Source organism: Cricetulus griseus (assembly GCF_003668045.3).
Source record: "Cricetulus griseus strain 17A/GY chromosome 1 unlocalized genomic scaffold, alternate assembly CriGri-PICRH-1.0 chr1_0, whole genome shotgun sequence".
Lineage (NCBI taxonomy): Eukaryota > Metazoa > Chordata > Mammalia > Rodentia > Cricetidae > Cricetulus > Cricetulus griseus.
This window is the reverse complement of record NW_023276806.1, coordinates 208,973,905-209,118,083: the sequence shown is the minus strand read 5'-3', so window position 1 is coordinate 209,118,083 and position 144,179 is coordinate 208,973,905. Positions and strand designations below refer to the sequence as shown.

Genomic DNA, 144,179 nt, shown 5'->3' with positions numbered 1-144,179 from the left:
TCATTTCTTGATATCTAGCCTTTCTGAAAGAAAATTGCACTCAATCTATCTGTCATTTTCTTTCACTAATCCATTTCTCTCTGACAGATGAGATGTTCTGTTTGTTTTTGAAGAGTTTGGATTTGGAATTGTTTCTATTTATCTTACCCAGATACCCAGATTGTAGTATATGCTATCAAACTAAAGTTTGTTTTTTATTTCTTTTTACATTCTCTCTCTCTTTCTCTCTTTGTCTCTGTGCGTGTGTGCGTGTGTGTGTGTGTGTGTGTGTGTGTGTGTGTGTGTGTGTGTGTGTGTGTGTGTGTGTGTGTGTGTACATGCCACAGTGTGCATGTAGAAAACAGAGGACATCTTAGCTGAACCATCTCACCAACCCACTAAAGACTCATGTCTTTCTTCAAGTATAGAAAGCTTATGATTGTGTGTGTGTGTGTGTGTGTGTGTGTGTGTGTGTGTGTGTGTGTGTGTGTGTGTGTTGATCAGAGGACAACATGCAGTAATTGGTTTTGTCCCTCCTCTTCATGGTTCCTGGAGGAAGAACCCAGGTCGCCAGGCTTAGGGGCAAGTGCCTTCACTCACTGAGCCACTTTAACAGTTCCCTGTATGTTGTATTTTGATTACTATTTTTCACAACAGTTCCAAAATCACTTATCCTCTCTTGCACTGGGCATTTAACATTCTTTGAATTTTTACTTCACTTATTGTAGAGATAGATAGATAGATGATAGATAGATAATATACATATGACTGTGCCTTTTCTTTTTTCACTACACTCTTCGTTTTACTATGCTTTTACTTTATCTTGTTAAGATTTAATGCGCTTACATTTCAGATTATTCTATAATCTCCAAACCTCTGGGTATAATTTCTCCCGGTTGTTGCAGCTGCTTTCCCTCCCACGTGGAGTTTTGTTTTCTAAGTGGTTTTCTATTTATTTATTTTTATTCTATTGTGCTCTGTGCTTGGAACAATCATTTCATAGCTGTTTCACTCTTGTTTCTTCCAGAAGCCTGGGAGGTTCATGAGTCCCAGTACAGTATTGGTGTTAATTTCTCAGTGTGGCTTCCTGCACCCCAGGAGTGGTGTCAATTCAGGACTCACACCTGCTCCATGCCAACTTAGGTTTCCAGTTCCTTACAGATTTCTTCAGCCGATCCACGTCGGGCCTGCCCCGGAGGCTAGAGTTTCTGTAATGCTATTTCACACAAAACTCCTGCTTATGTGCCAGACTATCCCAGCATCTGCTTCACAATGTTCTGGGGTTTCGTGTCCTGTCTGTGGTCCTGCTCCCCAATCTCTATCTTGCTGGTAACCCAACTAGGCTCCATGGCTTCTCCCATGCTAGTTTCACATTCCTTCTTGATTTGAAGGGGCAGGGGCTTTTATTATCCTCCTTTCAATCTTGCTATCTATTTTAAAATTGAATGCACTTTCCAGTGCTTATATATTGTAGAAGAGATCAATGTTTCTCCAACCATCTCTGTTGACCATGCCGACAGAAGTTTCTGCCTTGGTTCTACCATGTAGTTTATATGTTTCTTGAGATTTCTATGTAGCTCCCCTTCTCTACTTGGAATGAAGCCAGTAATCATGAGCCCCACTGTTCCTTTATAGCCTGCTTCCTTCAGGCTGGATGCCCCAAACAAATGCAGCTCTGTGTTTATTCCAAATCCAAACAACCACTGTCTACCTAATGGGTCCTTGACTCTCACAACCCTGCCATAATTCTACCCTGTAAAATACCTCAACCAAAAGCTATTTGGGGAAAAGGAGCTTATTTCAAGCTAACCATTTTAGGTCGAAGTCCCATTGCATCCATAGACAATAACAAAGAGAAATGGATGCATCACTTGCTCACTTATTTACTTTTATGTGTTTTTACAGCTCTCTTTCTCTACTCTTAATACAACTCAGGTCGTGGTCTAGGGAATAACACCACGTACAATGGTCTGAGTCTTTGCACATCAACTGACTTAATTAAGACTGCTCCTCACAGTCATGCTTACAAGCCAATCCAATGTAGACAATCCTTCATTGAAACTCTCATTCCTGATCATTCTAAGTTGTCAAGTTGACAATCATTAAAAGGTAACTATCATATACCCCAGCTTCCTGATTCAAGCTACACTGTGACTGTGTTGAGATGCTAAACAGACTGGCCTTACTCCCGGCCATCTCTCCCTCTGGCTGATGCCCTTCTAAATATTCCTGAACTATGAGCAACACTGTGTAAAATGAAGTTCTCAAGGCGATCGGTCTAGCCTCAGCAGTCTCTTGCCTGAACTCACTAAAAATCACATAAGAATAGAACAAGATCATGTCTTAAACCTAACTAAGAGTTCTGAATAAACATTTTGAAACCCCACACCCTTGCTGGAACTCTATTTTGAGGAGAAGAAAAAAAGAAGCACACGAGGAAGGGAAGCTTCTGTCAGGATTTACTCAGATAATCAATTCCCTCATTATGTGCTGAAGTCACACACATTCATCCCAATCTCTGAGCGCACGGTGATTATTGACATTCAGAAAGATCAATCCCTCAGGCACTGGAAATTTTCATTGGCCAAAGAAAGATTAATGGACTCTTTGTATTTATTGTGACAGGCAAGACTCTGAATACATTTTTTAAAGATTTTCAGTAAGCATTGGAAATGAAATGTTTTCTCTTAGGATAAAGGAGAGAAAAAAGAGCAATTAAACCAAAGTCTAGACTATTACCCAAGTATTTCTGTAAGATGGGGCTACTCCGGATGAGATCTCTATTGAGGAACAGAGTCATGTGATGAAATTTTTCAGTTGTCTGGATTTGGTTCCCAGGGGTGTTTTAAAAGCCAACTGTAAATTGAATTCACCTCATGGAAACTTGCAGTAAATATTATCTTCTGATGTGGTTAAAATCAATAATGCAATCTTTAAGTTGACTTTTTAAAAATATTGTGACCAGCATCAGAATAGGTACTCTCGAAAAACAAAGCCTTTATTTGGAATTGTACAAAACAAAGAGGAATATACATAAATCTCAGTGTGGAGGTGGTCTTGTTGATGTGATCATTTGGCTGGGGAGAAGAAAAGAAAACCACATTGAATAACTCACATTCTAACTCTCCCCTAAAGGTCTCGAAAATCTTTACTTACTTGCATGTTCTATTGATTTTTAGCTTTCTCACTTCTGGGGTATTTTAAGTAGAAATCCCCTAAATAACTTCATAACAAAGACGCCTTTTTAAAAAGTCACCCCAGAGAAACTTTAGTGAAAATTTCTTGGAACATTTTCTATGATTACAACTAAACTAAACTATTTCTGATATTATATAAATCCTTTTATCTTTATTACAGTTGCTGTGTGTGGTGTTAAGTATTTCTACATACAACTTGTGATGGCAGAGATAGGATTTGATACAATGAAACTGTGAGGCAAGTTCCATGCTAAAAATAGAGGCCTCTTTCACCTTTAAAGATATAGAAAGGAGAATGTTTTCTGCATATGAGTAATTAATGAGGCACCTGTTATGCCTAACCTCATTAAAATTCAGCCACCTAACTATTCTAATTCCCAGGATCTCTGAATTGGAAAGCATTAATATAATTTGCTCTTGTGCTATGATAGACTAACTATAATATATTTGCAGACCATGGCATTAATGGACCAGAAAGAATGCTGCAAAAAGTATTTAGATAGGCTTTGCTCTTCACTGGGACATTTCTAATATTAAAGTAGGATTAGATTTGCTTAGGAGGTTTGGAGACTGACTTAGCCTCCCCTTCAAGGGTAGTTTGTTATGAGACACTATTATGAACATAGTTTTGTTGGTGGGAGTGCCAGTTTGTGGTTAAATTAAGTTGCTTGCAGCCAAGGTGCAGTCTCAGGATTTTCAGGCCACTAGTTGTCAAGATTTCATGATTCTTCCCGTCAGTTTGACACATATCCTAGTCTTTATCTTATTCTAATGAATGTTCCCACTATATAAAAAGACATTTCTTTAGCTAGACTTTGCATTTCTTAATGTAACTTTCTGTCAAAATCAAATTCATTTAAAGGGGCTTTGTCTATTTTCTCCTTTATACAGACAAGCAGCCTTCATGGTGCTGGTACCAAACAATTTAAAACACTTATGCAGACAATTTAATTTTTCAATGTTTTCTGAATTTCTAAATGAAGCATCTATTCATTTTGTAATGGTGATAATAGCAGTTTTCCAAAAGATAATCCCACAGAGGTGCTCTGGTCAGCTTCGAGTCAATAGCCCACAAAAATAATCAAGGAATTTGATAATATGGGACAGCTCAGGTAGTAGGACTATGCAGGCCTGCTTGAAATACATACTTAACTAACTCTGAGCTGTTTGGCTATTTGACAGATCTTTTCCATATCTGTCAAATGGGGACAATAATTATGAGCTCTTAAAATTAAAGGAAACTTTGTATCTGCATGGTAATCAGTTCATTTGTCACCTAAGGTCTAAGGGAGTCCATACCCTTTGGTTCTGACAAGAATTACAAATGGATTCACTATATGCCATCAGTCTATCTTCTAAAACAGTGAGTTGCTTCCTATTTATTTATTTATTCTGGCAAGTTCCTTCCTAGCAACAGTTGTCAAGGTCAGATGGGGATGGCTTGTAATATAAAGCAAGAGGAAAAGGCATTCTTTAGTCTCATCTTCTATTAGTTTGTGTTCATCAACAAAGTACTGAGCAGTTGTCTGCACCATGTGTGGCTCTTCAGAAAGGTATCTCGGCCTCAAAACAGCAGAAGTAAAATACAAATCCCAAAGTTTCCCTCCAAAGAAGGAAGCCTCAGAAGAGTTCCGGTCTTCTCTGACTTTACATTAGCTTCTCCTTTACAGGTGCTCTGTGAGCCTTTTCCAGAAAGACACAACACAAACTTGTCTAATCATACCAGAGGAGGAACACATGACAATCCTAAGTAATGATTCTACCAAAGTCCAGCTTTGGGAACTACTAAGTTTTAGTTATGCTAACTTATAGCTGGGACAATAAATGCAGCCGCTTCACTGGAAAGTTCACCCAACACAGGTGAATGCTCACGGAAGCCCAATCCCTAGATCACTCTGAACACCTCATAGGCAGCCGGGTAGGTCAGAGAGTCTCCTCTTGGCTGTTCAGCTAGCCAGTTGCCTCCCTGCTGTGTTTGCTGCTTCTGTAACCTGAGAGAAGGGTCCTTATGAATCTTGTAAGTTTTAGATTTCCCAGACTTGTGAAGTTTGTTTAATCCCTGAATCACATGATCTCCTCTGAACCCTTAATTCTGGAAAGAATATTTCAAATCAAAGGAAATTACTAAACAATGACAGATTTTTCCAGAATGTATTAGAATCCTTTACCGTGAACATTCCCAGCTATCCAAGAGGGAGGAATTGTTGTTCTTCTTATCTTTAAGTGGAGTACAAACCACTAATTTCTTGGAAGTCTATAGAGATGCAGAAAGCACAAACAGAGGCTTGACCTATCCTAGACAATTGTTCCTCAATTTCCGGCTGTCCTAGAGTAAGCCTTTATTGTTAGCCTAAGTTTGACCAGTACCATCAAAAAAAGTCTGTCTTGCTGTGCACTGTAGGCGTCCAAACACTGCCTACCTTCTAAAAGCTTCCTGGTCCTGACTGCTAGGCTTCACCACAGCGTGTGTCTGCTGTGTTCTCCACCCAAATTTCTGTTATTTCTTAATTCCAGTCATTGCCACAAGGTTCATTCTTAATCTTGCCTTAACTAATCCATTTCATATTTGTAATCCTACTGTCATTCCAAACTCCAGGGTAGAGTTGCTTCCCAGAAAAATGCTAGTGAGAATGTTGTCCAGGAGCTGTCTGCCTTTTCAGGACCTCTTGGGACTTTAGGCAATTCAGGAATAGTTTTCAAACACTCATCATTAACTCATGTTATTAGAAAATTAACATGGTGTGTTGGAGGTATCGATTAAGTACCATGTTAGCCCAGCAAGGACAAGGCCTTTAGTTTGAGCCCCAGCAGCAGAACAAAAGAAAAGCTAAATTACGTGAATTACCCAAATTCCAGCCTCAGAGTCTCCCAGGGTCTGAAGGACAATCTTTGCTGCAGTGGTGGATCAGTCCATCTCCTAAAACCTCCAACCTCTTCATCACAGAGAAGCTCCAAGGTAAGCAGCAAATGCCCACCATGAAGAAGGGTGCTGTTATGTGGTACTTCCTTGAAATCTGTTGGAGCCCACATCAGTTCAGTCATAGTGATAGCTAGAATGAAACAAGTGACCAAAGATTCTTATTGATGTGACAACACATGAATGAACAGGTGAGAGTCAATTTTTTTAAAGTTTTCAATCTTAACCTAAAAGCAGCAGTTCAAGGTTAGGGGCACAGCTCAGTGACAGAGAACTTGCCTAGCACTAACTCTTAGGCCCTGAAATCAATTTCTACAACCAGAAAACAATTAAGAAATAAAATTTAAAATGCCAGTTTTCTGCATTGTTCTTCTCCTCAGAAAGTGGGATTATTTAGAGTGGGTGGTCAGCCTTTTGCCTTATCTAAATAAATGGTGGGACTCTGAAATACAGCATATTGATTTATTTTGCATGTTTTTTTTTTCTTTTTGAGATAGGCTGTCCTTGAATGCCTGGGCTCACACAATCCTCCTTCTGAGTGGCTGGGAATACAAGCTGCACCATTGCCTGTGAGGTCGCATGCATCATGCTACCTTACCTCTCTTTAACAAAAAGATTTTAAGTAGCGTATAACAAAAATCCAAGTCAATATGATGGACATTAGAAATGACCAAACTCAAATGGAGAAAAATACTATATATACAGTAACCGTGTGTTTACGGTAATTGCAATGACTGAGCTGCAAAAACCAGCTTTGCGTTACATGGTTCAGAAAACACGAGACACTGTAAACCTCTCGTTATCAGAAGGGAGGAAGCTTGCTGTAGGAGAAGCAAGGGTTTTCCTGGCACTGAAATTTGAAAGAACTCTCTGATGTGAAGCTTTCTAGAGAGGAAACTGGGTGATGTAATGGGCAGTGTCCTCAATGACATTTTTATAACAAATGCAAGAGTTGATTTCATTTTCTAATGAGGTGAGGACATTTATTATTTCAGCAGTTGGCAATGGAGTCCCTTCTAGGAGGTAAACAACTTAGGACAAAAGCTCAACTCTCTATGGGTCTGATGGGGCTGCAAAAGCTTAAGAACAAGAGTGTGGTTTGACCAAATAGAGGAAAAACAAGCTGGAAGACCAAGGGGTAACTTGGTTATGAGTGGGTGAAGAGTCGATGTGAGATGGAGATACTAGGGAAGCAAATCCAGGGAGAAGGGGTCTCTTGTAACCTCCTACCAACCTCGATCTTCCGTACAGTTGAATCACATGGTTGCTTTTGGTATTTCAATATGCATATCAAAAGCTAAGGACTATCAGTCAAGATGGCAATACGATGAGATGATGGGGATTCAGGAATGGCTCAGTTGGTAAGGCACTTGTCTTGCAAGCAGAAGGATCAGACTTCAATCCCTAGAATCCTAGTGAAAATGCCAGGCATGATGTAAATGATTAGAATCCTAGCTCTGGGGAGACAGACAAGCTGGACCCTGAGGGCTCACTGGCCAGCCAGACTAGCATAATTGGTTGCCCCCAGGTCATGGAGGGACCTTATCTCAAAGGAATGAGTTACTGAGGATGAAAGCTACTGTTGTCTTCCCATGTGTGCACATGGGCACGTGAACACACACACACACACACACACACACACACACACACACACACACACACACATATATATATATATATATATATATATTAAGCAGGAGAGGATAACAGAACATGAGAACCAGAAGACAACAAAAAGGAAGTCAGGCAATTGAGTCCATCTGGTGTAAAGAAGAACTGCCTAGCTACAGTGACTGCTACTGAGCCCTGACCCATATGCTTCAGGGCCACAGGAACGAATGTCCACTCTGACATCCTTTTTTAAGACTCTAAGAATCCCATTATCACCAGCACAAAAGATGATTTATCCTCTGAAGATAGACAAGATACTCATAAAAGAAATAGCCATTTGTCACCCACTATCAAGTTTCTTCTTCGTTTGAATGATAGACCCCTTAGCATCAGTTTGGCACACTTGATCCCATCTAGAGGCAGTTTCTAACTGTCATTTATTGTGTGTGGTTTATTGACATGACTGGTGAGATCTGAACCAAAAGGATATGAACAACTCCTGGACCACATCCTTATAAGAGGTTATTATCCTTGCATAATTTTCACACTTCTGAAGTCTTGGGACAGAGATACAATGGAAGTAAGCCAGCTTTGGTGGTGAGGTTAAAGACGACGCTACAGTCCCCGCAATGACCTAGCAATGGCACAGAAGGATGCTGAATTTCTTAGTAAACACAGCTATCTAGCTGTAACCAATCACCTCACATCAATCCTGACCATTTCCCAACTCTGACTTTCACAAAAGAGAAAAATAAGCTCTGTATCATGTGTAAGCTATTGTTGTGTGGTCTCTAATAAAATAGCCAAGTCTATACCACCTACTTAGAGGATACACCCATATGTTGAGTTGACTCTACTCTTTTGGTATAGTCCTTTGGGTCATTTTAAATTATGCAGTATAAAATCTTCTCCAAACTTAGCTCAAATTAATGTTACAACAATGGTTACATCACCAATTTGCTACAAGTACTCCATCGATGAACTGTCCTATTTTTGTTTTCCCAGTAACCAATTGTGTATTAAATGAAATACTGAACAGAATGGATTGTGTTGGCCAGGACAGGAAAGGGTTCAATATACTTCAAGTAAAAGTAAGAAGTTGGGGTGGGGGTTGTTTTGCTTTTGTTTTTGTTTTGCTGCAAGTAAGGGCATTTGAATATGCCAAAATTTGGCGTGATAAATATAAGAAAAGGAAGGGGCAGTCAGATTGGTGCCACCTCTATTTTTTTAGGAATACTGTGAGCAGAGAGGAAATCTGCTGATGTTTTTTAAATGCTATGACACATTCTTAATCTCTAGTGATTATAACTATTGCTGACTTTTCTCCTGTACTAATTAATTCAGTTAAGAACTAAAATGGACTTTATGGGACATAAACTCGATTTCTGCAGCTGTACTACATGGAGGATTATTTGTATCATGTTTTAGGAAGTCCAGGATGGGTAATATAAGGCTGCCATGGTAACACCATATGATTAAGAAGACAGCCTGATGTTTCTCCACTTAGACGTGAAGCTTCCCTCCGTGTGCTCACTTCTGACAAAAGTTGCTACACCATAGAGGGTATCATCATAGTCTGTGTAGGAAAGGAGGGAAGCACACCCTCTGAAAGCATCTTCCTAAAATTATAAATCCAATGAATTCTGTTAATTGTAAATTGACCATTGTAAGAGCAGGAGAGCTGCCCCTGTCCCTTATCAGCAGCAGCACTAGGGAGAATGGGCCCTGTACCTCGCCTGAGCAACACGGTAGAGCCGATCATGTTGGTGGAAGAGTGGGTGCCAGCCCCAAAGCTGTGAGCATGGGAAAGCTGCCTCACTCACTACTAGTCTGTCTTGCAGTGGCACGGGTCAGGGAGAGATGCCCCCCTTATTCCTCACCACTGTGACAGACCAGCAAGCTGACCCTCCCCCTCGTCAGTTGCATCACTTAGGAAAGGGCCACTGAACCTTGCCTAGGTAATACAGTAGAGCCAAGCCTAACGGCATGAAAACAGGAGAGCAGGCCTTGCTCCTTGCTCATCCTCATCCAGCCCTGCAAGGGGTGAGCTATCGAGGGCAATGCAGCAGAGCTCACTCTGGTGCTGAGGACAGGGGAGAGCTGGCTGGCTTGACAATGCAGCAATGTTGGCCAACCCCAACGTCCACCCCACCTACGATCTGCTGGAGCACATGAAGGGGCCAGTCCTGCAGACCCAAAGCTGCAGTGTCTTCATGGCTCAGGGCAACAACAGAATAATAGCCCAGAGGAGTTCCAGTGAGGGCTAAACATCGATAGTGTAGCAGAAATCAGAGACCTGGAACCAGACCAATGACTCTCTGCAATGATCACTTGAAAGTAAATATGTGTGTTTAAAAGGGTTTACTGTGGGACTCACTGTGTCATACTACAGATTCCATGATGAGATTGATTTTTCCGTTTTTTCTCTTAAATTTTCTTTTATTTTATTTTGATAGGGAAGGTTGCAAAGGCAGAGGGCAGATACAAAGGGACAGGAAAATGAATAGGATTGAGATGCATGATGTAAAAGACACAAAGAATAAATAAAAGAAAGCTAAAAAAAAAAAATGCGCTGGCCAGAACTGTTACCCTGGACAAAGGAACCAAGGGACTTTTAGCATTTTTACACGGGTGTACCTCTGATACGAATAAATTCAGACATCTGTGAGTAAGGAAAAACAAGTAGAATGAATACTGAATAGAGGACCATCAATGTCTAGCATGTACTGTCAATAAAAATTCTATTACACTGTACTGTGAACCTCCAAAACTCCAAACTACTAAAATAAAGGATTCCTGACATTTGACATTTTGTTTCATTATTGTTGTTGTTGTTTGAGACAAGGCCTTGAACTTGCTGCAAAGTCAAGGATGACCTTGAACGTTTTATTGTCCTGCCTCCTCTAAGGATGAAGACTCCTGTCTAAACATCTCAGTAACTCAACTTATTACCTCCTTTGGAAAGAAAACAGTGTTGTATCACTTTTTCTTACTGTTGTGGCTTATTTTTTAAACTACATTTTTTTCCATGGCTGTGTTTTACTGTTTGTTGAATAGGTTGGAGAGGTGGCTTAGTTGGTAAACACGCCTGCCTACAAGCATGAGGGCCTGAATTCCCATCCTCATCATCCACCTAACAGCCAGATGAGGTGAAATGTGTCGTGGGATCTTGGTACTGGAGGAGGTGGAGATCAATGGATCCTTGGAGCTTGCTGTTGCCCAGTCTAGATAATTCAGTGAGTTCCAGGCTCAGTGAGAGACTTTGATTCAAAAAATAAGGTTATGAGTAATAAGGAAATATAACCAACATAGACTTCTGGCTTCCAAATGCGCATGTATGAAAATGTACCCACATATAAACATGTACACTCATATGTATCTCATGCACAATAATAACAAAACCAAACAATATTAGTGGTAAAGTATTTAGTACTAAAGTGAAGATAGCCCCAAATGTTTTATACTGATCCAACCCAGAGGTGAATTTTTTGTTCTTTCTTGTTTCTTTTGTCTTGATGAGTTTTGTAATTGGTTGACTAATAGAATCTTCTAGACATGCTATGCCAGTTCTCAGAGCCAGATCAAGAAACTGGGAGCTTTCTTTTTGTGTCCTTTCTAATGCACACTCTTGGAAATTAGCTACCATGTTGAAAAGAAGTTCAACTAGTATGTAAGGGGGACAAATAAGACAGCTATTAGATTCCTTTGCATAGCTGGGGTATAAAAAAAAAAGAACAATTTTCAGGAAGAAGAACTGATTTGGGCTCTTGATTTGAGATATTTCACTGCATGATAGGCTGCTAGCAGAACAGAACCCTTGGGGGCCTACTTCTCCTGTCAGAGCCTGTCTTCTAGAGTTTTCAAAAATCTCCCAAGACAGCATCACCAGTTGAGTTCAAGGCATGTGCTTGTGGGGTATATTCCAGAATCAAAGCATAATAGAAAGTCACCAAAGCCCCAGCTTACAGCATTTTCTTACATCTCAGAGCAGAGCTGATAATGAATATCACTTCAGAAGCAGAGCCTCTGGCCTTGGCTGGATTGTCCTAGTCACCTTACGAAGCAGAGATGATGCCCAAAGAGTTGTTCCCTATGAACAATGACCAAACTTCAGACTTGAGAGCAAAATAAATAATTGTTATAGCTGTAAAACCATTAACAGCCGAGGTAGTTCGTATCATAGCAATAGATAACAAAAACAATTGCTTTCAATAGAAGAAATTAATTATATCAATGCAGTGTAAAAACAAGATGAGTTTCTCACAATCAAAAATTGTAATGACTGGGAATGTAGTTCAGCTGATAGAGTGCTTGCCTAACATGCAAGAAGCCCTGAATTTGATCCTCAGTACTTCATAAACTGGGCTTGGTAGTGCATGCCTGTAATTGTAGCACTCTTAATGAGGGATGCAGGAGGTTCAGGTTCAAGGTCATTCTCAGATGGGTAGTGAGTATGAGGCCAGTCTGGGTTACCTGAGATAATGTCTTAAAAATATAATGAATCTAAACATCATTTTGACTGTTTCATGTTTCCTTAGTTAATATAATATCCAAACATCCATATTTGTAGTATTCCTAGCCTTATTTGGAGATCCATAAGCCCAGATATTTGAACAAGTTTATGGAGTATATATTCCCCCACTAACATATAAGAAAAATATTTCAGAATCAACTAGCAATCAAACCTGATAAGCAATTATTACAGTATTAGCACCTTTCTGAGCTCTAAAATATTACTGTATGCTTAAAGAATGCAGAACCTAGATCAACTCTAAAATCTGAATCAAAATACAGTTGGCTCTGGTGAATTCTACCATTTAGAGAAATGAGCTACTGTCAGTAAACAGTATAAACTGCATAAGAATAAGTTAAAGCAGGTTGTGAAACAAGGGTAGGTTATGATTATGTCTTATATACTAGAATTTAATCATTTTAATTTAAATAGTTTCCCTCAGTTTTAGTATTTTCAAATTTTGAAGGTTTCCAGAAGAAAAGGTTGTTTCAATCAGAGGTCTAACCACTCTCTAAAGGGACAACTAAAGAAAATTTCTGTATCCATTTTAGGGAGATTAATCATGCTCTCAGAGCAAAAGGTTTTAATGTGCCTAGCAAATGAATGAGTTACAGTGGGTTTCCAAAGGATCCCTGGTCTAGGAGCAGCTAATTTATTTAAGAGGCAGATGTCATAACACTGCCTCTTTCCTGTAGAAACAAGTGTAAGTTAACATAGAGAGAACTGATAATAACCAAGGCTCAAAGTAACAGTGTTTTAAATGCATTCATAGTGGGACCATGCAAGGCTAGCATGATAGCTCATTGCTGTGAGCTATAAGACTCTTGTCTGGTGTCTCCTTCATTTTTAAGGTTGTTTTCATCACTCACCTGTATAATGCAGCTTGTTAAATCTACATTTCAAGCAGAAAAAAAGAAGGGGTATACACCTTCCCTTTAAAGGTAGAACATGTTTGCTCCACAAATGAATTATGTTCTCATCCTATTAGCTAGAAGTTAATTACTGTAGACCACACCTAGCTACAGAAGCACAAACAAGGCAGAACTTCATTCGGGATGGCCATGTACTCAACAAAAAAAAAAATGGCTTTCTATTGCTATAAGAGAAAAATGGATAGATGGATAGTGTGCCTGCCACACACTGTACTCAGTCAGGAATAAGAATTAATCTTCCAACCAACATTTTACTTTTTATGAGATCTGTAATTTGAATGTTCTGCCTGGGCGAACAGCAGACAAATGCTTTATGTAAACCTCTCCGACCACAATTTCATAAAGACTTCTGCACTATGAAAAGAGATGATGCACCTTTAAGTCATCTTTATTCACCAGCCATAAAATACCTCAATAAATTAAAGAAAGCAGAAGTCATTGACTCAGACATGGCTAATAGGGTACCTTATCCCCCTTAGGCAACAATTTCTAGAGTGCTTCCATGTTTGCTCTTTACACAATTTTAACTCATGCAATATCTTTCAGTAGACAATCTCAAGAAGCTTTTATAAGCATCAATTAACTAAACTTCACAACACACTTGAGAACTGTATATTAATACATCCATTTACATGGCAGGAAGCCAGAAGAACATTACAATGAAGCAATATGAGCTGACTTGGTTTCCGCCATGGAAGGATATCAAACAAGCAGCGCCGAGACTCGATGGCAATCTGATAATGGCCTTCATAGTTACCTCTAGGCTACCATGCCACTAAAACAAAGAAAAACAGGAAACCTTTATTTTTAAATGCAACTCCAGTTTAAGAGAAACCAACACGTAATCTGTGTATAAATCAAAGGATAATAATAAAATTGGAAAGATTTTCATCAAGGAGATTTTTAGCACTAAGCTTGCAATTTGTCTGCAGATTAAATTTGAAAAGGCAACTGCTAAATATGAGTTATTCAATTCAGTGTCAGAAAGGGATAGAGGATATCTGATTTATTTGAATGAAATAATAAACCATGTATGAGTATACATTATATTTTTCTGAACTTTAGATATTTGTGTTGAATAAATAATAAAAATGATAGTGGAATACATTAGTATTATTCATTCACTGTCTTTGGTATGACAATATTTAAAATCCCAAGGTTTGTAGGCATGTCATGTGTTTAAAGGATTTTTTTTAATACACAATTGTTATAACCATGGGCCCTTATGGGGCTTATAATCCTATTTCAGTCACTAAGTGAATGTTTAAATATTGGGCTTATTTCTAACCATCTGGTGTATGTCTAAAAGCCTGAAGTCTATGCCTCAGCTTGCCCCTCAAACATGGTAGAAAAAGCAAGTTACATTTATAGAAATGAGCAAGTGTCTAGTCTAGGACATCGGATAATAGCCAGCATGAGTTGATGGAATGGAAAATTAACAGTCTCATTGGAAACCTTTTACATAACCTCCTTCAATAGACTTTTTTCATGACCCTCAAAAGGGGGCAATGCCCTAAATTTCCTTCGGAGGTGCTGGTTTTTCACATCACAAGAACAGGATAAACATTGGACATTTCTCGGAGCACACCTATCCTGACTAGGCTAGTTAGTAGAGTGGGGCTGTTATTCCCTTCCACCTGATTTATCCTTTCCTATGGATTGGCATGCTCAAAACACTAGCAAGCTTTTAAAACCAGTCACTCATCAAGGCCATTTCCAAGCTAAAAGTCCTAACTGTGTAGACTATGTTGTTTGGCTGCAGTGGGTAGAGCAAAGGAAAATTTTACCTTTAATGACTTAACTTTAAAAAAAAAAAAAAAAACTTTAATGGTCATCAAAACCTAAAAACCATGGGAAGTCTCTTCCCAAAGAAGAGAGAGGAACAGAAAAGATGATGATCAGTATGATAGCTTAGGAGATAGCTTTATCTCCTATGAATGAAGCTCTTTCATTTGGGAGTTTCATCTTTCAGGGACTGAACTCTTATTAAGAAGAACCCATATACATGCTTTGCTATATATACGAAGGAAGGTTTTCTAAATGAAACTTACAAACTTGTGCCTACAGATTTGTTATGTAAAATTTAACAAATCATTGACAGCATTCAGATGTGTAATAAGACGTGTAATAAGTAAACATCTGAACAACTGACAGATCCTGAGGTTAAGGAGCTCATAACCAGATAGCAAGATAGAATGCTGTGTTTCTCAGCAGGACACAATAAATAGATGGGGAAACCAGAAATTCTGTGGGCACAAGACAGAAAGATGCCTTTCTGACTTCCATGACATGAGCTGTGTGGCTCCAATATCCCTTCCTTAACATGATGAGCTAAAAGCTCTGAAATTGTGAGCCAAAATTATTTCTTCAACTTACTTCTCTTGAGTCACAGACAAAGTCAGCACAGTAATTTACTAAGTCAAAATACCCTGCTGGAAAGATGGCTTAGTGAGTAAGAGCATGAATTAATTCCCTCTCAGGAGAAGAAATACAAATGGTTAAGAAATATTTTTAAGGGTGTTCACTATCTTTAGCTATCAGGGAAAAACAAATGAAAACTACTTTGAGATTTATCTTACCCTAAGATTAGTGGCTAAGATTAGTGACATAAAAGAGAACAAACGCTGGTAAGGATGTGGGGAATGGGGTCCCTCATGCACTTTTAGTGGGAGCAAAAGCTGGTGCAGCACTGCGTAAAGCAGTTCTTCGAAAAAACTAGAAATAGATCTACCATACGACCCTGCTATACCACTCCTGGGCATATACCCAAAGGACTATTTTGTGCTACAGAGACACATGCTCATCCATGTTCATGGCTGCTCTGTTCTCAATAGACAGGACATGGAAACCGCTTCCATGTCCATCAACTGATAAATGGATAATGAAGATTCGATGCTGTAAATTTTATTCTGAATTAAAGAAGATAAAATTATGACATTTTAGGTCAGTGAGTAAAAAGGGAAAGCATTGTACTATGTAAGGAAACCCAGACACAGAAAGACCAAAAGTAGCATGCCCTCGCTCACAGGTGTGTTTTAGCGTCAACTATTTAGATTTATGTGTTTGAGTTAAAGTATCTATAGAATCCAGGAAACTAGAAGGGGGCCATTGGTGGAAGGAGGAAGAAACATCTTAAGGGAAGGGAGACAGTCAAACATAGGTAGTATGAAGGAGAAAGAGAGAGTAATGGGTAGGGTGGTACTTAAAAGAGAGATTGGAGAGTGGGGAAAAAGAAGGGACTAGGGAGGAACAACTAACACTAATGATGTTTAAAAAAATCCATATGGAAACCTGCTGTTTATGATTTTTTTTGTGTGTGTGTGTGTGTGTGTGTGTGTGTGTGTGTGTGTGTGTTCGTGTGTGTGTGTGTGTGTGTGTTCGTGTGCGTGTGCGTGTGTGTGTGTGCGTCTGTGTCTGTGTCTGTGTGTCTGTGTCTGTGTCTGTGTGTCTGTGTCTGTGTCTGTGTTTGTTCATATATAGAGCTAAATTGGAGTTGTCCGATGTGGGGATGATGCTCCTCCAAGAAGCCACAAGATGCCAGATAAAAATCCCAGTGCCAGGTATGGGATACATCTCTCTAATTGTTGGTTGGCTATGTCACAAAGACCCCCCAAATAATACAGCTTCCCTCATACCGACCAATTTCCATAGTACTAGAAGGTGCTGTGCAGGCTGCTAGGGGAAAAAAATCCACAACATTCTAACCCAGCTGGGAACACCGAGAGTTATAATGATGACAAGCAGAGGACGATACGCCTGTGGGTGTAGTGGTGGCCTGAATGTTTGTGAGTAATCAAGTCTTTTTTTTATTGGATTTAAGGCTCACTTCACTGAAAAAAAATATATACATGATGCTGTAAATTTGGCTAAGGACCCATAGCTAGAGCACTAACAGGGCTCACTGATGAACCTGCTGCTATTACTCTGCTAAATATACACAGCATCAGACTGCTCTCTAAATTCTATTCTAATAGCTTAGTCAAGTTCTCAGACCTCTTCAGAGAGGTCTCTTTGTGCAGCCAACCATGGTTCGAATAGAAAGTCATAACCGGTCAAAGTTTAAATAAATGTTTGTGGAATGCTTACTCATGAATGAGACATCCATAGCATATCCCACCTTCTCCCCCAAGTCTCAAGGACCATCCTGGAAGAAAGGGTGGAAAGATTGTAAGAATCAGAGGTCAGTAAGGACTGGAGTGAAACGATGTATTCTGGATATGACAGGCCCACTGTGCTCACAATCTCACAGAACCAGTGCATTATTGCCTTCACAAGACCTGCACAAAACCATCAAGCCAGTCAATGAAGGTGAAAGGGCTCACAAGCCCCCATCTCCAGCTGAGGAGCTACTGAAAGCTGATGACTTCTGAGGGATGGAGAATTTTCTTGAAGGGCGTGGTCCCTGATAGGCTGGCCATGCTCCAGTGGATTTCCCCACACTCTTTAGTATATGGTCAGCACAAATTAGACTAGGTGGGTTATTGTTTTAAACTGTTAAAGGTCAAAGTCTTCTTAACTGAGTCATCTGTCCAGCCCCAAGCCATCTCACTTCTTACCTCTTAATTCCCACATTTCACTCATCCCCCAACCCCAGCACAAAGTTATCCTTGTTCATCATGACCTTTCTGTTCCCTCAATCTAAATTCAAAGTCTCTAGGTTGCTTCTATCATTGTGGCTAAGTCAGTGAGGTTTCCATGTCAACTGTCTTGAGCTGTAGGGCCACTCTGAACCCACAGTCAGACCCCAAAGTTCTTTGGGTAAACCTCTATTAGAATTACTTTAGCCTAGACCTTTGAAATCTGATTCATGCCACATAACTGTAGAATTGTAAATGAACACCTTCCACAATGATTAAGCTACCCTTTCAACAATGGAAACCTTGCTATATGTTTTAGAATTTTGCCTAAGTTAGACATTCTTCCTAGATCAGGTTTTATTTCATTTGTGTCGGTTGTCATGTGAAAGAAATTACAGAACCTTGAGAGTCAAACAGGCAGGCATAAAGTCCTATCTGCCTGAGCATCCAAGAGCTCTAACCATGGCCAACTTAATCTCAGGAAAGCCAGAGGTTTCCTTCCCACCTTCAGCTAAGGGCCATGAGAATGATCAACAAATGCTTCCAAAGAGAGCAGTATGTGAAGATTAGGGTGACATTAGACACAACCCTTTTGCTTAAGACCCATGAAATGAGTTTTCTGTAACATAGCTCACTTTGACAAGTTTAATGAACTCAACAAATCTCAGTTTCTCACCTCATATGAGGCACTAAGTACAAACTACTTTTTGCCTATCCAACAAACCATATCAGCATTCATGTTATCTTAACAAAGACAAATTTATCACAAGAATTCTGCACACATTGTATGTCTCTCCCTTTGTGTAATGTGTACATGTCCTTTGGAAAGGAGATACCAATCTCAATGTGACTTCCTTAAGAATAATAGACACTGTCACAGTTTGTTAATCCCATTTGTCTCCCAGGAGAAGGGGAAGATTATTAATTACCCACTGTAGGTCAAGGGGTCATCAGGCCCATAAAGGCCATTTACCCAAGACTCCCTCAGGACATGAACTAGTTGGAAGCTGGACAGACCTATACATACCCTGCACATGCTGGCTTTGTTCTCAGAACATGGTCTCTAACTCTGATTTGTCTACTAGTGTAACTTAGGGGACACAACCCAATTTCCAGAATTGTTAGTGAATTTCAACATTTTATATGTACATAGAGATGGAGGATTTCAAGAATTCTTATGGACAGTGTTATTTCTGGTCCCTTCCTAACCAAGCAAATATAGAGCTGGGTCTGCCTGTATTTGCAACAAGGCTATACATTGGCTATACAACACTATTAAAAGATATAGGATCTATTTGCCCTTAACCCTACTGACAGCTTTTCTCATTTTCTTTGACTTAGCATTCTCTGATCCACAAAATAAAAGTTATAGAACACCACATAAATTAATATATCATTGGGTTATTCTGTCACAAAAAACTGAGCTAATTGTCATACAGTGTGAGATATGCTAAATTAGGAGTATGAAATGCCAATGAAAAATAGATGAAGCCACCTGTCAGCTTGCCCAGGGAAAGGGCCAGTCAAAGAAGCCTTCCAATATTAGGTTTGGACTTTGAAGAGTGCACAGGAATTACCATGTGAATACAATAAGAAAAATCATTCCCAGAGATGGTAACAAGCAAGACAGATACTATAGAAATGCAGGTGGTACACAGCATCCTTTCTTGAGGGAAGAGATCCCATGGTCTCCTTTGAAGACTTTGCAAAGAAGGCAAGCAAAAAGCAAGAGCAAGTACAACATTCAAGGACAACCTTCACTTTGCAGTTCTCACAAGTCGGATGACTTTTCTGTTACCAGCCTTGAATTTAAACTTCACCCTCACCCCAGAGCAGGGTCATTATAAGCTGGATATATTAGCTATCCGTTGTTAAAAAGGATGTCTGAGAAGTCATCTTATAAAGAGAAATGTTTGTTTTCATTCACAGTTTGAGATATTTCAGTCCAAGATCCATTGGCTACCCCGTTGGGATAGCACATTATAGTGAGGACTTAGTAGTAGAACAAAGTTGCTCAGCTTACCACACAGTTCAGAGATTTGTCTTAGTTAGGTTTTTATTGCTGTGAAGAGACACCATGACCACAGCAACTCTTTTTTAATTTAATTTAGAAATAATCTTATTTTGCATATCAGTCCCAGTTCTCTCTCCCTTCCATCCTCCCATGGCCCCCACCAACGCCCCCTCCCACCCCCATCCATTCCCCAGGGAGAGTGAGGCCTTCCATTGGGGATCATTGAAGTCTATCACATCATTTGGGGGAGGGCCTAGTCCCTCCTCCATGTATCTGGGCTGAGAGTGTATCTCTCTATGGGGAATGGGCTCCCAAAGTCTATTTATGCCCTAGGAATAAATATTGGTTCCACTGTCAGAGTTCCCATAGTCTGCCCAGACCTCCTAACTGGCACATTCAGAGGGCTTGGTTCGGTCCAATGCTGGTTCCCCAGCTTTACGACTGGGGTCTGTGTGCCCTCACTTGACAGCTGTTTCTGTGGGTTTATCCAGCACAGTCTTGACCCCTTTGCTCATCCCTCCTTTCTCTCTACAATTGGATTCTAGGAGTTCAGCTCAGTGTTTAGCTGTGGGTCTCTGCTTCTGCTTCCATCAGCTACTGAATGAAGGCTCTAGGATGGCATTTAAGGTAGTCATCAATCTCATTATAGGGGAAGGGCATTTAAGGGAGCCTCTCCACTATTGCTTAGATTGTTAGTTGGGGTCATCCTTGTGGATCTCTGGACATTTCCCTAGTGTCAGACTTCTCATTAAACCTATAATGACTCCCTCTATTAAGATATCTCTTATCTTGCTCTCCTCTATTCTTCCCCCATCTCAGTCTTCCTGATCCCTCATGTTCTTCTCCCCCTCCTCTTCTCTTCTTCTCTTGTACAACTCTTATCAAGGAAAACATTTAATTGGGGCTGGCTTACAGTTCAGAGGCTTAGTCCATTATCTTCATGGTAGGAAGCATGGTGGAATGCAAGCCTACATTATGCTGGAGAAAGAGCTGGGAGTTCTACATTCCATTCTGCAGGCAGCATGACACTGGGCCTGGCTTAAGAATCTGAAACCCCCAGTTGCACACTTATTCCAACAAGGGCACACCTCCTAATAATGCCAGTCCCTATAAATCTATGGGGGCCATTTTCATTCAAACCACCACATATACTAAGAGAAAAAAAACAGTGATCCTAGGACCCTACCGTCTGTCTTAAGTGCATACCCAAAGTGACCTATGACCTCCTCTAGGCTCCATCTCTGAAGGTTTCCATCTTTTGCCAATAGCATCCAATCTGGGAACCTAAACCTTTCCCATGTGGGCCTTTGTGGTGCCCAAAGCCATTCTACTAAGCAGCCTTCCTACTTATCCTGGAATCTGGGCAGTATCTCCTGTTCATTCTGTGTTCTGTGTTCATGAGGGACATCATCAGTACTCTGAAATAAGCACCCTAATTTAATGGCTCCATGTTCCCACGGGAGGAAAATGTCTTCTACGCCAGTCTGCTCTTTCATTTCCCACTGCCCATCTCTAAACTGTCAAAGATTTTTGATGACTTTTTCTCCATGGCCTTGAAAGTTCTGGAGCACTAGATTATATCAAAATATAAACATACACTATAAAAATCTTTTTTCAACAATGTAAGAACTTAATGTTTGCCGGGCGTTGGTGACGCACACCTTTAATCCCAGCACTCGGGAGGCAGAGGCAGGCGGATCTCTGTGAGTTTGAGGCCAGCCTGGTCTCCAGAGCAAGTGCCAGGATAGGCTCCAAAGCTACACAGAGAAACCCTGTCTCAAAAAAAAAAAAAAAGAAAAGAAAAAGAAGAAAGAACTTAATGTTGAGCTTCCATTTCTCAACTAGCCTGACAAAATCTCCCCTATGAACACACTAAGATCATGATTTTTCTGATAGCCCTGTCAGAGACCTAGGAACTGACTCAAAATCTAAAGGGTTTCAAGTTGTAGGCACCGTGACTGTAAAATGTGGCAGTTTATGAACCTAAGTTATAGCTTTAAAAAAGAATTCAGTCATGGAAGCACACCATCCTGAGTGATACAGAAATTAGATTGTGTTAAATGGGCTATGGAAATGGTTCAGTGAATAAAGGAGCTTGCTGCCAAGCCCTGATGAGCTGAGTTCAATCCCTGCAGCTTACATGTTAGAAGGGGAGAACCAACTCTCCCAAGTCATCTTCTGACCTTTACACCTGTGCAGTGGCACACATGTGCACATGCACACGCACACACATTCACGCTAAATAAATAAATGTCAACAAACAAAAAAGTCATTATGGTCATTGAACTTCTACACCACGGTGGGGAAAGCACAGAAGGTTTGGATCTTCCAAATGGAGGAGAGGAAACAAAGAAGAGTCACAAAAGGTTAAGACCGGGCAGGGCTTCTGAGAGCTTTGCCCTCCCTGCTGTGGGATGGGACCTCAAAGCCTCTGGAAGGAGAGTGGCTCCTCATGTTCACCACTCCTGTGTGTTCTCAGCAAAGCAACTGGCATAGCGCAGTGGCATTTTGCAGGGCCATGACCACCATGAGGACAGAGCACAGCTAAACTGGAATCTGTTGACATCATATTCCACGTCGTCTCTTGCCACATATAGGTGACAGGAATCTTCCAAAAGTATGACAGTTGCTTCTACCCCACCTCCCAGAAGCATGCATCTTCCCTTTTGATCAACTCCAATCTGGAACTACATGAAAGCAGACTGTCTGACAGCTATACCTCTGAATATAACCAAGTAGATAGTAGCTGCACTGGTTGCCTTAATGCTGAGACTTCCAGTATGCCGTTATGTCAGGGCAAGTAAGTGTTCCTCCTCAAACTGAGCCAGTCCTGATACATGCAGGCTTATATTCCACTTTATTGCAAAAGAAAATGATACAACAATGGACGTCAAACCCTCAGATTTTAAAAGTATAATTGATACATAAAATCATATCTATCTATAGTTTACAATATGAAGTTTGATAAAGAGCCTTTCTGCTCAGTTTCTGTCCCCTCTATGTGGTTCTGTGCGTTCCACACCCTAAGCCAATGTTCCCCCATCCCCGTGTCCCAGCAATCACTACCTTAGCATGTGCTCTCACCACTGTTGCTTTGTATTAAATAATAATAATAATAATAATAATAATAATAATAATAATAATAATCCTTGTCTCCAGGAAACTGCCACAACCTCGCCTTGTTCCAAATGTTCCATCAAAATGGAATGTTCCTCTGAAAGGTAGCATTCCAGCACCAAAGCCCTGAATATCACGGGAGAACGGGTTCCTGCACCTCTCCTGTCATCCCAAATCCAAAGGTACTCACATCACTTCTTTGTTACAAAGCAGAATGGTATTTACATATAACCTAGCTAAGGTTAATATTTGAATTCACCTCAGGTTGCTTGTAGTACCTAATATAATATAAATGTCACATAAACAATTGGTACACAGACTATACAATCAGCCAAAGTCCGTGTGTCTACCCCCTCTTCTAAGATTTAATTCCCTCACCTTCTTCCTCTTGTAAATACAGTCACCTGGCAAAATACTGTTCACTCTCTACAATTTGGATATGCATGGTCTCCCTTCCGGTGTCTTCCAGGGCACATGGCCACAAAATTCTCCTAACAGTGAGGTGTGTTTGCCAGGTTGTGTCATGTACACTGATTTACATGTCTGTCTTCCTGCCAGACTGTTAAGTTTCTCAATGTTAAGGACCACAACTGATTCATCTTTGTAGCCCCAGGCACTAACAAATTTCCCTGGCACATGGACAGGGCTCAATAAACATTTGGATGAAAACCTACTTGATGTATTTCAAGATTTGATATGTTTAAATATTTGATTGCATATTTACAGCTGCTTAATAAGAGCTCTGATTCCCATAAAATACAGGTTTATATTACAAAAATTGATTGATTGATGGGGGGGTAACTCAATGAAAGCAAATGAACAAGTATTGAAAGTCAATATAAATCACATGATTTCACTGATCAGATTAATAAGATTATTTCTAAATATCAATTTCACTGGTGCTATTTACACCTTTGATCTGTCATCAATATATAGGACAATATGGCTCTCCAGATGGCTCTGTAGATAAAGATGCCAAGCCTAATGACCCAAGTTCAATCCCCAGGACCTGCAGAATGGAAGGAGAGAACTCCTACAAGCTGTATTCTGACCCTTACACAAACCATGGCGCACACTCACAAACATGTGTTTACAAAAAGTTTTTAGGATGTATAACAACAAAGAAAATGTGTTTTTTTTTAACTTTAGATTGACAAATCCATTTGTTGCCAGTAGCAGAGAAAAAGCTGACAGTCCTTGATAACAGCTCTCGCGTGGGGAGCTCAGACCAAAGCAGATGGACCCGACACATAGAGAACGCTTTAACAAGATGTCTTTGCTAATTCAGGTTACACACTCCTTGAAAGTTCCTTCAGCATAAGCTTAAAAGTTTGCAGATGATTTTGATCAGAGCTGACAGCTTTGTCTAGAGGCTACTTTGCCATTGCCTCTCACGTGTAGTTTGGTTGGGTTCTACTGGTTTCTGTCGGAACGGCAAGGATGTTTACAACAGGCTAGTGAACCGGGCGTACTGTGTCACTGCCAACTTTCTGCTCCCGACACTTGCTGTTTGCTTATTTCTTTAATTCATCATGGGTGACCCAAGGTTAATCCAGAGGTATTGCCATTTCTCTTGTATGTTTGAGTATATGTTAATAGTAATTATGTTTACACTGTAAGGTTGTTAAATAAAAGGCCAAATTCTTGCCAACATAAAAGTGTTGGAAAGTCTTTTTAATACAACCACATTTATTATATTTCACAACGTATCAATCATGTCTAATAGTTTCAGTACTCCTAACCAAACCCTTCAAACATTCTATCATTTTTTAATTCCATAAGACTTACATAATTCTCCTTAAACTGTTCTATTTTGTAGCCATTTTTAATTGCCTAATTTGCTTTTGGACTCATCAAATATACTATCCCTAAGTAGATTATTTAATTATTTATATTGGAAGAAAAAGGGAATTTTATAATATTTGGACTGGGCAGTAGTTAATAAGAACCACACATTGAAGTACTTTATTTCTCATAGAAGTCCTCATTCTACTCAATAGAATTCTACGTGAGTTGGTCTGTTGCTCCAGATGAAGTGGTTTCTATAACATTGTGGTTGGAACTTAGTATTTTAAATCATTGTCATCAGGCTTTCAGACCATGTGTACAGCTAAAGAAACGGATCCTTGAGGATTTAACTGCCCAATTACTCATTGTGTTAGCAATACAATCTAGAACTGCAGTAATTATGCAAAGACACATAGACTAAACTATAAATAAATGCTGATCCATAAGTGAAACATATATTTGTGTGGAGGGGTGGACTGTGCATAGGGGCCGGGGTTGATTCCAGATTTCTGCCCCAATTGTTTCACATTTTTCTTGAGGCAGAAGTTCCCACTGAATTTCAAGTTCACTTATTCATTTAGATTGAGTGGCCAGCAAGCCAAGCATCCTCCTCTCTTCAACTTCCCAGTGGTAGGAATATAAGTGTGTGCTGTCACGCCCAGCCTTTTACATTGGTCTAAACTCAGGTCCTCCCAGCTGCATAGAAAGACTTCACTATCTTTCCAGACATCATATTTATTTTTATTGATACATTATTTTCTCCAACTAAACCCCTTATATAAGTACTGAGGTTTTAAAAGGTCATTTCCTTTTGAAAAAAATGCCTGGGAATCTTGTACGTACAATGTATTTTAATACCTTCCTCTACTCCCCACCTCCAACTCCTCCCAATTCCCCCTTATCACTGGCCCAATTCCATGTTCTTTTCACTTTTTAAAAAAGTAACCCACAAATCCCAGTAGTGCTTCCTATGTGCGCATGGCTGTAAGGCCACTGACTAGAGCATTGGCAACCAGGAGCTACATAACTGAAGAAAACTGACTCCCCATGCTCTCTCCCTCACTCCAGTGGCCATCAACTTGCCATAGCCTCTTAGCTCGGGAAGGGACAACATGAATCCTCTCATATTGCTGCTGGAATGTTGACTGGCTTGATCTTGTGTGGGTCTTGTGACAGTAACCTCAGCAACCAGGAGTTCCTGAGTTCAACAACTGTATCATGTCCAGAATATGCCATTTTTCAGCAGAGCTCCCTAACTTCTGTCTCTTACAATCTTTCTGTACTCTTCTTCCATGATGTTCCCTGAGCCTTGGGGTGATGGGATGTATAACGTGGGATTCGTTGCTGAATGCTCCATGGACGATTATTCTCTGTACTTTGACCAGTTATGAATCTCTGTATCTCTGTTTTAACCATCATCCACTGGGGGGGAGGAGAGAGAGAGAGAGAGAGAGAGAGAGAGAGAGAGAGAGAGAGAGAGAGAGAGAGAGAGAGAGCTTCAATGATGAGGTCTGAGAACTCTACCACTCCTTGGGTATAAAGATTAATTAGTATTTAGAAAGCAGTTTGATGCTATGCTAGCAAGATAGTAGTAGTAGCTTCTTCCCTAGAGACTATGAACTCCCAGGCATAGGTTCTTGGTCAAATTTATAGTATCAGACATGAGCATTCATGAGTTCAGAGTTTTAAATCAACTGATGAGCAATGGGGGCTAGTTAGGAAATGACCATTCAATAGTGCTGCATTGGATAAACATGAAAACAGTCTTTCCCAAAAACACTTTCACCAATTTACCACAAAGTAAAAGAAAAGAAGTGACTATGGTTTTAAGGTGGGAGGAACTGACAGAAGAAAGAATCATGGGAGCCTCTTTCCAGGGTTTTTTCCAAGTAAGTCTTGACATTGATTTTTGGTCTTGTAGAGGGCAGGATCTCCAAAGATTCCCTTAGTAAGGACTCTCCTCTGCTATTTGGTGCTTTCTTTCCTCTCCCACATTCCTTGTGTTCCTGCTTTAGATGTAGTTTGTCACTCAGAGATCTACAAATTAGAAACTTGGTCACAGGGTGGTTGCGCTACACTGTGCAACCTTTGGGAAGCATGGCCTCTTGAAGGTGCTTATTTACTGGAACACATGTTCCAGAAGGGATTGATGCCTGAGTTACAGAGTGACTTAATTCTCTTGAGAGTGGGTTGTTATAAATCAGGTCATACCACCTATTCAATGCACTTTTTACATGATGTCTGATCCCTGTGAATTTCTCTGGCATGTTGTTATTCACAGTCTAAGGGGCTTTTTCAAGACGCCCAACAGTTGAGACCATCCAGTCTTGAAGTTTTAGCTTCCTACCCTTTGTTAAAAAGCAAAGCTCTTGTCTTTATAGGGTAGGAAGCCTCAGATGTTCTGACATAGCAACAGAAAATGTACTAAGACAGCCCCCAAAAGAGAACTCAGAAGTTGTAGAAACAAAATCGTGGGAGAAAAACAGTCCTCTTCTTTTTCACATCCAAGTCGTCCCTGGCCCTATCCTGAAAGCCCAGGACCTTTGCTCTGGCCTGTGATGTGTTGCTCAGATGCCCAGCATGGAGGAACCAGCACCTTTGTCCCTCACTCTAACCTCAGCTGGGTAGGATCGAGCAAGTGGAAGAGGGTCGGTCTTGTCCTCGGTTGCAGCTGACTTTGTGGCCAGAGAAGAAAGGAAATTAAGAAGAAACAGTAGGCGCTGCTGCTCGGAGTAAAATGGCTGCATTATTCACCAACACCCTCCCAGTTTCTATTCATTACAGTGGGAAGCACAGTCATGGCAATAGCAGCCTTGGGCCCATTGTGTAACCTTGGATAGGCTACAGGCGCTCTCTGAGGCTTGATTTCCTAAGTGTAACGCAAGGATGATACATGGTCTGGGGTTTATCGTGAGGACACAAGAAAAAATCCAAGTATGTGACAGACACATTGATGACTATTGGGAAATGAAACCTCTGCTTGACACAGACAGAATCATTATGTTGAAATGAATAAATCAAGCCAGTAACAAAACCTGAGCACCCTACTGGAAATTCTCACTTTGAATTTTCCTACCTACAGTTTGCTCGGTCTTCTGGTTAAAACGATGGCACATGCAGCTTGTCACCAAGCAGTCTTTTTGTCATCGATATTAAATGCACTCTGTCATATCCTTAGATGACTTAGCAGAGAATATCTTTAGAGAGGCCGGCTTGAGTAAATGGCCAATGCGAGCCCCTCCAAAGCATTTCGTATCAAAAGGGCTCAGATCTAACTGCCGTCCACAACTGAAGGCATGGCCATCCCTCTGCTTACCTGGCATTGCCTTTTTTTTAAAGTCAGATTTCCCAAAATATGTTATCTAGTGAGCTAATTTTAATAGGAAATTGCCTTTGAGGAGATTAAGAGTAGAGGAAGCAATCTACAGCAAACTAAGTTTGGAAGATAGTGGGGGAAGTGAAGCTCGGAAGGATTTTTCTCTGTGTTTTTGTTCTCTTTTCTCACATGAATTTTCAGTACTTTTACTATTCTAATGTGCAAAGTATGTGTTCCAAAAGATAAACAGAACCCTACATACCTGAATTGTATTTGCTCTATTGGTTTTGGTGTAAATGTATTTTAAACACAGCAGCAGAAACAATAAGGCAGGGGAGGTGTGGAGCGCAAGGAGCAGGAATGCAGGAATAAACACATGGAGGCCAGTCATAGATGCCACTGTCAGCACCAGGGCATGATGTCAATTGCCGAAGTCTGCACGCAGTACAGGAGATGATAAAAGGTTGGTGACAGGCTGAAGAGCCTATAGTTTGCCTACCATGATTTATGTTGAAAAAAAAAAAAAACCAGTAACTTTCTTTAAGCCTACGTGTCTATGAGCTCCATTCATAACTTGCAAGCAATAAGTCCTTGTCTTAAGGAAATTATTTCCATTTTTATTTCAAAAGGCATACCATGTAACAATGAGCTCCAGGGTATCTTTAAAGATCCAAATTTTGGTATGTGAAAAGAGGGCAGAAAGGATGTAGCATAGTTAGAGCAAGAGATGGCTATCACAGTCTCCCTTGGCCAAAGTTACCATTAGGCCCAACTCCGGATTCCTATATAAGATTTTAACAGCTTGGCTCTGTGTGTTATCTACAAGCACACAGACAAAGATAGTTCAGGCCTTTTGTCTACTAAGGTCTTGCCAGATGCTGGGACAGGCTTCACTTCCAATTCCATGTTTAATCCTCACAAGATCCCTCTCTTAGTCCACAGTTCACGAGCAAGAAGCAGAGAAGGGACTAAATTCCCGACTTCTGACTACTATGCAAACAGCTTAGGGGACACCTTGTTCCCCATTTCAAGGGTATATCCATTTTGAGTTCTTTGAAGACTGTAGGTGACAGAAAACCTGGCTATTAGTGTCTGGGTGAAGGGCTTCTCCCACAAACATGAAATCTGTGAGCAAGCATGTGTTTATCAGTGTCAGCATCAGCTTCTTTCACGGTGACAGAATGGCTAGTTCTCATTAAGACACTGCTTCTGAACTCAAGAGAGCAAGGGAAAGAGTGGCACCAGCTTATTCCTCCCCTTTAAGCAAGACACTAAGCCGCTTTCCAAAGGCAGCATCAGATTTCTCTTGTACCTCCTTGCCAGAGTGACAGACATCTCAAGGCCATAGCTAACTACAAGGGATTCTGGGAACTTTTTTCTCAAGCCTGAGGAGCCAATTCTAGGAAGGGAAATCTGCTCTCGGAACAGGTGCTGGCTTAGACAGCCAACAATATTGGCCACAGTGGTTTGGTCTGGTTAGGAAAATACCAGTAGAGCTTCATCATACAGTGTGTCATTCATGCCACAGACCCTGAAAAAGTCAGGGAGCAATTGATGTTTGCTGCAAAACAATGGAATTGTGGAAGTCCCACAATCTTTAGAAAGTATCTGCTCCCATCATTCTAAAGATATAAAATAATTTTCTTACTAGGCCAGTCCAGGTAGTGTGTAAGTTACACAATGCTCACAGTCATTTGTTTAGCGATGTTATCTTAGCTCCCTTTACAGATTATTATCTCCTGAATTATTATTAATATATTAAAATAATCATTTCAATCCAGTTTAAAAGCTGAACTGAAATTTGTTTTGAGTAGAAACAAGGAAAATTCAACCTTAAAAAACATAATAGACTGCTTGCATGTGTAATCTACTTTTCAGTTTGTTTGTACTGCCTTCTCTGGGTCTTTATACAACTTTAATTGTTTTTGTTATTGTTGTTCTGTTTTTCTATTTTTATCATAGCACTCAAACTCAGAAAACCTGTTAAGGCAACTACATGTGATGTAAAAAATCCAGTTAACATATTGCTATGGAAACCAGGAAATAGAAACAGCACTCTAATCATTCATTTAGACAACTATGGCTTGTGTGTGTGTGTGTGTGTGTGTGTGTGTGTGTGTGTGTAAAATTCATCTACTCACCTTCTATTGAAAGATGTTGTAAACTTTAAAGCTAATCAAGATGGTGTTTTAAAGGGCCAGTGTCCTATCACCAGTAACACCAGAGTTTTAGAATGAGTTCTAGTCTTCTCTAATGACCTACGGTATTTAGAGGATTGTGTTGAATTAAGCTTGCCAGGCTGGAGGCACTGGACCTAGTGTGTAGACCCTTGAAGTAGATCAGAGGACTGAGTTCCGTTCTAACTCTGGGTTTCTTAAGTTGTGTGGCCTTGCTAGGAACTTGTGGGAACTGTTTTATTCATCTGCAAAATGATTCCGTGCAGGACTCCAAAAATGTAATAGGAACTTTCCTTTTCCATCAAACTGAGGAGCAGTGAGGTAAACAGCTCTGGGGATGGAAATAGCTCTGTCTAGTGTCTGGTAACATACGGGGCTCATAGTGCAGTAATAGGAAATGTGTGAAACAAAGACATGTTACTTTCCTAGTCTTCATTCTGTGTGTAGTAGGTGCCACCAGCACCTGCGTAGTAGCTGTCAGTCGAGTGACCCTAGGTAACTAGCAAATCCTTATCTGTTTCCATTAGTAAACCAGCTCTTAGGACAGTTGGAAAAGAACTGGTGTGGATTCCTTAGACCCTTTCAGCTTATTGTATTCTGGTAGGGAAATGTGAATCTTCATTAAGTTAACTATTGCCCCAAACCCTTCTCAAAAATCTGAGGTATTAGTATTCGAGACTTGAACTTCCATGTTGATTTTGTTCATTGCTAATTGTCTATTTAATTAATCACCCTATGAGAAAAAGTGAAAGTTAAACGGAAGCCTCTGCTGGGTCAAACTCCTGGGGTTCTTCCTCTAGAAATCTAGAGTTATTTTAGTAGGGGATAATGGTTGCAAAATGAAATCATTGGGACAATCCGCCCATGCACTCCCACCAGCGTCTGTGACAATGAGCCCCTTGTTTCAGCGGTGCCCAGATCTCTGTCCACGCGGTTGAGTGCGGGACGGCCACGTGGGAAAGGCTACATGGCCCGGGTGCGCCTGGGGTGCGTGCTCTCAGTGCGGGTGACACTAGCTGCCGGAGCACCAGGAGGGGGAGACTCGGGGCCGCTCATCTCCCGCTGTGCTCGCTTCTGACTCGGGAGCTTAGGAAGCAGGAAAAAGCATGTAGCCTGGGCGAGGGAAACTTGGCCACCTAGAAAGTTTCACCTTGTCGAGGGCGGGGGTGGGGTGGGGCGGGGCTTGAGGAAGCGCGACCCCCCCCTTCCCCAGGGCCAGGCGCTGGGACGGCGGGAAGGGCGGAGACCGTTCCCCCCACCCACCCACCCACCCACCCCGAGGGTGGTGCCAGTCCCCACCTCGGCCCCTCGAGGGACCGGTGGGACAGCCCGAGAGCGACAGGGACGGACAGACACGTGCTGGGGCGGGTGCCTGGGTCTCATCGCCTGCAGCCCGGACGCGCCGGGGCGCCGCCAATGCCCGGCTGAGTCACGGGCCGGGCAGGGCGCGTGTGGGAAGGGGCGGAGCAGTCCGAGGGCGCTCGGCGGGGTTCGGCCGGGCCGCAGGTGACCCGGACAGCCTCGGCGTCCGCAGCTCCCGATCCAGAGTGACCTGGTGCCGAGCCAGATGGGGCGACCGCTTAGTTGCTGGAGAAGGGCGGAGCGCGCGGGTGGTCCCTGCTCGCTGACTTGGCGCTCCCGGGCACCGCAAGGTACAAACTCCAGCCGCGTCGATCCCGCACCCAGCCTCTCCCAGCACCTCCGCTCTCTTTGTTCCACTAAAGGGAACTGGCTGCCGCTCCGCAGGGCAAGATCACCGAGGTGGGTGCGAGCTCCGGGGCTCCGGGAACTGAAGGGATTCGGGGTCCGGGGGATGGTGCAAACTAGAATTGAGCTTGTCGCCTTAGGGTAGTGCTGTTGACGGCCACCTGTGTGACTCAGGGCGCCGCCGGGAGCAGTGGGTGCTCTAGAGCTGCTGCGGCTCTGCAAGTTTTATGGTTGTGATCTGACTCAGCCCTTACAAAAGGGATCGGGTCACTCTGTCCAGAGTGGTGTAGTCTGCAAGGTTTGAGTTGAGCTATTTCCTTGTTCCCAGCCCTGCTTTATCTGCCTTGTGTGGGGGCCCTTTCCAAAGGGCAGGTGTTTCTGGGATAGTCTGAATTTTTTATTCCTGGCAAACAACGTCGAGTGTGTGATCCATCATTTTTGATCCTGCTTGATCTTTTTGCTGGGACTCTGTGGAGGTGAAATACATTATAACAGAGGTCAGGCGGTCTGGCTAGAACCAGTATAATTATTAAAACGCCAATGAAAATGCAATGCAGAATTTATTCCAAATTGTGGTTTCCCATTTCCTACCTTTTATGTTTTAGAAGAGCCATTTGCTAATTTGGCAGTTGGCAAGGGTTCCAGGGGCTCACGCATGAATGCTTGTCCAGTGGGTTTTGCCTTATCACGGGCTTGTGTTCAAAGCAGCTCTGGGGCAGAATGAAATATTGTCAACTTTCTTAGGCAAGAGAATCAGGAGTCTCTAATTGCCGAGTGAAAATGGCCCGTGAATATGAGGAGATTGTAAAAGCTGTGGCTGGAGCGAATATAGACGGAATTTTAAGAAGACTGTTCGCATTCTGTAGCCTTGGGTGGAGGTTTATTCTGTTGCTTCCAACAGCCAGCCACACACACACACATTGCCATGCAAATGGATTCAGAAGAACATTATTTTCCTTTACGGCTCAACTATTATAGCTGACTAATGAATTTTTCTGCATGAAGATGATCCAAAAATGATGTACATGGTGTTTCCCTATGCTACTGGGACATAAATTGTGCTTTTATGGGAACACTGTTAATGTTGCCTGGATTATTTACAGGTATATAGCGTTCCTCTCCAGCTGGAAGCTACTCGGCTTTGTTCTCAAGTGTAAACTTCCCTTGTGGAACAGAAATGAGGTGCTGTGGTCTCAGCCATTGCAGGTTGTGATATAGCCAATGTTTATTTCATTTGGACAGACAAATTAACACGAGCAAGATGTACATCTTTAATAAGAAATTTTATAGCACTCAATATGTGTTCCTATGAAGTGTGATAGGTGCTTTACATTTTGTGGTCAGTTTTCAAACTCAACAGTGCATTAGTCAATAGTTATGAACTTAGCCATATTCTGCTGTAAACAAGATGGATTTATAGCATGTCGAGGATGATCAGGCAACTGCTGCCTTTTCCCAGACTGCTTTGTTCTTGGTCATCTATAAACAGGGAGTTTACACTAGGGATGCACTAGGGAGGCTTTGAGAACCTGAGGGCAAGCTTTATCCATAAAATATAAAAGTAAAACTAGCGCCAGGCAATTAATATGAAAGTTTAATGTTGTGTTACTTTTAAGTCTATAATGAGGAGGAAATAACAATTTTCTCAGCAAGGTAAATACCTGCAATTTATGTTCGTCTTGAACTTTAAAAAAATGTTTTAATGAGGACTGTACTTAGAAATGCATTTAAAAAGTCAATTTATAATGCTGTTGATAGAATAAATAGTTTACAGTAGAGTTTTTTGGATTTTCTTTGGCAAGTCTATGTAATATCCACAAGTCAAGGTTTTCTTGGACGTGGTTTTCTAGAACAAAGAGAATAAGTCAGAAGGGCTGACCCTGTGTGTTGTCTAAGCATCACTCTCTGGTTCACATCCATGGCCAGGCACGGCTCATCACGTGTCCAGATCCCCTCTCGTTTCTGTGCCCCTCTGCTTCTCATCTCTGTCTCTTGGCTTCACCACCATGTCACGAAGTTTTCTGGTTTCTTCTTCACTGGCATTAGGCTTAGTGATCATAACCAAAGTCATCTTACTTCTTTTCCCTACCACTGGGGGAAAATGTGTACAGGTGTTTTGCCTGTGTGCATATCTGTGCACCATGCATGTGCCTGGTGTGAGCACCCTGTAATGGAGCAGCAGTCACTGCTCTTAAGTGCTGAGCCATTTCTTCAGCCTCCCTGTGATACCCTTTGGCCTACTGTGTTTGTGCCTGGGGCACCTAAAGTCCTTATCATTCTCCCTGAGGGACAAGTGAATGCAGAAAAACTCAAGTGCAGGAAGTCCTTTTCCTGACCAGTGTATGTTGCAACTCTTGTCTGATACAGGGCCCTCAGGACAGGGTTTCTGGGTGCAAAATAACAGCAAACTCTCAGTAATATGCAGTAGGCACCGTGGCCAGTGTCAGCTTGGAATCATTTTTATTATGAGTTCTTAACACTTATGGATTCACAACTGAACTCACATTTTTCTCACCAAAAATAGCCAAGAAGTTTACTGTGATCATTATCTGTGCTAGTTCTAGAAGAATATGGAAAAGTGGAGGAAGGAAATAAAATGCTTCTGCCCCTGAGAAATGCGCAATCTAATTGTGGAGCTAGACATCACACATACAAAATGGAGCTAGAAGCCATAATTATTGAGGGAACATTTACATGAAAAAGACACCCAGTCATCTCCCTTGCTAAAGACTGGAACATAAAGACCTTAAGATGCCCACGTTGCCTCTGGTTACTTCCTTCTTCATGTCCTCCAAGGTGAGCGTGGCTCATTTTAAGGTCTTCACAGTGCCACCTTATAAACTAGGGACCTGGCTGGAGCCTCACTCTGTGCTTCTCAGCCCATTCCCAGCCAGCAGAGGTTAGTGCCTGCAAACTTTCTACCGAGACACTGGTTAGAGACCAAGATGAGTATAAGATTGCTAAGCCCTGGTAACACACCCAGTCCCCATCCCCCTCCCCGCCCCTCTCCCTCTCAATTTCCTTTTTTACTTTTCTCTTAACATTAGAAAAAAGCCTTTCTTCATATGTGTGGGGTCTTCTGCCCATTATCAGATTAAGAGCTGTAAGCGATTCTGTAATCTGTCCATCCATCAGAAAGCCCATCCTCAGATATTTCTTCAGCTGTGTTAAATTGTTTAACATTTATATTCCCTTGGGCTTTTTGTTTTAATAAAAACACCCAGTAAAATCAGACTCCTTTGCTTTTCAAGGGACAAAATGAAGAAAGTGTTTTTATAAGCTATAAAACATAATTGAGAGGAGAATCACACGTGTGGTATTTGTAACAGGAGGTGTGAGCACTGTGAAATGAGGAGCAATCAACTTTGTGATCACGGACCCAGGCATATGTATTTCTTTCTGTGCCTGTGTAGATGTGTGCAAGAATGTTTATACAGATTATTCTCCTTTTTAATTTGCATCGAATTATGTAGCTACAGGGCCATAGAGCAATTCTGAAAAAAGAAAAAAATAACTATGGTTCATATAAATTATTTCATAAGGACAAAAGCTTGACAGTGTACTTCTGAGACATTGAGGGAAAGCAGTTGTGAGATGTGGCCAGAAGACCACAGGTGCTCATGAAAGCCAAGTTCCTGTTCTCTTAAAAATGGGACTGGGGGTATAGCATACTTCACTGAGCATCTCCTAAGCATAGTTCTAATGTGTGATGTTTCTGTAAGGCATAAAGTACCGCAAAACTGTGACCTCATGACACCCTGTTCTGTTTGTAAATAAAATTTGTAAATAAAATGCATGTTGTTTGGATGTTAGTGGTAAAGGACAATGTCAGAGGTAAGAAGGATGGAAATGGTGATGGAAACCCAGCAGTGAGATGAGGGAAGGGCCTCCCATCAAGGATGACCTTAGCCAGAACCTTAAAGAGATAGTGTGCAAACACCAAGAGTCACCTCCATAAGTACCCTTGTGTTCTTATGCTTTTCTTTTCTTTTTTTCTCTGTGTAACAGTACTGGCTGTCCTGGAACTCACTGATATCTGCCTAGCTGTCCACAGAGTGTCTCATTTAGAAGCTGGGGTTTTGTTTTGTTTTGTTTTGTTTTGTTTTGTTTTGTTTTTTGTAATGCCTTCTGTGGATAGCTCCAGCCTCAAAGACAAAGGTACAAAGGTGGCCTGGACCTTTTGTTTATAACATGGAAAATGGTTCGCAGCAGTTACCTACATTCATCGGGCCCAGTATCAGAGATATTGGCCCATTAGGTTAAGAAGACTTCTTACTTCCTGCCTTGAGCCTAGTGGAATTTAAGGGCAGTAAAACCCATGTTGTCACTGCTGGTCCTTTCCATGGCGATAGGTGGGTGCCAGCAAGTAAGCCAGTTGCTGATGGTGTGAAGCCTGTGTGCCTTCTCTCTGTGCCCTTGTGACTTCTGTGTGAAGGCACTACACTGGATCACCCTCCTCTTTTCTTCTTCCCTCTGTTTTGCCTATATCCTGTATGAATATTTGTAAACAGGTAGCTTAAATGAATGAAACTAACCCTTCTTCCTAGGTACTGACAAAAGTTCTGCCCTAGAGGTGACAGTCACCACTTGGCATCCAGCATTGGAGCTGTCATATGGCCTCTCAGTGTGCCATGGACCAACATGGTGGTTATCTTATAAATTTCAAGAGATCCACACAGCTCTCAGTTTTAAAAGGTCAACTTGGTATCTTTAAAGCACTGCACATCGAGAGGGGCAGAAAGTCTGTTGGCTAGATTCAGCCCCATGTGGCCTTCACAGTCTGTGCCCTGTCCCACGGTGTGGCTCCTTCGGGCACTGTCCACTGGAGCAGCACACACAGCCTGTACATCTTAGACTACCTCCTAAACAAAGCACTTAAGGTTTTCCAGAATTCTCAAAAACGAAAAATCCTACTGTGGAAAGTTAAGCCAAAAAGGAAAAGGCTGTTTTATCATCCATCACCTATTAGAACATATTTCTCTAAACTGGCCAGTCCACATGCTTTGCATCAGGGTATGGACATACCTAAGCAACGGGATAACCCAGTTATTTCGTTCTTACACTGGGGCATTCAATTTCTGCAACCTGAATCCATCATAACTTTGGATGTGAACTTCATTTCCAAGTTCTCCCTTTCAGACTCAGCTCCCCTCTTGGAATATTGACTCTTTATTTTGGATCTGATTGGGCCTCCCCCCACCCTTTGATTTTTCCCTGCTATTGAAACTCAAAACGTGCACTGCCTTGCTGGCTTTGCATGCCCTTTCAGAGCTCAATGTTGCAATCTACTTTTCCAAAGGAATAAAGGCTCATAGGTTATGTACGAACCCGTTTCCTTTAATCCTAAAAGTGCCCATTCTGGCAGCCTTCCGGAAGACCATTGTGTAAGAAAGGAAGATTATGTACTGTATGTTTTCCTACTACTTTAAATACAAACATAATCAGACACCATAAAGCAGTGCATACATTATGAGTACAGCCCCTTTCCTGTTTTGTAATGATGCTCCGTTGCCCACTGGTTGGAAATCTAGGATCTGAGAGCATCTAGGATCTGAGGTCTGGTTTTGAAGTTGTATATTCTGTTGTAATGGCTTGGGGATCCAAAAATGACACCAACTGCTGACCACTGACATAGTTAGTCATCCAAACTCCAAGAGAGGGGTGGAGTAAATTTGTGTAGAAGAGTTAGGAGTACTAGGTCATCTCCTCTGAGGCCTGCTCATGTGGGAAAGAAAAGCCCAGCCAAGGGTTGGGGTCCATAAGACAACTCAAACTGACTTTTAAAAATAAGTTTTGGCTGAGCTTGAGGCCAGAGTATTTTCTCTCTTTGAGTTTTAAACCTAGGGGTCTTTTAAGGGAAATTTAATCCATGTGTTTTTGATTCACTAAACCTTGAACCATTACCCATAAACTAAATGTCCCTCCGAGCTCTTTGATGCCTACGAAATCTTTGAAACCATGGAAGTACCCACTGTTTTTCAAGAAAAATATGAAGTTGTTTCTGCTAAGGGCTAGTAAATGGCATCTTTTAAAAATCTGGGATCGGTGTAAGCTATCAACATAGCTTATTGAATGGTACTAACACAATGTGAAAACTGTTAGTAGCTTCAGAGACTGCTTCCCATGGTACTCGATTGACGTCATTACCAATGCCAAGGAAATAGTTTTGACATCCCTCATCTTTCTAACACACATATGCACACACATGCGTGCACATGCGTGCACACACACATCAAATATTCATCTTTTTTTCTTTTGTCACATAGTAGGTATTCAGTAAATACTAGGTTGTGTGTTAAATGAATGACTGTCTTTAGCCCGGAACCTCTTACCTAATGCCAACCTTTGTATTCAATACCAATATCTATCTGTCATGTCTTAGAACAAGATCTATTCTGAGTGCATTGACCTGTTTCGGCAAATTTCAAAAATAAGCCATCTAACTAAATATATGACATTTATTGAAATTCATTTTGCACCGTGAAGCAACTGCCTTGCAAAGAGTGCCGAAAATAGGAAGGAATTTCTAGGCTAATTTGATTAAATATTCTGTTGTTACCATATGCTTTCCGAAAATTGATTTTCCCTCTTTCACTACTACTATTCCTGTCATCCTTCCACCCACCTTGACATGCTTCCTGATTGAAAGCCATGCACAGGAGAGGGAAGGCATATGTATGCATAGGAAGCACAGTGAGTTCAAATAGGCTTAGAAAACATATACTGTAGTTATAAACTATGATCATGTATGGGGGGGAGCTCATTGGTAATGGTGCTGTTGAGTTTTGCTCCAAATAATGTGGATGACACATTTTTGGACTCCATTGTGTGAAGAAAACACCTTCTTGCCTTGGCTAGATTTCCTGTTTTTGTGTGATTTCTGGTAACTGTACTCCCCAACTGGACTCAACAAGAGTTGAATGTAGTTGAAATGCTCATGGATAAAATGTGTGGCTGCTTTGCAGAGAGAGAGAGGAGTCACAGGACTGGAATGGGAGTGAGATCTGTTTTGATGCCAGGCTTAGATTTCTAATTGCCCATCATATATTATCCCCTGAAACCTTTCCTCACTCAGAGCATCAAACATGTGAGGTGGCAGAATTTGGTCATTTCTTTTATTTTGTGAGATGGGAGAGAAGGGGGAAATTACATCATTACAGCTATAGATTTCTTTTAGTTGACTCTGAAGGTTTACTGCATGTGTACATCATCAGTAAAGCTTGTTTTGACATTTCATTACAGATAACTGTGTAGAAGGAGTAACTTACTTATATAGCTTAGCCTAGTCTGGTTTTGTTCTCGTGCCTGGCTTAATCATTAATTCTAATGATGCACTTTTTATTTTTGTTGTTTTTTACACAACTTTGCTGTAAGTACTTTAAAACTCCAGTTAAAAGATCTTACAGCTTGATAAATGAAGGAAATACCTTTTTATATATTCAAGAGACTATGTAAAATTGTTCCATTGAGGACACTTTTGTGATACCTTTTATGCCACAGATACAGAAAATCAGTTATACCTGGAGTTTTTGATGGGTATTGGATCAGTGAGAAAACAGAAGTGAATGATAGGAAAACACGTGAAGGGTCAAGGTGCACTGTAAGTCACTGTCCAATGAGGAACCAGGCTTCCTGCTTGCTTGCCATTTGTTTTTTTAAGTATTTTTATTCTTAATAATTTCAATGTATTATAAATATGTTCATCCCCAGTTCCTCCCCTGAACTCTCTACAAATCCACTCCTGACTCCCTATACCTTCCTTCATGTCCTTTCTTTACATATTTTTATTTAAATTAATAGCCCACACAATCATCAATTCTGGTGTGTAGTGTTGACCTACTAGAAGCCAGACCCTTAAAGAAAACCAACCCCAGAACCTGTCAACTGGCCATAACCCTTCAGCTTGGAATGGGAATACATGGGCCAACCTTCCCTCTCCATCTGGAATTACTGGCTTGATCTTCTGTAGGTTTTGTGGGGGCAATCATAACTGTTCTGAGTTCCTGAGTCAAGTGTCCCATCATGTCCAGAGGAGACTGTTTTGTTCTGGTGTTCCCAACCTCTGGCCCTTAGAATATTTCACCTGCTTCTTCCACTGTTAGTCCTGCGCCTTAAGGTAAGGGTGTCATATAGATGTCCCATTTGTGGCTGGGCATGTCACAGGCATTTTCAATGATTGTGTTACGTTATTAGCCATCAGCTACTGCATGAAGAAACTTCTCTGATGAGGCCAGAGAACTGCACTAATACTTAGGTAGAGAGATACAAATTTAGGGGGAAAGTTGGTACTATGCCCATTTAGCAAAAATGACAGCAGTAGGTTCACCATTTGGGGCTTCACGCAGTGAAGGCTCCACAGCCATGGGCTCTTGGTCAGATTTGCAGTTAATAGCCTGTGTTTCCTCCTACAGGATGAGGCTTAAATGCAATCAGAAAGCGATTGTTTACCCCCGCAACATTTGTTGCCCTCATGGCCATCCATATCTTGATAGTTACTATTGAACTTCACAGGGTTCACATGAGGGGAACTCTGATGACTTTTTTCTCCCCCAACTAAATTATTTGGGGGTCTTTGGGACATCTCTGACCAACAACTCAAGGAGAGATATCTCATACCTGGCACTGAGCTTTCTATTTGGCAAACCTGTGTCTTCTAGGGTGAACATGATCTACTGTGTACAGTAGCTTCCACAAAACCTTATTATATGAATACATACATACATACATACATACATACATACATACATACATACATACATACATGCATATATGCATACATACATAGATACATTGGTTTTTCGAGACAGGGTTTCTCTGTATTATTTTGGAGCCTGTCCTGGAACTCGCTCTGTATACCAGGCTGGCCTGGAAATCTCAGAGATCCACCTGCCTCTGCCTCCCAAGTGCTGGATTAAAGGCGTGTTATATATATATATATATATATATATATATATATATATATGTGTGTGTGGTGTGTGTGTGTGTGTGTGTGTGTGTGGTGTGTGTGTGTGTGTGTGTGTGTGTGTGTGTGTGGTGTGTGTGTAGTTATAGTTACTATTGAACTTCACAGGGTTCACAGGAGGGGAACTATATAATAGATAGACAGATAGATAGATAGATAGATAGATAGATAGATAGATAGATAGATAGATAGATATCTTACAACATAGACTTCTACATGGCTTTCTCAAACATCCCCAGTGTTAGTTGTCCCACCCCAGCTCCCTCCTCTGCCCTACCCTTCTGTCCCTCTCTTCACTTAAGCCTTGCTCCCCATTACCCCCCCTTCCCCCCTCCTATGGCCTCTGTTCTTTAGCCCTCCTCCCTTGGGATCTTCCTTTGCCCTTCCCATCAATGGTCCCTTTCTAGTTTCCTGACTCCCTAGATACTCCTAATTAAACACAAAACGTCTGAAGATTTCACACTAGAATCCACATGCCAGTGAAAACATGCAGCATTTGTCTTTCCAGGTTACCTCCTTCAGCATTATGTCTTCCAGCTCCATGCATTTATCTGCAAATTTCATAATTTTATTTTCCTTCATAGCTAAATAAAATTCCATTTGAAATATAGGTGTCATGTTTTCATTATTCATTCTTCAGATGGTAGACATTTAGGCTGCTTTCATGTTACAGATATTGTGACCGAAGCAACCATGGATGTGGATGAGCAAGTATCTCCGTAGTCGGAAGTAGAGTCCTTCTGCTATATGCCCAGACGTGATCCAGTTGGGTGTAATTGTAGAGTTGCTCTCGCACTAATGTCCACAGTTGTTTCATCAGTTTTCTCTCCCATCAACAGAGCATGAGTGTTCTCCTTTCCCACATTCTTGCCAGCATTTGTTATGTTTTCTTTCCTTAGCCATCCTGACTGGGGTACGATGAAATCTCAAAGTAATCTTAATGTGCTTGTGTCTGATGGCTAAAAACGGCGAAAACTTATCAAAATATTTCTTAGTCATTGTGTTTCTTCTTCTGGAAACTGGTTCCATAGTCCACTTTTTAATGGTTGCCTTCATTCTAAATGGGAAAGAGGCAAGACAAAGTGGGAAACCAACAATGGAAGGTGAGGGTGTCTGCGCACTGCACACGTGTGCGCGCGTACACACACACACACACACACACACACACACACACACACACACCACACACACACACACCACACACACACACAAGTCAGGGAGTTGGCAGCATCTATGTTTCCCTTCTCTTCTGTCACTCATGCTCTAATTCTTATAGAAGGTAGACTACCATCTATATTATTGTTTGAATGGTGTTGTGTCACCCAACAAGTCCACGAATAAGGAACTCATTCCTGAAGGTGTATGTGGGTAGAAGTGGTGTAGATCTCTAAAAGGTTGGTAGCAGTAGGAAATATGAGGTTTACTGGAGCCCTATGGGACACCCCTGGCTCCAGATGTGAGCACCCAGCATCACGTACTCCAGCCATTGCCATCTGTTGTTCACCTTGAAATCCTCACCAACACTGCTCCATGCCCAAGGCTCCAAAGCTATGAGCCAAGAAAACCTTTTCTCAATAAATCCTCTGCCTCACATTTTTCATTGCAAAGCTTACTAACATCATTCCCCAGATGTAAACTGGCCTCTAAGTTTATCCTATCTTTGTCTGCTAGTCAGAATAACAGGGATGTAAGACAGAAACACAGCTTTTATTACCAGTGGCATGTGCTAAGCCCTCTGCAGTCAACTCTTATACACTGTGTGTCAAGTTCGTCTTTTTAGAGACAGTCGTGACAGTAAACCCAACAAGTTTGTAAATTTTTCACACAATTTTCACAGGAATTTTTTATCCTATATAATCACTATAATGTATGAATTATTATTATGAACAAAAGTTATGGTCTTAGAACCATATCTGTGGTTATTTTCCACTGAAAAGGCATCTGTTGTGGATGTGGATTTGGTTCCTTTGAAGCCTTTTTTAGGGTGTTCACTATGACAGGGCCCATGCTAGAGTGTATCAGGAGTGAAAAGTTCGTATTTGGAATAAACAGTGATCTAAATATTTGAGGAAAGCTCACACTACTTCCTCTCTTTATGTCTTTACCTCCTTTTTTTGTTTTTGTTTTTGTTTTGTTTTGTTTTGTTTTGAGACAAGGTTTCTCTGTGGCTTTCAAGGCTGTCCTGGAACTAGCTCTTGTAGACCAGGCTGGTCTCGAACTCACAGAGGTCTGCCTACCTCTGCTTCCCAAGTGCTGATTAAAGGTGTGCACCATCACCACCTGGCTTGTCTTTACTTTCTGGATTTGTGTTCATCTGAGATTGTAAAATGGTAAGCTATCATCTGACCCTGGCTTTATATTTGGGCACATACCTCTCTCTCCACATCCAGGTGGAGGCCACACTGTCCAAAAAGAGCTATAAGTGATATATACTTGTTTGCTATCTTTAGGTTTAAACATTCATTAGCTATTGCTGGTTGATGGGCAAAGAACTTCAAGCAGAAATGAACATACATCTTGGACTTCTCAAAACGGCTTTTCTGCCATGTCAAAATGAAGAGACTTGTCGATTTTATTTCAGTCTGGCTAGCATGTATTTAGATTGTCCCTTTGAAATCTGTATGTCAAGGCTCAATGACTTTTAAGCACTCTTTTGGTCCTTAAGGAGCTTTCTAAAAATGCTCTTTAAATCACCAGGAAAGTACTGATAAAATCCCAGGCAGTTTCACTAATGGCACTGAAAGGTGACAGCCCTTGAATCTATGTCATAAGTTGAATTATTTTCCATCTGCTATTATGCATTCTAAGTGAATAACTAGACTGGAATTCAGGATCAAGGTTCCCTCACAGTTTCCAAATGTCTTTTACTTTTCAGAGTTAGATGATCACTATATCTGACTTATTTCTTCAACATCTTTAGGTCATTGGCTTTGTTGAAAAGAGAAGAGAGTATCTATTTTGATGTGTTTTTTTTCCCCAGAAGTTATTTCTTCCAGATTTCAATAAATCTCGTTCTGAAATAATAATAATCAGAGCCTGTCATTTCCTCCTAGTAAAGGCCCACGGACCTGATGAATTGTGTAAACACTATGAGATATTTGCTACAGAGGTCAAAATAATGTAGCCATCTGCTCCTCAACTCAACCTGCTCACTCTATAGAAGCTCAGTGGGACCAGGCACTAAGTGCTTTAAGATGGGAGCATCGTGAAACAGAGTTTTGTTCTTGGTCCTTCCATCATTGGCCAGTCTACAATGAGTTCTTTACCTACAGGTATATATCCCATCTTATCCAGACCCACTGCAATGACTGCAAACCCTCACCATTCTCTCAAGTTCTCAGTTGTCTTTGGCTTTCCTTATTCTCGGTATAAGATCTCCTTTCATATTTGGAGAGTAACATAAGCCCATTTGGTCTCTGTGTCACTCATTACCTCCTTGAGTATGTCTCAGAGAGTGAAGTGGTCTTTTCAACCTATGATCCTGATCCCAGGCTCCCCCAAATGTTTGATCACCTTGCTCTGCCTGCCCTGCCCTCCTTTTGGCCCTCCCATCCCATCTTTAAAGTCTCCTTAACCATTTTTCATTCAGTCCATATGCAACCAGCTGCTGCTTCCAGAAAGAAATAGAACACAGATGTAAGAAGTGTTGATAGGATCTTGAATACACAGTTGCCTAAGTAGTGGCTGTGATCTGTCTTATCTCTTGAGTAAGAGTTCTTGAAAATATATGTCTAACCTGTTTTTTTCTACTTTCTTATTTCTATTCGTTGCCTAACTCATCTGATTCAAGTAGTCTCTTCCATATGCCAAGAAAGCCTCCTTGTTGCCAAAACTAACGGACATTTGTTTTATTCCTACCCTCTCCCACTGTCGAATACACTATACTCCATGATGTATGTCTAATTTCTTCCCTCCTTCTAGAAAGCTTTGCTTGAGCTTTGAAAGTCATCCAAACTCTGCCTTATGGCTCCGTGTTTCCTTTGTTTGCAACTTTTCTTTGTACCTTTGGAATAAAGGCAGTGCTGTCACTTATCTGAAGTGCTAGGGATCAGAAATGTTTCAAAGTTTTGAGATTTCTTTCAGAGTCTAGAATAGCTGCATGAACTTTGCTAGGTGAGTGGCCCTAATAAATATCCAAAATAAAAAAAAATGCTCCAAAATGCAAAACTTTTCAAGTGTGTAGGCACTCAAAAGATGGCAGACTTTAGAGGTCTTTACAGTCTTGATTTTTAGATTATGGATATTTTCCTGAATAAGCTTCAAATGCATTGCTCTGTGACAGTGAAGACCACAGCATTTAAAGTTCAGATGGACCAATGGAGCACATATTTCTTTCTTTGACTCCTGACACCTTCTTTTCCTTAGACTACCATCCTCAGGTTGGAAGACACTTCCATCTGAATGATCAGCTGGTGCCTAGGAACTGTTAATTAAAGTGTCTTGACATCTCAGTCTCTCTTATGATCAGCATCTATGCTGAACCATTAGCACATTAAATGGTCTCTTTCTAACATCTCCCTAGTCTATTGAAATTTACAAATTCTTTGTTCAGGATCCCTCTTTCATATATTAATTTAGTAGTTATTTATTTTTTACATACATGCTTACTAAGTGCCATGTAATGACAATAATTTAGTAGCTGACACTAAAGGTCACAGGCTAGTAGGAAATACACAATAAAATGCAATGTGATGAAGGTGAGAGCAGGAAAAGGCCCCAGAGAGAGCTCCTGTGTCCCTCTGGAAGGCAATAGAGGAGTCAAGATGACTTCCCAGATGAGTCTCCTAGGGCAAGGCCTTAAAACAGAGTGAGAGTTATCCAGGTGAAGCAATGGAAAAGTGTTCCATAAGAAAATCTACACACGCCGACACCCAAAGTGGGAGATCACATAGCTTGCTCTAAAAACCGGAGAACTGAACCTTTAGTGCCGCAATCACAATAGAGAGAGATGGAGAGATCACATGAGACTTTCAAGATTTTCTAAGGTGGTGACTTTTTGTTCAGTAGAGAAACAGCGTGATCAGTTTTTCCATTCAGAAAATAAAAATACCTCTGTACATTGGGGAACAGATCACCAAGACAAGAGTGGAGAGGGAAAACCAGCAATTCAGGTAAGAGGGGACACTGAACAATAGGACAGGCAGGCTTATCTGCCATATCTGCAAGGGGAGTCCAGGATGACGACCTGAAAACGGGAGAGATGAGAGACACAGATATGATACCGAGCGAGAGAGCAGGTGTTGTGAGAGAGAGTACAGGTTCCACAAAACTCTCCAGCTGCTCTTCTGGCTTGACTTACTCGTCCTGTTCTTCCAGTCTGTGAGCTTTGTTGGCCCCCGTCCTCACTTCTGCACCCGCATCATCTATGTTCTTTTCCTTTTAGATTGTATTCATTCTTTATTTCTTGTCACAAAATGCATATCAAGAAGCAACTTCAGGGAGAAGGGGACTGTTTTGGTTGGTGGTTGGTGGTTTGCAGCAATACGGCTCATCATGCTGGAGAAAGCATGGTGGGAGAACATGTGTCCACAGTCGAGAAGCAGAAAGCAGTGAATGCTATTGCATGCCTTGCTTTCTCCCTTTTCCCTTTCTATCTAATCTGTGACTCATTGGGGGTAGGTCTTTCCTCCCCAGTTACACCTTTCTGGAAACAAGCTCCCACACATAACCAGAGGTGCATCTACTAGGTGATTCCAAACCCAAACGAACTGACCCTGAAGATTAACCATCATGGTGGTCTCACCCAACTGTCTATCTTTTCACACCATCCACATGCTGATAGCTGCTTACTTTAAGTCTTTAGCCTAGATCTTTATTCTTCATACTGAGACTCAAACACTCCATCACATGCCCAACAACTTTAGACAGTACTTCAACTGGGAACACAACTAAACTGGTTTCTTCACATCCCCATTAAAATCCTGGTCTTCTTAAACCCCACTGGTTGTTCAAACCCCCTGCATCTCTATGACCGCAACTGGGAAAAACATTCTCCTTTTATAAAATGTATATTTCTTTTTTCCTTTTTAATTACACATCTGATATTTTAATTCCATTCTCTTTGTTGTCAAACTATAATCACAATTCAGCCACTTCAGCCAAAAGGAAACTCATTGTTTCCTTCTAGCCCAGGCCAGTCCATCCCGGCGGGACTGCTTCAGTAGTCTGCCACTGGCTTCATTGTCTCACCCTTATGCCTTAACTATTCCCTGTTACCAGCCATCTTCCTTCACACACTCAATGTGATTCCATTCAAACCCAAGCACTCCCTCAAGCCACACCTTGTATTGGTTCTTCATTTCCTTCCAGCAAAAGCCAGAATCTCACAGTTGCTTACAAGGGCCCAACAACTCTGATTCTTTGTCTTTCTTGGCCTCATTTCTTGGTGGCCAAGGCTCAGGCACAAACCCACCAAATAAGTCCCTTGTTCATTCTTCTTGTGTCTCCTCAGAAATCTCTCTTCACATATCATTTGACTGAGTTCTCCCTCCCTCAACCTTTTTATCAAAAGTCACCCACACAGATTTTCAAAGCCACCAGCTTCTCCCTGTGCCCTCCCTTGAGACAGTCCAGATTTCTAGACACTCTCAACTTCTAATACACTACCTCCAGCTTACTTACATGTATTGTTGCCTGAATGACTCTGCCAGTAAGTCATTCCCATACGTACTGGAGTGTTTGTCTGTTTATTGATGTATGCCAAGCATATAGTAGGGCCTCAATAAACATGTACTGAATTCAATCTAAGTAGTTGTTGGGTAGACAAAACTAATGCAGAGAGGTAGATCTTTATAACCCCTGCTGATGAAAGTAAGAAGATCTAAGGAGTCCCCGCCTTATTCTCCTTGATCCTCATCCTTGTGCTATAGCAAGCTTTCTCATTAGGACCACCAGCCTGCAAATAACAACACAGAGACTCATTAATTATGAAAGCTTGGCCTTAGATTAAGCTTGTTTTTAACTAGCTCTCATACTTTAAATTAACTCATTTTTTAACAATCTACCTTCTGTCACAATCCACCAATCCTGCTTCCTCCCTGTCTCCTCATGTCTCTCTTGAGCCTAGAATCATCTCCCACTTCCTCTCTCTCTCTCTCTCTCTCTCTCTCTCTCTCTCTCTCTCTCTCTCTCTCAATCACACCTATACCACCTGCCTAGCTATTGGCCATTCAGCTTTTTTATTACACCAATCATAGCAAATACATCTTTACACAGTGTACAAATATCCCACAACATTGTGCCTAGATAGTTGGATAACCCTCTTCACTGTCTTACAGCCTTTGGCTCCTTCCCACTTAGGTCTACTACAAAATGGGATATATATACTAATTTTTACATCCATTGGCTCCCACCTACGGATAGAATGCAGAGACTTCAACAGAATATGTGATTTGACAGTTTCAACCATGCCAGTCTCTCACACACAGCCTCTCTACTACTCTACCTGTCCTCAAGGAGCCTGGGTGTGAGTTCTTACTTGCCAAAGTGTCTGTTCTGAGCAAGTCATTACCTCGAAGTCATTACAGCTTAAGCAACCTCTGCTTTCTGGGATGCCTTTAGCTTTCCTCTCTTTGTGCTCCTCCTTTGACAGTGCCGCTAGGGGTGGGGAGGAGGATAGGACAAAGAGGTCTTCTTGGCAGTGACTCTTTAGGTGTAAAAGGTCATTTAAAAGACTGTTCCCTCTTCTTGCTCTTCCTCTTCCTCAAACATACATCTTACACAAAAGCAGGAGCATGTGTGCATGTACACAAACATACACACACACACACACACACACACACACACACACACACACACGGGGGGGGGGAGATGGGGGGGGCTGTGTTATTTTCCCTTCAATTGATCAGTTGTATAAATGCAATGCTGAGCACAGTTGTTTTTAAGTTGTCCTAACCTTTAGATTTATTGACTTTTTTTTTTCAAGCATCCAGGGTGTTTACTGAATGTTAGACATGGGGTCCCATATTTACTTTTCTGCCCTGTCCGATTTTTATAGGGATTGGTTTTCTTGGCATTCTCTGTTCATTTAAAGGTATTTATTTTTTATTTTGCAGAAAATGTGCTTAGTTCTTTATTTTCTGATGATATATTGATCACAACATGTTTATATGCTGTTGATTTTTCTTCCAACATAATTGCATTATTTTTCACCTATGAAAATCCTAACCTGTAGAGAAAAACAGTCAAGTCTGGTAATTCCATTCATTCAGAGCAGTATCACCATTTCTACTTTACATAGAAAAGAAACTATTGCATAATTTAGCTTCAAAACCAAGACCTAATTCATTCAGTTTCACTCTGCTTGCTAGTGTTAACTTCCCAAGAAATGTCCTCAGATGTGAGCAAAGTAAAGTTGAGAACTCAGTGAAAGGAGTCCTGGAAAGAAAGGTCCACCTGATGTAACACCTGGTCTCCACCCCTGTCCCCTTTCTTAATAGATAATGGTTTCTTTCCATTATGGCACAGCCATCATGACAAAAATGGATCTACTGCCTGTTTCTCTGTGCAGCTGTTTAATTTTTGTCATGTGCAAACCCAGGGGAAATGGATCATCCAATAGCATTGCCTGCCTTTAATCCTAGTACTAGGAAGCATGGCGGGGGGGGGGGGGGAAGGGGGGGTAAGGCCAGTTTGAGACTAGCCTCAACAACATACAAGATCTTGTCTCACTCAGAAGATAATGAAGGGGAGGAAGGGAGGGAGGGAAGAAGGAAGGAAGGAAAGAAATGGATTAAGCCACTCTTGAGCACAGATCTCCTATTTGGAACTAGAACACGCCTTATGCCAGGACATTTTCCACCCCCACCCCCAGACAGGAGGGGATGTCTGATTCACTAGTGAGCAATGTATCAGCTTCCTTTCCTCTAGATGTGTCTCCCTCTTGGTTCACATTCTGACTGCCCAGTCAGGTTCATCCTTTCCAAACGGCATATGAATGTAGCAGGAAAGGGTTGCTAAGCTTAGTTTATTTTAACTTACATATGTAGAAGAATGTAATCTGTGAATTTATTTTATTCAGTGTTCCTGGCTTTAATTGAACAAAATCTGGTAGAGTGTCTACACAATCTGAATTACAAACTCCCATTCATCTATTAGACTAAAATATAAAAAAAAAGAAAGAAACTGCTTTTGGTTTCAAGCCTTTTAGCATGTGCTGAACAATGGGGAAGTCCAACCTCCACATTTCCAAGGACAACGAAATGTTCTTGTATGAGCTACCATTTATTAATGGGGTAAATGCCCATCCATCAATCAGGACTTTGGCAGTTCACTGAATGCCCTAAATGGTATTTTTTTTCAATATACACAATAGTAAAACAAGTGTCCATTTATTCTTTTTTCCCAAAAGTTGGATGTTTTCAGCCATTCTTAAAAGAACAAAGATGTTTGCTACCAGATTATGAATTTATGAGACAAAAATCTGGAGGATAGAATGCATTCTATTTTTTTCCTCTTTACCCTGGCCATATCAGGCTTGGACAAAGATCTTAATCATATATTGAAAGTAGAAAATGCACAATTGGCTTTTTCTTGGGCTAAAAGTCTGTCATTTTCAGCTTCTAAAATGATGACCAAGAGAAGGGCTGAGATAACCTCATAAAAATAAGAATGAAAGCACTATCTCTCTTTAAAGAAACACTTGTGTAATGCCCAATAAAGTGCTAAGAGCCGTTCCTAGTTCCACTCATTATAACATGTGGATATTATTCTAGTACCAAGTTTAACATGTTTTCTTCTAATGCTATCTATATATGAATCTTTAATAAACATGCAGATCTAGATCTTTTTATGAAATTCCATGTAATGTATAAGTTGTTATTTTCATTATAACTTTTTTCTTTAAACAAGAGAATGTTTATGCCCTTTGTCAGTTATATCGTCATATGATATTTAAAATCACTTGTTGAGCTCAATTACTGTGTTGATCACATTTAAAACAATATGTTTTAGAAACAGCAGCAAAACCAAAATAAAAATAAGAAATCATGCACAATTTGCAAAGATTATATGTTAGGGAAACACTCTTTAAAAATTGAGTCAAACCTGGGTGGTACATGTTTTGGTCCTAGCTACTGGGGAAGCTGGGATAGAAAGATTTCAAGTTTAAGGTATGCCTGCACCATGGAAAGTTCAAAGACAACATGGGCAATGCAGCAGGGCTGTCTTGAAACAAATAAAGGTTGAGGGTATCACTACATAGTACAGCACTTACCTCACAAGCAAGGCATTTGGTTTAAAATCCTAGCACTACTAAATAAATAATCGAACAGGAAGGAAGGAGGGAGGGAGGGAGGGAGGAGGGAGGGAGGGAGGGAGGGAGGGAGGGAGGAAGGAAGGAAGGAAGGAAGGAAGGAAGGAAGGAAGGAAGGAAAACTGGGAAGCAGGCAAGTAAAAGACAGAAAATGGTTTGACTCCCAAGGTAAATAGATTCCATCAAAGTCTTTTCATTCCAAGTTACATTTGTTTCCAAAGGTGGTCACTCCTTTATTTTTCTCTGCACATTTACAACTAGAATTGCCATTTAAATACATTCACGGGACATACTTACACTAAAAAAGAATCCAGTATTTGAAATTCAAATTTAACTAAGTCTCCGACACCTTTACTTCTTAAATCTCTGTGGGGATATGGGCTTACTCTTTAAACTAGTGGTTCCTGTTTGGCACTTACTGTGGCCTCTGTCTTGGAAAGACTTTAAGGGTTTCAGGAACTTGAAACTGAGTTAGAGGAAAACCACGAGATGGCCAAGGGTGGGGAAATAACAAATAGCTTTATTTAAACTGTAGAGAGAAGTAGAGGAATGAAACACTGGGCAGGTATTCGGAGTGGTCTTTCCCACAGCTGTGGCCAACTTCCTCATTTCTGTTGAGAGCAAGCCCAACTAGCTAGGGCATGGCTCAGGATAATAAACATGGGTGTTACATTTATTAGATGTCAGTGTGTGCTGTGTAAATGAATGCCAGTGTATCCCATGATTTATTAAGGCCTTCACTTATTTGAATATTTTATGTAGTCTTCCATAGAGTCATAGTTTATGGTAGGGCCATAGCACCCTGAACGTGCCTGATCTCTATTTGATGTAAAGTTGTTTTTATGCACTTGACTTTGTGTATGAACTCACAAGTTCATATTTTTCCTGGATATTATTTGTTTGTGATTTGCAAGGAGTTAAGGAAGCACTATGAAACTGCTGACCAAAAGGAAGAAGGAAAGAAACAGTTTCATTGACTCCTATAAGCTTAAAATATGCTGGGATTCAGATAGTCAAATGATGGTGAGAACCTCCCTCTCTCCATGTCTGAGCTCTTCTGCCAGTGGCATCAGCTTTAACTCTGGCTGGTTCTACCCACATAGTAGCAAAGATGGCCCTCATTACCCCCAAGGTGGTATCATCTGTATGCTTGGAATCTCTAAACATGAGTGGATCTCTGCCAGCATGCATACAGTTGTCCTTGCTTTGGTCATGTGCTCACCCTGACTGAGCACTGGCTCAGAAGACTAGAGCTCATTGAAAGGCCAGACTGGTAAGCATACTCTCCCTGCAGTGAGGTGTGGGCAGCATGATTGATAGGCAATCTCAGTAGATGGGGCAGAGAGAGTTTTCAAACTAGCTGCTAGAGGAAGAAACAATGGGTGCTGAGCAGGTACAAATAAATGTTCATTTAAGTACTGTGCCTTCTGAAGAAAACCTTTCCCCTAGAAATGCAACTAATTAAAAACAGTTCAAAGAAGCATCGTATATTTTAAAAATTAGAAATACTGAAGAGACCTTGATTTCTTGTGTACGTTTAGCTAACATTTTATCTCTTTGAACACATGTCATATAAAAAGATGAGAATAATGTTTACAGTATGATTATAATTAGAGAAGATGATATAACTGAGTAGATCTTGTAAACTAGAAAGTGCTTTCAACGTAGTTGTATATCGTTGTTACTTGTGAGAAGAAGTAGTTCCTGAAGCAAAGTTAATTGTGTACAAGTTTACAAAGCATCTAATAAATAAATGTAATAAATAATAGACATCTAATAAATGTAACACCCATGTTTATTATCCTGAGCCATGCCCTAGCCAGTTCAGCTTACTCTCAAATTACACCTGCTGTGATTTCTTCTGAGGAATCAGTCTTTGAGTACAGCACTATGTTTTTAAAGTTGGTACAATTTAAAGTGGCACAAATGCGACTCAACAAATACCCACAGTATTGCTAGATTTGGACGGGATGATATGACCAATGCAAGATATTTTAATGAAAAACCTTGAAGTAGATAGGTATCAGACAAGAGTTGAGTGGCAGATTGGAAGGTTAGGCTGAGCCTGAATTCATAGTTAAGAGGCTATCTCTAATGAAAAGACTCCTAAATGCCACAAGTTTAATAATCAAGAGAGCATGGAGGTGTTCATTTGCAGGAAATGTTTGTTCAGTGACAGTATACTCGCTACCAACTGCAGAGAAATAAAGAAATGTTTTATAGGTGATTCAGTTTCATCTGCTATGTGCACACTTCAAGAGAATGAATTAGTCAGTCTGTTTGAATCGTCTTTATATGCTCCACTTAGTAAAAAAAAAAAAAATCAGTTAAATGGCTAGCACTATTTCAAAAAAAAAGGGAGCAGTGGTAAAAAAAAAAAAAAGATATTATGTGTTGAAAGGCTGATTCAGACACATCACAGGAATAAATGTATCAAGACAAAAATATATGGAAGTGAGTATTTCTCAAGTCACTACCATTATAAACATTAAAACTTCTGGCATAGTCAGTTCTGGCATGGAGCTGAGAAGCAAGAGTAATGTATGCAAGTTGGTGACACTGGTGTGACAGGTAATTGTAGAAAAGTTGTTACTGAGATCAGAATTGTTCCAGTCAGAACATACTTTGGAGTTCATTGGTTCAGTTCAGGAATGGCAGTAAATATTTAATAACCATTCCTGAGAGGGAGGACAAAACTCTAGTTTGCAGTATTTGCCAATTCATATGCTGTAACACCCCCATCATGCTGATTTTGTATTATGAAGATAAGTTCACTGAAATATAAGCTAGGAAGAGATGCACAAAATAGATGTCTAAGCCAATACCAAAGGACCCTAGCATGCTACTGGCTCAAAACTCACTTTATAAACTAGAAAGTTGCTGAAGCCAAAAAAAAAAATATTGAGTGACTTGTTTGGGTCATATAACTTAGCTTCATTGACACAACTAAAGATAGGTTCTGCTTCTCAAAATTATGAATGCATAATGAGGATTGCTAAGCCCGTTTAAACTGCATGGCCAAGCTGCATTTCCCTTCTTTGAACTTCTTGCCTTGAATTTAAACTGTTGTGCAGTTGTCTGTCTCTCCTACTAGTGTCTGTTCTCACTGACAGTTGGAAAGTCATTTAATCATCTTTGAATCTTCAGCCCTCCTCTTGATATCTGGCATGTTATAGATGCCTGTCTATGTTTTCTGGGATTTTTGAACAAACAATGATAATAGAGAACATTCATTGACCTACCATGGCCAGGAACTACACTAACATGCATTCATCATTGAATTTACAGAGCAATCCTCACAAATGAGGTGAGTTCCTGACCAGAGTATATGGTTGTACACTTGGCACCAGAGTCTGGGCTTGACACTCTGGCCTCATCAACACACACCTTTGTAAACAGAGACTAGTCTTTTTTTTTTTTTTTTTTTTTGGTTTGTTGAGACAGGGTTTCTCTGTGTAGCTTTGGAGCCTATCCTGGCACTCGCTCTGGAGACCAGACTGGCCTCGAACTCACAGAGATCCGCCTACCTCTGCCTCCCGAGTGCTGGGATTAAAGGCGTGTGCCACCAACGCCAGGCTGAGACTAGTCTTAATTAGATGGAATGTCTAAGAAGATGGCATGCATTAAATGATTAATTGCATCCTTCCTCTCTACTGGTTTTCTTTTGCTTTGCTGTCCCAACGAGTGAGATAACAAAAAGCTGCTTTGTACATTTGCTGAATTCTAGTCAGTTAAGCACTGGTACAGTGAGTAATATCTTTATCAGCCTTAGAACATGATTCTTATTTTTAAGACTCTATGTAATCCCTCAGATTGTAAAAATAAAATATCATTCTGAAACTTCTTTCACAAGAGAAAAACAAAACCCATGCATACTCTCAGTACTGTTTTGATGGACATCAACTTGGATGCAAATTAATTATAATGCTGTTTGACCTTCCTTTGGGAAATATGCAATCATTTATTTCCCTCATGTCATATTTTTGGAGAAAATACAGAAATAGTGTTCCCAATCTTGGAAGATATACTAATATATGTCACGTTGAGAAAACATTCAGTTTTTCATATAATATATAATCTGGACTGATAAGACAATTTGCCCCCAGTCCTTTCTTTTCATTCCTTCTTGTTTCTCTCATTGGTACAAAAAATGTTCAAATATATTTCAAAACAATGAGAATCATACATTAAAATATCAAGTTCAATGCCCAGTGTGTGTGTGTGTGTGTGTGTGTGTGTGTGTGTGTGTGTGTGTGTGTGTGTGCGTGCGTGCGTGTGTGTGTGTGTGTGTGTGTGTGTGTGTGTGTGTGTGTGTATTCTAAAATGGTCATATGTCTTCAAAATATCCCCTCTTTTTGATCCTTAAGGACAATCACATGAGAGTATTGGACTGTGGCCACAGAGGTGGATGGAAGGGCTGGGGTCACAGTTGTGATGATGAAGCTTCTGTGACATCCGTTTAGGGAACCACTTCAGTGTTAAGGAAGCCTCTGAGGGTGGGCTCGTCACACTGGGTGACTCCTGACATGCATGCTCATCCAGAAGGGGAGGCTAACCATACTTCCTTCTTCACAGGATGTGTGTGGAGAGAAATCAGACGGTTTAGCAGAATGCCCAGCATGTGGTAAGCACACAATGCATGTTACTGTTGTTTTATTATCATATGGCTTATACCTCTTCCAGCAATCTATCTTACTGAAGCTTTCTTTTGCTCTCTGGTACAACCGTGATTTTCTAGCTTTGCTACAAATCACCTCAAAGCCTAGCTCTTCAACCAGATCCCTTCATGTGGACCCTGGAGACTACTGTGTCCCCAACTGTCTGCGCCAAGTTTCTTCTCTTTTGTGAATGTGAAGAGGTGGTCCCAGAATGTTGATTGTGTCTTACATTAAAGGAGCCCTGGGGCTCAATGAAACCCTTAGAGCTGTTCTTTCATTCATTTCTTTCAGATCTCCATTTGCAGGCTCGGCTTTGGCTATTTTGAACCTCTTCATCCAGCTGAAGGTTCCTAGTCTCTCTGTATCCATTACTTGAAGCACATTTCTGTGCACTCTGATTTACTTTTAGAACATAAAGATGTCATGTTCTGAACCTCTCTCTGTTCCTGTTAGAACATAGAGATGTCATGTTCTAAACCTCTCACTGTTCCTGTACTGTCATGTGACTTCTCTCTGCCTGACCTCTCTTACGTTCCGGGAATCTTAGAAATACCTGTTTGGAATATTGCATCATCAGCTTTGTCTCTCACTTGTGCCTGTCACCCCACTTCTCAGACTCTAGTAATTGCCACTATCCTGCCCACACCATGCGTTCTCCACTGGTTCTCTGCTTTGCACGAAACCAGTGTGTCTGTGAGGAATCTTCATTCCCTGTTCTCCTTGAGGACTGAATTCTAGCCTCATTTGCAGTCTGGTTTCCTTTCTACTCACATAGCTCTCTGTTAACTTGTTGCCTCTACCAACGAACTATGCACTTTGCAGAGAAGAACACTGTGTCCTTGTAGGCACCAAATCAGTGTTAGTAGAAGAGAAAGTCCTTGCAAATAAGCATATGTCTTTCTAATTTAACAGTGAACTCCAACCAACTACTATTGCCTTCTGCTTGTTCTTGCTTGAATAAACACTCTACTTCCTCAAAACACATATTCTCTTGCACTTAACAGCATTGAAAACTACTGTTAAATCTATTGAAACCACTCTTTTGAAGGTCAACAAGTAGTTCTTTCCTATATAGACTATGTTCTTCTTGAGATCATCACCTAGCTTCTATAACACGAAAACAATGCTGGTTCTTGGTGTCACAATTCCTTCTTGACTCTTCACTTAGTTGTTTTAGTGTAGGTATTTGCCCAGATTTAATTCATTGGCCATCCCTTATTCTTCTAGTCCTACCATAAGCATGCCAACCTAGGTTTTAACTATCACTACTACAGATATACCTGGGTAGAAATTTATTTCTATTATTCTAAGTGAAGTAACAAGTACCCCAAGTTTGGACTTGCATTTCTTCCTGATTCCACTTGCCTCTGTGTTACTTTAAGCAGATGTGTCTCCCCTGGTCCAGTCATGCCTCTCATCCATAAGGGCAATTTTCCTCAGAAACAGTTCATTATTCACCTCTGTTATTTGGCATAGATGTTCCATCTGCTCAGAAATTTCATTCGTCATGTATTCCAAGCACCTGCTTCCTGATGAATAATGTGAACCCTTCCAGCCATTCCTATAGTAGAACATTTACTCAGTTCCCATGACTTAATTAAACTCAGTGTGCTTAAAAACTATGTCTTTTAGCTAACTTCCTATGCTGCCTGCCATGCTGTTGTAACCCATTCTACTTCTGCCCAAATGACTCCCACTCATCTTTACCTCCCCTTTCTTCTGTCCAGCCAGGTGTCAAATCTGACTTACTTAACTGTGCCTCTCATTGCCTCTTTCTGTTCTTGGAGCCACCATGTTGCTTCTGGCCCTCTTTTGCTTCATTCTAGGCTATCAGAGTTGCCACCCAACCATTTCTTTAAAGCTTCCAATTCTTAGAAATTTAATAGAACCAAAGTCAACAAATATGTTGACTCAAGTTCTTATTTTTGAATCTACTGTTTATCTTTATTTACACACAGATTTAATATATATTTGTTTGATGCCAGCTGTGTTCCACGCTCCCCTGTACCCAATTCTTGAAATACAGTGATGAGTCAGATATATGCTGTCCTCCTAATGGACCTTACAACATAACGAATTTGTAACTATTTTTCATATCATGATTCTATACAGAGGCCATCGCTCCCTTTCTTGATACTTGTAGTTTTGGGCTTTGTGCTGGGTGGGTTGTCATAATGATAGGTAAAATAGTCATGAGTCTCTCTGTGTTACTTATTAGCCAGTTTTAGATTCACTGAAAGGCAGGAACGATTGGACGATGCCCCATTTTCCATAGTGTAAGCACAGAACCATGCACATATTAGTTGCTTGGTGATGTTGAGTATAGTTTCATAGATCCAAAGTTAGTCTTTGCCATAGCTGTAATGCCGAATATGGTTTAAACATCCTTTAGCTCCCTGAGAAAACACAAGTGATAGGTATTTAGTTTCTTTCTAGATCCTCTAGATCCTCTCTATTGGAAAACAATACCCTACCGCTGCTGATATCTATTAATGGTAGAATTCACATACTTTTAAAAATGGAATAGCAAAGCAGTTATGCTTCCTGGGAGAAACACTGGTCCATGGTGAGATAATGTTCTTGGTACTAAAGAGCTTTTTTGACTTGATAATGAACAATATGTTGTTTTTATTTCCCCTGGGAAATAGCTCTAAAACTTTAGTTCTGAAGATTAAATTTCACTTTACACATTTCAGCCTGCTGATTTTTGAAGTCCTGGTGATCTTGCGTTAGGCACTTGTCTGTCTGAAACAATAGGTTGACAATAGCCAAATTATAACCATACCTTTTCCTTGCACACAAAATCCTATAAACAGCATGTGATCGCTGGCTTCTAGGATTTATGATTGTTTTCTTCCAAAAGGAAGCTAAATTTAGCGGAGTAATTCTACATGCTCCCAAGGAAACAATGCCTGCTGTGATTTCTAGAATAAATGAATCTGAACCACAGTTCCTTTACTTGACTAACCAAGAAAGTTTAAGTATCAACCTAGTCATTAGCCACAGATATGAAACCACATTAAGCAACCAGCAAGGGGTTAAGAAAGAATGTGCAATGTTTCTTATTCAGGGGTTGAACGTCTCTCAGTTGCTGCATGGGCCTCAACACAGAACATTGTTTGCATCACATAATGGGCCTTGAAAATTACTCGTTTGTGGCTTGACTTCTAAAATTAAACTATGTGGAGTCATGTCCAGCCCTACAATGCATCTTTATGTGAAGCCGGCTAGCAGTTTTTGTTTTCATGCTATGTAAAAATTCCAATTAGGAAATGTTATTTCTGCTAGTGAGGCTGGAGTAGCGCTTCCATTTCTCCTCTTTGCTTCTAATGACGACTCAACAGCTCTTGCCTGACTGTGTCTTGGCAGATCAACTTGTCACAATGAAGGCTCCCACCGTGCTGTCACCTGGCATTCTGGTGCTGCTGCTGACCTTGCTGCATAGGAGCCATGGGGAGTGCAAGGAGGCCCTAGTGAAGTCCGAGATGAACATGAATATGAAGTACCAGCTTCCCAACTTTACCTCAGAAACCCCAATCCAGAATGTCGTTCTACACGGGCATCATATTTACCTCGGAGCCACAAACTACATTTACGTTTTAAGTGACAAAGACCTTCAGAAGGTGTCCGAGTACAAGACTGGGCCCGTGTTGGAGCACCCAGATTGTTTTCCGTGTCAGGACTGCAGCAGCAAAGCCAATTCATCAGGAGGTGTCTGGAAAGACAATATCAACATGGCTCTGCTTGTTGACACATACTATGACGATCAACTCATTAGCTGTGGCAGTGTCAACAGAGGGACCTGCCAGCGGCATGTCCTTCCTCCCGACAATACTGCTGACATACAGTCCGAGGTTCACTGCATGTTCTCCCCACATGTGGATGAAGAATCAGGCCAGTGTCCTGACTGCGTAGTGAGTGCCCTGGGAGCCAAAGTCCTCCTGTCTGAAAAGGACCGGTTTATCAATTTCTTCGTGGGGAATACAATAAATTCTACCTACTTTCCTGATCATTCATTGCATTCGATATCGGTGAGACGCCTGAAGGAAACACAAGATGGCTTTAAGTTTTTGACAGACCAGTCCTATATTGATGTCTTACCTGAATTCCGAGATTCTTACCCCATAAAGTACATACATGCCTTTGAAAGCAACCATTTTATTTACTTTTTGACTGTCCAAAAGGAAACCCTAGATGCTCAGACTTTTCATACAAGAATAATCAGGTTCTGTTCTGTAGACTCTGGGTTGCACTCCTACATGGAAATGCCTCTGGAGTGTATTCTCACAGAAAAAAGAAGGAAGAGATCCACAAGGGAAGAGGTGTTTAATATCCTCCAAGCTGCTTATGTCAGTAAACCAGGAGCCAATCTCGCTAAGCAAATAGGAGCCAGCCCAAATGATGACATACTCTACGGTGTGTTCGCACAAAGCAAGCCAGACTCTGCTGAACCCATGAATCGATCGGCAGTCTGTGCATTCCCTATCAAATATGTCAATGAATTCTTCAACAAGATAGTCAACAAAAACAACGTGAGATGTCTCCAGCATTTTTATGGACCCAACCATGAGCACTGTTTCAATAGGGTAAGTCACATACCACTTAAAATTGGGTATAAAGCAGAATAGATGACAGTCTAAAGACAAGGATATCAAGGCTTTTCTGTGGTTAGTCAATGATTTGTATTCAAGATATTTACAAATTCTTTGTAGGAAAATTAGGAAATTGGGTTTCATTAATGATTAAAATAATATCTTATGAAATTAATGTGGAGCTAGGGTGGTAGCTCAGTCGGTGAAATGTTTATTGTGTAATCATGGGGAGTTGAGTTCCATTCCAAGAATGCATGTGAAGAAAACAGGTGTGGTGGTGCATGCTTCTAACCCCAGTACTAATAACAGAAATGCCTTGGGCTCACCAGTCAGTCAGTCATTTTAGCCTAATTGGCAGTCTCTAGGCCGCCAAGAAGGACCTTCTCTCAAATAAATGAATAAAAACAAACAGGTACTGGGGAGTGACACCCAAGGCTCAGTTCTGGCCTCCATGTGCCTACACAAAAAAATAAATGCACACACACACACACACACACACACACACACACACACACACACACCAGTCCTGACTAAGACATATTGCCCAGTCGCATGTTTAATATACTTTGTAAACTCTGTAAGACACAATGGGATCCTTCAACAGGCTGCCCTTTTCTTCAGTGGAAAATACTACAAACGGATAGAAGAAAACGGGAGGGCTTTCAGAAACCTGGGATTCAAAAGTGCAAGTGTGGTGTGCAGAGCATCTTGGAGAAAACACTTGCCCTGCATCCAGCAAGCTAGCTGAGCAACAGGAGTTTAAAGAGCCTATTGGGAGTTCCTCCCAGGGCATATGACCTTGATCCTTGGATTTTGTCCTGTGAAAGTTAAAAAGACAGTTGACTTTGCAGGGCCATACTGGTATCTTATCTCGTTTTATTTCTTACATTTCAGCCTCCTGGTTGTAAATGTCCTTACTCATTTTAGAAAGTCTCAAAACCTTCTGAACTTTATCTTACCCTCTTTGACGTTTTTTTAGTGTTCCAGGGGGAACAAAGAGGCAGGATTATCCAATAAAATGCAGACCAGTTTTATCACGCAGGAAAAAATGCCCCAAAAGCCACACCTGAAACCATTGTCACTCCCATCTCAAAAATTCTTGTGGGAAACAAGATGTAACTTGCCAACAGTCTCCTTGCAAGGGAAGCCAAGTTTTGCAGTGGCCAAATTCCATAAAGACAAATAACCTGCAAAGCTCCGTTCTTTAGTTGCCTGTTTATCTTCTCCACTTAGTAATGGCTGAAATTCTTCTGAAACCGAGACTACACACACTCTGCTTTCGCATACCTGGGCCACAGAAAGTTCCAATAATCAGCATATAGTCATTTCCCAGCTTTGTCGTAAAACGATGGCAGCAAGAACAAAATGATTTACAGGACTTGAGCTGTTGGGAAGCCTCTGAGAAATAAGATGACTTTGTTTTTGTCTTGGCTGATTAACTTGGCCAGATATCAGGTGACCCATCTAATGATATCTTGGAATCGAGTCTTTATTTTTAGCATGAAATTTCACGACTAGACACACATTGAGTACTTTTGATATTAATATCTTTTTTTCATGGACAGACTTGAGTGTTCTTTGGACAAGCTGAAAGATGCTTGTACCTTTCTACTTAGGCTCATGAGCAGTTCTAGTGATTCATCAGAGGGGCTTTTTGCCCTCCCTTCTCCCTACCATATATAAAAAGTATTTCTACTGCAGGACCAAGAACTAGGTACCATGAAAAACCATCTTCTGTTCAGGGATACAGCAGGTGTTTCGGGCCTAACTTGCTTACTGATGGTCAAGTTACGTTGCTTTCTCTCCCCTCACGGTCTACAGGCGTCTTCTCACAACTGCAACAGGAAAGCCCCTTTGAGTCATCCGATGATTCTGAGAGCACATCATTTTCACCCGTGTCTTATTTGTGCTTCAGACCTTGTCTCTACATATAATTCCATTTCTGGGAGCTTATCCCAAGCCGTAGATGCTCATCCATGGAATACTAGTGTTTTTTGTTCTAATAGACCTTCTCTAAGAATATAATCTTAGGCCAGATGGTGGTGGTGTATGCCTTTAATCCCATCACCCCACAGGCAGAGGCAGACAGTTGTCTGAGTTAGAGGCCAGCCTGGTCTATAGAGTGAATTCCAAGACAGCCGGAGCTAAGAATATGGTCTTGATTCTCACGATATACACATTTTTTTTTCTGTTGAGCTTGAATGTGGCTCTTAAAGGACTCACTTAGAGTGACATCTAACTGTGTATTTTACTAGTATGCACATCCACAATAATTTCAAATTCATTTAAAATATTTTTCTGTCTTTTTTTAACCCATTCATTGGTGAAACTTTATAAACATCTCAATTTAGTATGGATTCCTGCTATTTTAGGCTAATACGTATTCCATTAGCTGTTATTAGGCAAAATAAAATCATTGAGAAAATGCCCCTATAATATGGAAGCTTTGTTATAACCCAACTTTAGGAGGATTTAGAAAAAAACTCCTCTTATTTGGAGATACATAGCATTATAAATCCTTTAGCCCACTTCAAATTACTAGAATCTCCTCCAATCTTACATAAGGAATTTATTAACTTGAAAGTCCAGAAAAAATAGTTTATGAACACTGAGATAATTATTGCAAATGCAAATCAGTGTTGAATAGGAGAGCTATTTAAAAATCCCAAAATCAGCAGCAATCCTATTCTGTAAGTATACTACGTATTTTACTTGGAGATTTGAAATACTATATTTTAGAAAAGCTTTTTACTGGATGTTGAGATAGGAAAGGTTCTTTATATAAAATATTGTTAATGTATTGCACTCTTTTCTCTAGAGTTCCATTAACAAAGTTTCATTCTACTGTGTAAACACTTGAAAAAGTAAACTTGTAGTAAATATTTCTCCAACATCTTAGTCATCTTTTTTTAGTTTTTTTATTAAAATTGTTTTCATACAGTGTATTTGATCATATTCTTTCCCCTCCCCCAACTCCTCCCAGATCCTCTCCACCTCCCTACTCAACTAACCTCATGTTCTCTATGCCAGCTCTCTCTTCCTCAGGAAAAAAAAAAGAAAAACAAAAAAGAAAAATAAAAAAAGGTAGATAAAATATACCAGAATCAAATAAAAATAACACACACAAGGAAAGAAAGGAAGGAAGAGAGAGAGAGAGAGAGAGAGAGAGAGAGAGAGAGAGAGAGAGAGAGAGAGAGAGCCTGTTTTGTATTGGCAGCACGGGGGCCTTCCTGAATGTGGTTGATATACTCAGTGACATAGTGGTCATCTTAATAATGAATAGTGGATCAACTGTTGGGGAAACAATGATACTTGGTACCAGGCACTCAAGGGTGAAAGGCCTGGTTTACAGAACACTTCTGTGACTTCTGCCCTGCTGCTTAACTTCTTGCAGGCTGGGTTTCATCGGCAACATGGAACTAACATACCCTCCTTCACAGGTGCTCACAACGTGTGCAGTGATTCTGTAATCCACCTGGCATAGTAGAATGACTACAAAATTAGCTCCTTGGGAATCAGTACAGTCTAAATGAAAGAAGACTTAGGTCCAAGATATGGGTTCAGGCCTGCACCCCACTCTTTTCTACTGCTGACCTTGAGAACTTTATTTACATTCTCTAGGCATTCTGGCCTCCTGTGGAACCTATTATATGGAAAAGTACAATAATACCCAACGGTCCTGGCTTGGTCCCATACTCATATTAAATGATAGCTATTACTATAAAATTCTTATGTAAAGGGAGGCTATTTCAAATGATCAGTTGGTTTCTTTAAAGAAAGGGGGTATATTGTGGTTCTGTTTTTCCTGAGAGTCTTCACTGCCCTCTCTTTATATTATGAGTGACAAAATTCCGTACAACTTAATTAGTTAATGTCTAAATGGGCTAACACCAAGGGCGGCAACTGAATCCAATTGAATTACACTTAAGAAAATCGGTTTCATTCCCTGACTTAAATTTTAAACTAGCCCTGGCACAGAAAGATATCCTGGTTATGTATTTCAAGTCAAACTTTGCATTAAGAATTAGACAGTATAGCTCCAGAAAAAGTCAACCATGTAGGTTGTTTTTATTGAGCTTCCTTGTTTCTCAAATATCACTTGTACTCCAATTCAAAGGGTAGCCAACTGCTTCCCAAAATAAAGGAAACTAAAGGTAGTAATTTTCCATCTCCGTTCTTGAGTGCCAGGGTTAAAGGGTCACCACTCCAAGCAGTCAGAGGGAGAAAGGAAAGCAATTACAACAGTTTTCAATAAAAATCAAAATAAAAAAGATGCAAACAAGGAATTAAGCATAAGCAGCAAAACAAACATTCAGTGATGTTTCTTATCACTATCATAAAGATGATAGATGGGTAAAATTGAGTTACATTTAAGTTGTAATGGAAGAAAATAATTGCAGCATTCCATCAGGAAACCACAAGGTCCATTATTGATCTGTCCTCCTCGGGGCATGTCTTGTAATATTTAATAAAATAAACAGAGATTTATAAGTCTCTCTAGGCCATGTATCTATACTCTCCCACACTACTCAAGCTGTAGATGTGCAGTCAGCATTAGAAATAACATCCATGTCATTTGCTTGGTTTGCCATTGCTCATTTAGACTATGTAGTGCTCTCAAGAGAATGTGTTTTGTATAAGGAGTGAAATATGTAAAGTCAGATTACAAAGGGCGTGTGTGTGTGTGTGTGTGTGTGTGTGTGTGTGTGTGTGTGTGTGTGTGTGTGTGTGTTCCTGTATTCAGGAATGAGGGCCTGTTACCCTTTGTACTGTTACTGAGGATTCTTCATTCTTGATATTAGACATTGCTCCAAACTTAAACATAAATATCTTGGCTGTATACCAAATGTAATTGCTACCAAGGCAAATCTTTTAAGAAAGAAAATCCTTGAGGTTCAAGGATTCAGTGTACTTTACTTTAAAAAAAAAATCTAGCTAAAACTGTAGTAATTTTTCACTGGATTCTTTTCCATAGCTGTTGGCTCTCTTCTCTTCCAGACTCAGCAAGTTGCTACTTCCTGGCTTATTTGAATTCTCCCTGCTATCCATTGCATACAAAATGGCACAGTGCATTTTTTTTTATTTAAGAGAAACTTGAAATTAATTTCCTTCCAGAATTTCATAATATTCTCTGATTTCATTGGGCACACCCTGGGGCTATTTTTACAAAGCAGCAAATTAGCCGTTAGTGCCTCCTGACTTTTCCCCATTTCCTTGTAACCCCCTTAAACCATCACATGTCTGTTCCCAAGCCCATCCCAGGAATGATCTAAAAATGTCACAGGACAATGCTTTCATAAACCAAAAGCAAAAGGACAGAGTTCAAGTTGGCACTCTGACCAACAGTGCAGGTAGCCTTTACCTGGGGATGGTATTCACTCCGGATGTGAGTAACAGTCTCTCCCACATGTGGGACAGCTGAGGTTAGCCACGCCCCTTGCAGTTTAAGAGTGCATTTTGTTCTTCAGTGTCTTTTAAAGCAGGGCATGACTGTGTTAAGTTGCTGATCCCTACATGGTGATTCATTTAGGGAAATTGCTGTATTGCCTGTATTGGACAAGAAGTCCAACAGGAAAAGAAATGGATTTTGAAGGTAACTTGAAAAAGGTAACATTCTGAAACCACGGTACCAATATGTGATGTTTCCATTCCCACATTCCACAGTTAGAGATAACTGGAAGCATGCGGAACCCCACATGTTGATAAGGATAATAACCTATTGCGTAATAATAGACTTTTTTAACATACTGTAATGTTGCACCCTTCCTCCAGACTTCTGTCTTAACTGTGGCCATCCCTCTCTGTATTCTTATCTCCTCTTTCAAACAAGAAAAACAAGGATCTGCCAGAGCTTAGAGAAGACTCACCAGGAATTTCCGCTGGTACTTATTTGTGGATTGGTACAAATACTGACACAGTGGGTTCAGAATGACCATTTGCCCAGGTATGTGCTGTAAGTCACATCCCAAATGCCCATGGAGGGCTCGGAAGTATCGGGCAAATGAAACCAAAGGCTTAACTACTCTTGAAGTCAATAAAACTACCTTGACTTTTTTTTTTTAAATCATGGATGTGGTAAGTGATTCGAGGATCCTGGATACATTCCAGTCTGCTAATTATATATTTTTCAAACTAAAATGCTCCAGGAGGGTTCATTTGCATATGACTCATCAGCTGGGCAATATTGACTTCCTATTCTAAAAGCCAGGCTCTACCTTGGAGAAGCAATTTTCTGCACTTACCTGAGACCTAGGCTAATGTGCGAACAGACGAAGTGTGTGTACAAAGATGCTTCAGGAAGATTTGTCCATCTTTCAGAAGGAAAAGGAAAGGGAAATGTCTAACCAGTGCATGCTAACATAGAATGAAACTTGGTTTTAACTATTGTCCATGCTCACATGTGGGAAAGATGGTTTATAAATTAGATAAAAAGATGCATCTAATGTTATACTTCACTTACGTTATTTGGGTATATTGCCGAAATGTTCATCAATCAGAGAACATTAAATGGCAGATGACACTTCAGATTGCGCTGTAGGTAAAAAGGGTGAATTAAGGTCATTTGGGGTTTGGAAGGCATTCTGATATAGAGCTGACTTTATGGAAATTCAGTTTGTTGTGTTGTCATCACAAAATGCATAGATGATTCATGGTGGCCTAGAATGTAGGTCTGTGTACCAGGAGAATTCGAATTTGAATGCTCAGTTTTCTGCCAATAGTTTACATTTAAAATATCTGATTAACACTTAGCATCTCACAGGCAGCCCGCTAGCACTGAAGGTGAAGAGGCACTCAGGATTTGGGGACAAAGCAGAACTGGCCCACGGGCTCTGAGTGAATCAATAGTGTTTAGTGCTAATGCACTAAACAGGTTACAAGCACTAATGCGGTGGCAGTCAATAGCAAAAATGAATGTCTCTAAAAATTATCTTGACAATAGAATGTGCAATATTTTCCATTTATTTTCAGCTAATTGCATTGCAACCTTGTTCTTCCATCTTATTAGTTTAAGCTAAGTGCCAGAGCCTAACTGTTTTATTTAGGGCATAAAATGAGCAGATACTTGTGAACACTATTTTCAGCAAGAGGAAAAAGGATTTATTATGCAACCAGGATTCAATAGGAAGCCCAATAGTGACTGAGTGCTAACTGGCAGTAGGGCAGTGGAGTGGGAAACCAGCCATACATGACACTTGCTTCCATGCAGCAATGGATTAGTACAGACGGCAGTGAGTGACCAAGTCACTCAAGTAGACAAGATGTCCTAAATTCATGACATAATCTGTGAATATAAATGAAAGGCAATATCTAAGTTTTATGGTTTAATCTTAAAAGACTGTTCCGGGGTGATAAATGTTAACTTTTACATGAAGCTTAAAACTGTAGGAAAAGCACTATATCTTTAATATATTTATAATATATTGGGCAAACATATACCATGTCTAATACACTAATAAGCATGACCTATTTCATAGCCTTATGTCTGAAGCATAAATTGCTACATTTAACTAACTTTTTAAAGTGGGCCGGGCCATGAAAGTGCATTATTTTATACTTAACAAAGATATCAGAAGGTGTAGTGTCCTGCTGAGAGTTTAACTTTTAAAAATATATTTCATTATGCAAAATTATCAGTGTGTTTTAGTAAAGCTTACTGTGAAGTAGGTTATATATGCATGGCTAGAAGCTATAGGTACTGTTTGAGCTGTGCTCACTCACTGCCTTTCATAGCCTAGCACCCCATCAGCTTCTTTGGAAGTAGATAGGTTCTCTGCTGGGATGGATTATTTCTTCCTTGGCTCTCTGCCTCTCTTTTGTGTCAACACTCAGTATTTGTGGAGACATTTCTTCTGCAGATGGAAAGGGTTCTCCTATTACTCATGAGTCCTATGACGAAGAATCATGCAACTCAGAGAACACAAAAATAAGTCCTTTTGAAAGCCACAGTATTATAGACGTTAATAGAATGTGAGGAGATACGATGCTGAGGTGGCCCAAGTCACATTGTGCTGTGTCTGCAGAGTGTACCCTTCACAATTACGTCCCTTTTTAGTGTGCTTCCTGCTCATGAGCGTCATGTGGCTGTGAGGCCAAGCGGGAGCCAAGTGCTCCCAGGACCCATGCCCGTCTCATGAGCACCTCCTGAATGTCCCAGTGTGTGCTCTCCAGCCAGGGCCATCTTTGTGTTGGCAATTCCTTCATCTTTGCTGCACACACATAAAGCCTTTCTCTATCACGCTAATCATCTTCATCTGTTGATATGTATTTAATTATGCAGATATCTACACGGGGAAAGGTCTCAGTAGGGAGGGCTTTGCCATGCTTTCCTACCAAGCATCTACATTGCAGATCATGACAACAAATACTGCTCATTTGAACTCAGAAGTCTCCAACTAAATCTATACATTTAAACAATAAAGAACATGGGAATCATGGGAGTATATGCTCTTGGATAAATTTGCACACGGATTTCTATGAATAAATCGTAAACGGTGTTCTTTTCATCATCTGCACAAGCTGTGAAGGTTTGAAGTATAAAAGGTGTAAGAAACACCTTTCTCTGTGCTTGTTTGTTCGCTTTTGTTTGGCCAACAAAGAAAGGGTGTTTGCCAAGGGGATAGGATGCATTTAATCTTCGGAGCTTGGTCCTGTGCCTACAAGTCAGGCAGGTCACTGGCTTGCCCCTTCCTGCAGCTCGTAATTACAGGCAGAGGGCTATCTAGTTTCCAGTAAAGTGACCAAAATCTTGAGTGTAATGCACTGTTTATAAGAGCAAGTGGATGGAAGAAATATACACAGTTTGGGAAAAGAAAATAGGAAAGTGAAACTATTTTCTTCATATTTTCAACAACACGAGACAGTCTAAGTCTCTAGAAATGCCCCAAAGTGCAATAATAGAGGTGAACCTTGGGTCACATAGGTAATCCCAGTACTTAGTAACTTGAATTATTATGGGGAGTTCACAATGGGATGGGATACATCTGATAATTTATTATGTAGAAACTAATTTGTGACTCCATTGTCATGGTAAACAAAAAGTAGTAACCACGTTAGTACAGGTGATTGAGAATATTTTTACTTTGAAAATGAGCCCATTACATTGGATTTATCTGGAGACACTGTGGGAAAAAAAATAGCACTGTTTCTTACTCTCAACTAAGCTCAGACTTCTTTAAGTATAATTACTATAAAAGTGGTCAGTCACTCGAGGTATAACTAGGCATATAACATACAATTTCAATCTTATCATTGTCCCAATGCTAGGAATACCCAGTGGGATTTAAAAATTACGATATGTAAGTGGTAGTTAATGATAGTAGGTGAAACTTGTAGTTGAGGTTGAAAAGTCCAATGTTTAAGATTTAAGTTGGTGACATATACAAAGAGAACTTAAACATAATCCGACCTTACAGATGGTGTCACGTTATGGTAAATTGTGACCATTTTCTCACCTACTAGAAAGAAAGTTCCTTGTTGAAAAATGAGAAGCCTGCCTATTTCCATAAACTCTAGGGTAACAAAGGTGAAGGCCGTTGCTGTCAGGCAGCTTGAGACTCTGGTCAGATGACAGCCATTGGATTGAGTGCACAGGGGCTCACGAAGAGAAGGGTTGGGGACTGTTGGGAAAGTGAACACTGACATTTTCATAAATAAATGCTGCTTTTGTATTAGAGCTTTCCCTGCATTTTGGGCTCTAGGAAGCATCTGATATAACTCCCGGAACTTTATTTCTCTGTAGGTTAACGGTTCAAGAAATAGTCAAGAAACAGTTCAGTTTCTATTTTGTCTGTGAATATATAATAAACTCTCCATTCCATTCCAGTGAATGGGTGGATAGCTACTTCAACAATGATAGCTGGATCGCTTCCTTTACTTTTTTTTTTTTTTTTTTTTTTTTTGCTTTAGTGTGGCTTTTATGTTATACCCCGAGCTACAGGCAAATCACAAAATAAATTGAACTATTGTTTGCTTAATGCTCTGTTTCCTTCTAGCCTATTCTTGTCTATCAACCTCAACCCAGTTCCCCAGTGGCTCAGGAAACCCTCCACTGGGATTAAGTAATCGTTTACACAACCTCTCTCATTCATTAACCCATGTTGACATTCTCCTCCTGCAGGCCTGCCTTGCTTAGGGATTCCTTAAGCGCCTTATCCAGCTTTTAGGGTCGATGCAAACAACACCTATTTAATCAGGAAATTTAATATTTCCAAGGAATCATTTGGCCTGCCTCAGCCTTCTTCATGAACAGCCTCCTATTCCATCTTCAAAATAAAATCTGGATTCATTCCCAGTAAATGTGTAGTTTAAAAACCTTTAATTTCTCTCTTTCCACGTATTTAGAAACCAGAAATAGAAAATGTTATTGCTTCTATCAGGTTTTTTCTTTTTTTTGTTAGTGTGTTAAAAATGATGCCAATAAGATAAAATTAGATCACCCTAGATCTGTCCTCATCTCTACTGAGTCTGTCTCCAGAGTCTCAATGATGTGGTAATCTTTTGTGTTTTTACAGCTACAACCATAGGAAAAATCAGGGGAGGCCCCAGTGGTGGAGAATAAAGTCCACACTCATTAGGATACTATTCAAGGAGTCCCTGACTTGGGCCCTCATTTCCTTCACATGTAGTAGAATGCCAACCAAGAACTGACTCGTGGTAGAAGATAATAGAAGCCCGTGGCTTGCACTGCTGGCCACTTTCTGGCATTTTAGTATCCCATCACACCTATGCCAAGTTACCACTGAAACAGGTTTTGTCATTGAGTAAAAACAAGGAGGGGAATTGCACCAGTGGCTCTGTGAACTGGTACAAAGTGGCTCAAGTGCATTGCTGAACTCTGCCCTGTACCCAGCCTGTCACTGCTGTAGCTGATTGGGTCTGTGGGTCTCCATCACATCCCGGCCTTCTAATACCGGTTCCATGGTCTGCCTCGATTTCCTCCATCACTCATTTTGTCAACCTCAGTTTTCTTCTCCATTCCTTTTTAATTCTCCTAGTCTCTAGCTCCCCTCCCGCCACACCCCTGTCTATAAAGTCTTCTGATTTTATAGTGACATTCATTACCCATTTCAACACATCTCTTAGCACATGCAGTGTGATGTATTTTCCACTCATATTGTTATCCCCTGATATGGATGACACATTCTAGCTCCATATACCTGGTACTTAAACAACAGTTTGAACAAAACACAAATTTATCAAACAAGTCATTATAACACAGATCCGTATTTCAAATAAATGATCCATAAATTTCAAACATTTTACTAAAATGTTTATTAGTAAAAATACCATTTCCTGTAAACTACCTCTTGTTCTTCCCCTCAAATCTCTAAAAACTAATTTATAGAGTAGTGGTTTTTGAAGATTTAAATTAACAGTGAGGAGAAACTAAAAAGTTCTATTTCTTCCAGCTTATGTCTTAAGGTGGAAGCTCCACCCCAGCCCCTGGCATCCATATACCCAAAGAGTCTGGGATGTTATGGTGGAGGTTCCACCCAACCCCCCCCCCATCTCCCCCTCTCCCTCAAATCCCTGCTGCATCTCAGAAAGCCTGACAAATGAAGACCCTTCCCCCAGAGATGCTCAAGACCATTCCCACAGGGTATTTAAAGGGGGTCCCCCCAACCCCCCCCCCATCTCCCCATCTCCCTCAAAACCCTGCTGCATCTCAGAAAGCCTGACAAATGAAGACCCTTCCCCCAGAGATGCTCAAGACCATTCCCACAGGGTATTTAAACTGCCCCTCAGAAAACAGACTTGTAGTTTGCTGGTCCCTCTTTCCAATCTCCGGTCTGGGGATTGGAAGGCCATCTGGGAGTGCTGTATCCATTAAACGTGGGCTTTTTCTAATTCAGTTTGGTTTGGTCTAGTCTGGATTGCTGCATCAGTGGAGAGGCCTATTGGGGTGCAGAAACTTTTCACTATGTTTCCTCCTTACACCCCTAAACATTGCAAATGCACAGGTGCACCCCATCCACTTTGGGAAGATGGTGATTCCAAGAGGGAAAAAATGAAAGGAGATAAAAAGAGAGAAGGAAGGTGGCCAGATAGAAATCACTGGATTTGGTAGTTAACTGAAACCAGAAAAGAGTTAAATCCATTAAGATGCTTCAGAAGGAGGACATCTCTGCTCCTTCTGATCTTCTGGAACATTCCCAGAACTGAGTGATACTGCTGGGGAAAGGAACTTTGGTCATCTATGGGGTATTGCTCATATAGTGACAGTCACAGTGGTAGCCTTCCTTGACATTTGCCTTTGCAGCCCACAGGCTTTCTCTGCTAGACACTGATCACGGTTTCACATTTAAAATGATGCATGGATAATGAAAAGAATAAATGCCTTTATCAGTATCACCCTTTATGGCCACAAGATTCCCCCTCACTTGGCACCATTTCATAGTCATGAAATACATGCTAGGCAGAGAAACTCTCTCCTGGACTGGAAAAGCCCATTTGAAATGAGAGAATTGGGTTGGGACTCTTTGCCCACTCATGAAGCTTCTGATAAGTAGTTCAAGTCTAAAACCAGATGAGAAAACACGAAATGGGTGTCACTTGTTAGTGCTAAGGTGGAAAAGAGGGATAAGAGCTATTGACAGATAGATTAATGACAGGCTAGAATATAGTCACAGACTTCAACAATATACCAGGGCATGATTGAACACCTTTGTTTCATCCATCTTTCACCCCTTCTAATCTTCTGCTAAGACAGTCATTAGATACTCCTTATTGACAGTGAGCCTGCTAGGCCCACAAGGAAGCTGTGGCTCTTTCTGCAGTCAGGAAAAGCATCTTCCCTTTGATTGGCTAATGTAGTGTAATGATTGGCTTTGTGTCATCTGGTTTTCTAATATCTCTATGAACTAGGTGCATTGCAGTTTGGTTTCTCTTAACTAAATAGAGAAAGACAGGAAAAGCTCCTCACAGCATCAAAATCTGCCATACTTGGAACAATTTTATGAATCACTGTCACTCCTTGCTGAGACTGAAGCACAATATGAAGGCTGCTAACCAAAACCACATGGGCTCAGCCTGTTTTATATCTGATTCACCTTGGGAAATGATAAAGATGCAAAAGTTCTAACAATTCCAGTTCCAAAGCCCCTACCACTGTAGAATTTTGAGTGTTCTAATCCCAAGAGTAGACATATATTTATGTATGAATGTAGGTATCTGTACACATGCAAATAGAAAGCCATACACGTATGTACATAAAATATAATCTGTTCCAAGAATTTATCCTTCTGTAGTCCAACTTCTGTCAAGACCTCACTCAGCATCCATCTCTGCTACGACGTTTTGCAGCTGTTCAAGCCCATACTGTTCTAATTCTCACTCCTTCCTAGTCTTACAGCACTCGAGGCCAGTGCAGTGTTTTCAGTTACAGATCAGCTGAGTTCTTTGTTGTACATAATTAGTTGTGTGTTTTTATGACTTAGTCTCTTCTCTGCCTATGTGCACAGTGCCTTCAGAAGAGAGGTTGAAAAACCATTTTGACACATGTGTCAAGTTGAGAATGATTTTTACCTTTTTAAAGAGTTACATACCTACTCAAAAAGTAATCTCATGGGGTCCTATGACCTTCAAAGTCTAACATATTTATTATGTCTTTTTAATTCTTTGAAAACTTCATAAATACATATAGTACATCCTATCATACCCATTCCCTATTTCCACCCTCTAATTCCCCTTTCCCCTGCAAATCACTCTTCCAGCTTCATGTCCTGTTATTTTTTTTTATGTATAACCCGTTGAATCCATTTAGTGCTACTATATTTGAACACAGGTGTGGGTCATCCATGAAGGGATGACTATAGTCTCTTCTAGTCCCTTTCCAAAATAAAAGGACTCAGCTAAGAGTGGGCTTTGTGAGCCCCTCCCCTCTCTACGCTGAAACCTTTGACTGACTTGGTCTTGAGCAAGTAACCATAATAAAAGCACAATACTTCCTTGATACAATAATGAGAAATATGACTGGTGGTTTGGCTTGGTATGTGCTTAGCATTTGCAGACCTTTGGGCTCAATCTTCAGCAGTGGTGGGGGTTGGGGTTAAATGATTTATAGAATTCCTACATTCAAGCAGAGAAGAATCTTCCCTCCCAAATGGGGAGGGAAAATGATGGATTTGAGTCAGGCCTGTCCAAATATAGCCTGCAGGCAGATGTGGAGCCATGCTGGCCCTGAGGGGTACAAACCCACTGGGTGTGTAGAATTAGGTCACCACCGCCCGGCAAGTGAGGCTCTGGCTGCTGCAGCGTAGTCACCTGGTGACTCACCAGTGCTGAGCCAGCAGCTGGCCAACCAAAGGCCTGTTTGTGCTATGTTGGTGGCTGGACAGACTGAAAGGATCTCCTTCACCGGCTTGCCTTTAACTCTGCGCCCAGCTTTGCTCTTCTGCTAGACTCACAACTAGACTGCGAGAGTAGGCTTCAGGCAGTCATGATCCCGGAGCAGGTGAAGCCGTATCTCAGAATTTCTTCATCTAGGAAGAACCAGTGAGGAAACATCTTCCTTTCAAGCTCTGCCCTGAGAACATCATCAGACTTGAGTTCTCTTCCTAGCACAAGACAAGGTCCAGGCAGCACCAGCTTTTGACACTAAAGACTAAGCCTGCTCTGCCAAGGAGCTGATTCCTCTGCACCATACAAGAAGTCCTGGGCTTTAGTGTGGATGATCACTGTTCAAGTGACTGGGGAGTTAAACTTCATCTGCAAGAAGCATGTCCAGAGCCCTGTGCACCTGCCTTCAGCAGCTCCCCTGCATCCCCACAGGAATGGCAGAGCTCCTGACACTAACATAGTCGAGTGTTTAGCCAACTGGAGAGAAAGGACACTTTGCACTTTGAAAGCTGAGTCTCCCACAAAGCTATTACTAGGACTTATGCAAAATGTGACTATGCATAAAGTTTGTATTAAAAGCTTCTGTTAATCTGCTATGGTCAAGGATGTAAGAGCTGGTATGAGTAAGCTGGAATGGTTTCACAAAACTACATTTAAAAAAAATCATCTACATGCCTGATATAAATTATCTATAGATGAGCTAAATCTGTCCCATAGATCAATTAAAAGAATCACTATTTTAAATATATCACATCCTGAATTACACTGAATTAAAGGTAATTGCATACTCGCTGCATACATCACACTGTTAATTGGGGAAAACATTTTGAGTCAAACCTATTGGGGTTTCTAGCACTTCAATTTCCTTTTTTATAAAAAGGAAAAAATTGTAAGTCTGAGTCAGGTAAAAAAAAAAAACAACAACAACAAAATAAACCTAGCAAGTACTCATGATAATGAAAACATACACACACAAAACAAAACACTGAATTAATTAAGGTATTGCTTCAAAGTCTATAGTGCAGAGTAATTCTTGCTATCTCTAGTATGAGATGTGAGATAGAGGCTAGGGAAGGGAGTTTACAACAAGCTGTGTGTGTGTGTGTGTGTGTGTGTGTGTGTGTGTGTGTGTGTGTGTATTGTACAATCCTGTGAGTCTATATGTTAAGTTCAGCCATATCTTTATAGGACAAAGTGTGTCAGACTGAGAGTTAGAACTCTGTGCCTGTTGCTTTGCAATATAGAGAGCTTAAACCAAGGCTCACTATTAAAATCCCATTGCTAAGGCTCAGAGAGCATGGAGCTATGTGGGCCTGCCCCAGTCTCTGGGTTGCCCAAGAGTTTCAACAGGAAGAATGATAAGAAGAGTCCCCTCTCCTGCAGCAAATGCTGGGGCATCATCTTTTTCTGGAAACCACTGTCCTTGCTCCTCCCCTTTAGCTTTCTGCTCTGCGACAAGATGAAAAGGAACTAGATATGGATCCATGCATTGTGAAACTAGAATGTCCTCTACCCTGTTTGTTTCTTAGCTCCAAATTTCACAATCTTACAAGATCAAGGAGTCCAGTAGCTCCTGTCCTAGCATTGTGCAATGTCTCCACATAGGAATTTTACTGGGGAGAGATAGAGACATAACTCCTTGTTACTAATCCTTGAAGACATGAGTTTTAGTGACTGATTTCCCAAAGGAAGAGCCTTGAAGTTCACAATATAAGTACTACATCAATGCTTTATATTTAGCCTTTACATCTGTGGAAACAGGTGTATAGGGGTGGAAGCCCAGGTCACAGCACCCTCTTTCTACTGAAGCAAAAGTCAGCAAGCTCCTCTAGGCTTGCAGACATTCCAAGGAGTTCCCAGAGATCCTCTGAACCAATCCCTTGTTCACCCCACTAAGTAAGCTGCTTAGAGAAGGACTTTTTCTCTCTGGTGGCTTTACAGATACACAAATTCTCCAGCAAGGCTTATCACCTAAGTGTGATGGAGAGCACTGGAGACAAAAGATACAAGAGTTCCCATGTCTTGATGACAGAAAGCTGACAATAGTTTATGATCCATGATAGCTCCACACACGATACATTGTATTTTTCCCAGAAAATGCGTTAAGTAACTCTGTGCCCTAGGTCAAGTTTGAGATCTTAAAGTTCACAGATGGAGAGTGTGGGAAGGTAGAGCCTGATAAGAGAAACCTGGCCCTGAAGCAGCCCCTCTTCTAATGGAGTGCTTCAGATGGTCTAAGATTTTAAATTGTTCATTGCCACTTTAAGCAGCCTCCCTTGGCTCTGGCTATCTCTACAAAATGAATCAGTGATCACCAGTAGAAACTCAATTATCAATCAATCAATCTCTATTGAGTTGCTGGTACACCCCAGTTACCTGCTATGCCTCAGAATAATCTATAGTACTTTAGCGAAGAAGTGCTTCTAATTAAATAGCAGCTACTGCTCATTAATACATCAAAATAAGTGACCAAAACATTTGCTTAATTACAAAATGCAACAGGTTTATCATCTCTAAGACTCTCTCAGCTTGCTAATTGATTGCCACTTAAAATAAAGAAATTGTCGGTGCACAAAATAGAATATTTTAGGTGGCTTTTAACCATAGAGGCAAAAGATAGAAGAACTTTACAATCCCATGTGATGGGTGGTCAGCCTTAAGGAATGAAGTCACGATACAGAAATAAAGCTGAATTTTTTTTGTTGTTCTTAAACAGTGTGTTGGAGGGCAGGGGATGAGGCCGGGGACAGAGTGCTTGCCTAGAGTGTACAAAGACCTGGGTTCAGTCACAAGCGCCATAAAATATTTAAAGTTTCTGATTATTATAATGCACAATAATAATAAAGGATTTCTAACTTTCATGTCTTTTTCCTAGCTGTATATAAAGATGTCTAAGAATGAACTGTCATTTCTTTTTATCTAAGGCAGACTTTATTTTCCTTAGTATATCCTCCCACCCCCTTCTTCTTGCCCAGATTTACCAATTCCCAGCTGACATCAGGACGATGAGGACCCAAGCATCCCTTGCTTCTCATGACTTCCTGGCTGCCCTATTCCCGAAAAAGATAGTTTAAAAAATACTAGTTCAAGGCTCCACACTCAAGCCCCCTCCACCTTGTTTGCTCAGTCATTCTCTTATTATTTAGTAGCACTCTATTTTAGTGATTCGGTCTACCACTAGCAATATAGTATTGAAGCCACAGAAAACCAGCACCCCGGAAAAGGAAACTGCACAAGTCAGGGTCATTAGTGGGAAGATGCCTGCAACCCTTGGACAGCTGAAAGCAAGCCTGCACACTGAGACATGGAGAATACAGAGCTACAGAAGTTGGGCTGAAGCCACATGTTATGAACTCTAGCAGACCTAAGAGCAAAGAGATACATTAAGTGTTCTAAATAGAAAGGAAGAGGGAAGAGGTGTTGATCATTAAAAGAAAAGAAAGAAAAATGTCTACTGCAATATGAACAGCTGAGCTACGGCGGCTAGGACAAAGATCACAGTGCTGGAGATAGGGACCAGAGGCAAGTCTGGGAAATAGTCTGTTGATAAAAACTAACACAAAGTACAATCACTCCAGAACAGAGAAACCTTAGTGAAGAAACGCCTCCATCCGAATGGCTTGGAGGCAGTTCTGTGTAGCATTTTCTTGACTGATTGATGATTGATGCTCGAAGGCCCAGCCCACAATGGTGGTGTCATCCTTGTGCAGCTAGTCCTGGGAGGAATAAGCAAGACAGCTGAATGTGACCCTGGAAACCAGCCAGTAAGCCGAGCTCCCCCACGGTTCCTGCCTCTGCTTGAGTTCCTGCCTGCCTTCACTCAAGAATGGACTGTGACTTGGACATGTAAACCAAGTAACCCTTTCCACCAAGTCACCCTTTGGTCAGTGTTTTAGTGCAGCAACAGAAAGAAACCAGGACAGTTAGAAAATGAAACTGATGGAAGTTGATGGTAGATTGCATGGGAGGGATGAAACAGAAGGAGGAATCTTGAAGACATTTGCTGAATTGAACGTCTGAAGGGATGGAAGAGCCATGCTGGGAGATGCATAATGCCATAAAGTCAGGAAGCAGGGAGTCACATTAAGCCTGGGATCTCTCAGACGTGTGGATGGAGTTACAAATGTTAAATCAATGGAATAGATATCACAGGAGACATACATTGCCAGGGAGAGTATGATGCGTGAGAGTATGGTCCAGGCGTGACTCTAGAATGCAGTCTTGGGAAGTCTGACATCGATATCCAGGCATGAATAGTCCTGCCCAAGAAAGCACAGATGCTTAGATCTGTGAGGTAAAAGAAAAACCAGGGGTCTAAATGTGTACATAGAGGCAGGGATCCTCAGTGCTTGTCTTTGTCCTGCATTACTGAACAGTATCTTTTTAACTCTCCTCTTGTTGAATTTGAACATCGCCAGTCTTTCAAGGAAGCTGCCTACTAAGATACCTGATGTGCATTTTTTTAACCTTTCTCTCAGTGGTGACAGAGTGTAAAGAGGAGTTCTGCATGCTGGTTCTGTTCTCAGAGACACATATGAGCTGGTTAATTTCAACTTTGCAACAAATCTGAATGGTGGGGACATTTTTCTATAGATGAATGGAGAGAGTTTTACAGATGGAGAGAGTAAAACAGAGACTAACTCAATTTCTGAACACAGAAAGATGGTAGGAATTCTACCAATACATATATTCAGGACCTTGATGAAGGCAGTTGGCGTATGCTCAGAATCTTCTCCCTGAACTCTCTATAACCACTACACCCCTCCACTTCTCTCCAAAACACGCACATATACCTGAGTTTTGTCGTAACATGACTGTGAACAACTTGGTAGTAGAAGTAGTAGTAGTAGTTTACCTGAAATTCATTTCATAGGACTTGCTGCTAGGAACTGCTACACTTACATCAAAGAATGAGATATTTAAAGTTTTGTTTCTCTTTCAACAGCATCTAGATTCTAGCTTCGTGAGAGCCCACTTGAACCACAGTGTAAAACTGAGACAACACTCTTTGCCTCCCAGTTTTGAGAGCCTGTTCACACAACAGTGCGGACCATTTCAGTCACTCCAGTGTTCCTACGTGGTTAGGGCTGTTTGTCTGTTTTCACAGCTATCCTTGATATTCTGAGCAATCTCTTTAATGACACACAGCAAAGTTTCTTACCAGTTTGTTTGCCTCTCAACTCACCTTAACTTTATGGTCATATTTTATTCCAGACCCTGCTGAGGAATTCATCAGGCTGTGAAGTACGCAGTGATGAATATCGGACAGAGTTTACCACGGCTTTACAGCGCGTTGATTTATTCATGGGCCAGTTCAACCAAGTGCTCTTGACATCTATATCCACCTTCATCAAAGGTGACCTCACCATTGCTAATCTAGGGACATCAGAAGGTCGATTCATGCAGGTAAGTGATTTCTTAGAGTATCCGGTTTTGTGTGATTCCTTCTTGTTTTCACTGTAAAACATTTGCAAACAGGCTAAAAGGTGAAAATCACAGTAGAAGCTGGAAACAAAACCTAAAAGGCCATCAATGAAGCGTGAACCACTTTTTATGGAGTGGGTAGATTGTTTTCGTAAAGTTTTTGAACCTTTCAAATCCAATGTGGTTGCTTTAATTTTCTTGTCTGGAATGGTCTTTTTTTTTCCATTCATAACTTCTGTCACATGATTGGAAAGTAAAAATGAAACAATTAAGCACTTCCAGGCAATGTTTTCCTCTTTCAGGGGAAACTGTGGATCAAAGGAGAGCTATTGTGTGAACTGTGTGTGTCCATGAGAAGAGACATTCACATCCCTGAGAGACATTGGCAGGATTCAGGAAGGGATGTTATCATCAAAACCCCTCTGTAACTCAGGCTCTCCTCATTCTGCAAAATGGTGGCGTCCCACACAAAGAATTTCAAATACTTAATTTTTTAAAGCAGACTTTATTAAGAAATGCTTCTAATGGCCAGCGGCACTATTTCCATACAATAAAGGCTCACATTTTAGACTTGATGGAATAAGTGTTTCCTAGCTACAAGAATCATAGCACTTTGCAGAAATTAACAACCCCTCGTGATGGATGCATTTTATCACTTTAATAGTTATTGGTACTTTCACCACGAGTTCATGAGCAGATTCTCAATTAATGCAGATGGACGATGACATCTGTGGAACTTCTGTGAATATTAGGAATTAAAAGGGATGGTGCTTGTTTTTTAATTGTCTGATGTAGTTAATATCCTGATGGCATCCAGTAAACCAATTGAGGGTGATGAGATTTTTCCTCTGACTTATCCATGTAGGCCTCATGTATCTATATTATTTTGCAATGCAAAGTTCTGAAACTTTACATTGTCTTTACAAAGTCTGGATTTTGATCATTGCTGTGGTTTAAGATCTACAAATCATTTCCCTTATGCTCTTGAGCTTAGTGAGACTTTTTCAAAGTCACAGTGTCACAGAATGTTGACAAAGATGCTGTGATCTGAGGGTTTGTTGTCACACTGTTTCCCCAACTACTGCTTCCTCACTGCTGGCCACTCCTCTTCTCCCCATCTCCCTATCTGCTACACTGTCCACTGTCTCACCAGTCTTTGCCATTTAATTCTGTTCTTAACCGTGAAGGTGGGACACATATTCCCTCCACATACTTATGTACCATTCCAATACCGCTGGTACCTGTTATCTTCGAAGTGGGATCACATTGCTTGTGTTTATATGCATTCTTCATTTACACTGATAATTGCAGTAACAGACCAAAGAATCTGAAGGAGAAGTAGGCATCTAGTGAATTCCAGATGTGCTTGTGGCAGTGGCTTGCTTCCCCCTGGTCTTCATTTCCTCTTTCCTTTTTTCTAAGTTACCCATTATCTCACCAATCCAGATCTTCATTAATATCCTTTTACAGTCACTTTAGATTTGAGTGATTTTTTTTTATTTTTGTGATTATAATATAATTACAACATTTCTCCCTTCCTTCCCTCTAAATCTTACCACATACCCCTCCTGCTCTCCTTCAAATTCATGGCCTCTTTTTTTTTCACTCTTATTGCATGAATGCGCGTGTGTGTGTGTGTGTGTGTGTGTGTGTGTGTGTGTGTGTGTGTGGCCTGTTTTGTCCAGAAAGGTATTTTCTTAAGCATCAAAAGGGTCATAGTCTATTCTCACATGTTAAAATTATACTGAAATCCCATTCTTAAGTAAGTTACTTTAATAAAAGAGTTCATACCATCCAAGGGATATAGCATCATGTATATATAAAATCATATACTCGTTATAACTAAAATTCTGTAGCTGGTGCTTTATTCTTGTCTCTTAGTGTGTATGGGAGGGAATGTTATCTTCTGGCATTAATAGCACAAAGCAAAAAAAAAGGTAATTTTAAAGTCATCAAGCATATATTAAGAGCCTACGGACTTTTCTCTACGGGGCAAGTGAGTGAAGCAAAGGAAACCCAGAACCTGCTTTTGAGGAAATAAAATTTTGATAGAGGAGATTAAAATGCTTGCCTGGCAGCAATAGTGCATACAGATAAAGAGCTGCCGGAACCACGGGGGCTGTACTTCTATGATACTTGTGTTCCATCGAGTTTTATATAAATAAACATAAAGCATTTGCCATTCAACTGAGTCAGGCAGCCAACCATGCTGAAATCCCGTTTGTTTACATCAGATTCAGTGGAGGGGAAAGGGAAAGAGTGGAGAGGAGACAGTAGACCTTCAGCTGGCTTTGCCAGAGCAACTTTTTACCAGGTTCTGCCAGTGTTTTGACTGGACTAAAACTCTAAATCCATGGCTAGCCCAAGTTTCTGCAACTCATGTTTTAATAAATACTATAGCGTTTCTGTTACAAAATAGAATCAACATACTTTCCCTCCCAAAGCAGCTGCCACATATGAAAAACACAGCGAAATGATTTTACTTCCTTCCTACCCTCAAACTTAATGGCAGAGTTGCTTAGCAATTTTTTTTTATCCCAAGAGTTTGCAGCTGTTTCTGCCCTTCCTATTGTGTTGCTGTTCAGCTCAGGCTGGGAACACAAGCTACAGCCCCAGCTGTTGGGTGCAAAGTGAATCAGGTATTTCACAGTGGCTATTTGATTAGAAAGAATTATATTGTTTAGCTAACAATAGTCTGTGCATGGCAGAGAGGACATTTCTGACATGTTGCTAACTTCTGTAACTTATCTCATGCAGGTGCAACTAAGTCTAAATATACTGATGTGTACATGTATCTAAGTCTAGATCAGTGGAAGGATGTCAACAATAGAATTCAGAAGCAGTTTTGACTTGTACGATCACTCTCTTGGGATGCTTTGAAGTGAAACACTGGTTAGCATTTGAGGTAGCAGAAGCAAACAGTGAGAATGTGCACCCTTACGGGGAAACCTAGCCCACTGTGCAGGGCCATGTGGGAGAAGGATGGATTCTCATGACGATCATAGGGACTAATCACAGGGATTGCCCACGTCTCCCATTCTGAGCTCCTCATCTAATCTACATCCAAACAACGCTTGCTTGATTTTTTTTACAGCACTCGTATAAGGCCTTTAATCTCTAAATGCAAAGCATTGCTATTAAAATATTTGTGCATGACTGTCTGGCCGGGGAGAGTGAGTGGATCAGGGATGGGGGAGGGGGACAAAGCCTTTCCAAGACTTGTTTCAAAGTCAGCTACGCAAACATTCGCTGGGCAACCACACTGTGTCTGCCAACAGTGTCCGATGCCAGGGCACAATCACAACTACCGTTAAGTTCTTTGGTGCCACCCTGGTATTTCTTTACCACCACCCCCTTCCCTATTCTGTTACCCTCAGTGTTGGTAACACCCATCACTTTCTCTTCTAGTCTTATGTGGACTAGTTAGGTCTAGCAAGAAACTCAAAGATGAAAGATGTATTTGGTCATGGTCATTCTTTATGACCATTACTTACAAGATTATGTTGGCAATCAGTGACGTTGAGACTAATAACTCCCTCTCAGTAAGATCAGTTCATCTGCTGACCTCCTTCCTGTCAGGAGATTGCTTGGGGCTTCTACACCACCACTCTGGTGTACCACACCAGTGCTTTCCACTGGAAGGTGATAGCAGGCGTCATGTTTACAATTACTGTTATTTGCTAATATGTAGACACGTCCAGGTTCAGCAATGGGAGTATTAGGGGTGCAACTGAATGAAGATTAAACTGACACTTCATTTCTCCTTAGGGATTGTTAATTTACTCATCTCTTACAAAATTCTCAGACAGAGGCATCATTAAAAATATCATTGAAAATGCAATATACAACATTGTTAATAAAGAATATTAACATTTGGTATGTTTATTTTGAAGAAAATGTGTATGGTGAGTCCCGACACTTCTTTGTGCTAAGGAAAAACTTACTGTAAATAAGCATTTCAAGGTCATGACCATAACTAAAAATTAAGCTGGGTTCATGTGTAGTCTCTTAAAATTAATGTATACATGCTCGAGAAGGACATATATTTTCTTCACTATCACATGCATAGAAATTTAAAGCATCATAAATATTTGAAACCCTGGGAAAATATGAAACACTTTGGTGTTTTTTGGGTTTTTTTTTTTTTTTTTGGTTTTAGATAACAAAGAGAAACTAACATTTATTTTCATGGATGCTTCCTAGGGCACCCAGAGAGACATGTGCAATATGAAACACATACAACATTAGTTTATGAACCTTTTATTATTTTTAAATATCAGTAGCAGATCCAGTCTGTGCATTGACTAATTGCCCTACCACCGATGTGTTTGTACTACTAAATTGGAAGTTACATTAGTTACTTTTCTCATTGCTGTAAAAAAATACTGATAAAAGCAATGTAAGGGAGGAAGGCTTCGTTCGCTCGCTCTTGAGGACACAGTCCATCCCAGCTGTGCAGGCATGACAGCAGCAATGGTTCCCTCTTCTTCATAGAACCCATGCTGCTGTGATCTAACCACCCTGCCACTCTACCACGTCTGTCCCTCCCCCTCCCCCGTGTGATCTGCCACCCAGATGAATGGGGAGTACGCCTCATCTCCACCTCTGTTTCTCCAGTGAGAATCTACCAGCCTCTCTAGGACCCTGCACTCACCGTAGAGGCTCACTCTGGCCTCGAGGAAGCATTCTTCAAAGCCTTGACCACTGGAGCTGAGCGGGCATGGACAAGCCAGGGTCTCCAGTGGCTCTCTTGAAGTCAACTTTCCTCTCACAAACAAACAAAAAGCATTTGTAAGACTGACAAACCCAAGTCACAGTAATGCACCACTTCACACCCACTAAACTGGCCATGGTTAAGAAAATGGGAAATAGGACAGGTATGGTGGCTCAAGCCTTTAATCCCAGAACTTCCCCGGCACTTGAAAGTCAAAGACCAGTGGATCTCTGCAAGTTCAAGGACAACCAGGACAGCCACGGCTATGTAGAGAGCCTTGGTCTCAAGAAAATGAAAAGGAGTAAAGAAAATAGAAGTAGAATTCCTAACTTGTAGGAATGTGGAAAAGTGCAGACACTTCGGGAAATAGCTGAACAGTACTTTTAAAAAGTTAAAGATACCATAAGGTTTAAAAATCCTTCTCCTGCCGGGCGGTGGTGGCGCACGTCTTTAATCCCAGCACTCAGGAGGCAGAGGCAGGAGGATCTCTGTGAGTTCCAGACCAGCCAGGTCTACAAGAGCTAGTTCCAGGACAGCCTCCAAAGCCACAGAGAAACGCTGTCTCAAACAAACGAAACAAAACAAAACAAAAAATCCTTCCCCTAGATGCAGCACACATGAGAAATCAAAGTATTTGTTCCCATAGGAAGTTTCACACCTATCCATCGTAGCATTATTCAGAGGCAAAATGTAGGAGCCACCCAAATGCCCATCGAGTAATGCATAAATGCACAGAATGTGGTCTGTGTCTAGAGCAGAATATTGTTTGGCAATAAAAAAAAAAGGAGCATTGATGAAACTTAAAAACATATGCAACGTCGAAAATACCAACACCAAGGCCAGATGTCAGCTTCCGTTCCTATGTAATGTCTAGAACAGGAAAAGCTAGAAGAGAGAGTAGAATAGTAATTATCAGAAACAGAGGAGACTGGACAATAATTGTTAAGGGCTGTTGGTGTTTTTTAAGCTACTGAAAGTATTTCAAAGTTGACTGCAGTAATGATTGCACAAGTTTGCACATACTATAAAACCTAAGCCTCTGGAAGCTTCAGGGATGGAGGGAGCGGCAGTGAATTCTCACTGGAGAAACCGTCACAGTGGGAGATGTAGCACACTCCCCAAACATCTGTGTGGCACATCACATGGGGAAGGGTGTGTGGCGAGGGGGTGGAGGGGCAGTGTGATTAGATCACAACAGCATGGGTGAAGATGGGTTCCTCGAGGGACAGCAGAGGCCCCTGGAAGTCACCAGAGGACAGCCGAACAAGGCGTTTAATCGGGGTTGCTGGACACTGAGGACATTTCCTTGCCTTTAATATTCTTGGAGAGACTTGAGTGACCACCAAAATTCCTACTGACTGTAAAGCCGCCACCACCACTCCCTCCTCGCCCCCCTTCTCCTCCTCTTCCTCCTCCTCTTTCCCTCTCACAATGAAACTATTGAAGTGTCTACTTTGCAAAAGAGAGAGAAAAACATTTGAGCAAGTAGATAGCCACATAGATTCATTTTATGTTGAATTGTGTTCATCTGTTTTTAAACAAAATTAAACTGTAAATCTGTCTAATTGAAAATAAAACTATATATATATATATATATATAATAGAGAAATTTGGTTTTATGAATTATAGAATTTCACATAAAATTATTTAGCTCACACTTATAAATTTTCTGAGTGGAACCACACTGCTTTATTATCTGTTCATATATTTTTCCCTCACATCCTCTCTCAGATAGCTTATTGGGAAAGTTTACGTGGCCTAATAACCACAGTGAACAAGTAAATTCGAACTCTTCCCTCTACCCCACCTCTCAAACAATGCATTAGGGCTATATTTTCAGGACCATTAAAGAAAAAGGGTTTGTGGTCTAAATACTAAAGATTAGTCATGGACACAGTAGAAACTCAAAAGATAATTGCCAGTCTTCTATTTCATACTAATTGTTCTCAGATTGCCAAGTGATTTATCATAAGAATTAAACTTACATGCCAAAATTCTGATCTGTCCCTAGAAATATCTCCATGACAACAAAAAGCAACTCCTAATTCTTGCAAGCATTGCTTCAGGGGTATTTTGAGGATTTTAGTGGTTACTCAATTATTTAGGATTCTGGCAATTAGAGCGAGGGAGGGATTAATGATAGAAAAAGCATTCTTGGCATTTCCATACAGTGGATGTTCCTGCAGAGAAAAGGCTAATGATGAACTGAAAAGGTATTTGCATGTGTGATAAGGTCTCTGCTCAGCAGTGCAAAGGCAAAGATTCACCCCCTCTTCTCATTGCCTTCCCGCTTTCTCCTGCCGACCAATCTCCATAACAGACAGCATCCACGCTAGCTTTGCTAGCTGGACTAGCGCGGTGTCATCTGTGCCATCAGCAGTCATCAAAACAAAGAGGCCTTCTTAGGCACGCTTAACTCATGCAGCCAAGGTTGCTGAAACAAGGAGTAACTGGCAAGCAAACGCATTGTGAAAGCTTTCTAACTTCAACTCCCCAGTGCTCTTTGGGAGTTCCTACTTGAAGCTTCATATTGTTACTCACTCCAAGAGCCAAGCAGCTGGATGTTTAAGGAGGGGTCAAGCATTAGGTAAAGCCTATAGGAAATCCAACTCTTGAAACTTTCTAGCTAAATTCTTGCTTAGATTTTATTGAAAGCAAAAGCAGTATGTATCTTCCAGAACAGTTGTGAAGAGTCACTCTGATCTCCTAAGAATCACTTAGCAAAGTGTCTGTCTTGGCTACCTATGATATAAGTGCCATGTGTATGGTGGTGTCTCCAGCTGAAAAAACAGAGAAGGCAAAAACAAATCCATCAACCCAAGCCCAAGGATGCAAAAGAGTCGAGCTTCTTTCTGAAAAGAAAGGAAAAGGTTAATCATTCCTGAGAAGTGCACATAATCAGATATTCGATAAAGTCGAGATAACAATCTAGTAATTAAGACTGGATTGCTTATTATAGATACAAGAAATTCTAAACAGAGCAAGAAGGTTATATATAGAATTACCATAAGGCTCCGCAACTCCAGTCCTGACATATCATGTGACAGCCGCATAAAGAAAATGTGCAGCACTTCCTTCTAAAGTGTTCTGGGAGATGATCATTGTCATAGAGTAGGTCTGAGGGGAGCAGAGGAAACCCGGGAAGGTGGGTGAGAAATGCAAATACCCAAGGGTTGATCCACAGTCATCCAAGGAGTGAAAATCACAGAAAACTGAGTGTTGAGACAAGCTGATGTTTGTGTTGGTTTTGACTTCTGCATAAGAAAAGGAGTTTTTATTTAAAAAAAAATCTTTGTATTCAAAGAGAAACAATAGGTTGGAGAACAATAGAGAATGGGAGGAGCTAACCACCAAAAGGGGTTTAAGAATGCAAACTTAGGAGAAATTCAGGTGATATGGTCTAAAGGTTTGAGATCTTCTGTGTCTCTTGGTGAACAGCCCAGGGGTGGGATAAGGGATTGAGAATTTAACTCTTCTTCGCTTTGTCCACAGAGGTCACAAATGCCTACTGGGCCCTAAATGTAGGAAATAACAGTAATTTCCATCCTGACCACATAACTTTGAGGTCATGACCACATGACCTTTGAGCCATCATTAAACTTCTGTGCAAATCTAACCACACCGATTAATGGAGGTGTTTTCAATGTGTTGAGTGTTTGGAGTTGAGCAAAAAATGTCACCATGCTAAACTTTTATGGCTCAATGTGTGTTTGGTTAGTTTTTCTATTAACAGTTCACCCCATGAGAACAAATTAAGCACTTGGAAATCTTCTGAATTGTTTCAGGCTACTTGGCTTCTTCATTGTGTTATAGAAGAAGAAAAACAATTGTTTTTCTCCAGAACAAGTATATTTTGTATGTATTTGAGTACAAAGTTCTTAATCACTACTTTAATCTGCATTTCTGTTTTGTGAATGAGAAATCTATGGCCCAGGGAGTGTTTTTGTTTGGCTGGTTGTTTTGTTTTGTTTGTTTGTTTTTTAATTCTAATTTCAGGGTGCCCATAGCTGTCCTAGGATTTCATATGGCAAGCAGTACACTTTGAAAATACAACTTATAAAAGTTTCTTGGAAATGTAGGGCAGTTTCACAATAGATATGAAGCCAAGTTCTGTACCCACCGTGTGCAAAGTGATGGCAAGAGTCTCTGAGCATGCCCAAACCATCCTAAAATCTTCCATCAGCTAAAATAGCAGTGCTGATCTGTCTCTGCACTTCCGCTGTCACTGGAGTCTAAATACACGAAGGAGGGAAATCGTCTTGCTGGGGAATATCCCCAATGATGAATACCTGAAAGCAAGAATAACCGTTTCTCCAAACACATTGTTCAGGCATTGTTAAAACCACAGGCCTTATTCTTAAAGACAGGACAAAATGTAGGACTTTGTTTGTAATATAAGTGATACCATATGACAAAACAAGATGTATAAGTACAGCTTAAGAGCAGCAAAACTAGCAGCAAAATCGGCCTTGGGTTTCCAGACTCCCTGTCTTCCACTCTTAGCATGACGTCAAGGGAAACTGCCCCATGGGGAGATTTGAAAGGGCAGATTAGAGAATAATTCAGGAACTGTGTAGCCTATGTGGTGGCTTCCTTCTGGGGAGAGCTTTGACTCCTCCAGTTGCTCACACACTTGTAAGGATTGGTGTGAATGTGCTGGCTGGTTGATCACAAGGTCTTTCCCTAGAAACTGTTCAGACCACGGGCAAAACATGAGGGCTCAGATAAATTGGCTTCCGGGCAGGAGATGAAAAGATGTTGCATTGATTTCCAACAAGGTGAACTGTGGGTCTTTACCTGGAACACTAAAGTGCTTTGCTATTGTGCTGAGTTTAAAGCAAGTCCTTGGAATGTGGGTGTTTCCTTTTGTCCCTCAGGTTGTGCTTTCTCGGACCGTACCTTTCACCCCTCATGTGAACTTCCTCCTGGATTCCCATCCTGTATCTCCAGAAGTTATTGTGGAACATCCATCAGACCAAAATGGCTACACATTGGTTGTCACAGGGAAGAAGGTAAGGCCTGTTTCCATGGGAATTTCCATGTGTATGGTTCTTTTTAAATAGATCCTGTGTGTTGTTGTTTTAGTAACCTTTCTCTGAGTCTTAGATTCATATCTCCTCCATTTAGCTCTTTCTGGGGGTCTTCCAGAGGTTGCCTGAAGTTATCTATTATTGAAGGGAGACTAGGCCTGAGGATATCTTCTTTAGAATATGCATTCTCCTTCAGTCCTGTTTATCAGTGAAAAAAAACAAACACACAAAATGCAAATTACAGTCCTAACGCAGAACCCCAAAGCAGGCAGATAAATCCTGGAGACACACAGGAATTTGACTCCAGCCAAATAACCTCCCTAAGAGAGATGTGTGTCATGATACCAGAATGGTATGTGACCTTCCATAGAACTTTCCAGGGTTTCAAGTGCTTCCCCTGCAGCTTAAATTGGTCTCTCTTGTTATTTTAAAGTCATCTCAGACAGAACCACGTCTCTACAATGTAGAACTTCTAGTGTTATAGGACCGTGCTTATGGACCAGACAGAAATGGTGTTTTCTTGGAGTTGTGGATGCGGGTGGGGGGTTGGGAGGGAGGGTATTAGTTCTGGCTATGCTGTCCAACATTTCCTGGAACTCATAGCCCTGTCTGGCCTTCCAAACAGCAAGCATCTCAGGTGCTCAGTATATCCAGCAAACAGCATTAACCTTTTACCATGTATGTGCCAACAGTAAAACAAAAGGGGTTTGACTTTTTTAGATCAGTTAAAACCATTAATGTGGGAGTTTTCACATAGATGTTTCCTTAATTAGATTCTATCAAGTGATGTTTATATGTTACTTTCACACATACAGTTTTTACTTAAGCAAACCCAAAGCTCTAGAAACTCTTTCTGTCCCTTTTGTTTGCAGATCTCCAAGATCCCATTGAATGGCCTGGGCTGTGGACATTTCCAGTCTTGCAGTCAGTGTCTCTCTGCCCCTTCCTTTGTGCAGTGTGGCTGGTGCCACAATCGATGTGTGCGTTCTGATGAATGCTCCAGCGGCACATGGACTCAAGAGATCTGCCTGCCTGCCATTTATAAGGTAGGAATATCTGTGAGCCAGCATGCATATTTTCTTAGGAAATGCAAATTCCAATAATGAAAAAAGAATGCAAAAATCATTTTATTCATTTTGGTGGGGGGACAGCCTCTCTGTCTTAGCTTTGTCCCTAAGGTGGCATTGGGACACCCCCTTATTCGGCATCTAAAGTGTCCCCTAGGTCCTCTCTAGGGTGGCTGCTCTCCCTTAGATCCATGTGTGGTACATATCGAGGGGGAGCGAGCATTGCTCCCCAATTCAGATCTGTTCCCTCCTAAATTACCCACACTGTCATTCCTCATTGCCTGCTCTAGGCCAGGCACCCAAACAGAAACCTGTAACTCCACAGAGACAGGTCTTATGTCCAGGGCATACATGGGACCCCTAAGGTGAACCATGCAGATTGATGATCCTTCCACATAGAGGCTGGTTCCCTGTCCACCTGTGGGTATCTTAAATCTTGTCTCAATGTACTTGAACAAGAATAGCTATACTGACACCTATACTTCTATAAGCCATATCGTCCTTTAATTCACTTTGAAAATACTTACCGATTGTATATCTGGACATATAGTTCAAAAAGAGACAAGTTGAATAACCTGGTTCCTGGAGAAGATGGCAGCCTTGGTGTTGCAGCCATCCATTGCAGTGCATCGCAACATTGGCATTGCAACTCTAAGTGTTGCTTTATTTTCTAAGGATTGGGTGGGAACATTGGGTTTTTTAAACCTCTTGGTCCATGTATATTTTGCCTGAAAAGTATTTCCCCAGCAAGGACCCAGTATTAGCTTTTTCTGTCTGCCTTTGGAACAGTTGGACTTTAGTAAGTGCCTCTTGTGAAAGAGTCAAGTTAAAGGGCCGGGTCACTCAAGTAAACACAGTAGCAGAGTGGAAATAGGGCTGGAGTGCATGACTGTTTCCATTTAGTTACGGTTTTGAACAAGAGCTACAGTGGGTAACTGGGTTTTCAGTAAAACCATTTTCTGCTAGGTGCGATACAAATATCAAGCCTTGACTTGAACAGCCAGAGAATACACTCAAAGCAGTAAAAAACAACTGAATCCTTACTTTTCAGTATTCTTTCAAAGCCCACATGCAACTGTATACTTGTTTAAACAGCCTTGGTGATTTCAGGTGCCAGAAGCTTGAACTCTTTAGAGTCTGCAACAATTGTCCTTCCTGAGTGTGCATGGTGTGTGTGTGTGTGTGTGTGTGTGTGTGTGTGTGTGTGTGTGTGTTCATGATGTGTATGGTGTTTGTGTATGGTGTGTGTAGTGTGTGGTATGTGTGTGTGGTCTGTGAGGTGTGTGTGTGTGTGTGTGTGTGTGTGTGTGTGTGTGTGTGTGTGTGTGTGTTGTATGTGTGTGCACAGGCACACACAGTCAAGTCCTAACAGTTTCTTTTCAAAACTATCCATATTAGTATTTTAGACTGATAAACTGACCAGAAGAAACATTTCATCTTGGCCACGGTGCTTCCCTCTACTAATCATGAAAGCCTTCTTAAAAATAGTTGACCCGGGCGTTGGTGGCGCACACCTTTAATCCCAGCACTCGGGAGGCAGAGGCAGGCGGATCTCTATGAGTTCGAGGCCAGCCTGGTCTCCAGAGTGAGTGCCAGGATAGGCTCCAAAGCTACACAGAGAAACCCTGTCTCGAAAACCAAATAAATAAATAAATAAATAAATAAATAAATAAATAAATAAAGTTGAAAGCACAGTAAACAACTTAGACTTTCCCAGAACCACATAGTCTCTCATACAAGTCTTCCTCCCCCATCCTGTTTCTGAAGTCCAGCACTCCACAGTTGATTTTTTAACCTTTTATTGATTCTTTGTGAATTTCACATCACTCATCTCGCTCCCGCTCAAACATCTCCCCGTCCTCTCACTTCTGCTCTCTGCCCTTTCAGCGCACCACCCAAAGCAAAATATAAAAATAAGACCAAACTAATTTCAAAAAGGCGTCAGTGTATCATGCACAAGTTGACAAGACGTGGTTTATATCATAGAAGGAAAGTAACACAGCTGAGTCTATAACCCCCCCCACCCAGAACACCCCACCCAACCCACCCCCTGTCCATAGCTGTTAGGAAGATTTCATGCTATACTAGACCGTGACATTTGCCGGTTTTACTGCAAAAAAATAAGATAGATTGTCCCCTTTTCTTTTCAGCCTTAAACTCTATACGCACAGCACAATCCAGCTGATGTATAGAATTTCACATTCTGATGCATATACATTAACCTGCTTCTCAAGGTACACTGTGTTCAATGGCTGAGATTCTTTGCAGTTTTGGATATGAGTGATTTCAGGATTGTAAACCCAATCCATTGTTTCAAATGTGTCATCTGATCTTCAAGAGCAAAGAGAAATGTGCAAAAATGAGGGGCATTTTCCCAATCTATTCTGAATGGATACGGAGAGGGGGGGGATCTTCATACCTTGTAGGACTGAAGATGATCTCAGAGATATCATAGAACTGTATCATTGATCAGAATCCTGGATACGGAGCAACAGCAGACCAGGCAGTAGTGCATTGCCATCCACATGTTTGTGATGTTGCTTTTCCCACTAAACTAGAAAGGGGCTTCTGTAGAAAAACTTTATTTTCATTTTTTTAATGCTTTCCCATATTTTATCTTACTAACATAATCCAGAAGTCTTGTTGGAATGGGCCCAGTGGTAATGTGATCTTTCACCTGTGAAAGCCAGACAGGTGGGAGACGCAGCTTCTGTGGTTCCTATGCGGGACACTCATTTCCTGCCCAGAGAGTTTCTCTGCATTTCAGGATAACTCAGAGTTTGCCAGCCCATTGTTGGGGCTATGCAAGGGTGTGTGGTCTACGACAGCTTCCTTCCTTTTCCCCTGGAAGGGGCACAGTTCCTCCATAAGCTACTGGGACAGTGTTCATCTCAGCGAATGCTAAGCAGAGCCATCCTTTCGAACCCTGGGAGCCGCACAGGATATGTTGTTGCTGTGTCTCTTGCTAGAGCAGCTGCTGAACAACTCTGTGTCTCTTCTCAACGATTGCCAAGTCTCTGCCTTTTCATAGGCAGAGTATGCTGAGTGACAGGCTTCAGTTTTGACCTGGAGCAGGGGAAGGGCTGGAGGCAGAACTGTCAGGCCCACAGCAGCTCGGGCAGCTGTTTTAGATGGAGAAATCCTCATTAGAAGCAGCAGCAGCTGTGTTGCAGCCTTGGCCTGAAAAGAGACCTAGGAGCGAATGCTTCTTCTCTTCTGCAGGATTTCTTATATCCTAATAAACAGATTTTTTCCCCTAGCAGTTCTCATTTGGCTAGACATAGATGAGGTGAATTTTCATGAAAGGCACAACTGTGTAATGGATTTTTATGGCTAAAATAAAAGCATTAAGCTAAGACTTTAGAGTTAAGACGTTGGTTTGTAATTATTTACATAGGAAGGATGGGAATTTGAACCCTTCTGAAAGTTCTTCCTAACTGAGACTGCGCAGAACGGGCTTCAGCACATGCCTTGGCTGGTTCCGAATCTCCGCGGTCTTCACGCTTCATTTTCCCACCATTGTACTGTACAGTACAATTTACAATATGTACCCCCCAAAAGAGCATTTCCTCTCTCAATTGTCACACGGCTCCCCGGGAGAAGCTTATTTTTAACTTGGAAGTGTGTTTTGCCTAATAGTTTTAGCCTAGGAACTGTTGTCTTACAGACGTCACAAATGCCTCGTGTTAATGGTTTATCATGGCCGTCACCATCTTGTTACTACCTTCAGACTTCACCTTTGACACACCAAAAATGAGCCTATTACTCACTGAACATTGCACATGAGGAAAAATATCTTTAAAATGAAGTAAAATACTGTCAAAGAGAATTTTAAAAATTACTACAATACTGATTTCAGGTTCTCTCACTTTTGATTTTTTTTCCCAGCAGAAATAATGTGGTTTTGTATTAAGTATTATATAATTTCAAGTATGCTAGGTAAAATATGCTAGCCATATTTTAAAGGCTACTGAAAACCTTACGTAAGAACTACAAATTGAGACCCATAAAATAGGTCCAGGGAGCTGGAGAGATGCCAGGCCTGAGTTTAGTTCCCCGCACCCACATTAGGTGAGGTGACCCCTGACCAGCTGTAACTCCAGGACAAGGGGATCAAATGCCCTCTTCTGACCTCCATAGTCAATGTGCCCACATGTGCAAACCCACACACAGAAATACATGCACATGCATTTTTCAAAAAAAAATAAATATTAAAATATGATACATAGTTTGCTTGGTTTCCACAATATGAAGAAAGTCACATTATGCTGGATTTTTCCTTTAAGTTCTGTTTTATCTCTGTAGGTTTTCCCCACTAGTGCACCCCTTGAAGGAGGAACAATGCTGACCATATGCGGCTGGGACTTTGGATTCAAGAAGAATAATAAATTTGATTTAAGGAAAACCAAAGTACTGCTTGGCAATGAGAGCTGTACCTTGACCTTAAGTGAAAGCACAACAAATACGTAAGGAACACAGGGACTTTGTTGGGCTGTGCTTGCAAGACACGCTTGGTTTTTGTTTTGTTTTGTTTGTTTAATTAGAGTTTCTAAAAAAGAAAAAAAAAAAGATGCTTAACATGTTCACCCATGGGTTAATAAGGGTCTGGGCCTGTCATAGCATTTGAGAGACTCAGAGAGAGAGGTGGCATGGCCTCAATCAATGCAGCATCCAATAGTTGTCTTTTGATTTGTTTGCTTGATTTAATTTTTATTCGGAGTTGGAGTTTAATATTTGTGTTTGTGACTGTGGTTTTGTGTACTTGGCAAATACGTGTGCATACAGTTGTACACATAGCATTGCATGTGGAAGTCAGGAGACAGCTTCAGGAATTTGGTCACCTCCTTCCACTGTAGTGTGCAGGCTAGGATTGCATGGTGAGGTCAGGTCATGAGGCTTGTGACCTTACCTAGTGAACCGTCCTACTAGCCCAGCATCCAGGAGCTTTGAAACGACTAAAGTAAAACCTGTGCAGAAACTGTGTAACTGGAAAGAGTGGCCCTTCCTCTTCAGACTCCAAACATTGTCTCCAAAGGCCTCTTGTGGACATCAGTAAACAGCTTGGTGTCTCTCCTCTTATCACAATCTACCTGCTAGTCCTTGCAACAGTGGTGACGCCATCAATAACATTTTTGAGACTCCTTTTGGATGAATTTAAATTTATATTCAGGTAATATTTATTGTCACTCTGCCATCTGGGCATTCCCCCAAATCCTGGGAGGTGTCAGTCCCATTCTTACCTAAAGTTCAGACAGCTGGGGTGTAGCCTAGCCAAACTAAGCCAGAGATTGGAGCCGACACTGTCACGTTGAGCTCTCTGATCAAGGCCTGTGCTTGCCTATCGTATCCTACATATCCCTTCTACAGTCTCTAATTCCACAGTGAACAGGTAATTATTTGTTATATTGTAGTAGCATCAACTGAAGTTTTAACAGTTGAATCTTTGTGGTTGAATCTGTTCTAGAGAGTAAATGTCTCTAATAGAGTTCATTCTAGGGTCATAAAAGATCTTAATATATACATTCTCACAAAACCAAGGCCAATTAATGTCAGGCTTGCTAGCCTGAAGACAAAAGCAAGTTCACCCTAGGACCATCCCTGGTTCTCCAAAACTCTTAATTATTTCCATGTGAATTAAGATCTATAAAGAAAAAAAAAACACAGTTCATTCCCTCTTTTTAGAAGTTACTTAGTAAAACAAATTCTATTTCAACTTTACATATTATATATATACATATATATATATATATATATATATATATATATTATTACTATATATTAACCTATGTAAGGTTACTGATTAAAAATTGGCTCTGTTGGTGGCTAAGGAGATGCCTGGGTTGCCAAAGTGCTTTCCAGGCAAGCATGGAGACCTGAGCTCAATACGCAGCACCCAATAATAAAAAGCTGGGCGTGGTGGTGCTCACTGGTAATCAATCCAGCACTGGTAAGGCAGAGAAAGGAAGATCTCTGAGGCTTGCTGGCCAGCCCATCTAGCCCAATCTGGGATCACCAGGTCCCTGTGAGAAACCAGATAGATACCCCTGAGAAATAGCACCCAAGGTTGACCTCTGGCTTCCACATGCATCCTCTTGCCCCCAACATGGCACAGTAATAATAATTCTATGGGAAAACCGCCACGGTTTTGTTATTCTTTAAGTGGCTTAAATAAACTTGTGACAACTATAGTCATAGAAATCTAGCTATTGGCATAAGGTGATGAAGAGACCGGGCTTGTTGGTAGATGGCACACTGGGTCATGTGATGCTGAGATAGCTAGCAATCATTATCTCTCATGTGCCATACAATTTTGCAAGTTACCACGCACTTCTTAGCTGGTGAAGTCTGCCTTGGTGAGGTCTGAAGTTTCCTACGGTCCATCTAAAGTTTGGCATCATCACTCAGAAAAATAGAATTATGTGGTTTTCGGCCTAATGCTTCCATGAAACTGAGCTTGCTGTTTGCAGTCATGAGCTCACAATCTGGGGTTCCTGTCCCCATCACAACAAGCAGCCAAATCAGAAAATCAGAAAATGCCTGTGCATTTGAAACATATTAAGCCCTGATTTTTTTTTCAGGTTGAAATGCACAGTTGGTCCTTCGATGAGTGAGCACTTCAATGTGTCTGTAATCATCTCAAACAGTCGAGGGACAACACAATACAGTACATTTTCCTATGTGGTAAGTCCAAGCACTGGTTTTTCTTTTTTTGTGACCTAGGCTGTGTGATTTTTTTTTATTTTATCTACTTAAATGATGGAATTAACCAGTTACATTTTGGTTTTGCTGTCCATTCAGGATCCTGTAATAACAAGTATTTCTCCAAGTTATGGTCCTAAGGCTGGAGGCACTTTGCTCACTCTAACTGGAAAGTATCTAAACAGTGGGAGTTCTAGACACATTTCAATTGGTGGGAAAACGTGTACTTTAAAAAGGTATTGTAACTTTTTTGTTGTTGTATTAGTATCTGTTCCTAACCAACGGAGCCAATTCTTTTGAGTTTGTGCGAAGCATAGTAAAGATGTTTGTTTATGACTTCCTCTCCTGCTGACAATTCCTTCCTTCCCACACCCACCTGCCTCATTTTGCTGGTTTTTCTAACCTGCCTTTTATTGCTCTGTCTCCTTCTGAGTTTTGTCTTGCCATCCGCTCCTTTACTGTATCCCAGCTGTGGAGTGAGTGAGCTTGAGGCTCCGGTTATTGTCAATACATCAAAACAAGCATTTCTATCAAGAGTCAGAGCTGAAGAAGACACATGGAGGGAAGAAGTGGGTGAGGTTAGATTTGGAAGGTGATTTTGTTTCTCCTTCTTGGGGTTGAAACAGCTAAGTTTCCTCCATTACCAAATGTACTTTGAAGGTTGCTTGAACCGCCAAATGTTTTGAAGTCAAGGCTGGCCTTTCAACAAGGCTAATCTGGGATCTAGTTGGATGTAAACAACATACACTGGGAAGAGTTTGTCTTCTAGACCACCTCAGGAAACCCCACAGTCACGTTTTTTGACTTACAGATATAATTTTGGATTATATAGATCACTAATAACTAATGTCTGCTTTTTATTTTTTCCTTCCATTTTTTTCTGTTCTTCTGTTTGTTTGCTTCTTGTTCAGTGTATCAGATAGTATTCTTGAATGTTATACCCCAGCCCAAACCATCTCTGCTGAGTTTCCCGTGAAACTGAAAATTGATTTAGCTAACCGAGAGACAAGTGGCTTCAGTTACTGGGAGGATCCTATTGTCTATGAAATCCACCCGACCAAATCTTTTGTTAGGTAAGTGGAAGCTTCTGACGGGTAGAAGGAGAGTAAGGTGATTTGGCTGTAGAAATGACCAAGAAGCTGCCGTTTTCATCCCTCATTTAAATGCACTTTTTTAAGGCACCTTTCCAATTCAGTGGGAAATTGCATTTAAGTTTCAAGGACAGTTTGACTTTATAGATGGGACTTCATGCCAAGAACCATTCTTCCTATGCTGTTATGCTTTAAACAACTTAGAGAAAAACAGTCCAACCTGCTGCCATAGTGTATACTCTCCCATGTCACATAGGACGTGTACGCATCTGTGTCAGTTCATGACAGCAGCTTCACCTTTCCCCTTGCCTTTCCTCACACTTTGGGATTCCTTTACACACACTTTGCCCCCTACCAGACACTGCTTTAGGCTGTATCTTGTTGGGCTGAGTTTAGCCTCTCCTGTTGCCGCTCATTCTATCGTCTAACAACAATAGTGGTGTACGTTCTTCTCTGTATTTTTCAGAGTGTGAAAACCATTTCTTTTCCACATTTAGTCAGTAAAAATACAAACATTTCTACAGCTTATGAATTATAATTTTCTTTTAAATGTTCCCCTGAACTCCCATTCAACTCTGGCTAGTCCTCTAACATTACCATTGGGTGGGTGTAAAACTAAGCATCTAAATACTTGGTGGAAAACCTCTGAGTATTCCTAATTTCTATTTTATTTTGTCAGTGGTGGAAGCACAATAACGGGTATTGGAAAAAACCTGAATTCGGTCAGCATCCCAAAGCTGGTAATTGATGTGCATGAAGTGGGGATGAACTACACAGTGGTAAGTCCTTGGAGTGGCCCTTCTGCTCAGAGCTCTGCCACCAGGCTTTCAGGGCACAAGGGCATTCAGGCTTTGCCTTTAATATTAACTAGCAATCTTTCCAGCAGAAGTCCAATGGTACTTTTTATACAACAATAGAGTCTTGAGCTGACATTGTAATCACATGCATGCATATACATGCTTGCATGAACTCTCTCTCTCTCTCTCTCTCTCTCTCTCTCTCTCTCTCTCTCTCACACACACACACACACACACACACACACACACACACACAAACACACATGTTTATATACAAATGAAGACCTTTAGCTTGAGACAGCAGTTTTCAAAATTGTTGGTACAAACACAAACTTGTCGAAAGCTAGGATCGTCTGGGAAGAGGGAATCACAATTGAGAAAATGCCTCCATCAGATTGGCCTGCAGGCAAGTCTATGGGGGCATTTTCTTGTTTAATTATTGATGTTGGACAGTGCAGCCCACTATGAGTGGTGCCCTCCCTAGGTAGATAGTACAGGGAGGGAGAAGAAAGGTAGCTTTCCATGAGCCTGGAGCACAAGCCAGGATGCAGAATTCTTCCATGGTCTTTCCTTCAGTTCCTGCTTCCATACTCCTTCCTTGAGTTCCTGTCCTGACTTCCTAGATGGAGTGTAATCTGACAGTTGCAAGATGAAATGGGCCCTCTCTCCCCAAGTTGATTTTGGTCATAGAGCTTTATCCCAGCAATGAAAATCTAACTAACACTGCTTTTGATGAGTTTTTCAAGTGAAAGAAATATAAGATAGACATTTTTATGAATGAGAAGTACAAATATTATGTTTTAATCATGCTTATATTTTTTCTTTTCTTTCAATACATACTAAATTGTACTAAGAACCCAAATAAGTCTATATTAATCATAGAAAACATTATAGGTATGCATATATTATAGATATATTTATTTCTTGTAACATACTAATTTCAATTAAGGAAGAAATTTTAAACTATTGAATACCTCTGGATAAAAAGGTAGATTAGTAAAATCTGCTCTACTCCTCTGTGCATCTTATACTATGAATCTAAAACCTATTCTCTTGCATCTCCTTCCCACTGTCTTTTATCAAGTAACAAAAAAGCATTACAATATATTATAGTCTAGGTTTCAATGATTTTTTTTTATTTCTCTATATTTCCTTTTTTATTTGCAAACTCAACCATAATTTAACCTTAAAGGTGATGGATCCATTTGCTGCTCTAACAATCTCAGTAGGTCATATAAAGGCCTGGCGTGGTACATGTCTATAGTCACAGCAAATGGAAGATGATACAGGAGGATCAGAAGTCTAAGGATGGCCTCAGATACATAGCAAGTTCAAGACCAGACTAGGGAAAAATAAAACCCTATTTCAAAAAGAAAAACAAACAAACCAACACCAGTAACTTTCACCTAGACCTCAGAAAGGTATATATTTTGTTTCAATTTTTTATGAAATACCATCCTCTAGTTGGACATATGCACTCACCTTGGAGTAAAGGCTCTAAGTGTCCTCTCTCACATACAGTCTCAATTGGGCAAGTGATAGATTGAATTATAGCACTTTCTTTGAAATTTCACCATCCAATATTTCTTAAGGACTAAAGCCACTCTGTTCCTTAATTACAAAAAGCAATTTGGGACTAAAAATGTCAAGCTAAGTCACCAAACAATAAGGTCATCCTAAATGAGATTTCTCTTGACCCTCTCAATCATCCACATTGCATCACCTCTAACAAGTATTATTAGATTCTTATCATATTTCCAAGAGATGGTACTCCAGGGAGTCACAGCATGAAGTTAAGGACCTTGAAGCCAATCCCCATACATGGCCACAAACAAAGTTAGAATACCACTATTAATTTAGGAGACATCAGTTCTCCACAACCCAGATACAATTTTACTTTAACCAAATAAAAATAACAGTTACCCTCTTTGGTGTTGGCATGTGACTTTTTAAAGTTGGGTCTGAGAAATGATTCATTTACTCAAGACCACGCCTCCATTATTAAGATAGTAAGGGAGCTTGCTTTCATCTCCTTTACCCAAAGATGACATACAGCTTCAGCCATTTATTTGTAATTGCTGGAAGCCCTCCAGGTGTCAGATATAAGAGAGGCATACCCCAAGGAAAATTCAGATAGTGGCAGAAGATACAAGTCTTACCTGACTACATATGTGGAAATACAAACTTCTATTGTTTGAGTCAAAAACACAGCATACAATAACTGTGCATATTAGTATTGGATAGAAGTGAAAATTTTAAGGGACATTCTACTATTTGCTCTTTTATTATCTCTTACTTTACTGTCATTTCTAAACACTGCCTTATGGAGAGGTGTATGCTCTTTCTCTGTTCCCTGTGGCTTATAGAGTTTAGAGCTGACTGTGATGAATTGAACCCATTTATTATTTAACAAATAAAAACTTACAGTCAGGTCTGATGTAGGTATATATCTAGCCAGAATGATTTAACTCCAGTAAACTCAAAGCCTTAAAAGATAGAAATGATTAACTTAACAAAAATGTAGATTAATTTTTTAATGCATGCTGTGCCCCAGAATCCTGCAGATTAATTTGTGACTTCTAGGTTCTTGTTATTATACAGAGAATTATTGTGGTAGCCGTGAAATCTTTCATTTCTGTTTTTACAAGATGATAGGAATAAATAGCTCTTAGCACTATGACATTCTATTTTATATAAAACTAAATAATGTGGTATGTTATATTCATGTTTTATCTGATTCCAACATAGATTTTAAAATACAGAATAAGTTTTAAAATTATTAAGAAGAAAATACAACACAGAAAATTCTGTGCTTTTTATGTATATCCTGAGGCCTTTTGCTATTGTGGGCATAAGTAATTGTTTTATCTCCAACTATACTTGTCAAAGAAAAGGAAATCTAAGGGATGTTGTTGCCTGTTTGTCTTTTCCTTGGGGGAGAAACGTAACCCTTTGACTTTAAATATACCACTTTGTGTGGCTGGTTTTAGTCTAAGTACAATCAAGAGGAAACTGCATTTTCCAAAATTCCATAAATCAGAATTTCAAAGAGGAAGATTTGAAATGAGAGATGAAAGGGTATAAAATAATAATAGCAGAGCCTTTGTAATGTGGACAGCATTATTTAGAGAGGCTGCAGAGTGAGAAAGAAGCAAGGCTTGGTGGTGATGATAGTGAACACTGATGTTAAGGGCCTTGGTTGTTAGCACCCTAGGCTACCCCTCAGATGTGTGACCAGACTGAATGAAGTATGTTTTCCTGAGCTCAATGTCTTTATCTAAAACTGGGACAACATGACACCTCCCTGCAGGAATATCAGGAACATTACATGAGGCATCTCTGTAAAGTGTCTTGGATTCAACACTTACCAGTTAGCAAGCCAATAAGCTTCCATGAGCATGGCCGCTATGCTGCTAACCATGTGGAACTTGGCAATTACAAAGCCCTTAACCAGGAAGCACCCACACTGTGAAGAACATTTCAGTCTTAATTACTTACTAGGGGAACTGAGTTTCTGAGTGATGCCTTCACCTCACTTCTCGTAACTTCAAAGTGAGATCTGAACCAATCACTTCTAAGTTCTCAAAGCCCAGCTCCTGTTTGCCCATAGCTGCTTTACAAAATGTGGAGGCTGTTCCCCCAGGAAACTGCCTATTGTCCTAAGGAAAATTACATGATGGAGGGAAGGCCAGCTGCAACTACATCATCATAGCTTATTCCCAGCAAGTTAAACCCTGGGTTCCTAAAAAAACAATTGTTTGGAAAATTTTAAACCTACCATGTTTCCTAAAATGTGTTCTTCAATGTTAGGAAGTTAAATGGAGACCATTTTTTGACAATCCAGTCAGTATCTGGAAAATTTTACACCTACCATATTTCCTAAAATGTGTTCTTCAATGTTAGGAAGTTAAATGGAAACCATTTTTGACAATCCATTCGGTATGGTTTGGGTTGATTCTGAAGTTATGACATAGCCAATCATATAGATGCTGCCTGTGTCCTGCTGACAGTGGGAAACTCTTTCTTCCTGTAGGCATGTCAGCATCGCTCCAATTCAGAGATCATCTGCTGCACCACTCCTTCATTGCAACAGCTGGGTCTGCAACTCCCCCTGAAGACCAAAGCCTTTTTCCTGTTAGACGGGGTTCTTTCCAAACACTTTGATCTCACTTATGTGCATAATCCTGTGTTTAAGCCTTTTGAAAAGCCCGTGGTGATCTCAATGGGCAATGAAAATGTACTAGAAATTAAGGTAAGAATTGCTAAAATACTCTCTTAAGTGAACTTGAATTACTTTGTTGACTTTCTAGCCATGTGAATAGAGTCATTGTATTTGGTCATTATATCTTTTTGGCATAAGACTAAAAGATAAGTGTAATTATGCATTGCTTTTTAATGAAGCCTTTAAGACCCCTTCCTTGTGTATTTGCTGAAAAGTAACAAATGCTGAGCATAAATCTATCAAACAGGCTCCCCATGATGCTATCCCGATGGTGTTGTATGTCCCTTGTGCTTCACCTAAGCATGCTTACTGGACGATAAACAGTAAGGGCCATGATGCGAGATGCATTAGTTGCAGTTTTATATTTCCTTATATAGTATGTGAAGTTTTGTATCTGCATATAGCCAACTCTCTCTCTCTCTCCCTCTCCCTCTCTCTCTCTCTCTCTCTCTCTCTTCTCTCTCTCTCTCTCTCTCCCCTGTCATGTGTGTATATGATTTTTATTAATTCTCTGAGTAAACATATGCTGTATTTTTATTGTATTCACTCCCTCCCAGCTCTTTCCCTCTAACTACTCCTGTATACGTACCTTCCCCCTCTTAATTTCACGTCCCCCTTTTTTTAATAACCTAGCAAATCCAATTTCATATATTCATAGACTCAGGGCCATCCAACTGAAATGTACTTGTGGTTGACCTACCAGGGACCACACTTTTAAAAAGAATCGACTGTCCCTCTCTAAAATGCCAACAACTGTCCAATGTCTCCTAGTTAGGTATGCAGGCCCATGTACAGGTTTTGTGCAAGCAGCTGTGAGTTCGTGGACAGTCCTAACAGGTCAGAAGTGACTGCTTTGTTCAAGTCCTTCTCAACCTCTGACTCTTACAACTTTCTCCACCTTCTTCTAAGACATGGTCCTTGAAGCTTGGAGAGGACAGGTGATATAAATGTTCTGCTTGTGGCTTAGCACACTACTGACACCTACTCTCTGTACCTTGACAAGTTCTGAGTCTCTGTATTATCCATTATCCAGTGCAGAAAGTCCCCTGATGATCTCTGAGGGCTACACTATGAGTATAGAGGTAGGAATTCAGAGGACAATTTGATAGTATGCCTACTTAGCAAAATATTAGCAGTGGGTCATCCCTCCTCCACCCCACCCCCACCCCCATGGAACCTGTGAGCTCCCAACCATGGCCACGTTTTTTTTGTTGTTGTTTTGTTTTTCAAGATAGGATTTCTCCACGTAACAACTCTGGCTATCCTAGAACTTGCTTTAGGGACCAGACTGGCTTCAAACTCATGGAGATCCGCCTGCCTCTGCCTTCTCAATGCTGGGATTACAGGCATTCACCACCAACAACTGCCTTCTTGGTCACACTTACAGTATCTCCTGTGGAGTGGGCAAGACAGTTGCTGCCACTCCAGAGCAGGCTAACTGGCCTGTAGTTTCTGAGCAATACTCTTGTCTCTGCCTCTCACCAGTTTCTGAGCCATTCTCTTTTCTCTGCTTCTCATCTTGTAGGAGAACTGGGATTATAGATACAAGGTGCAGCATCCTGCTCTGTTCAAGGGCTTCAGAGATTTAACTCACCTCCACCCACTGGACTATTCCATAGTTGTGGCCAAATCTAAGCTGATTTATAAATCCACCTGGATTCCCACCACCTTGGGAATACATCTGCCTCCAAAAACATAGTCACAGAGCACCTTGACTAAGGTAGCCTAATGCAGACGAAAATCATTAAAGCCCAGGCAGGCTGGGGTTTGAGAAGTAATTAGAATGAGCAGAATACAAAGATGGGAGAATGAGGACTCGAATCAGTTCTCCAGTGTGATTTCAGTTGTTTTTACTTGAGATAGTAAGAAAGCTAGCAAAATAATCTAGACTTTAATTTCCCATAGTCCACTCAATTAGCAAAATATTCATCCCTCACAACCAGCCTTCTGAGGCACTGAAAATGTCTCCTCCTCTAGAATGTACGAGTGCAAATGTGAGCGAATGCAAACAGCAGAGAAGTCCTTACAGGTGTGACATGGGTAGCATGGGTCAGGTCCATCCAAGTGACATGTCCACTGAAATGTCTCTGCTCTTTCTGGGAGATCTTTATCACTGAACAAACTCATGCGCAGATTCGCACTCACACCACCACTAACCTCGCCATTGTATTCTGTACAATAATTAAGTAAACCCAGCATGAAATTAAATGGAAGCTTGCTTCACTGAACAGTGTGTTTGCCACACCAAAGTTCTTTCATCTGCTGCTTTAATTAGTTTTAGAAAAAGAAAGAGCTTTTTATCACTTCCCCTTTTTTTCCCCAATAAAACTAATCTACTGTGACCTTTTGCTTTCAACAATTACTGTGTTTGCTGTTTGAAAGGATCCATTTGGCTTTTCTTGATGAAAATAATGGTTTGTGTGTAAATAGTTTTAGCCCCCCTCAAAAACTATTTTCCTGTTCCAGTGTCTATGATGGACAGATTACAGATATGTGGTTCTTTATCTACCCTTTCAAACCCAGTGTTTGATGGGAGAGAAAAATCCTTTTTTCCATAAATTAAACAGCTGTTATTCAATGCCCTACAAAGTTGTTGGACCAAGAAAAACAAGGCTTGGCATCATCTTAAGTCTATTAATGGTATTTTCAACATCACCCAAGGTCCCCAGAGATGGGTGTAAGTAGAGTTTTCCTGTTCCAGCAGCCACTCCCAAGTAACCACTCAGAGTCTTAATAATAATTATAAATGTTCAGCCAATAGCTCAGGCTTGTAACTCGCTAACTCTTACATTTAAATTAACCCACATTTCTTATCTACTCTCTGCCATGTGGCTTGATAAACCTTTTCTCAGTAAGGCATGCTCATCTTGCTTCTCTCTGCATATCTAGCACCTCCTCTGACTCTGCCCTTCTTCCCAGCATTCTCAGTTTGGCTCTCTCACCTAACTTCATCCGGTTCAGCTATTGGCCAGTCAGCTCCTTTATTAAACCAATCACAGCAACAAATCTGCACAATGTACAAAAGGATTATTCCACAGCAGATGGGCACAGAGCAGTCCCTTTTCTTGACTATAGAAAGTTCACTCATTTTCTCTAACAAGTCTATAGCACTTGCCTTGTCACAAAGCTATATTCCAGAGGCGATCTAAAGTATCCATCCTATTTGTGGTGGCAGTAGTTTGATACCTTTATCAATTTCTAGAATCGATCACTTTGAAGCCTCTGCCTCTCTTGGACATCCAGTAGAGTGTTTTTGTTAAAGGATTTCCTTATACTTATTTTACTGCCATTGGAAACAGGAGTGCAAAGTGTGTTTGTCTCCCATTATCGGAAGTGCTGTGGTGCTAGAATGTGGCTTGGTTGTAGAGTACTTAGTTAGCATGCTCAAGATGCTAGTCTCCGTCATTAGCACTACAAAAAGAAAAAGTAAGAAAAACAAGAAAGAAAAGAGAGGACGGTGGAAAGGTGGTTCAGTGGTTAGGACTGTACACGGCTCTTGCAGAAGACCCGAGTTAGGGATTGGTTGCCAGCACCCACACCAGAGGCCTCACAATTACCTGCAGCTCTAGCTCCCGAAGATCCCATTCACTCTCCTGGACAATGACAGTACCTGCACTCAAAATACCCACACCAAGAAACACACAGGTGCACATAACCAAGAAGAAGAGGAGGAGGGGAGGGGAGGGGGAGACTGTAGGAGGAGGAGTTTGAAGAAAATGATGGATAGTTAGGGGCAGTAGCACCTGCCTGTAATCCCATTGTGGGTAGCTAAGATAAGGAAGATAAGGGCTCTAGGCCAGTATGGACTATATACCAAAACCCTGTCAGGAGAAATAAAAGGGGGGAAGCAAGATCTACAGGGCAAATTATGCAATAAAATTTGTGTTTGTTGACAAGAGGAGTTCACGCTCCTCAGTCATATATACCTATAAGAATCCTTGGTTTAAAAGGGATGTTGATAGCTTTCAGCCCCAGAGGTGGGATCTGCCTCCATGACTTAGTTGGCCTGGTGACTATGCAAAGGGGACAGCCACATTCAGGTCAAAAGAGCCCAATAGGGCCAAATAGTGGTCTCTCCTGATAAGAGATTAGGAACCCCATAGATATTACAGGTAGCTAAAGTCCATCAGGACTTCTGTGAACAATGTCACAGAGTAAAAATCTCCTTTAGAGTACACATGGGCATCTTATCAACGATAGTGCTTATGTTTATAAAGGATTTTAACAGTCAACTCAAGGTTTTTTGTGTTTGTTATTCTATTTACAACATATGTGAACTTTTGAGGTTAGGAGGTCAGTGAGTGTTGTCCCAATACATAAATAAATAAACAAACAAACAGGTTTAGAAAGGTTAACTTAATTGTCTTGGTATCACCCCAGGAGCAAACAGGAGAACTAAAACTTACATTCAACTTTCCTGAGTTCGTATTCCATGAAATTCACTGAATTCACTATTCACTGAATAGTTTTTCTCACTATTGACTTTCATTTAATGAATATAAAAATATTTCTCATAGTAGATAAATCTTCTATCATGTGAAATATATTCTACACTACACATTTATTTGAGTGAAGTAGCTCTAAACATTATAAAGTTTTAATTTAACTGTGTGTGTGTGTGTGTGTGTGTGTGTGTGTGTGTGTGTGTGTGTGTGTTCAGGTTTGAATATGGATACCTGTGAAGTCAAGAAGATGGTGGATCCCAGGAGCTAGAATTATAGGCCATGTTGTAAGCCATATGGGTATTTGGAACCAAACTCAGGTTCTCTGAAAGAGCAGTAAGTGCTCTTAACCACTGAGCCATCTCTCTAGCCCTGCTCTAAATTGTCTTCAAACATCTAAAATTTGATTTAAAAATCTTTGTTTTCCCCTAATCATCTTATACAAGGTTTTGTACATGAATAGATTGTATAGAAAAAAAAAGTGTCATCTTCAATGCTGATAAAGAATTGACTCTGGCTGCCCAGCCTTCGGAGTTTGTCTTATCCTAGAACACATAGGAGCATGTGACAATAGGCATGTTTCAAAAGTCATTTCTGAAAACACGGTTCAAAGAGCAAGGAGGGCAGGAACCTCATAGAAGAAGCAGGTCAAAATGAAGTACAGCAAGATTGGGAGACTAGAATGTAATACTGTGAACATGAGGACAACCTTGGGGGTCACAAGTAATGAGCCAGACATCACTGGCTGGGCACTAAAGATATACAGTAAGGAGTACCATTCTGGGCCACTCTGATCAACCTGGTGCCCAGAGCCAGCTAAAGGTTGACTTATTTATTCCCTTGTCTCACAAGTTGACTGCAGGCCAATCCCAGTTACACTACCATGAGCTCAGATCTCCCTCCAGGCAGGGTGGAAGGGTTCCTTTTTCTGGTCATTTGGCCCTGCATCCAGATTGACTCATGTCTCATGTAGTAGTTCCCTGAGATGCACATAGTGATAGTCATTCTAGGGAGTGGGGTACCCCAGGGCACATACACACTCCTTGTGTTAACACAATACCTCGATAAGGCTCTCTAAATAGATACATAAAGACTCCCAATGAGCTAGTGATGAAATTAGTTGAATTTTCGTCCATCCAGCTTTTCTCAAATTTCCTAGAAGCCTTTTCCCTGGTTCTCTGTGGAGACATCCTGTGGAGCTGGTTTGAAGCCTTCTGAGGCAGATTTTTGGCCTGAATTCTGTCCTGAAGGGCACATATTCTCTAAGTGAAGTGTAACGCTGCCACAGTCACCAAGTCCCTGGGTTTCTGTTGCCGAGGCCCTCGCTGCCCAGCTTCTAGCTATCAGTCCATACCTCATGGTGTCACTAGTGATCTCACCCATGGCTGCCTGGCTACAAACACTTGCAGGATCTTTTCTGTTAGAATGCTGTTTTATAAATCCTACCTACCTTTACTTCTTTCTACTCTGTTCTGTCACACTTATGAATGAGTGGCATGCCAAAACCTGAATCCTGAAGATACATTATGAGAGACCTGGGAAGTAAGGGGACATATGGGCGGTCATTGGCTTTCATGTTAAGGTCATGGTGACAGAAGATAGAAGCTCCTATCCATCTTCACATTTGCAGTGACTAGACCTGAATCTAACACTCATTGGGTGGTAAGTAGATTTTGCACCAGGTAGAATTTGCTTAGTTTTGCTTAGTCCCTTCTTGAAGCTTTGCTCCCCTCATATAAATCAGCAATGACAACATACCTAGAGTCTTTACAGGATAAAATGAGGTCACTGGCATTCTGAGCTGCTCTTTGTGCGTAGAGGACTGAAGCTCCCGCTTATGCCATTTTATTTAGAAACCCATATTTTGTCGCTTCAATGCCTGCAGAGCTGAGCTGATCTTTCAAATGTATTCTTCTACTTAATAAATAGTTGATATCAACAATGAAGGTCTTAAACATCTTTTCCATGGCTCAATAAAGCTACATTTACTTTAAATACAAAAATTAAACTGCATCTATTTTTATTCTTCCTGCTTTGATATCAGTTCCTCTTATATCGTCATGGCTGCTGGGACCGTTCTTGCCATGTCTATGTTTTCAGCTCTAAAAGCAGTTTTCATAGACAATGTTGGTGGTAACATATTCTATAAGCCAGTTCTAGCCATGTGTTCCTTGATGGTTGTGTATCAAGAAGGATTCCATCTTTCAGCTGTTTATTCTTCTGTTTTAAGATCCAAGGAGATCCTAAGCCTGAAAGAATGAGTCCTGGAGAGAAAGGGACATGCATTGTGGTCCTCCCTTCCCCCACCCTTAGCCATTATCTAAGCACACAAGACACATGTTAGAGATTCTCTCATAAATCAAGCCCTCAGGCTCTTTAATCTCTTTTCTCTGTCATTCTCTGAATTCCCTCCAATATGTGAGTAAGGGCCTGCACCCTTCCTAGACCTAACCAACAAGTTGTCATTTCAAGCCCCAAAGTGGCCTGTGAGATTTATGTGCTTCTCTGTTGAATTACCCTGTGTGGCTGACCTAGATCAATGGCTTGCTCCTACCGCCTCTGGAAATACGATAAGGGTAGGGTTTGTCTGCATTCGTCTCTTCCATAGCTTCTTAGAATATAAAGAAGTACCTTCTCTCTGGTATTCCTTTTTTTAGAAAGATGCCTGACCTACCCATCTTGTTGAAATCCAGGAGACACTGTAAGGGAAAGCAGTTTTCAGACACATAGTATGTAAAATGAAGTTGCGGGGCTGTCTCTCTTAGGAGCTGTTCTTTGTCCATAAGAAAAATAGTAATAGGCTTTGATAGCTCTCTCCTCCAAGTAACAGCCTGTTTAATAAATAGCTACTAATTAAATCTTGATATGAAAAATTGTGTTCATGTTTGTACTTCTTCCCTGAGGCTGATGATTGGTTTCTTGAACAAAATGTTGATGTTTTAAACATTCCTGATGTTAACTCAACTATGGCAAATTGGGTAATGTTTAAAAGTCCTCAAGTAACTATATAATTGTTCAAAATAATGTAATTGTGCTCTCAAGTCCTAACGAAGGTCATATGGCATCTTTGGGGAATTTCTTTGAAACGAACTTACTTATGTGCAGGCTTCAACCAGGCAAGAAGAATTAAAAGGCATTTCCCAGCTCAGACAGCTAAAGGAATGTATCGATGAGGCAGTTACATTAGCTCTCTGGAGACGAGGCCTTGGCATTGGTATTTTTGAACGCATTCCGTGTGATTCTAAAAGTGAATCATTACAAAAGGCAGTGTCAAGCAATTCAACAGGCTTCTCTGCTAAACTCAACACTGCTTTCTCTTCGTCAGACACCCTTACCCTGCCCGAGACAGTCGTAAGATGATTATGCATGACGGTTCTCAAAATAAGGCCATAAACAAGATTCCCTTTCCTTTCCTCTAAAATTCAATCTGATGGGAAAGCTCGTCTTATCATTCCTGCCTAGTTATGTTCTGAAATGCTCACACCCCGTTTCAGCCAGCTCAGCTCCCCTGAAAATGAGTACCGTAAAAATCAGATGTCTTGGAAAACACATCTGCGTTTGCTGTGTTCTTGCGTTCCTTCTAGAATTGCCAGCATTCCTCCTGACCCGTGAAGCACTAATGACCTTTTTTGTTTTGTTTTCTCTTTCCAGGGAAATGATATTGACCCTGAAGCAGTTCAAGGTGAAGTGTTAAAAGTTGGAAATAAGAGCTGTGAGAATGTACACTGGCACTCTGAAGCTGTTTTATGTACAGTCCCCAATGACCTGCTGAAACTGAACAGCGAGCTAAATATAGAGGTGGGGTTTCTACATGCCTTTCATGATGTAAATAAGGATGCCGGTGTAATTATGTCACCAGTAGTCTTAAAATAAATCATTAAGGCTCATTTGTGTATTGGCTTTGGCTCATCAGCTCAGCCTCAGCTCCTAGCTGTGATTTGAGAAATGTTGAGGGTTTTTTTTTTTTTTTTTTTTTTTTTTTTTTTTTTTTTTTTTTTTTTTTTTTTTTTAATCACACTGTCTCTTTCCCCTGGGTTAGAAGTCTAATCTCAAAAGTCATTTTACCAGCACTCCTTCTCCATCTTCCCACACTCTTTCCAACATGTGCTGTCATTCTCAGAAGGAACGAGGACAGACTCAAGAGTGTCCCTTCTCCACTTCGCCGCTGCTGTGGTCACAATGCATAGAACTCTGACAATAAAAGGAGACATACCCACTTGGCAGAGGAAAGTAGAAACTCAGTTGTTGTGTATTACCTTATTCCATGTACACAGCTAAATCAGCCAAAGCAGAACAAGAATATATCTTTACGATTTTTTATTGTGATATAGCTTCCATACCATACAATTTACTTGAAATACGTAATTCAGTATGTTTGTTTGTTGCAATTGTACATTTCTTTAAATAGTGATAATACACGTAAATCATAAAATTTGTATTTTTAATAATTTGAAATTTATAGTTCAGGGACATGATTTGTATTCAAAATATGTGTGACCGTCACTGTTATGTAATTTGAAAGCCTTCCCAAACAAATGCTATGTAACCATTAAGCAAGAACACCATACCCTCCTCTCTAACAACCCCTGTAAACTATTTTCTTTCTCTATGCATTTGCTGACCTAGGTATTGCATGTAAGTCAAATCATACAATATTCGTCTTTTGGCTCATTTTATTTGGCAAGGTTTTTGTGGTCCATTCCATTTTATGGCTGAGTGATGTCTTATTTCAAGTATGACATATATTGCTAACCCAAGGAAAAGTAGCTTTAAAGGCTCTTGAAGTTTTCTGAAAATGTTTGGAAATGAAAAAACACAACAGAATTGCAAAATCCGAGGCTGGGTGTGAAACTAGAATAGAAATTTTAAAATGACCTTTAATCTTAAAAACCACAAAGCACTGGAGCTAGAAGAAATGACAAGATTTCTTCTATTTATCAAACTGAGATAAAGAGCATATGAGACTTTATTATCCGATCATAATATGATTTTCCCTCTTATGAGAAATCTTTTCTGCTATGCACTCCACCACAAATGGGACATAATTAATTTTTATTTATTCATACTTCTATGGTATCATTATAACAATTGATCTACCCATTTATCTTTACATATACTTGAGGAACTTAAACTATTGTTTAAATATCATAGGTATGCTTTAGTTCATCAATATTTCCTAGTTACCTGAACACTGAGACAGAATTGAAGAATTTCTTACTCTGAAGGTGGTAATGCAGCTTCTAGAATGGAGGCCACCAGGAGCTAATGAGAATCAGGGAAACTCTGATTCCACATAGATAGTATATTTTATATCAGTCTTGGCCAAATTCTGACTTTCCCTTCTTAATTATTTCTAGTGGAAGCAAGCAGTCTCTTCAACTGTCCTTGGAAAAGTGATCGTTCAACCAGATCAGAATTTCACAGGATTGATCGTTGGTGTGGTCTCAATATCAATAATACTTTTATTATTACTCGGGCTCTTCCTGTGGCTGAGAAAAAGGAAGCATATTAAAGGTGCATATTGTGGTTATTGCTAAGACACTACCATAGGAATATAGTGATTATATTCAGTATTGCCTTGGAGACATATGGGCTGTTTAATATGCATTCATAAAAGCTGTGAGTTCTGGGCACTGGGACCTGTGATAGCCAAATCTTTAACATGCTCTCTCTTTCTCTCTGTTTTAAGATCTGGGCAGTGAATTAGTTCGCTATGACGCAAGAGTACACACTCCTCATTTGGATAGACTTGTCAGTGCCCGAAGTGTAAGTCCAACTACAGAGATGGTTTCAAATGAGTCTGTAGACTACAGAGCTACTTTTCCAGAAGGTACAATTCAGTTTACTATCCTGAGAAATATCTATCCATAGACCTCTGTGGGATGTGGCATTGTTCTTGCTTTTTCTTTTTTTTTCCCCCTTGTATTTTTATACAAGTAGAAAAAAAGTGTTGACCTCTGCCAAAGGAATCCTTAACTTGATGTAGAATTGCACGTCCTTCACTTTAATATCAAACTCATTCAGGTATCGTACGGGAATTTAGCATCTGCAAGCTTTCTGCTCACACACACAGCAAGGTTCACTTTGGAATCATTTGAGCAAAGTCAGTTATCTCAGGGCAATGTTAAGAAATCAAAGAGCTCTCTTTAACCATTTGGGAAGAGTATAGTTATAAAATATTTTGTATTTAAATATAAACTTAAAATACTATATTTTGGGGGAAAACTTTTTAATCATCCATTAGTAGGCCCTTGAAGCATTCTCAATGATCATAGCTTTTATCTACAACCATCTATGACCTGAATATATTTTGAGCCATATCCAAGACAAACCTCCAGTGGTGCTATTCATCAACATCATCTGCTTTGCAAAACACCAGACCTAAGAATGGTCAGGTTGGCCAGGGCATTTCACATTGTTTCATTTAAACATGTCTTGCACAAAGCAAAATGTTCATATTGTATCAGGGCCATTATCTTTAGAAGTTACAGGACGTGAGTCAAGTGCAAGCATTTCCCTGTTGAATATTTACCATTGGACAAATAAAGTGAGTCACAGACAGTTGTGGATACTGAGAAGTCAGAAGCTGCTCATCCAGGCGAGAACACCAGCCATGAGGCAGGCAGCATTTTAAGTTTCTCACCACTTGCTGCCCTTCCTGAGACTCAGCCTGGTTCTCCAGAGATTATTGAATGCCCCACATGGCTCCATTCACTGTTGGAAAGAAATCCAATCCTTTAAGAATGTGGACAAATCAAGCCTGGTGCATGCTTTTAAAATTTAGATACAATTAGGCTTTCATATCCATGTTTAATAGCTCTAACCTGGGATTACTGAGGTTTACAACTAATTGCATTAAAAAAAAAAAAAAAGCTTTCCTGGGTGGGGAAGATGACTGTCTATGAAATGCTTACAGCCCAAGAAAGGGGACCTGGGTCTTGAGTGTGTATCAGTAAGACTCACATAAAAGTCACATGTGCTGGGCATGTAGGCACAGATGCTAAGAGTTTATTGGTCAAGCACCTCCAAATTCAGTTAGGGAAACAAGGTGGAGAGAAATTGGGAAAGACACTCAGCATTGACCTCTGACCTCCACACACATGTACTGTGTATTCAAGCACACACATATGGCTTTCTTCATCTTTAAATTGTTTGGTATGTGTGTGTGTTGTGTGTTGTGTGTGTGTGTGTGTGTGTGTGTGAGAGAGAGAGAGAGAGAGAGAGAGAGAGAGAGAGAGAGAGAGAGTATGTGTTCACAAGAAAGTTCTGTGAGGTTGGTTCTCTCCTTCTACCTTTACATAGGTTCCAGCTATCAAATTTAGCTCACTAGGCTTGTAAACAAATTAGATTTACCTCCTGAGCCAGCTTGCTTTCTCACTTTTAAAATTATAGGGAACTGGGATTGTCATGTATAACAATCTTGTTTCTGATTCAAATAAAAAATGACTTAAAAACTTATTTTATTACTGTGTACATGTGTGTGTGCATGCATATGTGTATGATATATGTAAGATTTCTTAATCCTTTACATTCCTCACTTGCCAAACATTTGTCATTGTGGCTAAGAAAACAAATTTTACCCTCCTTCTTGCTTTGAACCTGCTTCTTGGAGACAGGAAAGGTTAAATGGGCAAGGGAGGACAACCCAAAGGGAAGAACAGGGGACTGAGCATCCAAACCTGTCCAACAGCAACTGCAGAACTTTCTTCTGCAGCTGGTGAGGATAGTTTTCTCCGTGAGACCCAGAAGTCTCTATGACATTTCAGCAGGAATACACATGGATGCTCTAGATTGGCTTCTCGGTGTATTTGAACTTAACAAAGGCTGGGTAGAATTTCCCTTCAGGAGGACCTTTGTTCTCTCAGCCCCCAAGAATTGACAGTTCTGCTCTCCAGGTGCAAAGGTTTGGAAAGTGAGGATGAAGAAGCTGGGTTGGAAACCCCATTTGTACCCGTGATTTGCTGGGGAACATTTGTAGAACCTGACTCCTTGCTATTAGAGGAGCAGCCAAGAAAGGGAGTCTTCCTTTTTTCTTAACCCACCCCGCTTTGCAGGGGCCTCTTGAATGTTCTAGAGCCTTCCTTTGAGGTCACACTTGTTTGCTTTGAGCTACTGATTATTATGACTATAAAGGCCCCCAGAAACTTTTCTGGAGGCAGTCTTGAGACTTACTGTCTGGTTAAGTAAGTATTGTTAACCAGAAGATCTACTGTGGAAAACATGCACAAGTGGGGTTAGAAATAGTCATGACGTCATCAGCTTTCTTAAGTTATGATTCCCTTGTTTGTTTGCAAACAAACAATATTGTGTGATAGGATTGGGGGATCACTCACGTAACCGTTCCTTCATCGCACGCACGCGCGCGCACGCGCGGGCGCAGGCATGCACGAACTCATGCCCAAGCACGCATGTAAGCACGCACAAGCACATGCACCCTGCCAGTCAGTTGTTGTGACCCTGGTTTCCCACCCTTGATGTGGGTGATGTTTTCCAGGAAGAAGGGCAAAGCATCGAGTGGTTTCTTTGCCTCATTTGGGATTGAAAACACTCAGTGCCACAGCTCCTTAACTTTGGCATGAAAGTGCCATTTCTTTGCAAAAGAAATCTTACTCAAAGTTCTTACTGTGCTTTGGTTGTAAAGATAGGCTAATGGGAAACAGCCATGCTCATGTGCCTTCCAGTGAACAGTGATAGGGCACGCTAGCACAGATCCAAACTGCCTGCTCTAAGTAGCCATAACACTATGTGGACCACTTCCACAAGGTAGAGAATTTACCACCACTGTGCAAGGCTCTCAGTTCTGAGAATGTAGCATTCAATATTTCCAACAACATATAATTATAGGTACATGTTGAACAAACATAACCCAAAATTTTGAAATCAAAAATAATTTAAAAGTCTATGATGCTGTTGTGTGTGTGTGTGTGTGTGTGTGTGAGAGAGAGAGAGAGAGAGAGAGAGAGAGAGAGAGAGAGAGAGAGAAGGGGTTCCTGACACATGAGTGTGTGGATGAATGACCATGACCATGTGCCTATGTGGAGCCCAGAGCAAGATGTCACGTGCCTTCTCTATCACTCTTGGCCTTATTAGCTTAGGGCAGGGTCTGTCACTGAACCTGAAGTTCACCTTTTTGCTAGCCTGGCTGGAAGCTCTTGGGATCCATCTGCCTTGGCTCCCCAATGCTTTTTTGGTTTGTTTGTTTGTTTATGTGGGAACTTGGGATATTTGAACTCAGGTTCTCCTGCTTGTAAAGCAAGTGCTCCTACCTACTGAGCCATCTCCCCAGCCCTTAGGATTTATGATATGTAGAAGTATCAGGTTTAAAAGTTTTGTATTTTCCATTCAAAATTTCAGATTGATCAGGGATGATCAACTGGCAAAGTCCATGCCAGTATTTCAAAATCTGAGAAAATACCAAATGTGAACAATCCCTGGTTCCAAGTATTTTTGAAAGGAATAGTCAGCTTGTACTGATTGTATGTATTTTGCTATGCGTATTTCCTTGTCCAGGGATTTCATCGTTAACACCGCCTACATCTAAGCACTTTATATACTGGTTTTCTATGTAAACATCTATGCATGTGTACCTTTTTCCCAGCTCGTCACCACTTTTTCTCAAACCACTCCTTTGTAAAGGGTGTTCCCAGTCAGTCTCACTGAATGCAGTCATTTCTTTAATGTTCAATCCGCATTTCACTGTTATATGAATGCCCTTTGCCACCCCAGGTGCCTGCTGCAAGGATCGAGGCTTCACTGCTATGTCTATGTGCTTTGTCTTGCAGACCAGTTTCCCAACTCCTCTCAGAATGGAGCATGCAGGCCAGTGCAGTACCCTCTGACGGATCTGTCCCCCATTCTCAATAGTGGAGACTCGGACATATCCAGCCCATTACTACAAAACACTGTTCACATTGACCTCAGCGCTCTAAATCCAGAGCTGGTCCAAGCAGTTCAGCACGTAGTGATTGGGCCCAGTAGCCTGATTGTGCATTTCAATGAAGTCATAGGAAGAGGTAAGTGTTTCCACTCAGCTCTGTTACATACAATTTTCCAGTAAGCCTTTTATCTCCTGTGCTGCAGATTAGGAACTTAGACAATGCCAAGGGCCCCTGACAGAGCCCTGATAATGAGGTGTTTGAGTTTTGTCCTGCAGAAATGCAGTCCTGAAAAGCATATCCTTGGATACGGCCCTGTGTGTGGAAGCCATTGGGTGACATCCCCAACATCGGAGAAAATGCCCCATTTCTCCCTCATATTTCTGACACTTAACTACAGCTGCTTGGAAAGTGCCACTTACTTCTTCATAAAAATCATGCCAATTTTATCATTTCTTTACCCCTTTCCATCTTTCCTGTGAGAGCAGTAACAAAGTCTGCAAAGCCCTAGTGTAGAATGCACCGCTGGACAGCATCGGAAGACAGGGCGTTTATAGCCGTCCTCTGATCTGAGACAATATATATTATCTCCACAATACACTCCAGTTTCTTCACGCAAAGAATGACTGTTTGCAATAAGCTAGCCAGAGCATCAGTAACTGCAAGCATAAGCACTATTGGAGGAAGTATTTGTCAGAGAAAAGAAAGCAACCAGAAGTCACGACGTGAAGTCTACTCTAAAATCCTTTTACACTTAGTACTGAGTGACTTCTTATGGCTTTTGTTCTAAACACTCTACATGAGCTTGTACAGGTATCTGTCAGTGTGAGGCAGGACGCACTGACAGGGCTGCTGGCCATGTGTGAACACTGGTCCTTCTCAGCATCCCCTGTCACACTCCAGAGCTGATCTGTGAGTGGGTTGCTTCTTCCTGAAAAGTGGCCTCTGTGCACAAGTGTGTGTCTGTGCTAGATTACTGGCCTGTAAATCCAGTGAGTGTACCAGCCTTGGAGTGTATAGATTCACTAATTATATTCTCACCCTATATATTATAAAACAAGAGCATTTTTTTAATCACGAAAGTTGTTAACATGGTCATTATTTCTCTGAAGTCATAATCATTAAAATGCTATCAATATTAACCACTGCTTATTTATATGTTTTTCCTGGGAAATTGTGAGCAGTCATGAGCATGGGTTTGATTGTATTCATCTTTGTGTCACCAGAGGGTAGCCCCATGCCTGATATTCACATACTAAGCACTCAGGACAGCTTGCCTGACACCAGGAATCAATTGAATGACTTACACAGCTATCAGACATTTGACACCTCTGGGAAAAATTACTGCCACTGTTGAAAGGCTACCGTTGGGGAAGTGAGGGGGTATAGTCAGAGGGAAATGTACAAAGTGACTCAGAGTGAATCTGCTTCATTTAGGCAACTGTCTTTTGATTCCTGCCAACCTGACAAACATATAAGCCAGTGACTAACAGGGGAATTCTTACTCTACAATACCTTATTCATAATCATTTACTAGAATGTAGAAGGCTTATTTTATATTTATTCAAGTGGATACAGTTATTTACATGTTTTCTTAAATAGTGTTTGATACTTAAGAATAATAAATCTCTTTCATGCAAAAGCTATTATTGTGTTTGATGATACCACAGTAATTCGATCTTTTAGTATATTAGCCTTTAAATGAAACCATATTACTTACAATTTTTACCATATATTAAATAATCATATTGCTTATACCATGGGGACACATGTATTCCACCTATGTTTATATCCAAACACATATACCAGACAGAGTGGTATTGTTAATAAAAAATGTCATAAGCAACGTATCCTTTTTGTCTCACAGAGGAAGGAGATAACATCTTAATAATTATTGCATAAGCCAATATCATATAACTCTAGTCAAGTTCTCTTTTTCAATAGGGCATTTTGGCTGTGTTTATCATGGGACCTTGTTGGACAATGATGGCAAGAAAATCCACTGTGCTGTGAAATCCTTGAATAGTAAGTTGCATTTAATAGTGAAGGGTACATTTGTGGTTTGCAAATTGACAGCATATAATGAAGTGTTGATTTACACTTTCCCTTGTGGAAGAAATCATCTGCTGCTGAGATTGAGGAATTAATCCTGAAAATTTGTTTAGTCTAAACACTTATTGAGATAGTCCCTCTGAAATCACCCCATGGAGAACTAATAAGTAAGAGAATAGGAGCAGTAAGTCTCTTAGATGAACTGAATATCATTTAAACACATTAGATTTATATTTGTTTTGCAAATGACGTTTATGGAAACTATTGGAAGCACGTTGGCACATACCATAGTAATGACTCATTTTGCCCAGAGACACTACCATAATTATTTTTTAACCACAAATTCCATCTAAAAAAAAAAGATTAAAAACTGAAATAATACAAGCTAAAGAGAAATGCACTGGCAGAAAATTGAAACATCCTAAGTATGGTGATCCCTCCTTTATCCACGTGTTTAGGGAGTGTGGTGTTCCACAGAAATAAATTCCCTAAGGAAATGCACCTTGCCCCTTTAATGATGCAGTATTTCTTAAAATTTTAACTGTTACTAAGAAAACTCTTAAGATGAAGTGTGCACTCTCTTTAAAAACCCAGGCATGCTTCTAAACATAAATATAGTCTTTATTGATGCAGAGACATAATTACAGCCAAAATTTGCTATATTGTACAACCAGTGTACTTTACATGTGGGACAATTCCTGGCCCCACCCTTGTCAGCAGATCTCACATGCTTGCTTACCTACTTTGGGATTTTCTACTTTAGAACTTGAAGCTACCTGAAAACTTCTAGCCAACTATAGTACACATTTGCATTAGAACTAATAAGCTTTAAATGTCCAAATGGTAGGTTCCCTGCAAAGTACTCGAATACCAGAATTGCTTAGCCCTTTTCAATATAAATCTAATCTCCGTGGTGAACATCATTCTGTATAGTTAATTTTGTTGGTTATCTGATCACAAAATAACTAAGGAACAGTCCACATGGGATCCAGTAGCAAATTGTGGTAGATTAAGTATACTGATCAATAAATTGAATTCAAAGGAAAGCAGTGCTGCCGTGTTACTCAGAACAGTCCTAACCCCAAGAAGTCTTTCTGTTGTTGCTACGTGGTGACTACTGTCAGTCCACATTGACTTGTTTCATCTTTCCCAGGTCTTAGAATGCATGATGTTTCTAAAAGGTTGCCAACATTGTCATGAACACCAAAGAGATACTAGTGAGATTTATGTTAATGCTGTTAACTCTTCATTTGTACACTATCATTACCTCAGTGGGTCTTTCTAAAACTGATTAGAATGTACTATCCAAAAACTAGTTAGGGCCTGGGGAGACAGCTCAGTGAGTAACACTGACTGCTGAATAAGCATAAAAACCACTGTTCAGATCCCAGCTGAGATTGGCCACATATGCTTATAACCCGAGCCCTGCAGGGAGCAGAGACAGGAGGATCACTGGGACTTGCTGGCCACCAGCCTAGATCCAGATTCAGTGAGGGACCCTGTCTCAAAGGAGTGGTGCAGAGAGCAGTGACACAAGACAATGGGTGTCATTCTTGGGCCTCCATACACACACACACACACACACACACACACACACACACACACACACACACACAAATGCTGCATGCACACAACACACACAACCCACTTAGTTGGAAAGTATCTAGCTCAGTGCTGGAGCACTTATATACACAGGGCTCAATTCAGTCCTCAGTACAGAAAGGGTGGTGGGGGGAAGAGGGACCGGACTACTTATATATGCCATGTAGTGATTGACTGTCAAATTCTCCTGCATCAGTAATCATTGAACTATGGCCCACTAAACTGCTTTCATGGGTAAAGTTTATTGAGACCCAGGCGTTTAGTGTCTATAACTACTTTCATGGTTCAACAGTAAAGTTAAGTATTTCCAGCAGACAACACATGGTCCATGAAGCCAAAGACAATGGAACCAATGGCAAAAGCACTTGACAGCCTATGCCCTGGACACTCTCCAGACGGAGTAGCAATGACTTTTGTTTTGTTTTGTTTATCTGTATAAGACGTTCTATGCTCCTGCATGACACCAGTTGTTTCCTCCATTCTGTTTTACAAACGAGGCTGTCAGTGGTGACTTGGTGGCACTGTGCAGTATGACAGTGTTAAGGCTTAGGAAACAATGTCTTACAATACGGGGCTTTGGTTTGCTGAGTTCTTGAACTAAAGGACATTTGACGGGCCTCTGCCTGACCTTCTTGTGCCTCTCTGACCCTGGGTCTCCTTTTTCCCTCAAAGTGAACCTTAAAAATTAGAACTCGCCGGGCATTGGTGGCACATGCCTTTAATCCGAGCACTTGGGAGGCAGAGACAGGCAGATCTCTGTGAGTTGGAGGCCAGCCTGGTCTCCAGAGCGAAGGCCAGGATAGGCTCCAAAGATACAAAGAGAAACCCTGTCTCGAAAAACCAAAAAAAAATAGAACTCTTCTCCATCAAGGCAGTGTAAAAAATAAAATCACTCTCCTCAAAACCCAACTAAAACTCTTGAAATATTATTCTGAACCTCCCCTTCCTTCCTGTTTTTGAGATGGGTGGTCACAAAATTTTTCCTCATGTGACCCTCATTCTAGAAGGGGTCCTTCTTACACCCAGGAAGAAGGGATGCATCCCAGAGAGAAGGAATAGCCTAGCACATTAACATGGCCGGCTTTCCTTACTATCTATCCATTAGGCCGTCGGCTTTCAGTCCACTCATGTCTTCACAACTGTCAATTTTTCATCAAATCCAAGCATAAAAGAAATAATTCCCCCTGGATACTTAGATCTCTATTTCTGAAGGCTCCCGTGCCTATAAAGCTGGTTTTAAAGGTTGTTATGCAGGACTAGAAAGATGGCTTAGCAGTTAAGAGAACTTCCTGTTCTTCCAGAGGACTCAGGTTTTGTTCCCAGAACCCACCATGGGTGGCTCACTGTCATCTCTTAACAACTCCCAGAGGATCCAATACTCTCTTCTGGCCTCTGAGGACTCTCTCTCTCTCTCTCTCTCTCTCTCTCTCTCTCTCTCTCTCTCTCTCTCTCTCTCTCTCTCTCTCACACACACACACACACACACACACACACATACATAATAATAAATAAAAATGTTTAAAGAAGACATTATGCTGTTCTGTTGTTGTAGGATTAATGCTCTTAGTTGTAGAATTCTCAGATGCAACCTTCATCCATGATAGGTAAGGAAAATGGAAGGAAAAAAAAAAACTTTATCCCCAGGACACCATTCACTCAGACACATTGTAGAAAGAATACCCTAAGGTTGAAGCATCCGGACAAGATCTCACCAGCTGGTTTTTATATTTCCTTGTGCTTGCTATCTGAATTTGAAAAGGGATTCACTGTCCTCTAATGAACTTAAAGTCTCAACACTGAATCTCCTAGGAATCACGGATATAGGAGAAGTCTCCCAGTTTCTGACTGAGGGCATCATCATGAAGGATTTCAGTCATCCCAATGTTCTCTCGCTCTTGGGGATCTGCCTTCGGAGCGAAGGGTCCCCATTAGTGGTTCTACCATATATGAAACACGGAGATCTTCGGAATTTCATACGGAATGAGACTCATGTAAGTACTCTACTAAGCTTATGAACTCACAAATGGTAAGCCAGCCATTCCTTAAAAATGTTAGTTTCAAGTTTTGGCAGATGAGACAGGGTCTTTCTGTACTTCAGGCTGACCTGGTACTTACTCCGTAGATTCTCTCCAGCCCGCCTCGCTCAGCCTCCTGAGTACTGACATTACAGGCCATGTGACGCCACACTTGGCTTGCCTTCTTTTCATCTTGGAAGATTTTAGTTTTATTTTATGTGTGTGAGTGCTCACCTACATGAACATATGTGCACAATATGTGTGCCTGATACCTGGTACCCTAAGAGGACAGCATATCTCCTGGAATTGTAGTTACAGACAGTTAGGAGCCATCATGTGTATGCTGAGAAACAAACCCAGGTCCTCTGCAAGAGCAGCAAATGCTCTTAACCACCGAGTCCTCTTTCCAGCCCATTTGGTTGTCTTTTCATTTCTTTGTTTGGGTATGTGTGCACATGCAACTTTACGGGGGCACTTGTGCAGGCCAAAGACTCTCTCAATTCTTTCTTGACCTTAGTTTTTGAGACAAGTCTCTCACCACTCTGTCTAAATTAGCTGGCCAGTGTGCCCCTGCGATCTGCCTGCCTCTGCCCCCTGCTTGGGAGTTACCAGTGCATCCTGAGACCTGGCTTTTACCTGGGTGCTAGGGATCTGGACTCAGGTTCTCAGGCTTATAAAGCAAGCACTTCACCTACTGCACCATCTTCCCTGCCCCAGCACAAGCATTTGAGTCTTGTAAAAAGCCTCTTGTCAATCCAACCTAGGCTGCATAGCTAGATGCTGTCTTAGAAGGAGCAGGAGGAATATCTCATTAATAATCTTTATATCGATCACATAGTGAAAATATATTTTAGAGATTTTGAGTTAAAATATATTGTGATATGTTTCATTTAATTTCTTTTAAAGTGTATATGTATCATACCTTATATTATACCAAATAGTGTTGTACTAGACAGTAAACAAATAATCACTGTGTGTGTGTGTGTGTGTGTGTGTGTGTGTGTGTGTGTGTGTGTGTGTTTACATATATACTAGTTCATGGGGTAAGAGTTTTGTGTGTTTTGCTCACTCCTGTGGGTCTACTGCTCAGCAAATAGGCACTTAATAAATGTTAGCTGAATAAATGAGCTCAAGATTACAAAAGAGGACCAAGGCTCTTGTGGGTGTGAATTTTCTTCATAATGTTGAGCACTCTTTGGGCAGGCCAGGGGTAAGGAGGGTGAACTGAATTGCTCCTAGAACTAAACTGACTTCATAGCTCGGCTTGGCTGCTGCTGCCAGGGTCCCTGTGGGAGTCAACCACAGCTTTGCTCTTCATCAAAATGATTTTATAAACATTTAAGTTAAACAAGCTCTATGGCTGTAAAGATATACTTTCTGTTCAGCCAAAAGAATAGAACATCCTCAGAATGCAAATGCTTTGCAGGTAGTGTGAACTGGCATTGCGATTTTCACTCTCATCGTCATCTCCCTGGTGAGTCAGTCAGTCAACTCAGTTGTGCTACCTACCGTCCTGGCAGCACTCTTCTCCCAGGATTAATGTGGGAGAGATGTCCTACTGTCCATTACAGAGCAGGATCTGGCTCCTTAAAACCCAGAGAGTGGTTACTGGCGCCTCACACGTCTTAAGGAAATGTCTAAGCCACAAGATGTGGCCTGTCCACAGGCTGTATGTATTAGCAGGGACTGCAGCCCTTCAGTCTGGGTTCTCACTGGAATCTTGTACTCACGAGCTCCCTGATGGCTGCTGAGAAATAGCCTTTTCTGGATAATGAGGCCCTACTCAGGGCTATCAGCCACAGTGAGACCTACAACTTCCAATTTCAATCATACAGTTACTCAAGCCTTTCCTCTGTTCATTCAATTTCTGGAATGGCACTTGTAGAGAATGAGAACAGGATTCCTTTTCTCTGTGTTGGTTCCAGAACTGTTTGTTGCTGCTGAGCTAGCTGCTGGTGCATTAATTCCAGTGAGCTTCCAACAGACTTCAGTGAGCATCCTAAGGCATCACTTACCCTCGGGAGTGGTTTCATTTATTTCCCTGAGCCTCCTGCTAATTTCTAATGCTTTGCCATCTCGAGCCTTGTTGACTGAGTGGGATTGCTCTCCCTTCGGGACTAGTTCCTTGAAGTAATCCACACTCTGCCTTTAGAGTGGGCCCCACATATGCAAACCAAGCCATGCCTCAGCCACCTCTCCCTCAGACTCTCACACTCTGAGCTACCCTAATCACCCTAGGCCCAGGCATGAGACCAGCAGAATAACGCTGTACCCAGAGCCTGCTGTCACAGTGTCTAAAAGAGTCAAGGGCGCCCTTGCCCCACACTTCCCCAGGGAAACTACAATAAAGGGACTGTCCCTGATGCTTCCCTACTCAGCCCTGCCTGTGTGGTGTGCCATATCCTTTTGGAAAAAACGTGAGAAACAAAGCCTGGTGCTTTGTATACAGTACTACTTAACAAAGAATTGGGGCTCTCCACTGGGCATGAGTTATTATTTGAGACAAGATAAGTCATATAAACATTGCAGTACTCTAAGATCACTGTTAGAACATCGAGTGCTTAGTTTATGCTTTCCCAACTCTCTTTGATTGCAGAACCCAACTGTCAAAGATCTTATAGGATTTGGTCTTCAAGTAGCCAAAGGCATGAAATATCTTGCCAGCAAAAAGTTTGTTCACAGAGACTTAGCTGCAAGGAACTGCATGTAAGTATGAGAATATCTTGGTGTGCAAAGTACAAATGAAGTGTTTGTTTCTCGATACTCAATGCTAGGAAGGATTCTTTCTCTTAGAAGCAAAAAGTTTGTATATGGTTGACTATTTTGAGTAGATGTGTAAGCCCCCGGGGATATGGGTGGGGCTTTCAGTTTTTATCAAACAAAGCATTTAAAAGGTTGCTCCACGGGGGATCTCAAGCAGCTGCTGGTACTCAGCCTTCTGTGGCCCTTCCCACCAGCAGTCTCCAGTGTTGTGGTTTCACACTGTATTAGGGATCTGGAGAGAGAATTTGATCTGCAGCTTTTGACGGTGAAAAGGAAAAGCTGGTAACAGGAATACCAATGCAGGGCAACTCCTAACAGCAGATTTGAAGTCAGCCTGCAGACGCGTTACCAAAAATGGTATTTGGGAACGAATATACAAAGAACTTTTATTTGTGTCTGGCTGCCTGGCTGTGTAACAACAACAGTCAACAGTTTATAATTGAATCTCTGCTTTCCCTTGCAGAGCACTGATTCGTGGCTAGTGGTATGTGTTAATGAAAAAGCTAGGCTATTAATTTTCTACCTAGATTTTGGTCATGGTAACATGGTAAAACTCTGTTTAACAAAGGCTGCATGGCCTTAGCAGAAAATGATTTTTTTTTAACATGACAGCTTTCTCAGGTGCTTTATCTTCTATTGCATTACTTCACCGATGGCACATAGGAGTTTTATTTGCTTACTACTGTATTTGAGAACAAAAAGGGACAAAGTAGCAGTACCATGGCCTGTTCATTCCATGGAGCACATTGTTGGTAAGAATACCATGGAAGAATGGTCCTATGGGTGACTGCATTGGGTAGCCTGATGCCCTATTTATTTTGCAACCACAGAAAGCTAGGTAGAAGCCAGCTTTCCCTTTTCTCCAGACCTACACAATAGCAAAATGCCATGTCATTCATAACGTCTCTCTTCAGCCGGTGGAATTTGTATTGTAAATGTCAAGCATTTTTATTCCGGAATTCCACTGTAATTTAGCGTTAGTCAATAGGCCAGAGGAAATTATGGATCTCTAATACTGAAGCCACCTTTTTAAATCTATAGACATTCAGCACTGTTGTAAATTATTCTACTTCAGTCAGTAATGATTTTTTTCTCCTGTAGGTTGGATGAAAAATTCACTGTCAAGGTTGCTGATTTTGGTCTTGCCAGAGACGTGTATGATAAAGAATACTATAGTGTGCACAACAAAACCGGTGCCAAACTGCCCGTGAAGTGGATGGCTTTGGAGAGTCTGCAAACACAGAAGTTTACCACCAAATCAGATGTGGTAATGTATTCATCATTCCTAAATTTCTTTTCCTTTACTTTCATTCCTGTAGTTGTACAGTAACATTTTTTTAAAGGTTCACCAGGCAGTGGTGGCACTTGCCTTTAATCCCAAAACTCGGGAAGCAGTTCAAGGTCAGCCTGGTCTATAAAGTGAGTTCCATGTATGTGATAGGTAGGGTTTTAGTTGGAGGGGGTGGTAGGGGAGGAGGGGAAGGAGAGGGAACTGGGATTGTCATGCAAAACAATCTTGTTTTTAATTCAAATAAAAAAAATCTGAAAAAAAAAAAAGTGAGTTCCAGGGCAGCCAGAACAGTTACATATAGGAAGCCTGTCTCAAAAAAGCAAACAAACAAAAACCAACAACAACAAAAATCCAACACCACTAATTGCAGAGTATCTTCGTGCATAAAACTGGAATTGATTGTCCAGTAGGTACCAAACTGTTTTCATAAATTATCTTGTTTATTCAGAAATATTTGTAGACCAAAGCACCACCATCAGCTATAAGCCTAGGCCCTAGTAACCTCTCAGAGGCCCCGTCTCCAAACACCGTCACACACAGAAATCTAGGCTTGTAATAGCTTTATGAGAGTCCAAAAGAAATTATTTGAAGGAATCCACACACTAAACTGAGGAGGGAGGCAAAGAAGCTGAAGACCCAAAAGGAGAGATTCCCACAGAAGCCAGGGGAAGAGAAAATGTCAAAGGGATGTGTGGTTGGGGAGCAAGTCTACTGCTTCTCACTGGATCAGAAGAGCCTTGGCTTTGGCCTCTTAGGACCTGAGGGATTTGAAAGTCTACAGCATGCTCAGATCATGAGTGCTGCATGAAACCCAGAGCAGACTGTTCTACTCACAAGTAGCAAGTCAGGACAAGTGTGCTGTTTAGGTAGAAAAACATTTAATGTTTTACCCTCAAGGATACAACGATCAATCTATGCTGTCCATACACAAGGCATCCAGGATATGTCCCTGCAGGATGTGACCTTCAAAAGAAAAGGCTGGTAGCTGCTGAGAGATGACAGGGGATGGGGACTGAGAGTACAAGTGAGAAGTCACTCACTCACTCCCTTGTCAGCTAGAGGAGGGGAGTGGACTCTAGGAATAAGTCAAAGAAGTGGTGTCATCTAGTTTCTGATCCTGTAAGGTGAAGGGAGCATTGGCAGTAATGTGAGGTGACTAGCAGTTTGTTATCAATAAGTATGTCACAAGTCGTGGCAGTGTAAAAAGACTTCCATGTACACCAGAGCCGTGAAAGAGGAGAGTGTGGCAGCGCAGTGGTAGAGCTTCATGCTTGGGATTTTGACACTGAAAGATGGTGAAGAAATGAGTGCTAGAGAGGGAGACTGGAGCCAAGGTGGCGGGTGGATGCCTAGGCTGAGAACTTAGCAGAGAACACCCTGTTCATTCAGACTTGACTGCCAGTCTGTCTACACAAGAGAGAGCAGGTGTTAACAAGCCAATAGCAAGGGGACAAGATGAAACAACCCTGTTTTCAAAAAGAGACACAGGATCTGAATGGGCATCATACCAAATACATGTATGACTCACTAGCTAATAAGCATGTAAAGAAAAAAAATATGCCCACACAGAGATTTATATGTGAATGGTTGCAGTAGTTTTATTCATAATAGCTCCGAATCAGAAACATGCCTAATATTCATCACCTGGAGAGAGGATAAGTGAAATGTGATGTGCTGGGGAGATGCCTCAGATAGTAAAGTGCTTGCTACACAGGCTGGAGAGTCTGTGTAGTCCCTAACACCCACACAAAAGCTGGGCAAGGCAGTACACACCTGCAATTCCAGCCCTGGGGTGGCAGAGTCAGGGAAGATACCTGGGGCTTGCTGTCAATCCAGTCTACGCAAATTGGTGTGCTCTCTCAAAAAATGCAGGTGGTGGGGCTTAGAGAGATGGTTTAGCCAGTTAAGAGAATTTGCTGCCCTTCCAGTGTCCATGTAGCAGCAAACAACCATCTGTAAAATCCAGTTTCAGGGTCTGGCCTCTCTGGATACCAAGCAACGCACATAATATGCATACATGCAAGCAAAATACCCATACATGTAAAATAAATGGTGTGGTGTGGAGGACCTCTCTCCTCCACACATATGCCCATGTACCCACATACATACACACATACCCACATAAATACCCCCACACACACACACACAGAGTGATATGCCTATATAATGCAACACCATTTGGTAGTATAAAAGAATGATTGTCATATGCTGCAGTGTGACTAAAACTCCCAAAATTACATCAAGTGAAAGAACATAGACTCAAAAGAGAATGTTTGGTGATTCCATTTGTGAGAAATTTCTAGAAAGCAGCAGAAATATAAACAAAACAGATAAGTAGTTGCCTGTGACTAAGAATGGGGATGGGAATTGATTGCAAATGGACACGGGGGAACTTTCTAGGGTGTTCCAAGTGAGCTAAAACTGGATGGCAATGGTGTCTATAACCTAGCTGAATTTTTCCAGCATCGTTGACCATATAGAGATAATCAGGGAATTCTAAACTCGGTAAAGGAGAAATCATCAAGAAAGGGCCAATCCAAAGGACCATGAAAACTAAAACAAACTGCAGAGAATCAGTGCTCTCTCTCTCTTTCTCTCTCTCTCTCTCTCTCTCTCTCTATCTCTCTCTCTCTCTCCCTGAAAGACACCATGATACTGTGACATGGGAGCCACACACCATGCTGCTTTGACGAACAATCGCTGATAGCATGGAATAATTTGGGTAGAGTTTCACTTCATAAGCAGCATGCTCTTTTGAATGTTGACATGGAACACTTCCAAAACCATGTAGTAAGTTGAGCGTATATTGAGTCCTACAAGCAAAAACTTGCCTGTATATCGATAGGTTCTGTTTTTAGCCGATGCCCTGTAGAATTTGGCCTCACCAAATACTCTTACATGCATTTGGAATCAGATTGGAGTCACTTCCCATGAAATTACTCATGCCTGGCCAGCGCCATTCAGTGGCTCTCACTTAGCACTAATGCTTCACTAAAGTCTGAGTCCTCACTTGTGCAGTCCAGCTGGCCTTTCTCAGCCTTCGTTATGCTTCATCTCCCAGATGATGTCACCCAGGGTCACCCAGCCCTTCCTCCAAATAGCCACTTCTTTTGGTTTCTAGACTGCACCACCTGGTTTTCTTCCTGCTTCTTGATTTCTAGAGTCTTTATTTCTCTCCGTCTTTGTTCCTCGCCGCCTGTCTTCTTTCACTCTCCTCCTTTAGGTAGCTTCCCCTTGGGATCTTTTGAGGGGTCAAGTGACCTCGTCGTTGAGATCACTCTCTTGACAATCACCATTGACCATGCCTGGAGGTCATCATCAACATCAGGACTTCCTTAGGTTCAAAATTAAATTTTTTCCTCATCTGCATCCTCAACTCGGTTTCTATCAATGTCATCACTGTCTTGCAATGTACCTACTGCACATTCTTGTCAGTGGCCCTTTTTTAGGTCTTCACATTTTGACACATGGAGATAATCATGTCACCACTGATACCACAATCTGGGTAGAGAACAGTCTGTCACCCTGAAAATGTCCTTGCCCCACTTTATACTCGGCCTCTCCCAGAACCTGGGGATCACTGACTTGTCTCTATAATATTTTCCTGGAATGTTGTGTAAAACAGAATCATAATCCTGGTCATAGCCTTTTGAGTCTGTCAGCTTCACTCAGAACAATGCATTGGGAACATACGTGTTGTTCTATCAGCAGTTTTGATGGGTCAGTTCAATCTTCAGTTGTTTTCTACTGGATTGAAAACCCATGAAACTTACCATTTTGTCCATATTTAAATATACACTACAATAGTGTCAACTGTGACACCTTTGGTATGACAAATCTCTAAAACTTTTTTCTTCTGGAAAACTGAAACAATGCCAGTTGAGCAAAGACTTTCCTTTTCATTTTCCTCCAGCTTCTGGCTACCCTTCCATTTTGTCTTTAAGAGATCAACTGTATTAAATGCCTCATAGAAGCAAAGTTACAAAACATTTGTCCTTTTATGACTGGCTTGTTTCACTTAACGTGATGTTCTCAAGGTTAGCCATGCTGTAGCATATAATACAGGCATCCTTCTTTTCTCAAACTGAGTGAGATCCTATTGTGCATATAATAGAATCATCTGCTGGTAGATATTTAGGTTTCTTATGCCTCTTGACTGTCATGAGTCATGCTGCAATAAACTTGCAATAAGCAAATTGTTTAATCTTCTTAGTTGTGTTAGATATATACCCAGAAGTGGGAAATAGTACCATATTCTATAGAAAGTAGTTTGTCCTTCTGAGTAGTGGGTCATTGCATAGATATACCAAGTTTAATTTGTTCACTCACCATCTGAAGGATTCTATTTTTAGGCAATTACCGACACATAATTTTAATTGCCACTACATTTGCTTAAAAGTTATTGTGTGAATATATTTTTGTTTGGTTTTAGATATTTAGGAGTAACACTCCTACATATTCAAATTTGTAAGAAAGTGCAAAACGTTTTACAGAGTGACTGTGTTATTTTATCTCCCAAATGGTGCTCCCTGTGAGTCCCAGCCATTCAGCATTGTCACCTATGCTTGGCATTGTCAGATTGGGGAGGTTAAGTTAAGCTAATAAAGCTGTGATTGCTTTTTAACTGTATTTCTCTAATGACTGCTAATATTGAGCATATTTATATGTTTGGTGTCATCATTGTATCTTTTTTGGTGACATGTTTAATCAGTCCTTACCCCCTTTTGTTTTGAGCTGTTTGAGCTATTTGTGTATTCTGGATACAGGTGTGTCATCAGACAAGTGTTTTTGTTGTAGTCTAGCACACTGCTTTTCTGTAAGCTGTAGCCCTCTAACTTCTGTCCCATGAGTCCCTTCTGATGCCATTTCCTTAGGTCTATGTCATTCAAGAGCCTCTCTTCTCCATCTACTCCCTATCCATATGGATCCTGGATCTCTTACAACTCTGGCTTCCTTGTTCTTACAACAACTATAAAGTTATTTACACTTCAAGGTTATGACCAATGTTATCCCATTCTCAGGATTAAATAAAATAGTAACTTGGGGACAAAGTGATGCCTATGTGTGCTACACTATATGCTAGGCGCTCATCTGCCACTGACTTGGAGTAAAGCTCCACAGGTTCCATGCCTCTTACACTCAGGCACCCTTCCCTGTTCTTATTCAGAATCTCCCACGAGAGGATTTGTGAGCCAGCTTCCCTACCCCCTTGGACAAGGCCTCATTCATGTAGTCCAGGCTAGTCCCAAACTCACAATATAGCTGAGGATGACCTTGAACTTCTGGTCCTCTTGCTTCCACATCCTGAATGCTAGAATTGTAGGCATGTTCCACCTTGCCTGGTTTTATATGTGCTGGGGGTGGAACCCAGGGCTTCATGCATGTTTGGAAAGCACTCTACCAACTGAGCTACCGCCCCAGCCTCTGGATTCTCCTTTAGCCTTAAGCATTTTTGTGGTCACAGTCCTCAAGCACACAGATCAGTCATGTCTCCTCAATTTCAGCTTCACACATTTTCAACATTTGCAAACCTTCCCCCACAGTCCTGTTTTAACCATGTCTCCTGTCGCCTACTCCACAGGTCCGGAAGTGTGACTTCCAGTGTAGAAATTTAATAAAAACAAACATCTGCTCTTTCTGGAGGGAGATAGGAGCTTGAAGAGGGATCTCTAGCAGTTCAGACTGGCCTCGAACTCATTGTTACTCTGCCCCAGCTTCTCACATCTAGGACCCTAGGTGTTTGCCACCATACCCACCTATATGTGCATAACCTTGCTGCTGCACCAGTCCATCCAGAAGTCTGATGGCATATACCCTGGAGACAATTCTGCCTAGCCTGGGGACCCGTTTTCTCTCACTCTTTCCATAATCTTTGTGAGTGCCCTTTGACTTCTCACAACATCTGTACCTCTTTTCTGTCATCAGTCTATATTACAGTTGTGTTCTTATTGCGCAATACTGTTAAAACACTGTTTAATCAGCCTGGGACCTCTCCAGTAACTTGGACAGTAACCTACTTGTACAAGAGCAAAGGTCAACAGATACTTGCTCAGTGGACTTAAATTTTAACTCAAATTCTAGAGCTTAAGCATTGACACCATAACTTACAAAAATAAGATTTACATGAAAACTTTGATTTTGAGAGACTGGGTGACTCCTCCTGGGAGTCAGGGGAGATCTGTGTTCTCTACTTTGATCAAAGTATTCAGTGATCTTAATAACTCTTGAATCGGGCAGAATGGCTCAAATTTATAACCCAGCTCTCAGGAAGCAGAGGTGGGAAAACTGTTCCCAATTCAAAGCCAAACTGGACTACAGTGTGAGACAGTGTCCCCATTCCTACAAAAGGGGGGTAGGAGGACTCTTAAGGGCTGACAGGTGGTTTGATGGGTAGAAGTGCTTGCACACAAGCCTGATGACCTCAGTCTGCTCCCCAGCCTGATCCCACAAGGTAGTAGTAGAGACCTAACTCCTGAGAGTTACTCTCTGATCTCCGCACACTTGCTATGGCATGTGTGTGATTGCACACACACACACACACACACATACACACACACACACACACACACACACACACACACACACACACACACACACACACTTTTTTTTTAAGAAAAAGAAGTGGTAACTAGTAGGATGGCTCAGTTATTAAGAACACCTACCACTCTTCCAGAGGACCTAAGTTCAATTCCCAGTATCCACACTGGGCAGCTCACAACTGCCTGTAATCCAGCTCCGGAAAATTCAACACTCTCTTCTGGTCTCCAAGGGAACTTGAACACACAAAGACACACACACACACACACATACACACAAATAAAAATAAACAAATCACTTGAAACGGGAGAGATTGCTCTTGTACGTGGACAAAGGGAAAGAGCCATTAACGTGATTGTGCCCACAACTCCAGCAACTAGAGAGCTACCCTTGGAGCTTGACAGTTTTCTTCTGCCTCAAGATTCAAAGCCATGCTTTACTCTCCTTGCTAAGTATCCAGAGCTACATTCAGTTCCAAATTCCATCTTTCTGGTATAGATTGTCTTTCTCTAACACACACACACACACACACACACACACAGTTGTACCCTGCCCATTGGCTCTTTTGTATGGGAATGACCTGCAAGTGTTGCCTGGCAAGAACTGATATTCTGAGTCCTCTTCACAGGGTGATTTACACAGGTTGACTTACCTCCTTGTCACCTTTGGTACATGGCTTGGGGGGCAGGGGCCAGTTGTGATATGCATGACCTGTGCTATTCTGAGTAGGGAGTTTTAAATCAAGAAAATGTGAAAGTTCAGTAGACACAGAAAGACCTGAGGGTCAAGAACTCTTTAAATGTTTATACTGGTGTGAATTCAGATATATTGGGGGGTTTTAGCAATTCCCTTAACCCCTCCTTGTCTCTCTGATATAACTGGCACTTTAGCATCTTCAGGTTTATTGAAATTAGTTTTCAATAGAGAACTGTGTTGCCTAGCAATTTGATTAGTTCTGCTTCTAATGCAGATTTTTACTTACATACACTGATTTAGACCTTCCCTTTTAATATTGACATTTAGAAATGGTTACATTCCCCTTTGTTGTGTGTGTGTGTGTGTGTGTGTGTGTGTGTGTGTGTGTGTGTGTGTGTGTGTGTGTTTGATGTGTGTGCCTATTTGAACATGTATTCTCGTGTGTGTGTGTGTGTGTGTGTGTGTGTGTGTGTGTGTGTGTGTGTGTGTGTACATTCATGTGCACACAAGAGAGATGCTTATGGAAGCCAGATGCTGACACTTGGTATTTTCTTCGGTCTCTCTCCATTGGATTTACTGAAGGAGAGCCTCTTGCTGAGCCTGGAGCACTCCCTTTAGCTAGTCTAACTAGCCATTTTGTCCCAAGTATCCCCCATCTCCACCTCCCAGACTCTGTGATAGCAGAGAGACCACCATGCCTGCCAATCTTTTGTGGTACTGAAGACATGAACTCTGATCTTCATGATTTCATAGCAAGTACTTTGTCTTTAGATATAGTTACGATTCCTGACTCTTTAAATTGCATATGTTTTTGTGTTTTTCCTACATGTGTGCCTGTGTACCACATGTCTGCCTGGTGTCCACGGAGGCCAGAAGAGGCTTGGATCCCTAAAACTGGCTCAGCAGCAGTTAAGAGCACTGACTCCTCTTCAGAGGACCTGGGCTGTGTTCGCAACACCCACATCAGACACACACAACCACCTGTAACAGTTCCAAGGGATCTGATGCCCTCTGGCCTCTATGGCCATCTGCACTCACAGCGTGCACAACTTGCACAGGCATGCAAGAATATGTAAACAAAATTTTAATCCATTTTAATATCTGGGAGACCACCATCTATAAAAAATACAAAGTTGTGGCAAAACTATTGAAGGAAAAGGTAGGAACATGTTGGTACTTTGACCCTACAAGAAAGAACTCAAAAACTGTACCCCACCACCTGCAGATTAAATCTTAATCATCGTGTAGATTTCACATATTCTTTCTGAAAACTGTAACTACTTGTAATGTATATCTCATCTCCTTCTGGTTTAAACAGGCCATGAAATGTATAGCGCTTACTAGTTTGTCTTTAGGGAAACTTCTGCCGTAAATAGCAATGGTGTTAAATATGTCAAGCCAGGGTTAATTCCAGAGACCTGCTGCTGTTCCCTTCATGGCTGTGTGGTTCTGCTTCCCTCACTTGGCTTCTCCTCGATCTTGTGTTATCAGTGGTCCTTTGGTGTTCTTCTCTGGGAGCTCATGACAAGAGGAGCGCCTCCGTATCCTGATGTGAACACATTTGATATCACCATCTACTTATTACAAGGCAGAAGACTCTTGCAACCAGAATACTGCCCAGACGCCTTGTAAGTAAGAGTCTCAGTGGGGCCCTCCTTTACATCTGAAACATGTGACTTCTACAGAAGCACTTGCCCTTGTGTCTCTCACAGCATTTCTTTCTAAAAACAGGTATGAAGTGATGCTAAAATGCTGGCACCCCAAAGCTGAAATGCGCCCATCCTTTTCTGAACTGGTGTCCAGGATATCGTCAATCTTCTCCACTTTCATTGGGGAGCACTACGTCCATGTGAACACTACTTACGTGAATGTAAAATGTGTTGCTCCATATCCTTCCCTGTTGTCATCCCAAGACAACATTGATGGTGAAGTGAACACATGATGGATAGGAGGCCCATCAACCCCCTTCTAGCAAACAATGGTCCATAACTTCTCCGACAGTTCTCACTGCCTGGCCTTTGAAAGGTCACCCAATGTTTTTGCTGTTATTGTTTTGTTTTTGTGTTGCTTTTGCCAAAACTTCGCCACTATGAGACATTGATTTGCTATTTAAATTCCTGGATTCTGGGGAATTTCTCACCTGCCCATGCATCAGACACAGAAGCATGGTCCCCACAAGCTGAGGGCCAATGACAACCTGCAGCTATGAGAACACTCCTATCTCATTGGAGTTCAGAACCTCAGTTCTGGGTTGAAGTTTTTAAAAATCAGATTTTTGGTGAGGAAGTGATACAGTGAACCTTGAAGATTTCTCATAGAAAACTCAGAAGATATGGACTCTTGCAAGATGAATATGGTGGCCCCAGCAGGCTGCTGTTGGAATTCCAGTGTTTTCAACATATTCTGTTGTGTGGTGATCATGAACATTTTCCATTTTTGATGTTGTCTACCTATCAGGCAAACATTCCCTTTTAAACTTTTATATACACATTCCTTTGGTTGGATGACTATCCACAGACAATGTACTTATTTTTCAAGATAGCATGACATGAGGTGTGTTTATAAATTTTCAGGGATTTTGTGTATTGTACATAGATGATGATGGGAAGATTTTTTCAAAAACAAACACAAAAACTTTGTTACAGTAAAATATTTATCATGTAAATCTCAACAGTTTAGCCAGGAGCTAGGGCTCACACCTATAATCCCAGCATTTGGAAAGCTGAGGCAGACACACCACCACAAGGTCGAAACCAACCATGGCCACATAATGGTTTAGAGGCCAGAATGGGCAAGAGTGTGAGACCCAATCTCAGCAAACAAAAATTCAACTATTTGAGAAAAATTTTGTTCTGCTCTAGTGAATGTGGACACGTAATTTTTTATCTGTTTTTTAAATGGCAACTCTGAAAATAAGTAACTTGTGGTGATAAATCTTTTTAAAGACAACTCAGTATGTTTTTAAAGGACAATAAAACTGAAAGGTGCACTATTTCCAGTCATGGCTTGTGTGTAGACAAAGAAAGGGTCAATGGACTGGAAATATTTGCCCTTTCTCAGGTGGAGGCTTCTCACTAAAACAATTGGAGGCAACACTTTTGGGGAGCCTCATTTTGCATTAGGACGTGGTTTAGGCTAAATAAAAGCATATTTTCAAAACAGACAAAAAGCCACTTGAAAAATCTTTAATGAATAGTTTCTCTGGACAGGACTTTTGCCATGTTTTGCTCTGTGGAATTCTGTGCTTACTACTGTATAGTGCATGTGGCTTAGGCTACTCTAGCTGGTTTTGTCAATGTAAACATTGAAAGTATTATATTTTTATAGAAATGTTTATTTTTAATGCTATAAGAACATTTTTGTTAGGCCACAGAAATACTGCACTGTGAACGTTTAAGAAGAGGTATGTGAGAGTTGGATCGACAGCAGCGTGATTTTTTTCTAAATGGCTGTAAATTGTGATAAGGAAGCATACTGATTGCCAGTACACCCCACCCTCATTACATCATCAGGACTTGAAGCCAAGGGTTAATAGAGCACACTATGACATGGGTGTGCTCTTCTGAAACCCAATAGTTGAATTTGGCTGTTGCTGAAGGAAAATGATGGCAATCAAAAGGTCTTTGATGGTGGTGGAACATAATCAGAACACATAAGGAACTGTAGTACAGATTTATTTCAAATCAAATAGTACTGCTTACCAGTTCACAGAGCACTGCCAGCGGACAGCAGAAAACGGTGATCTGCTCTGTAGAAAGAAGTAGCTGTCTCTATGAGGTCAAGAAAGCGAATCCACCAAGAACAGAAAGAGCTGTGGAAGGCACCCAGACCTGTATATACATGCTCAAGAACGCTGCAATGTGAAAATCATGTTTTCTATTTATGAACCTTCCTAGGGTAATGTGTCTGGACAGATTGTGCAAGTAAATCATTCTTGTCAGAATTAGAAACTTGTCACTGCCTATACCTGCAGTTGAGCTGAATGGTACTTTGTATTTTAATAATTGTTCTGATAAATCATACAGTTAAAATAAAGTGACGTAACATCTTGTCTACTGTGAGTTGGTTATAGCTAGTCATGCTTGATTATCTACCTCATTTACATAATGACAGAGGAAGCCTAAGATTGATTTCACCTGGCTCCATGGCACTTCTCCATAGACCAGATGCTGATTCTTTAATGCATGGGCAATAGCTACATTGATTTGCATGCCTGACTCTCTGAAGTCTCTATCTTGCTTCGGGTGATTTGTCCTGAGTTCTTAATTCCCTGCATTTTCTGGCATCCTTTCCCCTGCTAGAGTACTTGGCTTTGTTAAAGTTAAAACTTGGGGTCTTCTTCAGCAAGATGAGTATCCATGGGACAGAAGCTGTAACAAAGGAGCTGCAATGCACAGTTGACAGAAAGATGGATTCCCAAGTGGCAGTTGGAAAGAGATGCCTTTTTGTCCCCTCAAAATACCCCCCTTTACTTACCAGAGAAACTCCATTCAGGTTATATCTATATTCTTGAAATGATAAAGAAACTCAAAGATGATGTATCAGTCATCTAAGAAATTTTGTAGCACTTTGGGGAAATTTGATTCTTTAAAAATTCAAGTTTGTACAGATGTTGAAAAATACAGTGGGAGCTCATTCTTTCTTGCCTGTTCACAGCCAGACTTGAGCCAGGGTCTGAAGGCTCATACCAAGTCCATTCATTCCTCTGACTTTTGAAGGCATAATCCTATCTTCTTTATATCCCTAGCATTTGACCTATAACTACTGTACTGAACCGCCAGTTTCATTTCCTGTCTGCCACTTTAAACCATCCAGGAAAAGTTCTTACCTATGTATCTCCTGTGACATTTGTTGGATGTTGACACAAGATAGGTGGGTAGGGACCTTCTGAGGAAAGTGATTGTCTTAGTTGAGGTTGCTATTGCTGTGATAAAACACCATGACCAAAAGCAGCTTGGGAAGGAATGGGGTTTATTTTGGTTTACAGTCACAGTACAGTCCATCATCAAAAGGAAGTCAGGGCAGGATCTCAAGCAGGTCAGGAACCTGGAGGCGGACCTGAAGCAGAGGCCATGAGGCATCTTGCCTACTGGCTTTCTTGTCTTGGCTTTCTCAGCTTGTTTTCCTATAGTTGCTGGACGACCAGCCCAAGGTGGTACTACCCTCGGTGAGCTGGGTTCTCCCATATCAATCATCAACCGAAAGAATGTACCTCACCTCAGTCTTGCCCACAGGCAAGTCTGGAGGGGACATTTTCTCAACTGAGGTCCCTCCTTCTAAACTGACTCTAGCTTGTGTCAAGTTGTCATAAACTAGCCAGCATAGAAAATAATATGGGCTGAGGGATAGCTTAGTGATTGAAGTACTTGTCACACAAGCATGAGGACTGGAGGTTAGACCCCTAGAATCCATGGCAAGGCCAGGTGAGCATGGCAGCCAGCCTCTAATTCCAGCTTCTGAAGGCAGAGATGGGAATTCCCCCAGAACAAGTATTTTTAGTAGAATCTGGGATACTGGAAACCTTGCTTCAAAGAAAGTGTGCTGGCTAGTTTAATGTCAACTTGACACAAGCTGGAGTCATCTGGGAAGAGGGAACCTCAACTGAGAAAATCCGAACACCAGATTGGCGTGTGTTAGAGTTTCCTAATTAGTAATTAATGTGGGTGGTCCCAAACTACTGGGGATAGTGCCAGTCCTGGGCCCAGTCCTGGATGGTATAAGAAAACAAACTGATCAAACCGTGAGCAAACTAATCAGCTGTACTCCTCCATCGCTTCTGCTTCAGTTCCTGCCTCCAGATTCCTCCCCTGCTCGAGAACCTGCCCTGACTGCCTTTGATGGTGGATTGTGATGTGGAACTGTGAGTTCCTCCAAGGAACTTTGAGTCATGGTGTTTTATCACACCTTAACTAAAAGAGTGATGAAGGATGGTTCCCAACATCAACCACAATCCTCCACACGCACACACACCCATCCCAAAGTACACACACATACAAAATGTACACAAACATGCAAACCACACCCACCCATACAAAAATAGAAAAAGAAAAAGAAAATTTCTTTTACATAGCTTTCTTTGATGTTCTGAATATTTAATTGTAGAAATTTGCTTTCATCTCATGATGCAAACATCAACTATATTTTTACTCTTTGACCTACAGGGCAAATTTTATCATTGGAATAAAGGAAGATATATATAATCTGTAAAAATATATCAAATGTTCGGGTGATGACATCTTCCCAATTTATTAAAAAAAAAATAAGAGTGGTATGATAACAAAGAAAGTGTCATTGTTATCAAGCAGCTTGTATGTCAGGTATTGTTAGATAATGGGGTTGTAAAATTGTCTGTCCTTCTTGCTCCAAGGAATTCAGTTGGTAAGATCGACAAAAGTATACCATTGGTGAATACTACACCTTGGCTTTTCATAGATCTGCAAAATGTCTCCAAAAAGCATCACAGTTAAACACAGAAAAAATGGTAGGCTCTTATGCAAAGGGACAAAGCTCTGGCTCAACCTACAGCCATGTATATAACCTCCCTAAATCTGACTCTTCAGTCAAATAGACTGGTCCTGCTGAACTCACAATGTTGTTTCAGGACTCCAAATGAGTGCAGACCACCTGGTGTCACTGCTGCTGAGTAACTGCGATATATCATGAGCTTTGGTGGTGGACAATAAAAACCTATGTAAGCCTGTGGTTGGTCTGAATGGACTTTGGAGATGTTTAAATGCAAACCTACACCTCGCACTGAGATTCCATCTCATCCTTGAGCGTAGGTGGATGAGAAGGTGAAGGTACAAATGGGAAGCATGGCAAAACAGTGACTAGGTGGTGGCACTTTCCTTCAAGTTCAGGACCCCTGAAGGACATCAACACCCCCTAACACTCTGACAGTGGCTGGTTCCTTTTTACTTGTTTAGACCTAGAATCCACAAAATACATGAAAAATAATAATCCATGTAAAAGTCTAGGAATGTTGCATGAGGTGCAATACTGGAGTCCCACTCCCAGCATTGGTGCCTAGAGTTTATTCATGTTTTCATTTTACCCAAGTGGGTTGTTACTGACTATTCCAATTCTGGTTCAGGCCAAGTAGCTTATATCCTGGGTTTTGGTGAGTGTCGTGTGTTGGAAAGCTACAGAATGCTTCATGGACATTCTTCTCCATCCAGATGACTAGACACAGGGAGCTACCCAGACACATCTCAGTCTGGCACTTTGGATAATGTCATGACACAGAAAGGCATGCAGACAATGTACCTCAAAGAAAACAACACCTACTGCTGGCTTCCCTTTTCAAATCTGACCTTTTTCTTCAGGACTATCTTAATTCGCTATCCATCACAAAAATAGAAAAAAGCTTCAGTCATAAGCCAGTGAAATATTTCAGTTGGTGAATTGAAGGTAATAAAACAGTGGCTGCCCAAACTGTCCTTTGTTGTAAATCACAGCAAAGGTCTAGATTACATCAGCCAAAGAGTATTGATCACAACGCTGAGAGGTTTATAACTACTATTGACTTACCATGTGACCCTGGAGCAGAAATCTAGGAAAACTGAAAGAGCATATCTATGGCAATGAGAAGTCCATCATTGACAGAGCTTACCATCCTGTCATCCAGCTAGGACTTTGTTGGCTTCAAGGCAAACATTGAACAAATACTTGAAATGGAAGGAATTTCTGTCCTCTCCATTCCTTCACTGGCTGCTTCTAAATTATTCTGAAGCATGTGTTTTCCTGATTACTAAAAAATATGGGGACTCAAAAGGCTCATATGAATAACTTTTTCATTTTCACTTCTTTATAATTTTATCTTTTGATTACCATACAGAATAACAGGTTTCCTTCTAACATTTTGCCACATAACTGGGGTTGAATTCTCCCCTGCACCCACTCCTCTCCCCGTTCCTTGTTCACTCCTTCTACCCCAATATTCTGCTTTCCACTTTCTCATATGCATTACTTATTAGTCCATACAATTAATATCTAAGTAACCCCAAATCCTTTATGATTGCTGTGTTTAAAAAAAAATGAATTGGGGGTCTGGAGAAAGATAGGAACAAAGCGTTTGCTGAATAGCATGAGGACCTGAGTTCAAATCCCTAGCACCCATGTTACCAACTAATCTCAAATAGTCCTAAACACTTGTACATACATGCAACAACAGTAAATGGGCTGGGTGTGTGTGTGTAAAGCAATGATTGTAGAAGAGGTCATGAATTTAAAAGGGAATTGGTGGAGGGCCTGGCATAATTATGTAAATACAGTATTCATGAATGAAATTCTCAAAAGAAATGTTTAAAGTCTAGGATTAGCAATGCACACTTGCACTCCCAGTCTTGGGAGGTCGAGTCAGGAGGAAGGGGGGCTCTCTGACCAACCAGTCCAGTGGATAGGTGAGCTCTGGGCTCAGGAATAGACTGCCTCAAAGAAACATGGTAGAGAGGGGCAAAGGGAGCCACCTGATGCCAATATTTAATCTCCATACCAACACATATGGGTGCACACACAGACCTGCACCTGTGTGTGTGTGTGTGTGTGTGTGTGTGTGTGTGCTTGTAAGAGAGAGAGAGAAACATCATTGGAAGGACCAAATTATAATAAGTTTCAAATACTATTCATGTAGCACCAATTCTGAGATGAGAATGACCATGTTTCTTATGCATAAACAGAATTTTCAATTTTAAATAACTAACAATTCCACATTGCTTTGGAACACTGGCCTGGGACTGCAATGACAATTAACCCCTTTTGTGGGGAGAAGTCCTTTGTCTGTACACACTCACTTTTTCACTGCCACACAAGTACATTCTTCTTACTACATGGAGTTCCAGACTGGCAGAAACATCCAGTAATCCTTAGACCACTTGGCTGGAACTACAAAAATGCATAAAATCTTACCAGGCCAAAAGAGATCAGCTCTAAAAATCTTTGGCATCCAAATATGTCAGAACTGTTTTTATCCCCCACAAACCATTTGTGTTCCTCATTTATGGTCCATGGAGCCATAACATCAGCTCCTATTTTACTGGGCAGCCTGTGAATTTTAAAATACTATATTTCATCTACCTTCTGTGGTTCCTCTTAATTTTCTCAATGGTCTTATGCCATTCTGCTGCCTGTCTCCTCTTTTATCTCCTTTTGTTTTGTTTTTTGTTTTGCTTATTTTATTTTATTATTTTTGCAGTGCTCATAATCAAATCCAAGGGT

General features: G+C 41.0%; 1 protein-coding gene across 4 annotated transcripts; it reads left to right on the top strand.

Moving 5' to 3' along the window:
• Window positions 1-31,660: 31,660 nt before the first annotated feature.
• Met (MET proto-oncogene, receptor tyrosine kinase) lies at window positions 31,661-139,024 on the top strand. Of its 4 annotated transcripts, none has more exons than XM_027389942.2 (22): window positions 31,661-31,790; window positions 55,635-55,683; window positions 59,087-60,303; window positions 79,861-80,052; window positions 89,662-89,796; window positions 90,687-90,860; window positions 95,187-95,347; window positions 97,460-97,562; window positions 97,680-97,816; window positions 98,492-98,653; window positions 99,351-99,450; window positions 103,502-103,720; window positions 111,784-111,930; window positions 113,490-113,646; window positions 113,822-113,962; window positions 117,915-118,145; window positions 119,952-120,032; window positions 123,450-123,652; window positions 126,273-126,382; window positions 127,541-127,706; window positions 136,455-136,591; window positions 136,695-139,024. In XM_027389942.2, exons 3-22 carry the CDS (start codon window positions 59,101-59,103, stop codon window positions 136,903-136,905), a joined length of 4,170 nt encoding a protein of 1,389 aa, XP_027245743.1. In that variant the 5' UTR covers window positions 31,661-31,790; window positions 55,635-55,683; window positions 59,087-59,100; the 3' UTR covers window positions 136,906-139,024. The 4 variants fall into 4 exon arrangements, with proteins under 4 accessions (XP_027245743.1, XP_035307947.1, XP_027245742.1 ...); XM_035452056.1 differs by having other exon boundaries at window positions 31,769-31,899; window positions 123,471-123,652; XM_027389941.2 differs by having other exon boundaries at window positions 31,769-31,899.
• The last annotated feature ends 5,155 nt before the right edge of the window (window positions 139,025-144,179 follow it).

Coding starts and splice junctions, on each gene's coding strand:
- Met (XM_027389942.2), top strand. CDS start 59,101: ATGAAGGCTCCCACCGTGCTGTCACCTGGCATTCTGGTGCTGCTGCTG. Junction 123,653..126,272: donor TCATACGGAATGAGACTCAT/GTAAGTACTCTA, acceptor CTTTGATTGCAG/AACCCAACTGTCAAAGATCT. Junction 127,707..136,454: donor TTACCACCAAATCAGATGTG/GTAATGTATTCA, acceptor TTGTGTTATCAG/TGGTCCTTTGGTGTTCTTCT.